Genomic DNA, 135,948 nt, shown 5'->3' with positions numbered 1-135,948 from the left:
TCAGTGAACAGTTCTTAAAAGGAATATTCATTTGTTCTTCCTGTAATTTTTTTCCACCATAAAGGAACTTGCAAAATTATTATCCACAGATAAAAGATCCCATCTGTCGCCATCACATTACATTGCACGCTAACAAAAAAACAATGTCCAACATGATAATGACATGACAGGAAACTAGACGCCCTCCCTATAGCACACATAGCACACCCCCATACTTCATACTCTCTACTCACTCCAGGCAGCCTCATTCTGTCAGGGGCCATCACACAGAGTACGAGGACAAGCAACATGCATCATGCTTTGTTGTCTCAAATGGCCTAAAATGGATTAACAGTACAAATAAAGATTTTTGTGTGTGTGTTTATTATTATTTTCTTAAGGCATCTTTTTAAAGAGCTTCCATGACTTCAGCTGACTGCAGTCAGTTTCTACCAATGAAAGACAGAAGAACATTTGAATATATTGAATTTGTATGAGTCAACTTAAAACCTTTTTTCATTTTCCTACTGCATGCTATTGGACTTATTGTGAACTCTTCATTGGTCAGTTTTATTGTAAATAAAACAAATTCAAGTCCTTTAATCAACGTAAATATTCACTCTTCCTCTAAAAGGAAGCAACAATGAGCAAGTTCCTCTTGCATTTCTTTTTCTTTTAATTCTTGCATTTTGAAGAAGGAAGAATGTTGGAGAGGTTGCAGTTGTAAGGAATTTTTTCTTGAATGTTTCAAACACAGTTAGGAATAAAATCATTAAGTCCATTGGCATTTTTTGTGAAAACTACACATATATATTATATAATGTAAATAAATATTTTATGTACACAATCAGTTCCTGATGGATAAAATTAAGTCCCACCTTACATTTTTTCTTGCAAAAGCTTCACATTATGGAAGTAAAAGGTTGCAAACAGCATTCCATATCTGTAAGACAGCGTATCACTAGAATTGGTTTCTAGAGTGTTACATTTTTTATGGGGAACAAAGTATGCTAAGAGGCAGCAAGAGGGAGAATTGATCTGTCTGTAAAAATACAAGGAACAGCTAACAGACATCAAACATACAGATTTTCTGTTGCTTGAACATGATTATTTCGATACAATCTAAATTGTACCTCTTACATAATACCACTAATGCTCTCAAATGTCTGCATCCTACACTGTTTATGAGGAGAGCTATAGTTTTGCCTAACACTGTTGATGATTGCAGCTTGAAGAGCCCTAGAAATAACTACTCTTCTTTTGGAGCTGAGTACTTATGTTTACCTGTTATTAAGCAACTGTGTTCAGGACAGAAGGGGATAAAACTGGTTTTGGAAACAATCAGATTTGTATTATTATTATTATGATTATTATTCAAAAAGTATGGATTTTCTATAGAATATATTGGATATTATTTGATCACAGGCATATCTGTATATGAAACAGAGAAGTGCTGCTTTGAAAATAACGCTGCTGGTCTAGAAGCTTCTGTGTGCTAATTCCACATTTAATTGAAAGTGAGAAGAGAAAATCTGTCTCCAGACCAGCAGCTTGAGAAAGTCTATAAATCTGTGAAATGAGTATACACATTTTTAAATAAATTTTTTTTAATTCTTTGAGTAAAATATATTAATGTAATAATGATAACATTAAAAACTATTTAATCCAAAATGTTTATATTTAAATGACTGTATATCAATCCGCATCTACATTTAAATCAATATAATATACAGTATACAAACTTAAAACTTGCACTAAGATGACTTGGCTAAATTCATATCCACAACTTGAATGTATAACACTATCCACTTTATCAAATTGTTGTGAATACAGTCAGTGCTCAACGTACAGTAAGTCCCAGTTTGAGATCAATTTCCAACCCTGCTCCCCTCTCCCATTCCTTACCATCCTGAAAAAACCCACATCGGGTGTAACCTGCAACTTGACCTTCTGTATGGAATGCATGACTCCATATGGCAGGAAATCTATTTTAATAGAAACAAATCTCATTGTGTATGGCTGAGGAACACCTACATAGAGGCTACCTTTACCCTGCTGTTTCTTCATCCTCCATTTTTAACCTGTGATTCATCAGTTTATTAGCACTGATGGATAATATTGATTTGACAATAAAGCTTCTAACACATCCCATGCTATTAATTTCAGCTGTTCTCACTGTCTACAGCCCACTATTTGGGTGAGTAATGGCAGTTTGAGACAAAGTGGGATTGAATGAGCCAGGCTGCATATCAGTTGGATGCAGACCGGAGCCTGCGGACACATCATAATTGACTGCGCTGGGATCTGAGAGTCCCATATGAACAGACAGCAGAATACCCACAGGACAATAGACTTCAGTGTACTGGAACTGCTGACTTATAACTACTGCCTGCTAAAAGTTTGTACCATGATGAACAGATTTTCAACAGAGCAACAGCATCTTTTAAGCATCAAGAAGAATAAAGAGATAAGTATTGAAGTAATTTTTTTTTGGTAGTAAATAGAGGAAAAATAAGTTGCAGATTAATTACAGTTCTTAAAAGGATAGTTCTCCCAAAAAATGGAACACAAATATATATTGTGAAGATCTTTTAATACTTGTATTATATATATATTTTAAAGTATGATAGTAATGGTTCGGGTAAAACCCTAATTGGATTCAATATTAATAAAAATTCTAATTTCTAATTATAAATTCTAATTACAAAATAACACTATGGGATTATTGACCTTTTTTTTTTAAAGCAGTAGATTTGTCATAAACTGTGAATTTTGTAAACAGTATTTTAACAAATTTATTTATTTATTTATTTTAACATTTGAAACTGAAGAAGTGTATAATGAAGTTCTTGAAATTTTTGATTAGCATTTGCCAAATACCTAAATGTAAATACCCTCAGAGGGAAGCTGAGAAACATACATAAAATACATCAAACATTTTTTTTTTTTTATTTCAGGTCTGTGCAGCTTCCTTTACCGAAGAAATATGCAGGTCAGATTGACCCATAATCAACATCATCAACACTTTGCAGGCAGGTTCATGACCCTAAAGGTGAAGATTTGGCAAAATTTAAAACATTCTAAAGGTAACCAGTATATCCCACAATTAAAAAAACAAAATGGATCAAACTGACCCACAACATAATAATGAAAAGTCATATTATGAGTCCATATAATGAAAGTCAACACTGGACCCCCGTGACTATTGTACTGACAAAAATACATTGATACATTTATGAACATATCTCTATTTGTCAACTGTAGGATCCATTAGCAGCTTACAAGGAAAACAGGAAAAGTTTCTTAGGCAGAGCAAATCATGATTCAAAGCATGTCATTTCCTCTTGAAAAACAGTTAAATGCTCCAGACTACAATTTGTGCTCTTGCATTGGTTACAATACACCTCTGTGAGCAGATGCCTGATCTCAGCACTTTTGGGAACTTGCATTTAGCTCAACTGAATTCCACACTTTGCAGTCAGTTGCTGACAAAGGCAGCTAGAGATAGATAGACAAGTGATAGACATGCACATCATTCTGGCCAGTTAGGGACAGATAATGATGATAGTTACAGACGTGAAGGGTGCAGGAAAGCGAGGGATGGCAGTGTGATGGGGACCTGAATAAGAAAGGCATCTCATTTAACAATGCTACCACCCCTCTCCCCTTTTCGGATGTCTGCATTGTGCTTCACCATCTGTGACAAGCCAAGCATGCCAGAAAGCCTCTGTAATCTTCTAGTGTTCAGTTCACAAGGACTGCCTGGATGGTGATGGGAGAAAAGTAGGGCATGGATAGCTTGGCACATCAAGGCAACTATCATTTATTTCTGTCAGAGTGAATTCATTTTGCTTGCTTCGTCTCTATGCTTGCATTGCATTTCTATTTTTAATCCATTCGTCATAGATTTCAAGTTCAATTAAATGAACTTTCCAGACTTTCATGTGTGGTTTCCTGCTCAGTGTTGCCAGATGTAATGACAATAGGAGCAATTTGTTCATTTGAACTCTGATAGACACTCTGTAATTTGCATTTATAGGTTTACTCGATATATATAAAAAAGTACCAGTTATGTTTTCTACATTTCTTTTCCTTAAGAAGACTTAAAATATAAAACTAATTGATTTTTTTTTCATTGAAGTTTTGCTTTACATTTTAATAAAGCTCCATATAGAAGAGTGCGCTGTAATTTTTACTGTAAATACTTAATCAGAACACTTCAATGTATCTTTATTTGAGGAGCAAAACATGAGGATGTTTCCTTGCTATTTAATGCTTGGATACTAGCACTTCCTTAGCAACAACATTGCCGTCTGCTACATCTGGCGGAGGTGTGCACAGTTGGCTACAGCTGTCAGTGAAGGAGCGTTATCTCACCTTTCATTACTGCTAGCAGCCAATTCAACTCTGCATTCCTGAGCTCATCTGGAATGGACTACCTGTCTTTGCCTTCAGTCAATCAAGCATAAGGAAAATATACACTGCCATGTGGCCAAAACATATCATTTTAATTGAGGGGGATTCCTGTTTAAGATACTACTTTTACTAAGAGATAAATAGAATCAGTACAGTCATACAGTCTCATTAGTCGATTGTGTTGTACCAAAGAGTCATAGGATGACTTATAGGGTCTGGTGTGAACTAAGTCCTGAATCCCACTGAACTACTTGAATTGAGAATTGAAAGCCAGCATTGGTGCTGTAAACTCACTAATGCTTTTGTGATTGAATAGAACAAATCCCTGAAGCCAAATATCTACTGGAGAACTTTCCCAGAGCAAAAGCTGTTATTTTGCAGAGAACAAATTCTGCATTAATGCTCATAGTTTATTAACATTAAATGTTCAACAAGCACACCCATACACTGCAATGAAAATTATTTACTTTGAAACAAGTTTTCCACAGAAATTGTTGGTAAATTTCACAAATATCTACAAAGAAATGTCAAGTAACGCAAGTAACGCATAAAACTTTTATATATATATATATATATATATATATATATATATATATATATATATATATATATATAAACATGTTTCGGTAATACTTTAGTATAGGGTCCAATTCACACTAATAACTAGTTGCTTATTAGCATGTCTATTATTAACATATTGGCTGTTTATTAGTGCTTATAAAGTACATGTAATGCATGACATCCATAATCCTACCCAATACCCTAAACTTAACAACTACCTTATAAACTATTAATAAGCAGCAAATAAGGAGTTAATCGAGGCAAAAGTCATAGTTAATGGTTAGTTAATAGTGAGAATTGGACCCTAAAATAAAGTGTGACCTATTTTTCTTATAAACAAACTCCAATATGCTCCAATATTACAACTTAAAAAAAATAAAAATTACAGTGTACTTTTGAACATGTATATTCATAAAATATAGGCCCCAAAAGGTCGTTTTCACAGCAATGCCATTTTTGGGTCCCAAAATAATCTGTCTGTAAACGGTTAAAAAAAAATTTAGAGTGAAAAACATTTTAATAATCTAAAGAAGAAAAAATCCATAAAAGTACATGAACACATGTTCATCTTTTATAGATAATGCTTGCCTGAACTGAGCTAGACGAGTATTTGGCCATGTTTCTTCTCTCCTGTTCAGACACGGCTCCAGCATTGTTGGACTGAGTTTAGCTCATCCCCTCTTTGCAGGCTGAAACTGATGCGAGTCATTATAATAATAACAGCCTCTAAGGGGAATGCCCAACAATCTTTGTCATGCACTGAGCCAAAATAAAATTGCGAAATCTCTGTAATATGATTCATTATGGCAGCTCCTGTGTGTGGGGGATGTATTTGTATCTACATAGACGACTCTCAGGCTTACGTTTAAATTGCAAAGACAACAATCAATAGTTTGGAGCCTATCTAGATATTTTTTTTCCCCAAGATAACAGATATATTGACTTTTAAATGAGTGGGCGGGTCATGTAACTTATGCTTTAAAGCTCCTTCCTTTTTTTACCATTAAACAGAAAAAAAAACATATTTTAATATCTTATGCTCACGCATTTATATATGCCTATTATAGTAAAATGTTCTTAGCTCAACATCAGACTCTATTCAGATCAGTTGCATGTTGAGTATTCCATGCTGAGCTGTTTGATTTGCTGTATATGTAGAGCATTACAAAGCAGTCACTTATGAAAAGACTGCAATAAATGCACACCGGAAACGAGAGATCCAAAAGCAGTGTTTTAATATGGTAATCCAAAAATCATAATCCCAAAACAGGCAAGAGGTCATAACACAAAATCAGTCCAGAAACAAGAAAGAAGAAAACACAAGTGAATGCGAGAAAACCAGGTGAAGGAAAACAAGGACTCCATGACACAGATAGAAAACAGACCGGTTATATATAGGTGAAGATGATGAAAGTGGAGACAGCTGAGTGCAATAAACAGGTGTGCAATTAACCGTGATGAAGGGACAAGGCTTTTTTGGGAAATGTAGTGCCTGCAGTGGGGTGCCTATGGGGAAGTGAGACCACTAATGGACACCCAGGGAAACACAGACCAGACACTGTGACATTACCCCCTCCTCTAAGGAGCAGCTACCAGATGCTCCATCAAACACGAAAACAAACCAAGGAACACAGAGGACCGGCAGAGGACCAGGGTGAGGGACGGAGGGCCAGGTCCATAGAGGGAAACCTGACTCGACTCTGGAGGGTCAACGGGTCCTGACTCGACTCTGGAGGGTCAACGGGGACCTGACTCGACTCTGGAGGGTCAACGGGAACCTGGCTCGACTCTGGAGGGTCACCTGTGGCTGTGATCTTGTGCTGTGGTGCTGGGCCGGCGGTCATCTTGTGCTGTGGTGCTGGGCCGGCGGTCATCTTGTGCTGTGGTGCTGGGCCGGCGGTCATCTTGTGCTGTGGTGCTGGGCCGGCGGTCATCTTGTGCTGTGGTGCTGGGCTGGCGGTCCTCCTGTCTGGAGACACCGGTCTAGTGTCGGCCATCACACCTGGAGAGACAGGTGTGGCTGGGGTATCCCACTGAGACCGATGTTGCAGGGACATTGTGAACCCCCAAAAATCCAAGATCTCCAGCTCATTCATTTCCCACTCAGGCACAGGGTTGCCCAGGCAGGCTTTAAAAAGGTCTTTAAGTGCCTCATCATTGTACCCCATGCCTATCGCCAAGGAGAAAACCGGGTGACGGAACACAAGGACTCCATGACACAGATAGAAAACAGACCGGTTATAAAGATAGGTGAAGATGATGAAAGTGGAGACAGCTGAGTGCAATTAACAGGTGTGCAATTAACCGTTATGAAGGGACAGGGCTTTGTGGGAAATGTAGTGCCTGCAGTGGGGTGCCTATGGGGAAGTGAGACCACTAATGGACACCCAGGGAAACACAGACCAGACACTGTGACAAAGACATAACAGAAATGATGCCGTTTAAGAACGCAGCTCCCTAGTCAGTAAAACAATTAGAGGACTGCAAGCCACAGGTCTCTAAATGAGTGTGCTGTGGACAGGAACTAATTTCAACAGATTCACGAAGAGGGCATCTGTAAATGAGCTCGTACCTCACACCTCTAATCTGACACTCCCGTTGAGACTTCCTTCCTCTTATTAAGCTGTTTACACCAAAGAAAACACTTGTTAATTACTGCTAGCACTAACGCTTGCTACACTGCCGCAGGGCCCTCTTGAATAATTGAGGCACATTTCCCACTCTCTTGGCGATTGCATGACAAAACATCCAAGGCTTTAAACACAAACTAATCATGATATATTTCTTCTTATCTGTGACATACAAATGACACCAGGTAGAGAGCAACAGGGGACAAGTAAAAGAAAATAATGAGAGCCCACAAATAAGGGTTGACTAACGTGTTTGTTTTATTTTGGTTCACTTGTACAAACGTTCAGATGTTCTTCTGTGCTCTTTGGATCTTCTCGAATCATGCTGGACAATACGATCATATGGTTTGACACAAAAATGTTCATGTAGCTTGAGTGTTGAAAAGGGGAGAAAAACCAAACATAATACGTTTATGAAATAATATTACAATTGTAACTTTTTCAAAGCTGAATTTTCAACATCATACTGCAGCCTTCAGTTTAAAGTGATCCTTCAGAAATCATTCTAAAATGATTATTTGCTGCTCAAGCACATTTCTTAATATTATAGTTGAAAAGTTGCTTAATTTTATTGAATTTTTTGTAAACCATAATTTTTTTTCCAGGATTCTTTAATGAAGTTCAAAAGATCAGCATTTATTTGAAACAGAAATATTTTACAACATTATTATTATATAATTATTAATTATTATATTGCCTCTTTTGATTTAATGGATCAATTAAATGCGTGTTTTTTTTTTGTGTAAACCACTGATTATTTATTTATTGTATATTTCACTCAGATTGTTATCCTATTCACTATGTAATGAAACATTTCATATGAAAGGAATAAAAGCATTTTCACTTGTGTTTGCAGATTTTCTTTGAACCATGGAATGACAGAATGCTGTGAACATCTTGTGACAATGTAACTAATGTAATTCACAACAGTTATAGATTATCAAGTCCACTTAAAATAGCAATTACTAAAAATGGAAAGACACGCTCTCTTCTAAATAATAATAATAATAATAATAATTTTCTCCTATTCAAATTGATAAGAATCCATGTAGGACTCTTAAATAATACTATTAAATAATGTAACACTATTAAGTATTGAGGGAGGGAGGAATGAAGAAGTGAAGAACATGTAAAAATGAAAATGAAATACAGTTTTCCGAGACAGACCTAGACGAAAAAGACTAATTGTACAAGTGTTTATACAAGCCAGATATAAATGTATCTGGAAACATTTGATACTTGGTCTGGATTGTTGAATTGAAATATCAAGACTTTAATGAACTGCTCTGCGGTGAGGAGATAAAGACTGAAGCCAGAAACAGAAAAGGCTAAAGAGGTTTCAGTCTAATCATGTGTTCTGGATTGCGGACTAGCGCCTCAATAAGCAGAATATCAGCAGCGCATTCAAAGTGACTGTGAGCTTATCAACTAGAGCGGATGTTTCTGGGAGAAAATTAATATAAAAGGGATTAACAATCTCTTCAGAAATGCACACATGCTTCATTTAGGCATCCAAACATTAAAATACTTTAAATGCAGATCAAAATAAAAGAATAACATATTACTATTCATAGCCATGCTTTCTATACTCGTAAAGATACAGCACTTCTGTGAGCTTGTGTTTAAGAGCTGTACATGCTACTGTGTCTTTGTTGTCATGACAACAGGGTCGGGAGCCAGGGCAGGGCTATATGGCTCTTGACGCAGAGCTTTCTGCTAACAAAGGGAGTAAAAATCCCATCCCAACAACATATCTGACCAACATTGACAAGGCATGAATATTAATGATCAGATCAACACAATTTATGAATTTAATAAAGTTTTAAAGTAATATACAAAATATTAAGTCACTTTTATTGTCACATCACCACAGCACATGTGCCTTGGTGAGTGAAATTCTTGGGAGCTTGTACCAGAAATTGCAGAAACAATTAACATATAACCATACAGATTTCAACAGGTAAAAATGTGCAATATGCACATACATATAGTCAGTACACACAGACATACGTACAGTTAGCACTACACATTATATGCAATATGTACATACATACAGTTAGCACCTCACATTATACACTATACAAACAGAATGTACACGTTCTACATTATGTAAAAATATATACATATAAAAATATGATAAGGTGCAACAGAGTGTACGTGAACAGGATACAGAAATGTCATGGATGTGCATCGGATGGTATCCAGTGGTAATGGGCAGGTTTATGTCTTAAATGCAGTGTGTATGTATAGTCCAGTGTTGAACTGTTAAAGTAAAAGTGTGTTGCATACCATATTGTGGGAGTATGCTGTAGGGTGCATTAGTTCTGATTGTTCATCAGTCTGACAGCCTGAGGGAAAAAGCTATCCCTCAGTCGGCTAGTGGATGCTGTGGAGACGTCTTCCTGAGAGCAGTCTGTGGTACGGGTGGCTGGAGTCACTGATGATCCTCCGGGCTTTCCTTAAACTGCAGCTTGTTGAGAAGCTCTCTATAGTGCAAATGTAGAATGTTCTGAGGATGCTGGGCTCATTCCAAACTTCCTCAGCTGTCTCAGGGAGAAGAGGCGCTGGTGTGCCTTCTTCAGCACTGCATCAGTGTGTGTAGACCAGGTGAGATCCTCACTGATGTTAACGCCAAGGAACTTGAAGCTGCTTACCCATTCCACAGATGTCTTGTCGATGGTGAAGGGTGTGTGTTTTCTGCTCTGTCTCCTGAAATCCACCACCAGCTCCTTGGTCTTGTTGATGTTGAGTGAGAGGTAGTTCTCGTGACACCATTTATTCAGGGTGCTCACCTTCTCTCTGTAGGCCGTCTCATCGTTGTTGGTGACCAGGCCTATCACCGTTGTGTTATCAGCGAATTTGACGATGACGTTGGAGCTGTGTGTGGCTGTACAGTCATGTGTGTACAGTGAGTACAGGAGTGGGCTGAGGACACAGCCCTGAGGAGCACCAGTGTTGAGAGTGAGAGGGGATGAAGTGTTGTTGCCCATTCTGACCACCTGAAAAAGCAACAGCATCATCTGTACTATTATATGTATTTGCTATATATAAAAAAAAAAAAAAAATATATATATATATATATACATATATATATATATATATATATATATATATATATATATATATATATATATATATATATATATATATATATATATATATATATATATAAAATACTTTAAAAATAATATACAAATTTTATGACATTTTAAAGTAATACTGAAAGACCTAAATATTGAATTAAAATACAAACAATATATCATATGCTAATACATACAAATATAGACCCACTTTATATAAAGTGTTTTTAACTACTATTTAAACTAACCGTTTGATAGAATATGATTATTGTGTACATACATGCTTTTACATTATATTTAATACATTATATTTAAAATGTAACATTTAATATATACACATTTATTTATTATTAGTTTAAGCATTATTGGGGATGACGTATTTTTCTTTATTCTTCTTTAAAAATTATCAACCTAATTTGATCTTGAGCTTTTCTACTAAAGGAATGACTTTTTCAAGACTAATCTAACTGCAAACAAAATTCATCTGTTCCAATCTATCGTGATATAAATGAAATCAACAGATTGCAAATCAAGATTGTTGAAAGTAAAAGCCATTTTGAGATGATTCCTGTGTCCGTGGTTGACTAAGCCCCTTTTCAAGTTAGAGGCAAAACTGATGTACGAAATCCAAGAAGTAACTTGACACACATAGTGGGTACGGAAAGTATTCAGAGTATACAGTATTTACCAACTGTAAAAGGGTCTATATGTAATACATTTTATCAAACAAAATATTTCTTGCTGAACCTACTTTTTGTAATCTCTGTTTGACGCTTTACACAACAATGACTTTAAATTATCTTTTTTGGAGTTATTTCTCCAAATTTGATGTGCGATTAATTCAATTAATTAATCACCACATCATGTAATGTCCCGGGACATGGTTGCTTTCACACAGAAGGCGACCCGGCAATGTTCCGGCAATATGCCGGGTCCGACGTACAGTGTGAAAGGGGCTCAAGAGACCTGCAGCAACTCTGAAGCAGTTGCAGTAATTTATGACATAGAGTGGTGTTTGTGTGCATGTGACAACATCAAAAATACTCCACAATGGTTTACCTTTCAACATGACAATGATCCAAAGCACACAGCAAAACTGAGCACACAATGGTTTGAGTAAAAAAGGTGAATGTCCTTGCATGGCCAAGTCAGAGCCCAGACTAAACCCCATTATTGTCATCATCAAATTTAACTGAACTTGAGCAGTTCTGCAAAGAAGAATGGGAAAATATTACAAAGTCTAGATGTGCAAAATTAGTAGAGACATATCCCAACAGACTAAAGGCTGTAATTAAAGCAAAAGGTGGTTCAACAAAACACTGACACAGGGGGTGATCCTTTTTTTTGTCAAGTTGGTGTTATATCTTTCACTTGGATGTTATAAGTTGCACTGAGTAAATACAGCTGGATAAAACAAAAGCTGTGTCTGTCTTCATTTCAGGCTGCAAAGCAACAAAATGTGATTATTTTAAACGGGGGTGATTATTTTCTATACCCACTGTGTGTGTGTGTGTGTGTGTGTGTGTGTATAGATAGATAGATAGATAGATAGATAGATAGATAGATAGATAGATAGATAGATAGATAGATAGATAGATAGATAGATAGATAGATAGATAGATAGATAGATAGATAGATAGATAGATAGATAGATAGATAGATAGATCTGGTGATGGACTCTTAAAAGCTATATGTGGCATATTTACTTTTGTCAAACATGTAGAGATGAAAAGATTTTGACAGGGAGGCATGTAAACACACACACATACACACAAACAGAGTGATCGCACACTGAGATAAGGCTGCCAGTACTAACATTTTTGAGCAGAAACATGATTTCTCTTTGCTTTTGACATTTCCCAAGGGGAGATGGTAAAAGCAAGAAGGAAAAAGGAAAAAGAGCAAAGGAAGGAGAGAGAGAGTGGGGGAAGACAAGATGCCCAAGGACAAGTGTTGAGATTTATCAATGACTTCTGCACAGCAGAGCTCTCACAGCATAGGAAGAGGATAACATCTTTCAGGCAGGAAAAGGACAAAGGAGACCAATTAAAAAGAGAATATTTTTATTAAATAAAGCAATACGTTTTCTAGTAAATGAAGAATTCCAGTCCAGCTCTCTCTGTCCTGCACACGACTCTTTGCTAATTAAATGGTTTGACTTCTGTACTGAGTGACAGTGAAGAGGAAAACTGCATCAGGCACAGAGAGCACAAAAATGAGAGGATTTACAGTAAAAGCTGAAGTCTTGCTGTTTTAACACACATTCACACTCCACAAGGCTTAAATTCATTGATTAAATAAGAAGGGATGTCAACCTATGAGAAAAACAGTAAGAAATAAGACAATTAGTGATGAGTATTAGTTAAACATGCAGAAAAACAGATAAAGAGTATTTTATGACCCAGGAATGGGAAACTAACAGATTTAAATCTGTGTTATTTTTGTAATGTCACAATATATGTACTTGGAAATGTTTTAACTTGATTCATGTTTCTCTGTGTGTGTGTGTGTGTGTGTGTGTGTGTGTGTGTGTGTGTGTGTGTGTGTGTGTGTGTGTGCGCGCTCTACTTATGAAATGCCTCCGACCCTTCTCAGACTTAATATAAATAAATAAAAATCTGATGATTAATATAGATTCTGCAAAGATTATGACTGTACTTTAATTGTGACATCATCAAGGTACAGTAATTCATTTTCTGTCATCAGTAATGATGGTACAGTCGGAATTAAATTAAATAAAATAAATAGTCCATGTGTGAAAACAGGCTGAAAACACAGGGTCAGAAGTATCCATACAGTAGTTTAAGAAGCACACAAAAGAAACAAAAGATGAGAACTCAGAGTGCAATACGGGATCTTAACAAAAGCAAAGGCTTATATTGATTCATTATTAAACGTAGTGGAAAGAGAGTAGTGGAAAAGCTGTTAAAATGCATTTCTCACGCAGAACCCACTTCCAGACAGCAGCAGGAGTGGAGTATCCAGACAGAAAACTGTAAACACACACATGTGCAAACAGACACACACGTGCTGAGAGATGTGTAGTGGTTGGAGTTCAGTAAGAATCAGGGCAAGGATTAAAAACTCTGTCTCACACACAGAGAGACATCACTCAACTCATCCAGTCTCACTCGTCTGGGACACCAATTAAGCCTGACCCACAAAAGCTGTTGGCTTGGCAACAGTTCTGCATAAGGAGTCCGCCTAACCAAATTTGGCTCGTGTTTAGTTGTCACTCATCTGAGACACATGTACACTCTGAGATCTAAAGAGTTGATTGCCTTGGCAGAAATACATTACTAATGATCGGAATCAAGTTTAGAAGAGGCTGATTTAATGGAACCACTCTTTATTAATTAAAAAAAATATATATATATTTTTTTTTACTAAAACTGCATATTTTTTAATATTAAATGGCTATTCACCAAATAAATTAATATGAGTTAGATTTTTTATTTATTTTTTATCAAACCTGAATATTATCTCAAAGCTTCCACTAAGAAAAAACAGTCCATTGTGATTTACAAAACAACCTCTAACAAGAAGACAAACACTGCATCAATATTAAGGTAATATTAATACCAATAATATTAATAAGTCCTCTGAGGTCATTTTTACTACACTTGATAACTGAGACACAAATTGCATTTGTACAAAAGAAGAGAATAAATAAAGCATTGTTATGAGATAAAAATGCAAAATGATAAAGCTCGACATAAGTCTATATTATGAGATCATACATAATTATAACAAAATTTCAACTTTGTCATAATTATGATTTTTATCTCAACATTTTAAATTCATAATTACTTTTTATGTCACAATATCAACTGATTACTTCAGAATTCCAAATTTTTATCTCACATTTATGGATTAGTATGTCATGATTTGTAATAAAAATCCTAACATAAAAAGTTGAAATTAAGAGATATAATCATAAGTATAACGATTACAACATTTAGTCATAATTATTCATTTTTATGTCATAATTTAGACTTTTGTCATAATTTCACAAATCTCATAATTATGAAAAAAATTATAATGAGAAGTAATAACTATAACTAAAATGTCGACTTTTTTATTTCCTAATTATGACTTGGTGTCTCATCTTTTCTACTTTTTATGTAATTATTTACATAAAATTATTTTATTTACATACATTGCTTTACTATGACATTGTGTTTGAGTAAAGGACAAATATCAGTGCTTTTCCACTGGCATTCAGGCAATCAAAGTGGACAATGGAATCAAACTATTGTTTAAAGTTTAAATAAAATAAAAACGGATCAGTTCTGAAGATGAGTCAGAATTATTTACCTGGGAATGAGGTTCATGTTAACCTCAGCAAGAACTGACAATTAGAACAGAAACCCTATTGAAACTTCCTGAGCATTCAGTAGAATGTTGCTATATCTCTTTCACTGTCCTTTGAAACATTCATCTTGAAATGATTTGTGGGGAGTGTGCCGATTTAGATGAGCTGGGAGAAATTTCCTCTCACGCTGGTGCCACGGCACATGTGCTGAGTTACTGAGCCAAAAGGAGCCAATGCCTGGCAGACGGTTCCTGTGGAGGACAGCATCAGCTTCCACTGTCCACTTTCATCACAGGGTGTTCCTTCTGATCACAAGAACTAGGAAAAGATTTGAACAGCTTTCATTTTGGTCATTTATTCAGTGTAAAGTAATTTTAAGTAGATTTTCTGTCACTTTGGCACTAGCAGTGCTTTTTGGAAGACCTCTTTCGCTAAATATGCTCTGTTATCATGCTCTCTGATCTTTTCTTGTCTGTTTATTCCTGATTTCCGTTATCACCCTCTCTGTTTTCTCTTTCACCTCTTTTCACTTTTTTCCATTCATTTTCCTCCCTCTTTCTCTCTGACAGCAGCGGTCAGACAGCCTCTCTTTAATAGAATCCAGATGAGCTCGAAAAACCGGCTGAGGAGAGGGGCCCATTAAAGTGTGGAGCCTGTCACCATTCCTCACGTGCTTGTACAGTCCCGCTGGTTTGAGCTTTACACAGCACAATGCGCGCGTGTTTGTGTGCTTGTTTATCTACATATGCTTCTTAAATCAGACAGCCAGGAAAATCTTGTTATGATTGATTTACAGTCACTCTGATGCAAATGAAATCTGTTTGATTTTCTGTCAAGTCACTCTGGAGTCCAGCCAGCCCCCCAGACGGACATCTAGCTGTTTTGAATCATTATAGAAATGCAGAAAATGCATATTTAGAATTTACATATATATATATATATATATATATATATAAATGCTATATTGATATTTAAAATAAAAAATAGTACAAAACGCATGCAGAACTGGCTGAACTATTAATGGGGATAATGACTTCGCTGAAAAACTGTCTGCTTGAAATATTCACACTGAGCGGAAGTAAGAGATTGAGAAAAGGATAGTGAGAAAGTGAGATGAGTGAGGATGTGGATTGTGGATGTCCTATGTAAATGGGGCATTGAATAAAAAATGACCCATTCTTCATACACTACAAATTACTGACAGAATGTGAAAGAATGAAAGAAAACCCATTCCTGTTGCAAAGACTAATAAGCTAGTTTAACTGCCACAGCAGATTTATTGTATTCTGCTTTAATTGCGAGAGGTTTATAGAGCCGATGATGTAAAAGGCTTTGCTGTATAAATGAGACAGATAAAGGCCCAGGAGAAGTTGGACTAATGTCTCTTTATTACAGTTATTTTCCTTACAATGTCCACAAACAAGGCCTAGCTTGACAGGTGCTGTCAGACAGTTGGCCCACCTCATTTTCCTAGATGGTAACACAGGCTCACTAGTGTCTGTTCATGTCAGAGTGCCACAGTCAGTTTGGTTTATTTTGGACACCATTACTCAAAATGATGAGGCAAAGGGACAGATGGGTCGGCATGGGAGTTCATGTTGTCTGCTCCCTGTCACTTTTCCTCTCATTTCTCTCATTTCTAGCATGCAATACAGAGATGGAGCGAGTAAAACAGCAGATGAGGGAGTTTTACCGGGATTATCCTCAATGAAAACATCATCCTGTTGCAGCCATAAAAGAAAACACAACAGCAATAAAAAGTTGACATTTCAATTAATGGCTGACTGCTTCTGCTGAGAATTAAAGGGGAATGGTCGCAATCTGTCTTCTTCCAGGTCCACCTGTGTCACAAGGCTTTTATAGCAGAGCACAGAATGTTTCCTTAATCACATCCACAGGGAGAGAGACATCCACTGGTGGCTCATGCATGCATCATTCTGTCAGATGCAGTCAAGCTACGTGCTTTCTCATACTCTAACTCTGTATTTCCTAGTTACATTTCAATAGAAAAACATAACATATATATATATATATATATATATATATATATATATATATATTGTATGTATATTTTAGTATATAAGTATGTAATAATAATATAAACTATATAAACTCATATGCTTATATTTTTATTTTAAAAAAAAGAGCAAGAAAAAAAAAAAAGAAACGTCTAGTTATGTTATGGTTGATATTAATAGCACATGCGGGGGGTTTCTTTCAGTGTTGGCCAAAGTCTTTATTCACATCCTCTTATAGATGGATGCCAGGTGCTAAAAGCCATGAGAATCTTTTAAATATAAACTAGTTTGGGGAAGAGCAGTTTTAATATGGTTGTAATGAAAGAGCTCAGTCCCATAAAGTCCACAAAGCAATAAAACCTCTGCTCTGTTGTCTCTGTTAGGCTTGCTGACCTTGTAAAAACACAGATCTCACTGGCCTACAGCATCACTGGGATGCCATGGTTATCTGGTTGTTGCCTGGGTGGCTTCAGTTTACAGGTTCAATAATGTGTTCAATCATGCAACAAACAGTTAATTTCAGGAGTGATTAGGTTAGTTATATGGAGGCTCTTGTGGTTATTTCCGTGGCCTTTATGACTTATTAATGTAATTGCATAGAGCTATGGTTAACTAACTGCAAGTCCTTTAAACTAAAGCAACTGAATCATTATAAAGTGCATGAATTGGATTATGGCATAAATTATATGCATTTAAGATTGATTATTGTTACCCATAACCTCAGAGTTTTCCTGGAATCTTTATAAATGTAGTAAATTTTTCGCTTGTAATCTGCAAACCTACACTCTAAAAAACGCTGGGTTGTTTTTTCAACCCAACTGCTGGGTTGAGGCCGTTTGATAGGACTTTGGGATGTTTTAACCCAAGTTTGGGTTGAAAATAACTATCTTTTTTAACCCAGCGGGGGTGGGTTGAGGACGCGGACGTGAAGGAGAGCACGCACGTCACGTCAAAATCGTACGTCTCTCCAGTGCGAGCAGCCGCCATTTTCTCAGCGTGATAGAAGCGAGAAGCGAGTGAAAGACTATGGTAAGTAACGTTAAATATTCAAAATGTAAAGTTATCTTTTATTGTTTACCCGGTTGTATGAAAGGCGGAAGGTTTTATGAAAGGCGGAAACAAAGGAGCTTAACGTTATATCTAACGTTATATAAAAAAACGGACGCGGTTTTCGCCTCGGACACGGAGGTCTTAACTGCCTCATGTAACGTTACTGAACGGAGGATGTACTTTTAATATAACGTCTGTGAATGTATTTTGTCATATTTACATAAGATTTTACATTATCTGTTCTCTTTGAGGCGTTAACAGACGGTTATGGTCACGGTTACGCTCATGTGAATTTGTCTTTTTTTTTCGCGGTTAAACTGAATGTGTGTTCGTCTCCTAAAGGAAACGGCATTGTGTAGTAAAGACTAGCATAATTATTTTGAGGCTGTTAAAGTGGTAACTGTTAAAAGTATGTTTTACATGTAATATTTCAGACTTGTCCAGCTCCTGTCTTCATTGTCCTCGCGCTGAGAGTTAAAGACACAGAAGCTGTTTGTGTGAGGAATCACAGACCTGTGTGAGGATGAGGAGGAGGTGTTCTTCTGAAGAGAGGGACAGACGGGTTAAGGAGAGTAAACTTCAGAATAACATCAAGTTATCTTTATTTTTACTAAGACTAAAATAATGTGTGTGTTTTTTTTAGATGTTGAAATCCAGAGACAAGATAACTTCATTCTTTTGAGACTGATGTAAGTTAAATTATTATTACTTTTTTTTTTTTTTTAGAAAATTAATGTTTCTGTTGTGTCCTGCCTGTTAACTTCACATTTTGATGCAAAAACAGTGTGATTTTATATATGTATGTATTTGTATGTTAATATTTTATTGAAACCATTGATGTCCCTCTTTGCAGAACTCAAACTAACTGGAGTTAAGGACACAGAAGTCTGCTTGTGTGAGGAAGTGGTTTTCTCAGCTTCTTCTGAAGAGAGGGAAAGATCGTTTAAGGCAAGTAAACTTCATAATTTCATGTTATCAGTTGTTGTTTTTTTACTAAGAGTAAAATAATGTTTTTTTTTTTGTTTTTGTAGATGTTAAAAGCAAGAGACATGGGAGATCATCATTCCCTTGAGATTTTATGTAAGTTATTTTTAGAAAATAAATTTTTCTGTTGTCTCCTGCCAGTTTACTTCACATTTTGATGCAACAACAGTGTGATTACGTGCTCATTTCATTAAGACCATTGATGTCTGTGTTTTTTATTGCAGAAATCAAACCAACTTTGGAGTTGTCTGATTTGGAGAGTCATTATTCTTGGTCTGCGCTCTTAGAGGTAAAGTTCACACAAAAAATCATTTACTTGCCCTCAAGTCATTCCAAACCTATAAGACTTTTGTCTGTCTTTACAACATAAATTAATATATTTTGTTTTCTCATAATATTTGTTAATCCATTTATAGTTTAGATAATCAGTATTTTCAAGCTTCATAAATATAGAGTTATTGTAGAAGTAAATTCTGATATTTATATATGAATACATCTTTAATTATATTATAGCAAACATGTATATTCAAAATAAATTATTGGTCTCCCAGACCAGCAATGGAGGACACAAAAAGAGAATATTAAATATATTCATCTGTTTTCCAAAAAATTAGCAGATTTTGTATGAGTCTGGAAAAACATGGGGAGAGTAAATTATGAACATTTTAATTATTTGGTGAACTAACGGTTTGAAGAGCAGCCCTCAATGTACGTGAATATTGTGAGGTATGTGAATGTCATGTCTGTTTTAATGTTTCAGTAAAGAAGCTTTCTGAAAGCAATATTTATTCAAACAATATCACCTGTCCTCACACTAGTGCTGCCATTATAGCATTCTGGAGCGCTGTGGTGGACTGAGACATTAAACAACCACACAAAGTGTTGAAACTTTAAAACCGATTATTTACCTGTCCTTACGGATGTGAATACACCTCTACCTGAAAATGGATAGTTTAATTAAATGTTTAATTTTTTCAAATGTGTTTCTCTTAGGCCACTGATGAAGAGCAGGCGGTGACTGGGATGAATGCTGGTCAGAGAGGAGAATCTTCTTTCCCCTAAACAGCACTGGTTTTAAAGGAGGACGCTGCCCTGGATGATGTAGAAGATGTCACATGCTGTGCTGATGGGGTTTCTTCATGATTACATCAGTTATGCTAAAGAGATCATGAAAATTGACCGTGATGCATGATCTGTATTCATGGACAATGAAACAAACTGTAAGTGTATAATTTGTTAAAAAAAAAAAAGTTAAATGCTTTTTCTGTGTTTAGTAGAAAAGTTTACACTCTGTCATTCATACACCTGCTCACATTCTTTCTCACACACACACACACACACACATGCGTCTGTTAAAGGTTATAATATCAAAGTTAATGTTGTGATTTATTTGTGTACTGTCATGCCAGAATAGTTGGAAAAAAAACTAACTAATTGTAAATTTATTGTATGTGTTTTCGTATATTTTTATACAATATATACAATTGAACAAAGTCCAATTTGATCTTAAGTTATATTCATCAAATGTTCAATGCTTTGTTTATGAACTCTGTAGCTGTTAATAGTGGTGGGCAGAGCGAGGCTTCATGAAACACTGAAACAGTTGAAGCAAAGTACCGTATTTGTTTCGAGGCTTCGAAACTTTACCAACACCCGTCTCCACGGTGACACCTAGTGGCCAATTGCCCATGTTATCTGAAACAACTTTGACAACAAGCCATTTAAAAATAAATAAAAATATTTTGTTTTCGTTAATGTGGTGATATTTTAAAATCCTATAATAATATCCTATATAATCCTATATCATAATAATAACTAGGTTATTTTGGTCATGAAAAATGAATAAAACAAATAAATCCACAATGGTCTAATTTTTTTTTTTTTTTTTAAAGATTTTTATTCAAAAATATTAATTGCTCTGCTGTGGAAGGGCTTAGCCTACTTCTTTTTTTACTGATAATTTCTCCAGCCTTAGAAAAAATCCTCTCACAAGGGACACTTGTTGCTGGCATGCATAGATATTTTTTAGCAAGGACATACAAATGAGGAAAAATCACAGCTCTCTCTTTCCAGTAACTTAGTGGATCATGGGTTCTTGGCAAAAATGCATCTTTTAGGTACTTTTTAACTTCTACTGTGGCATCTGCTGTGGCACTGTGTATCGCCTGGGTTTCATGGATACGACTATCAAAAAGTTCCCATAAACTGTCCTGGGTTTCTGTTGTTGATGTTGTTGTTGATGATGATGATGATGATGGGCCTGATGTTGACTGTGGCTCTGAATGAAAGTAAAAACAACAATTAGTTACTAAGTCTAAACTGACAGCATATATGAAGTATAAGTCACATAATTATTCAGATGACATAACTCCATAATGTCAGATGAAGAGTGAAACTGCTTACCAGGAGTTGCTGTGTTTGAACGCATCAACGAAGCACACTCCAGTGTGATCTGCTTTTCAGCCTCCTGGGCTTTGGCAGGATTTCCAAAACCCACATTTTTGAACCTTGGGTCCAGCAGTGTAGCCAGAGCCAAGGCTCTGAATGACTCGTACCCACCACATCTTGAGTGCAGACCTTCTTGCAGGTGTGTGCCTGTTCAAAACACAAGCAAACCATATTGGTTATATTGATAAAAAATAATATGACAGTTGTGGCCAATACATTACATACAGTAGTATGGTCATTGTGGCCCACCTAATTGTGCAGTTGATTCCTGTGCTGATTGGCCTTTTTTCTGCGATAGCTTGTGCTGCAACATCCTGTAAAGTGGTATGAGCTTTGAAGCAGACACTCTCTGTTCCTCTGACAACTCTGTCGTTGCGAGTTTGAAAGGCTGCAGTAGTGACAATGATTCTTGTATAATGTTATACTCAAAACTTGTCAGCGGAGCAGTATCACTGTTTAAATTTGATAGCGCTGCACCCACTGGCTCTCGTTGCTCATACAAGCGCTGCAACATGTCGTAAGTGCTGTTCCATCTTGTGTCCACCTCCTGCATCAGTTTCAGAGCTGGTCTGCCCATCAAGCCCTGCATCTCCACAAGCTTGTCCTTTGCTTTGCAGCTGGATCTAAATAACCCCACTATCTTTCTGGCTTTCTGTCGTATTTCATTGATGAGTGGGGTTTGATCTAGGGCCTTTTTTACAATTAAATTTAAATTGTGGGCAAAACATGGGACATGCCGAAGGTTCAGTAGCTGGGCACATAAGATCATGTTGGATGCATTATCAGTCACCATACACTGAACTTTGGTGGTTATTCCCCACTCGGCCATTAGCAAAGCTTTAGCCTCCATGAGATGCTGGGCTGTGTGTGTTTGGTAAAACCTCCTTACACCCAGTACAACAGTTGCCAACTTTGCCTCTGGTGTTATGTAGTGGCAAGTAACACCAAGGTATCCGTCCATATTAATGGAGGACCACATGTCAGCTGTAAGGCTAACAAAATCTGCCTTTTTTAGGTCCTCCATTGTCTTCTCCTTAGAAATGTTGTACCTTTCGGTTACCATCGTTTTAAGTGCCTTCCGGGATGGGAGGACATAGCTTGGATCAAGTTTGTTCACAAAAGCCATGAAACCCTCATCCTCCACGATAGTGAAGGGCTGCAAATCCTTTACCACCATGTCTACAAGAGCCTCATCCAATTCCCGCTGTCTGCCTTTTAAAAGAAAATAAAGATAAAAGATTAAAAGTACTTTCACAAAACTAAATTTCAAAAAAAATAAAAGCTTTTTCAAGTTTGGAAAAGTTTATGCTCAGTGTGCAAAGACAGATCAAATACAATATAAAATTACAACAATTAGGAAAACCAAAATGTTGTCTTCAAGCCTATAAAAATATCTATGTAATACAGTGACTAAGTTTGTGAGATGTTACATTTACATATTCAGAGTGAAGCTGTTTTCAACATGATTGGGAGTTTTGGAAAAGATTGACGTTACGTTGTAAGGCTGGTGGACACAAGCCTAAGTCTATTTAAAACTATGGACTTTCTAAACAGTGTTACATGAAGTACATATTATATCAAACAATGTATACCTTGTTTAGATGGCCCAGCAGTGTCAGTAGCAGGCCTAGGTACAGGGGGAATGTTACCATCCTCTGCACACTGCAAAATGGCAGGATGAGTGCTCCTCAAATGGCGCATCATGGATGATGTATTGCTGAAGTAGGCTAGCTGCCTATCACAATACATACATCTCACTTTATTTGGGGTTTCCAAATGGAAATGCTCCCACACCACAGATTTACGGCATCTCTTCTGTGGAGCCTCCATTTCTATCTATTCTATTAATGTCTATATCTATCTATCTATCTATGAATCTATATATTTATGAAAGTATATATATATATATATGAATCTCTCTCTCTCTCTCTCTCTCTCTATATATATATATATTAATATATGAATCTATATATGAATTTATATATCTATGAATCTATCTATCTATATATATATGAATCTATCTAAATTCTATATCTCTAACTACTGTGCTATCTGTCAATATCTAACTTAGCCTATATAAATGTGTCACTATATCTATCCTAACTATCTGTCACTGTCTTTAGTTTATCAGTAAATATATTTAACTTAAATGTAACCTAAATATAACTAACTAAATCGCACTATAAATGTCAATAAATCGTAAACGCTATCTCAAAATCTTTCTCCTCTCACAAAAACCCACGAGGTGAAGGTGCATTAACTCCTCTTTTAAACTTTGTGGCAGTTGAGACAGATGTGCGATTGTGTGGTTTGTTCCCGCCCCTGTCAATCAAACGCAGACTCGGCAAGCGTGCCACCTGTCGGTCGAGACACTTATGAAACGCGCAGAAGCTTCGTTTAGCCATAGTCACGTGACATGGGTGTTTTGAATCACAGTTCGGAGCAGTGTTTCGAAACATCTACGCTTCGGGATCTCGACACTGTGTCGAAACGTTAGTTTCGCGTCAGCCATCCCTAGCTGTTAATGCCATCCTTTTCTGCATTTCTTCTAACATGTTACTTTTTGACTTTTCTCTTGTTTTTAATAAATATTTTCCTTTTGGTAATTATTATTTGTGTGTAAAAGTGATATTTAAAATGAACAACATTTGTAGGTTTAATGCCTAGCTCAATTTGGGTTAATTTTAACGTAGAAATGCATTGTTTCCCCACATGGCTGCGAGTTTATTTTCTGCCAGCAGGAGGCGCTAAGAGCGGGAGAGGTAGGTTTCTCTGGTAACGGCTGCAGAGCGGTGCTGAGCTCACAAACGCTGCCTTATCAAGCACATGCGAAATGATATCGAACATTTTCTAAATACAGTAGTTTTCCTTCTGAAATACAGTGATAAAAAAACACCCGCTCTGTTTTTTTAAACCCTGCAATATAGTCATTTTAAACCATAAAAAAGGCAACCCAGCAGGCTGGGTTAAATATGATAACCCAACTGGTTGGGTTAAAACAACCCAGCGCTGGGTTCGTCCCTTTTTGACCCAGCGCTGGGTTGTCAAAATAACCCAAATTGGGTTGTTTTCAACCCAGCAGTTTTTAGAGTGTACTTACATCTCCATTGATGATTCACTACCAAAAGTTCCATTGAGAGAAAAATTTTAATTTGAATCTGGGCACTATTCATTGTGTCTTGTCCTTCAAATCCTCAGTATAACACCGCAACACTGCAACCAAAAAGACACATGAGAGATGATGGAGACGTTGAGGAGACATCTGTGTGTGGGGGAAAGATTTGAAATGCCACGCGAGTCTGCTGTTGTTATGTCAATGGAAAGTAAATCAGAGCTCTGAATTCCTGTGACTTGTAGGCCCTGAGAAGCACTTCCAAATATAGGAAAGAGCTGCTATACAATTCACTGAAGAAAGAAGTGATTTAAGAACGTAAATTCAGTTGGATGGTGACCCACTTACACTATCCTTGAAAATACATTGGTGTTCACATTATTGCTTTATTTGTTTATTTAAAGCTGAAGTGTGCTATTTGTTGTTTTAATATAAAGATACTTTCTCCAATCCCACTTTAATGCCAGAGACAACCAAGTAAGCCATTAGGAGGTTGTAAATACTGTGGCCCTATATCTTGTATTAAGGATCCCAACCAGCCCCACACAGCAAAACTGGTGCAACTAATGGTGAGTTTAAGGCTATTAGGGGACTGTATGTTTGTCCAAAACCATAACAGATGGGTTCAGGGAAACTCATTTGTGACTCTAGTTACACAAGATTGACACACTTTAGCTTTAAGAGAGGATCAGTATGCGCTAAGTGAGTGAATGAATTGAATTCAATAAGAAAATGAATTGTTTTACTATTTGAATGTAATTTAATCTTAACAGGAGGTTTTAACTGGGTATCCATGTCCTTAGAGGCGTACTGTACGTCCAAAGTTGCTTACAAAGCATTATATTGACATAATTGTATCCACTCCTCCAATCTCATTGTATGTAAACTATGCCCTTGGGTATTTTCCTGGTCTCCTCCTCTCATCCCGAAGTCTTTACTTCCTGGTGCACGTTTCTTTGGCTATAGCCCTTGAATAAACCAGTGAGGGTGTGCAAGGAAATCATTATCACAGTCCTTCCTCTCCACACAGAAACCCGAACTCTCCACAATCAGCCTCACACCTATTTCAGCTCAAATGAACACAATCCAGCCTTACCTGAAATAATTTACCTCCTTCTACACACATTATACCAATATTTAAAGGTCAAATATGTTAAGATATGCAACATCCAATGGTGAATACATACTACGCACAGGAATGTAATGGAAAAAAAAAAGAACGATTATTATGCTGTACTTTTGTTTGTTGCAGTCGGCCAAACAGATTCAAGCACTTAATGGCCCATTGTGTGTGTGTGTGTTTATATATATATATATATATATATATATATATATATATATATATATATATATATATATATATATATATAAGCTCTATATATATATATATATATATATATATATATATATATATATATATAAGCTCTATATAAGCCATTTTATACTGATATATCTCAAAAGGTACAAGGCACAGGATGAAATGTTATAAAGATCTTATAAAGATTACATATTCATTCAGTAATTGGTTTAGTGACTACTTAACTGATGCATTTAACATTGATCTACTCACTGTCTGTAGAAAGTTCATTGATGAGGCAACTAACTAACTAACTAAACACTGAGGCCATCAAAAAATGACTGCTGAGGTCTTCAGTATAAGATCACATGGGTTCAAAGGTTAGTGTCTATCAATGAGGTCATAGGTGATTTAATCAAAATGGATTCTGGTGAGGTCACTTATTACTTCCTGAGCGAGGTCATTACTGACCTCAAAAATGCTAGTTCATTGATGATGTCATTAATGTGTTCAGATTAAGCTGCAATGCACATTAACTTTCAAATTTTAAATTAACTTTTTCCTGGTAGTTATCATTTCAAAGGTGTTGCTGAGAAAATAAATGTGTCCTTTTTTTCTCATCAGGTTACACTTTTAGAAGCCCATTTTTAACTCCTGGCTCCATCTAAACTCATTAACATTTTCCCCATAAAGACTATTGTAATATTCACTGTAAGTCACAGATCATGAGCCCCCTGGTGGATTCAGGTAAAGTGGGTCACTTTTTGTCACTGAAAGAATGGCAAAATGTGGCCCAATTTTTCCTTATATATAATGTGACGAGTCAGCTGCCTCCTCCCTGATTGTCTCCGGGACCCCGTCCTAAATCGCCGCCCTTCACCAGGCTCCCGACTGGAGTGGGTGTGTGAGAGGAGGTGCGCTGGACGAGTCAGGGCTGGCGGCGTGTGATGGGGCACACCTGAAGGAAATGGAGCCTCATCACCGCCGCTGTTTAAAAGCCCAACGCGCCTCTCCTCGGGAGACCGGTCTCTTCCCCGTGCATGCACACTGGTGTCCTCGTGGGTCCAGAAAGGGTGCGTTGAGGGACTCCCGCGCCACCAAGACGTGAGCTGCCGGACCCGCGATCCGGAGGAGAACCGCACCCGTTTACACGGCCGACGGGCCAGGATGCCGGGCCGTCCGTCCCCTACCAGCGCCGTGGCCAACGAGAGAGACGCGGCCGCTAGGAGAAGCCGCCGCCCCTCGCGCCCCGGACCGAGGAGGGGAGCGCGTGCGGCCGCCGGACTCCGCCCCTTGCCTGGACCCTTCCTCGATGAACACTGCCCGACCTACACAAACCCCGCAGCACGACGAGGACACCAGATTCCCTGTTATTTTGGACACTTTCCCCCTTTGGCCACTTTTATTTCCTGTTATTTTATGATTTCTGTTAATAAAAGCCTCTCCGAGGCCTGACGCCACGCCCACTGTGTCTGTCTTGTGCTCCTCCCGTGACAATAACTATTCATAAAGAATTGCATGTAAACGTATTCCAAATGTTGCTGCATTTTTAGAGCATGTATGCTGTGCACAGCATGCACATTTTCTGTATGCATGAGTGACCTACTACAGGTGCCAAAATAGTCAATAGTATATACAGGTCATGCTGAACTATCCCATAATGCAGTGCACTGGACTTGACTTTAGATTTGCAGTATGATGAATTAAATGTCAACCAATGCAAAAAAGAAGCAAAGTCTTTTTTTTTTTTTTTTTTTTTACACATTCAGTATGACTATACAGCAATAAAACACAAATAAAATAATAAAGAAATCTATTGCAACTGTACTGTAAAATAATTAATTGAATAATAATCATAACAATAATAGTAAGCTACAGTATAATGTAAATAATATTATAAAAAAAAGTAAATGTGTTAAAAAAAAACAGCCCATTTTTTTTTCCTGTGATTTAAATAATTTATTTGAGTCAAGTTTCTCAAGTCGGAAGATACAGAAATCCATAGATGCAAAAATCTAATCACTGAGAGTTTATTTCACAGTATTCAATAAACTGATATTTTAATCTGAACACAGCCAAAGACGTTTTTAATCCAAAACACGTAGTTGATTGCAATTTGAGTACTCTGGTGATCAATATGAGTTTGTTGCAGTAATAAGCATCTTCTAAGAGCTGATGCATCTGTAAGCTCTAACACACACACAGGGACTACGACAGTAGTGACACGTTCATCACCAGCCCACTTGACACACCACAGATGCTGCTAGCTAAAATCCCAGGGTGCTTTGCCTGTCTGTTCCCTCCTACAGCGAGCAAACACTAAAGGGACGCGTACCATTTCTTGACACCACCGAACATGCAACATCAACATGATGATCAGAAGAACTGAGCCCCACGCGAACGAGCCGGTTCTGAACAAAATATTTCTGCCATACTTATAAAGAGTCTGGAGAGTCAGATGTGGGACATGAATACGAGGCGCACCAAAGGCTTCATTTTTGTGCCCGTGAATATCATTAGCTATCACTGCTTCTCTAATCATTCTCCAGGAATATTCTCCACAAGCCGAGCAGCAAGCTTCCTCCCCGCCCCCTTGTCTTCCCTCATTTTCATTTAGACTGTGCCAGCACTAATGCATAGATTTTGAATTTCTTTTATTAAGAGGCTTGATTAAATCTTGCAGGGAAAGTGGCTGTTTTGCATGCAGGCTGTAGCGCTTGATTCTGATGGCGGAGCCTTAACCTTTGTCTGGGTTCTTGATATGTGACAGATATTTTCTCGACAGATACCTATCTTACTGGTGTGTTCCTGCTATGTGCTATTCAAATGTTGCTAAAGATATATGTTACTTTGTACAATCTTCATATAAAGAATTTTTGTTCCACTATTAAGAACTTTTTGTGCGGTGGAAGGCTTCCATGAATGTTTACGGTTCTGGTAAGATAGCCCAGTCTGTCGTGATTGGTCTACAAAGTACAGTAATATTTTGAACGCTTGATAGAAAACAAAAAGATCTATTATTTATCAAACTAACAGGTTGTGCTCCAGTGGAGGTAGCCAGCCATAATCCAAACAAACTGGGTACTGAGCCATCTTTCAAGAACGAGCATTTTGTGAATCTGGCATTAAACTCACAGAGAGTAGAGAAGCAGTCGTCAGTAAAATGATGGGAACACAAAAAAGATGTGGTACAGTTGAAAAATTTATATGAACCACTGATTCATTGCAGCCTCATCTTTTGGAAGTGAAAATAAAACATACTTTCACAGCGTAGGACACACCATCTGTTAACCACACGAACAAGCTATAGTGTTTAAAGACGGGTCAAGCTGTTTGCAGCTGGCCAACGTAGAACATAGGCATGCATTATGCAAATATATATATTGTTATAATGTTATATATATATATAATATATAATATATATAATATAATATATATAATATATATATATATATATATATATATATATATATATATATATATATATATATATATATATATATATATATATATATATATATATAATGTTATATATGAATATTAATTTAATAAAACATAGGAGAGAGAAATCACTCAGTGCTCTTGACTGAATTACTTTGTAGTTTTAAGAAGAGTAAATCTTAATTTAATTTATACAGTGAAGACTATGGAATGCTATTTAACGTGATTATTCGGTATCTGTACCTCAATACCTACAATCTTGAAAAAGCTACATGATTTCACACATGGCCCATGGGTACGTGCACCAGGGCCCAGCAAACCCCAGCTACAATCCTGTACGCAGCTACATTACACACTGTAGTCAATACTCAAAATGGAATAATAGGGGCACTTTAAGGCAAGTAATTTTACTCGGCGGCCCTCTTTGTAAAAGTGTTTGCAAATCTTATTATTAAATTTCATATTTGAAATCACAAGTGAAATCTGACAACTGTCACACAAATGTTTTTTCTTTTGCTCAAATAGCATTTAAAAAAGCATCACTACAGCTGCCATTAGAAGTCCTGGTTGTTATAGAAACAGTCAGCGTTCTGAGATGCATGTCTAGGGCTGTGCATGAGCACTGGATGGTATATCCTGAAAAATAAGCATTTTAATGATATCTGAGAAAAAAGAATGGCGAACATTTGTGGAGAATTTTATGTTTTTCCATTCAAAGAGATAGGAGCTGCACTTGCTTGCCGGAGAGCCATTTCAAAAGTGGCCACAGTGAAATGACTTGCCTTAAATATTGAAATGCAGATTGTTTTCAGCCGCCACATTCAACACTATATAATCATTCGTACAATGGGAAACTAATGTTTCATGAATCACACATTAACCCTACGTAAGCTGATTAGTGCGCTTGGATCTGCTCTCATTTCTATGTTATACTGATAACTGAAGCCCTACCAAAACATTATTTTAAATCTGAATTTTACATTTATTTATTTTTAGATACAAAATCACCCTAAGGATTTCTGGAATTAGCATTGTCAATCATTATCATTAGTCATCTGCTCTAATATCAGATTACAGCAACAAAATAAGAGACATTGCATGAATGAAGAGATAATGAGATGTCTCCAGTGCAAAACAAAGCACAGTTGTGGCACTGGAATTGAATTGGAAGCTATTGTTTCTATTTAATTGCTTTACATCTTCAAACAAAGCAAAGTGGTCTAAAGTTCCCCACTGACATTTTGCCATTGGTCCAAAAATGACAAAACCAAAAATATGAAGAAAATGCTGTCTCAAGAAATAATGAGAAACAGACTGTGGAGTTCTACAGTGAATACTTTAGTCTAAAAGAGAGATAAGCACAAGCACAACCACAAAACTTTAATGTGGTTAAGCATGATGATGTTTTAGGGCGAGCAAGGTGTGATAAAACTAACATTTCATTATATAGCAAAAAGCCAAAAACAATCCTTCTTTATGTTTCATTAATTTTTGGATCCTCTCTTTATTCTTTTGTTCCATATCTTTCTTCTGTGTTTTCTTTTCATGTCTCAGGCTAATTGGTAATCATATTATTCTAAAGACTTTGGATTTAAAAATGTTGTTAGTGTGGGTAGTGTTTATTGGGAACTAATGATAGCAAAACTGCCAAGAGGGAGAATACAATATGCATACATTAGAGAGAAAATGAGTCTGCTGTGAATAAACAGAGAGCGATGACATCTGCTTAGCATTGGGAGAAAAATGGAATCCAATTGCTTTTAGCCAACAAAAATATTTCATCACACCAGATCCTTATATAAAGCTTCAAATTTGACTAGCTTGGGCCAATACCAGCAAGGTTATGAATGACAGTTTTATTTGGATTAATTTTATAATTTGCAGCTGTGTGTGAATATGACATTATTTTTAATAGAATGTAAGAATAGAAATCAGATACCTTGCATTATAACACAAATTATATCATACATATTTACAACAGAAAATATCATTGAAAAGAATAGTTCTCCTCAAAATAAAAATTCATGCTTGTTCCAAACCTGAATGTCATTCATATTCTGATGAAGGTTCAAAACGTTTTCTTCTATGCAATGACATATTGATGATGACCAGGAGCTGTCAAAAACAATGCATAAAAACATGTATTTGTGTTAAATTTCAACTCTCCAGAAGTCATATGTTAGATGAGTGTCACAGGTTTAGATAGACACATGGTAGAGCAAATGATTTTTATGTGAAATATCCAATTTAATACATTAATTGAGTGTTATTGAACACATTTCTCTGCATCAGTGATCTTAGGCCATCAACAAGCTCAGTTATGGGTCTTCTAGAGTGCACAAACACACACAAACAGACTCTAACACTCTCCTCCCCCACATGTCTATCAACAAAATGAGTTCAGACAGGCAGAGGACAGATGAGATTTAAAAAAATATATAAAAATAAGAAGATGAAAAGGAGTAGGACCATTAAATAACCAAAAAAAATGACCACTGTCAGGATTAGCGGTCAGGTTGAACCCCAGTGCACAGGACCGGATGTGCACAACACATTTGTCACAAGTGATAATGTGCAGGTATGCAAAAGTAATGCTAATCATGTTATCTGCTACACAGTGTAGAAATTGTGCTGTGGCTGAACGGTGATAAAGTAGCAGCAGAGACTCTGCATTTACATTCAAACCGCAGAGGTGCTGTACATGTGTGAGGAAAAACTCCTGATTCAACGAATTCTTTCACCTACTTTTCAGAGGAAACATGGAGATTCGTTTTAGAGTTATCAGCAGAGTCAGCTAATTTTATGCCTGACTCAAAAACTGTAGAGATACTGCAAAACCAGAGACCCTTAAGCCAGAAAGTACACCCCAATGGTCTTGACCATCTCTTAATATAGCCTATGATACACATGTGCCTTGTAAAGGGGTTTTATATTAATGGAAATCACATGGTCTTCCCTGTGCTGTTCACTCAAAGAAGCACACAGCATTGTTCCCCTCTTGCTCTGTTTTGATGATTTGTGTTCAGTGCGCCTTTCAAAATTAAATTGAAAATGTCTTTTAAATTCCAACTCACTTTTTGAATTTGAATACTGTAGTAAACAGGATTCAGATGTAATTCAAATTAAACATTTATAATAAAAATGTAATGAAAATGTCACCTAAAAATGTGTACTGACATTATACACAGTGCTGTGCAAGAGTCTTAGGCCAATAGAATTGTCATTAAAAAAGAATTTTTTTTGCATATCTTCCCACACAGTGATGTAGATATGTGGCAGATATGTGTGTGGACAAGTCTTAACTTTTATAAAGAATATCTCTTTGGATTTGAGACTTTAGTCTTTGCAACTTTACAGATCTTGTAAGAGAGCTTGTATCACTCCAAAGAGAAAGGAAACATTGAAATCACATCATATGACCCTTTTAACTGAACTGCAAACGAAAAGGCTACTTTGTGAATTGCTAACTAGCTGATAAGATTTCTGGATCACTGTACATTAAACATACTGATATGCAAGGAAACAAGCATACAATTGTAAACAAACATAAAACACTACAGCTTTACTGCCATCCTCTGGTGAAACCCATCCATTTATATATTTTCTAATATGCACATTATCTAATAGGGTTGCAGGTAGAAAATCCTAGAGTTTGGGGTTGTAGACAGGCAAACACCATTGACAGAGAGCCAATCCGTCGCAGGATACATTACAAGTACAGAGAAGAGGCATATCAGTTCAGTTGCATGGTTTTCTCTCCCTCTTTGACTTTAGACTGTTTCATATTGTAGGTTAAAAACAGCTTTAATTACATAAAATTCGCAGGGGTGCATTTCTCAAAAGCCAACTATGGTCACAAGTTCTGACATTACGAACATTACCAATCCTGAACCCATAGCTCCAACAAAGTTCTGTTTGAAGCATAGTTTCTTGTTGTAAGTTGTGGATTTAATAGATGGACTTGAGTGGAAGAAGCAAGCTAACATGCATTACAATTAACTTATTTCATTGAATAGATATACAATTTTTATTTTACCTCTTTTAGTTTGATAAGGGAATTAAATCACCATTTTTTGAAGAGTGTGCATTTGTTCTCGTACCATGGGGAACGCCAGAGTGACAAAGAAACCCACAAAATGAAGCAGAATAACGAAGAAATTTCAAATGAGTCCTTAAATGCCATGTTTGTTATTTACAGCAATGCAATGATATTACTTTGACTTTAAACTAAATTCTCCAACGATGTATTGTACTATAGCAGTTATGCAGCAAGTCATGTCGTTGATCAGAAACGCACTACAGATCTGTTGATTTTGCTTTATTTTGTCAGCTACTGCACATTAACCAAGTTAACAACAATTTGAATGTATATTCATTCATAAAGATTAATTCGGACTACAAATACAGATTTGTTCAGTAGATTCACAATCATACAGTGCTTATAACAGACCATGCTCCAATGCTACCGAGGCAGGAAAAGCCACCAAAGCAGTTGCGCAAAGGAAAAGACTTCAGTGATGAGACAATTTTATTTACTTAAAAGATTCATTCAGCACACTGATTCATTCACAAACCACTAACACAGAGCAGTTTGTTCCTAATAGTGATGCTGCCCTGCACACACTACTTTATACACACAGATGAGGAATGTTTTTTTATGTAAATTAAGATGACAATGGTACTACAGAAACATATAGGACATGTAACATGTCTAAACTGACGTACCGCTAATATCGAATGTTGTTTATATTTAAACATTTTCAAATTGAAAAAAACTTCAAACTTTCAGGCCATGCTTTCTCAAGCCAAGCCAACCTAAATTTTGACTTGAGAAAATGTATTAATTTAGTTGATGTTAATGCTGGTTATAAATTAAATCTCTTAAGGTAGTATACAGACAAAGCAAATAACACTTTTTCTAACACCATGCTATAATATATTTAAAAATACATTTAAAATATTTTCCTTGTATGGCTCTTCTGCCTTTCTTCAAAATCATTTAATATTGCTTTAGTATTGTTTGTTCTTTTATGTAAATTACACGCAGACTCAAACTAAGCTTGATGAAGTCAGCAACCTGTCTGACAGATGTAAATCTTCTAGTAGCTGTGCGTGCAAACTGCCATCGTTAATCTTGCAGAGACGGCGAGCTTGAGCGGGGAGTTCTTTGTCGTGAGTGAGCAGGAGTAAGTATTCTGATTAATTATTTTGTATAGTATTTTAAAATGTAACACCAGTACGCCATATTAAGTTAATTGCCTGCGAACTTCTCCTGTCTGTACGGTAATGCGACAGAGAGTCGAGTGGTTATGACGCAATCGTTAGCCTATTTTTTACAAAAACTGTTTCTACGGGGCCATAATGTAACATAGAAGGTAATGGAGCCCTTTATACATTGTCCTGTATCTTTAGAAATAATTAGGCTAATGGACAAATGGAGTCTTTAAACGCCTCAGATGTAAAGTTATTCGCTGTCAAAGTGACGCCAAAATGAATGGGAGTCAATGGGAATGCTAACGCAAGTGAAGTTATGCTACAAGATGGCGGCACGCGGCCGACTTCAACTTCCGGTCGACTTCCTTGCCGCCTGGCCATAATATAACATAGAAGGTAATGGAGCCCTTTATACATTGTCTTGTATCTTTAGAAATAAATAATGGACAAATGGAGTCTTTAAACGCCTCAGATGTAAAGTTATTTGTGTCAAAGTGACGCCAAAATGAATGGGAGGTCAATGGGATGCTAACGCAAGTGAAGTTCTGCTACGAGATGGCGGCACGCGGCCGACTTCAACTTCCGGTCGACTTCCTTGCCGCCTGCTTCTAATTGACTTCACTTGTCTCAGATAAATACAATGAGGGCGCTGTGTCCATTTCTTTTACTGTCTATGTTAAATACTCCAGTGCCAGTACCTGGTTGAGCTCCCAGGTGGCATTATTATGCCTTAACGCTGACTCCTGTCACACAAGAAGACGCAGCAGCACTCTATGCAGCTAACGTAGACTAACCATGTTCCGTACAAAACGATGTTCCGTACAGGTGACGTTTTAGCGCCGATTGCAGAATAAATAATTACAGTTCGTACATAAACTATATATCTGTGTCATCCTTATGTTTCTCTCTTTCACTCCCGATCTAAACAGAGACCAATCCGCTGTTTGTTTCAGTAATATTTGAGTAAGTTTGCTCGTTGCGCCCACCGCGCTTGTAAATGGACAGTGGGGAAGATTTACTTCAAAACTTCAGCTTGGGAGGAAGACAACTAGAGCAGCGAAAATGTACATTTCTATTCCACTTATGTTTCTCACAGTACTACAGCCTGTATTAAATGAATATTATGTTATCACAAATTGTTAAATATATTACCTTTTGTTGAATAAATGCTTTGAAATGGGAGTGTTTAAGCATCGATTGCGGGCGATAACCACTTAGCGTCACCCTCACCTGAGACTGGCGGCAGAGATCTCTTACTTTATGAAGTTTTCACATTGGTTAACCTTTTTTTTTAATTAATCAGTGCCCTTCTCGTTTTCTGCATCTTCAGAAAGATAAGGAAATTATGTTCTCTAACCTTTCACATAGTTCATGCTTAACTCACATGTCATAATTAATATCACGACACAATCATGCCTAACTCGCATGCGCCCTTTATTAAAGCAGCCATTAACTTGTATTTTGATCAAATAAAAAGGTAATAATCTTTGATATTTATTGGAATTATGTTTTCTTGCAGTTAAAATAAATAACAGCTCACTTTTGATAAGTGAAATGTCCATTTTCGCCGATAAAATCAAGTAATAAGAGCTGTACGGAACATCATTATAAGCCTGTACGGAACACCGTTAACCCCTATCATCTTCCGTACACTGGCGGAGGTGGTACTTTTCCCCAGTTTTCTCAAAAACTATTGGTCCTAAAGACATCAATCAAAGTGTAGACTGTGTAATAGGTATTCCCCCGGAGAATGAGCACACAAGCATGCTTGTATGTCTTTTTACAACGGAGGAGTGGTCACTGGCGTGCGGTGAATAGCGAAAAGTGTACGGAACATGGTTAGTCTACGTTACTCCTAGCTACTCCGAGCAGAGCAGTATTCATCAGATTAAGGTGACATTATTTTACTGGTCATAGAATGGGAAACGTGTTATTAACCTGTTAACAGCCGTTTTCTGTGCTCATATATTAGAGTAAAGGTTGATTATTTTAATAAGTACCGCGTTCTTTACTCGTCTTATTTTGTATTTGCAATAAATACGGCCTGTGCGTAGTAACTCTTTCTTCTTAATGCCTCGTCTGCGGATATTCTTCATTAGTTAACATATTTAAATTAACAAACAATAATGAGCAATATTTCCACAGCGTTTACTATGCATTATTAAAAACACAAGTTGTGTTTCTAAACACATTAATGCACTGTGAACTAACATGAACAATGAATGAAAAAAAAAAGATTCATAAATTGTGTAATAAATGTATTGTTCATTGATGTTGGTTAATACATTAATGTTAACAAATTACATCTTATTGTAAAGTGTTACCATTAATATTTATTCATTGTACTGTTGAACTTGACTGTATTTTCTCTCATTATTTTATAGCTTCAAAGAAGACAGAGAAAACCAGTCTTGTGCCCTGCGTTTATCAGTAAGCTTATTTTCGTTGGGTGAAAAAGAAATACTCAATAAACAAAGTAAAAAACATTTTCACTGATATCTTTCCCCCAAAGGTTTCTATAGATATCGTGAATTCTTAAGGCCACAAAAACCATGATATTAATAATTTAATATCGTGACAGCCCTAGTCTGGTTGTCGCAAACTAACTATATTCATGTTAAAACAAAGTAATACAGTTTGCGTGCACTTTATAACAAGGCATGGTAAGACAGGAATTTTTTGCACACAGTATTAAACATTCATCTTCATTCAACTTCCACGTCACAACTCCGATATGAATTAAAACAAAAAATAAAATAAACAATTATACTAACAGAAAGCATATACTTTGTGGTCAAAATAGGATTCATGGCTAGAAATATAGGACCTCTGTGCACATGCTAATTGTTAATTCTTTGTTTTGTTGATCAGGTAAAATTTACAGTGAAGATGCCAGGCATGCCATATATCAGAGTGATGAGAAGGCAGTGCTCTCTATGTAATCTTATATTCACGTTAATCACAGACTACAAATTACGTTTCATTTGGTTGTTTTGACTTGTTTACTGAGTCCTTATTTGGGAAACCACCTCCACTGAAGACTCATGTTTTCTTTCTTTAAGCCTGGTCATCTTGACCGTCTCCCCATAGAGAATGCACTGACACTCATGTCCAATAAGGGCCCCATTGTTCCTCAGATCATTAAACTGCTGGATTTGTTTTATTTCGAGGAGCTCTGTGATGGAAGCCTTGAAGAGAGGACAGCACAAAATGTAAGGTGGCAGAACACTGATGCTGCTAACATTTGCGGGACATTAAACTGGAGAACCTGCTGGTAAACCAGGACACCATTGAGGTCAATTTGACTGACACTGAGTGCAGCCTTTAAAGTTTTCCATGGTATGTGTTATATACAGAAATGCAATCTATAGATAGTCAACATGCAGTAGTGATGTATTAAACATCAGACAACATTACTTTCCTGCAGGAACAAAAGTGTACGGTCCTTTAGAGTTCAGCATGAAGGGCATGTACTATGCAAGGCCGATGACATTGTGGAGACTACGGTTCCTCCTGTGTGAAATGGTTTGCAAGGAACAGCCTATGACTGTCACGTGATCAGTGTGGACCTCTGGACCAGAACTGGACTGTCACAAGGTGAGATCTTCATCAAAGAACAAAGGCGGACAATTTATCATACAAATAAGACCTTTAATAACAAAGAAAACAGGGTAAAGTTCAAACTAATTTTCAGACATCTCTCTAGTCTTTTTGAACAGAATACTCCCAGATGATTTGTGGTTGTCTACAGCCTAAGCCACAGAAGAGATCCATGCTGGAATGGTAATACAGAAGCAAAATATAAGACTTGCAACATAGAGGATAAGCTAATTGACTTAATACTGACATCAAGTATTGTTTTACATTTAAATGAGCCTCATCATTCTATGTCAGTACAGCAGCTCAAGTTCACATTTGAAATCAACACAACTGTCCCTGAAGCCTTGAAGCCTGATCAAATGTGTAACAAGCTCTACCAGGGCATCTACCGCTCTGTGAGGAAGACACGCAGTGGTCGGGAGCATCCCTAACGGCTTCAGCTGGGACTGAAGATCAAGCAGCGCCTGTGGCTGATGTTCATCAAAAAAAAAAAGCGCTATACAAATAAATAATAATAATCTTGAATCTGCCCATCACTGGTGGAGACAGAGCAGCCTGACGGACGCGTCCTGATCACGGAGAGCTTCTCCACAACCTGCAGAAGGTTCGCTCCTCAAATACATGTGGACATCTGTTCCTGAGGAATCCAGAAGAAAGAAGCCCAGACACGGAGTCACCACGGTCACATGGAGCATCACACAGTGGGACCTACATTTGAAAATAATGTATAAATTGTACATAGTTATAGAGTAAGTTTATAGTTTGTTAAAACATTATGAAGGTGTCAGTTTTGAGCAGCCCGTGATGAGGAGATAAATCATACGCTAAAAGAGCTGAGAGTGTTAAATATTAGCCTTCCACTGATTATTCAGTATATGTTGAATTTCACAATTGATGGTATATACTGAATTGTTCTCCCTAAAGAGATTTGTATTTATTTTTTTCTGGTCGAATCACACAGAGCGCGTTGCTTCGGTTTATTCACAAACACAAACTCGCTGCATTGTTAAAATGCTTAACTTTGGTCCAGTTCACCTGTTTGTATTCTCTTCATTGTCTTTCCAGATGCAAGTTGTAATATTAAATGCATAGTTCACCCAAAACTTAAAATTTGCAGTTCATTTACTCACCCTCAAGCCATCCAAGATGTAGGTGACTTTTTTTTCCTTCAGTAAAACAGTAAAGAAGAGTTAGCTGAAACCGTCCTTGATTAATCATAACATCCAAGTGTATTTAAGAATAGCATATCGAGGGAACACAAAATTTACCATATTTCTCCTAACAATATATCGACTCGAGGTCTTATGAAGCTACACCATCGATCTGTGTATATAACTGAACGCTATTTACAACATTATTAACGTTAACGTTACCTGTAAACAAGGCAACGGTGAAATCCGATTATTTTCCGTTAACTGGTTCTTTCGGACATTTTGATTAAATTATCTGGTTCAAATCACTAGTTAACGTTAATTTATGCTTGTTTGAGATTAGTAAAATATGCGCAGAACCGATCGCCGGGAGATCCACGCCGGTTAAGGTTTGAAAATTGCTCTGATGTCATGCTGAGGTGTGGCAAAAAAAAAAAAAAAAAAAAACTCGCTACGGCGACTGCTTGAATTACATTTCTTTCTTGTTTCCTTGTGATCTTGACATAGAAGAGTGTAATTTTAACAGAAATAAAGTTGTATTTATATTAGATATTCATTAGACATTCAATCTTTAACATTAAATTGCGTCAAGAACAAAGTCGTTCTAGGCAAACATGCTTAGGTTTATTAATTTATAATATTTGGGACGCTCAGGCTGTGATATTAATGTTGTCCACTAGATGGCGCCATGGGATTGATTTTAACCTGTTTTTATACAGTATGATTTTAACCCAAAAATGCTTCGAGAAGTTTTAATCCTTATGAATTGAAACAAACGCGATGATCTACTTCATTTGCATAACTATGGTGCGCTGACAGTATAGTTTTATATAATTACAGTACATAGAAATCTTTGAATTTTATATTTATCATTAGGCTACATGAACTTTTCTAGACATCAATAAGACATAAAACATCAACATAGGATTGAATACAACCCCAAATCAGAAAAATATTTTTTTAAATGCAATAAAATCAAGATCTTATAATAAAATAGTAATTATATTGTTTATTTGAATGGCAAAAGTGCAAAGAAAAGATTTTCAATGTTTTCACTGACCAAATAATTGGTAATCTGTAAATATAAGATAACTGGGACAGAGACATGTTTAACACTGTGTCCCAGCAACTCTCTTTTAAATTACAATGTTTAATTGTTTGTAAATCGAAGATACTAATAGTTTGTTTTACAAGACTTCAGCTGCCTAGTCTGTGGTCATCATTGCCTGGATGTCCTTTTCATGATGGGTCATACGTGTTCAATATAGGAGACAGATCTGGACTGATCTAGCACATTCACTCTGTCTCTACGAAACCATGCTGTTGTAGCACATGAATGAGAGAAGGACAGAATGAGAGCTGGCGTTTTCTTCTTCTAATAACCATAGACTTCTCTTGAAAGATGTCATCTTGATGGCAGTATATGTCTCTGTACAATACCAATGACATCCAATAACAAATGTTTGCTTTTGCATCTATCACTGGTAAAATTCTGGATTGCTCATTGGTCTTTGGGACTGAGAACTCATCTGTTTTTCCCACTGGACTCATCTGACCACATCACACATTTCCATTGTCTCTGACTATCTGACAGAATCCAAGGCATCACTGCACAGAATTGATGTATAGCTTTCTGATGAGTCAAACCTGATACCCTCACCTATTACCAATTTACTCTGATTATAGACAGTTTGAACCCTTTAAGCCCTGAGGCTTCACCTCAGTGAAGGTATTGTTTTTGCTTTGACATACACAAAATTAATGACTCATAACTCAAAAACTGTAGCAAGGAGAGTCAAAAGGATAGTATAATTTGATAGAAATCTTTCTATATTTTTAGAGGGAAAAATATTTGCCCTCTGAATATTCTCATGTGGAGAAATATATGATAAAATGTAAGAGAAATTTGCGTGGTCAAGGGATATTTTTTAAATATCTCTCTTATATTTATCTCAAGATAAATCGAGCGCAGCGTTAGTTCAGTCAGGCCACGGAGGCAAGGCTGTGAACAGCTGATGCGGTCAGCTGTCAATTCGCTCCGATCACCACCTCTCTCCTATTAGACACGGGACATATATATATATATATATATATATATATATATATATATATATATATATATATATATATATATATATACGTGGCTCTACTGCTCGGTAAGTATGCTCAGTGACTCGCAACCCTCCCTCTATCCCCATTATAAGCATGGGCACATTACTGCGCACCTTCTGGCTGTCGTCTTCTTTGTTTCAGATCACTAAGGCTTCCAAAATCTTAGCTGGCATTGACCTCACTGCTGAGAGACACTCATCTTCATAACCAGGCTACAGGATAGACGTCCCACTGCCACATCTACATGATTATCACTGTTTGCTTCAAAGACTTTATTAAAAGTCTTAATTATTATGTATTTCTAAATTCATAGTTCCAGGGGGTTAATGTTAAAGCTCTTGTATGTTCAGTTATTCTGGGAGCAAGAACCCCCATAAGGAACCATACCGCCAAAGAGAAATTGTGTTCAATAAACTCAAGTTAACTTGCCAAAGTGGTTCCTGTCTGAAATAATTTTTGGTGATGTTCTACATGATTCATTCATGTATGTGAATTACATTTTATGGTGATATCATGAAGTAATCGAAAGTTACAGCATTTGGAACCAAGCTAGCCTTTCTCTTAGTCCTTGACAGTTTAGAAATTTTTGTTTTGAATTTCAAGTTTAGTCAAAGTCCTAAATAATTACACTTGTTTTATTTTACTATGAGACCTTTCAACTTACATATGACAACAACTAACTGAGCTGTATGATGTTTCTGACATATTAGGGTACATGGCACAAAAAAAAGATTTTATTTCTTTAATTTTATATAGTTATACAAGTTATATAAAAGATAAAATACAGAAACATTCTAGGTTTTATATTCTGCTTGCTAAGTGTTCCAAGGATATTTCCAACTGATTTCTTTAATTCATGGGTTTAGGTATTATTATTCACACGAAAGACGAAATGGGTTGTTTTGATTTTAGACTCATTTCAATTGTGAGAATCTGCTGTAAATAATGATATGACATTTTCCACAATCAGAGCATGTGTTATGAAATGACCAGCATAAAAATCCACGAAAAAGTTACACAATGTGCACACTTGGAGTTTATAATTAGATGATGAATATCTTTAGATCTATGACAGATTAAGTTTACTCTTTTTAATCAGGAGAAATTCCTGAAAATAATGACATCCAATTATGTGCATGTTTCCGAGAAGTTACGAATAAAAACTCGTAGCATTGGGCCTTTTTTTCTTTGCTGCGTCATATGTGTCCCTGTGAATATCTATCTATTGATCTGATCGACTGATTATAGTAAATTTTGGATTATTAATCAGAAGAATTTTCTGAAAAGAATGTGTCATTTTTCAAGATCTATGCATGTTTGGCAGGAGTGCAACCTCTGATTTTTTTAATTTATATATATAGATTATTTAATTAATTAATTAATATTTTGTTCAGCTCCATATAATAATTAATTTTTATGTATTATAGCTTTATGAGAGATATCTTAGGATCTAACTGATGGATTTTCTGCAAATAATGACATGCCTTTTTCTATGATATATGATATTTCATGAGGTTACGAACGAAATCGCCATTACAGATACCTTTGATGTTTTTTTTTTTGCCAAGCTCCTGTGTAGTTTATTGCGTGTTATAACTTCATAGGAATATCTTTAGATAATGATGGATTATGGTGATTTTGGGCTCTTTTTAATCAGGAGAATCTAAATAATGGTATTTATTTTTGTTTTATGTTTTATAAAGTTATGAGCATAAAAAAAAAATAAAGCCCGAAAATAATATTACTTACATTCATTAGAGCTGAGATATTCGAAGCTTTTAAATAATTTTTTGGTTATTTCATTGGGGTTGACTGAGTGGGGTTACCAGGTTAGACGAGTTAGACTGTGGTTTTTCATGAGCGGGTTAGTAGCAGGAGCTGCTTGTGTTGTTTAATAAATGTGTGGTTCTTAGTTTTAACTCTCCGTGTACATAGTCCATTGGATACATTGCAACAGAAGAAACACTACATGGTGTCAGAAGAGTCACTTCATGAACCCGAGCCTGCGTTCAACAGCACTGAGACTTGACGAAGATCGCGAACTCATCCTGACTTAAGCTGTAAACTTTTTTAATGCGGCTGACACTCTCTCTGAGTTAAAACAAACCAATATCCCCGAGTAATTCATGTACTCAAACAGTACATCACATGCTGTGAAGAGAGAATTGAAGATGAACACCGAGTCGAGCCAGATAACGAACAACAGACTGACTCGTTCTCGAGTAATTGTTTTTCAAATCCTCAGGCCACTTCTTTCTGGACGAATGCACCCTCCGCTTGCCTTCTGTAAATTTCGTCTAATTTGTTATGCGATTCTGTTAATTTTAGCCGATCTTCTGTCAAATTATCTATGCCCTTCTCTATAATGGAGGAAATATGCACTATAATATTATTTTCCTCTGCCCTCCTAGCCCTTACACACATACTACCATAAGATCTCAGGAATTTTGAGCATTCTTTGAATGGCTCCCAGTTATCTCAAACAAGTCGAGCACACCTAATCTGTTTAAACTGACGACAGACGGCAGACAGTCCCACTATATCTGCAGCAATTTCTGTTAAATATTAAGGCAAAATGTTTATCGCTGTGGTTTCAACAGCAGTCATTAATTTGGGAATACTGTGTATATAGCAACACCGTTACGTTTAGATTATAAAGACAACAGGCCTGAAATGGTTTGACTCATGTGTATGAAAGTCTAAATGAAATGTAGTCAATTCTTAAATTGTGAATTTTGCCCAAACATGTGCCAAAAGTTTTGTAATAAAGTGGGGGTAAAAAAAAAATGTCCCAAGATGTAATTGTCTTGCAAGTTCATTTACAGTCAAGGCTCAGCTGTGCCCTGATATCAGTGTGTCATTGACTACCAGAGCTCTACATACAATCCGAGTCAGTATGCCAGGAAGCCAACAACCGAAAAACAGGAAGTCCAGCAGGATGAGGAAGAGGACCTCAGGTGGAGGGGACTTCTGTGCTGTGAGAATAAAACATTTCAAGGAAAGCCTCTGACTGAGGAGAGAAGAGGATGCAATATACATTTAACGAGCCGACTTCCATATTTTGCTGCAGAGGATTACTTTCCAGCCTCTATTCATCTCTATATTCTTTGCTCGGTCTAGAATGTAGGCCCTCTATATAACAATTTTTGAGTGTACAAATCACTCTCATTTGAAAAGTAGAGCAGATTTGAAACATTTTAAGGGGGTGGGGGTTAATAATTTATTGGATGGGTTTAGATCATATGCAAACAAAAACCACCAGCATGCATTCAGATACAGTCAATGTAACTACAGAACCAGATTTCCTGGCAGCGGTTCTGAGGTCACTTTTCCTCCGTGACAGAGAGCAAAGCGGTTTCTTCATTTCTCTCTGTGGGACCGCAGAGCTTCATACGAGGCAGAAGAAAGGACTCACGTTTTTTCCTGCTATTAGAACAAATCACTGGACCTCAGTGAGAATGACTGCCCTCTTGTGGGAATCAGAGGATATAACATTAGCCACAAATATTAATGCATAACCTTTATTAAAAATTCACCAGAGGAATGAAAGATTCTGTATATTGTCTGTAATTATTATATCTTATGAAAAAAAATGCTTCATGCTCTCCTTTTTTTAATGAAATAACATGAATTATATGATTGAAAATTAACATGCACTCTGCTAGTAGAGCTAAATGTTATCGTACTGTACTTGGGGTTTCAGTAGTTAGGAACCTCACTGTTAAAAGGTTAGAGGGTTTCATGTTAACCAATAGCGACCTCGTCTGGTCACAACTTACAATGCTGCTCTCAGCAGCTAGAATTAAGAAAGATATTTTATTTCCTATCTGAATATTCCCTAATGTATGGGTGCAATCAAGAGCCTCCACACACAGACGTGTCAAGGAATTTGCTGAGCCACAGACAACATCAGAGGCGTCTTTCCAGGGCTATAAGGAGAAGAAGAACTGGACTGTTGCCCAGTGGTCCAAAGTCCTCTTTTCTGATGAGAGCAAGTTTTGTATTTCATTTGGAAACCAAGGTCATAGAGTCCGGAGGAAGGGTGGAGAAGCTTATAGTCAAGTCAAGTCACCTTTATTTATATAGCACTTTAAATAAAATACATTGGGTCAAAGCAACTGAACAACATTCATTAGGAAAACAGTGTGTCAATAATGCACAATGACAGTTAAAGGCAGTTCATTATTGAAATCAGTGATGTAATCTCTGAACATTTTAAATAGTGTCTGTGCATTTATTTGCAATCAAGTCAACGATATCGCTGTAGATGAAGTGACCCAACTAAGCAAGCCAGAGGCGACAGCGGCAAGGAACCAAAACTCCATCGGTGACAGAATGGAGAAAAAAACCTTGGGAGAAACCAGGCTCAGTTGGGGGGCCAGTTCTCCTCTGACCAGACGAAACCAGTAGTTCAATTCCAGGCTTCAGCAAAGTCAGATTGTGCAGAAGAATCATCTGTTTCCTGTGGTCTTGTCCTGGTGGTCCTCTGAGACAAGGTCTTTTTTGATGGCTAATGCTATAACATCCTCAGATTTGGATATTAAAATCATATTAGTATGTAATGTGTACGCCAGGTTAAAGAGATGGGTCTTTAATCTAGATTTAAACTAGAGTGTGTCTGCCTCCCGAACAATGTTAGGTAGGTTATTCCAGAGTTTAGGTGCCAAATAGGAAAAAGATCTACTGCCCGCAGTTGATTTTGATATTATAGGTATTATCACCCTGATTATCACCATTCTAGGTATTATCAAATTGCCTGAGTTTTGGGAACGTAGCGGACGTAGAGGATTATAATGTAAAAGGAGCTCATTCAAATACTAAGGTGCTAAACCATTCAGGGCTTTATAAGTAATAAGCAATATTTTAAAATCTATACGATGTTTGATAGGGAGCCAGTGCAGTGTGGACAGGACCGGGCTAATATGGTCATACTTCCTGGTTTTAGTAAGAACTCTTGCTGCTGCATTTTGGACTAGCTGTAGTTTGTTTACTAAGTGTGCAGAACAAACACCCAATAAAGCATTACAATAATCTAACCTTGAGGTCATAAATACATGGATTAACATTTCTGCATTTGACATTGAGATCATAGGCCCTAATTTAGATATATTTTTGAGATGGAAAAATGCAGTTTTAAAAATGCTAGAAACGTGGCTCTCTAAAGAAAGATTGCTAGCAAATAGCACACCTAGGTTCCTAACTGGTGATGAAGAATTGACAGAGCAGCCATCAAGTCTTAGACAGTGTTCTAGGTTATTACAAGTAGAGTTTTTAGGTCCTATAATTAACAACTCAGAATTTAGTTTTAATAAATTACTCGTCATCCAGTTTTTTATATCGACTATGCATTCTCATAGTCCAAGTTGCTTAAAGTCCAGTGTTAATTTTCCACAGTCTGTGATGATTTGGGGTGTAATGTCATCTGCTGGTGTTGGGCCATTGTGTTTTTTGAAAACCAAAGTCACTGCAACCATTTACCAAGAAATTTTGCAGCACTTCATGCTTCCTTCTGCTGACCAGCTTTTTGAAGATGCTGATTTCATTTTCCAGCAGGATTTGGCACCTGTCCACACTGCCAAAAGCACAAAAAGTTGGTTAAATGACCATGGTGTAGGTGTGCTTGACTAGTCAACAAACTTACCAGATCTGAACACCAGAGAGAATCTACGGGGGATTGTCAAGAGGAAGATGAGAAACAAAAGACCAAAAAATGCAGATGAGCTGAAGGCCACTGTCAAAGAAACCTGTCCTTCCATACCACTTCAGCAGTGCCACAAACTGATCACCTCCATGACACGCCGAATTGAGCCAGTAATTAAAGCAAGAGCTACTAAGTATTGAGTACATGTAAAGTAAATGATAATACTTTTTTTAAATTGGTCTTATGAAGTATTTTAATTTGTTGAGATTTGTTGTGAATTGGTGGGTTTTTGTTAAATTTGAGCCAAAATCATCACAATTAAAAGAACCAAAGACTTAAACTACTTCAGTCTGTGTGCAGTGAATTTATTTAATACATGAGTTTCACCTTTTGAGTTGAATTACTGAAATAAATGAACTTTTCCATGACATTCTAATGCATGATGCACCTGTAAGAATGATTTCTGAAAGATCATGTGAAAATAGACTATACAGCTTTTCTATCACAGAAATGCGTAAAAAATATGTAAAAAAAATTATTTTAATATTTCACTTTAATATTTTTACTGTATTTCTAATCGAATAAATGTAGCGGTGGTTAAAGAGATTCCATTCACACACACACAAAGTATGCAGACCATTACAATGTACTCTTTGATGAAAGGAAGATAAGGTCTATGAGAAAGAAATGGAGTTTGTTCTCTCATGATGTTACATGAGATTGAAATGAACAAAGAATAAAAGTAACACTCATTAGCCAATCACAATGGACATCACACATATTGTGTCAAAGTTTTGTTTTAATCCTGCTCATAACCATTCTATATGCATTGTTTTGTACTAAAGCACCGGGAAGAACTCCCTGTATAAACATGCCATCCCAATTTAACAGAAAATATTGTATAAGAAATGTAGACAAAAAGCCCTTCATCGTCACTTTACCTCAGAAATACAGTTATCCAAATATAAAATTAGAAAAAAAAAATGCATTTCAGTATGTAAACTAGAGTTCTAGGAGACAGCTTCTTGACAGAATACAAAAAATAAGACACTTAAGAAAAAGTGTTAATAAATCTTAAAATATGAAAAAAAAATCATAAAGAGGAATAATTCATTTCTCCATCACTTCTAGATCTATCACATTACAATACAACTAGCAGTTTATTTTAAAAGACCAAGCTAGAAAGATTTGTCTAAAAGTAAAAAAGTGTTTGGAAATAGCCTTAGGGACCGGGACATTGTTTCCTCTTACTGTATCTTCTCTGTTCTGAACTAACACTTCCACAGCACCAACACGGAGTAGGGATGTCACGATTAGCGGTTTGACGATAAATCATGATAAAATTCCCCACGGTTAGTATTACCATTTCATATTTGAATTATCGTTGAAACCATATTCAATTACAGCGATTACCGCGAACTCACAATAAATAAATACTGCCCAGCATAAAACACAGTTTTCAGTAGGCTACAATCTCGCGTGCACACAGCACGCAGTTTCGTTTTGAGTGAAAACAGTCACAATTATACAAACGAATATATGAATGAATTAATTATATGAATTCAATGGCATTTTGTTTCCATCTTTGCTCTATGTAATACATAGAGGAAGTGTTCTTAATCGCAATACTGCTTTGTCCGCTGAGTTTGTGAAACAGCTGTAATTTTGACAGCTGCTTTTCCATAAGCGCCACCTGCTGTCAGAGAGTGGATTTACAAAGACTTACATTTATAATCAGTCTGTGTGCAGTTTCTGACTGAACTGACTGAATTTGCATGCCGTGCTGTAAATTTTAATCTTTTGATGAGAAGAAAAGAAAAAAAAAACTCATGTGGATTCTACACATTTAAACAATTCTAATAAGTTATCAAGAATTATTTATGGAACTAAAATTCACATAATGATCACTTATGTAAAATGAAATGAAAGGTTTTACTTTTTATGAAAGCTTTATTTGAATATTTCCATGAGATATTTGAACATGCTATTAAACTGTTGTCAATCAAGTTGTCATTTTTAAAATCCAAACATCATTGGCAATGTTATTGTTTAAGTGATTATGCAAACAAAAATTAATTTTATTTGTTGTTTGTTGACTTTGTTGGTGAAGTGAGTTATGTGTCGGTACTTTTTGAACATCTCCAGCACATTTTAACAATACCATGATAATAATGATAATTTTGGTCAGTATAATCGCGAAAAGAAATTGTCATGCCATTTCATCCCTAGACTAAACGCCAGAAAACAACTGCTGAGATGAACAACACCAGGCTTACTAAACCCAAAATCTGACATTGTCTACATCGGCTTCACTCCAAATAATAAAACCGTAGAAACAAAAATCTTAAAAAGAAGAAACGCAAAGATATGAGAAAGCCTTGCACAACTTCATCCCGCAGACCTGTTTTGGGTCAGCTGAAATGGGTCAGTATCTGGATGATTTTGCTGTGGTGCTGCAGGCTACAGCTGAAGCTAGTCAGCAGGATCTGTATCTAATGCCTGTTAGGGACATACTTGAACAGTTTTTTTTACTTACACCAGCACAGCAGATGGATCTGTGGGATATGCACCCAACCTAAATCCACATACACATTCCATCTTTACCCACACTGCACCTGTCTCCGCCCGGAGTGACCCAGCCCCGGATAATAACACTTCGCATGCATGCAGAAAAGCCATCAAGTGCTGTCATAACTAGGACGTAGTTATTCAGTAAGTATAAACCTCACTGAAGGATTTATATACACATAACCAAACTGAAAATACACTATTCTAAAACAATAAAAATTATTTAAAAAAAAACAAGTGTTGATTTTCCCCTCTCGTTAATACAAATATTTTTAAATGAGCTAATAGCTCACTCCCATTTCAAACTCGCTATTGACTAAAGTGCTCTCAGATTCAACTAACAATGAAAACCATAAATGAAACAGTCACCGTACAGTATATGTAGCTATACAAATATAAAGCTATTCAGACCCTGCAGAGCACTAACAAGAAAAGATCACTAGTTTCTTTAAAGAAAAAGGTACAACTATCCTGATCGTAAAATGCTGATCCTAAACAGGATGTTTACAGGGGCTAAGAAAGTGAAGAACGGATGTGTGTATGTGGGTGATGGGATGTGGTCTGGTCTGCAGTGTTCCAGATGTTGCTGGTGTGGAGAGGCTGTAACACTGCTGTTTTCAGATGAAGAGGGGGTTGCTCTCAGTATTTGGGCACTTTGGTGTAATCCTCCTGTTGGACACTCTTGCAGAGGCACATGGACAGGATCATCCCTAAAAGCTGAAGTAAGCAGAGCAGACAGTGATCACGGTTTGGTTCCCCACCTCTCTATTGTGCACAAAACAAGCTGCCAAGCTAAATCAGGGCAGACTCAGTATGGACTTTTTTAGTTTACTTTGATTTAATATAAATATAAAAGATTATGCTAAAATATTTGGTTTTTGGTGACTAATGAAACACACACACACACACACACTCACATACTGTTCAAAAGATTGGGGTCAGTAAGTTTTTTTTTTTTTTCAGTTAAGTACGGAATTAAAAGTGACTGAAGACATTTGTAATGTTAAAAAATATATTTCTATTTTAAATAAATACTGCTCTTTTTTTTCAGGATTCTTTGATAAATAGAGTGTTTCTATTCATGAAAGAATCCTGAAAAAAAAGTATCATGGTTTCCACAAAATATTAGGCAGCACGAAATGTTTCTTGAACACTAAATCATCTTATTAAAATGATTTCTGAAGGATAACGTGACACTGAAGAGTGCAGTAACGATGCTCAATATTCAGCTTTACCATCAAGGAAAAAAAAATGTGAAATTATTATTACTACTATTATTATTATTTAAATTAGCAAATTATTAACTAATAAAAATGCTGAATAAAATCAAGTAGTTTCTAGAAAAAGAGGATATTTTTACTCAAAATGAATGTAGCTGAATATAAATACATCAGAATATACAATCTGTTTTTTTTTTTAGTAATTAAAAAACAAATATATATATTTTTATATTAAATATAATATTTTTTTCGTAGAAAGGGCCAGAATAACAGAAATTAGAAAGGAATAAACTTGAATGTGGAATACATTTTACATGATAGGCTTTCTAGATTTACCTCAATCACTGCTATACCAACACAGACTCCCAGAATAACTCCACAGTTCCCAATGAGCCAGTCCTCCAAACTATATACACAACCCTGGACACAGGAAATGGAGACAAATTAAAAATGAAAGAGAGAAGAAGAAAACCCCACATCAAATAGGGGGAAAACAGTGAAAAAAGATATGCAGGGTTTGGAAATGATCCTGAACAGACACAGCTGTCCAAAGATAACATCAGGAGACAAACAGAACATGCCAAACTCAACCGAGGGAAAGAAAGTGAAAGTTCACAACAGTTTAAGAGGAAACATTTTGACTGACAGCAACTTATTTGAACAATAGGACTGGGTATATGCTACAAATATAAAATAAAGCGATGGCATAAAACCAGAATCAGGAACATTTTTTTAGAGGTTAGTTCACCAAAAACAAAAATTATGTCTTCTATGGAGCATAAAAGAAAATATTCAGATAATGTTTTTTTTTGGTCCACGGAAAGGAAATCAATGGTCACCAAAGTTATTTGTATAGCAACATTCAAAAGTTCCTGAATTACATAATTAATTTTTTGGGTGAACTATCCCTTCATATAGGAATATGCAGCTGTATATGTGCAGTAAAGCTGTATGTGTGTACCTTAGTGAAGACAGGCAACTGAGGGGAAAACGTTTTACAAAGGCCTGCTTCTTTTATTCCTGTGCCATTGATGGATTCATTTGTGCAGGAACATGGGTATAGAATCTGAGAACTGTTTATCGCCACATTCTCGGTCCAGTTAGATGGTCCAGTCCAACCACAGCACTTCATCTATGAATGAAAAAAAAAAAAAAAACAGAAAATAATTTTATATTACAGTATAAACAACAACAACATAAAAATCTAGGCACACTGGTGCAGGAAAACCTAAATGAAAAAATACTATACATTAACATATAACATAATAAAATACACATAGAAAAAAAACAAGTTTGAACAAGCAAACAAGAGATAAAAATCCATGAGAAAAGTCCTAGACACTTAATCTTCTGTCATCTCTAACATGTGCAACAGATAATACTGTAAGAGACTGAGAGAATGATGGAAAAAGGCAGTGAGGGAGGAAATGGCAGACAATAGCTGTAGAAAAAGCTCACCGTTCTCTGAATGTAGTCCAAGGCTTGCTCAGATGTCTTGTTATTACCAGTGTAGTTCACCAGAATTTTGTTCACAATAATGGACATCTCATTTTTCAGCTAAAAATAAGCACATGGAGACATGTTAGGACACATCTTGTTGAATTCTTAACACTCACTGTATAACACCAACTTTTATCAGATATTTCAACATTTTTTTAATGCTTGAAACCAAATAAATAATTCATTAAAATACCTGTGCATATTTTTGTCTTTATATTACATTAATGGAAGCAAAACTAGTAAATTATTAAAATACAGAGTTGTATTTTCTTAACATCAGTTAATGCACTATGAACAGACAATTTGCTATATTTCTCATTGTTAGTTCATGTTAGCTAATGCATTAGGACTGAAACGATTCCTCGAGTAACTCGATTACAAAAAATGAAGCCTATTTTAATTTACTTTAAATCTCACATCAGGTTCTTTCGCAATATTTATTTTTTTTAATGTGACAACGCGTTTGCGTCACCCACAAAGATGAAGGAGGCACAAGCGCTGCGTCCGCAATCGCCATAGGAAATCTCATACTGCAAGGAGTCAGCATTGTTTTGATTTGAGGGCATGGACAAACGTAAAGAGAACGTCATGGCGTATGTCCATTGCAAGATAGAACTGGCATACCACAACTAGGGCCCTATGATTTCCGCGATGCAGAAAATGAGGAGGGAATCGCGGAATCCAGTCATAAAAACGGAATTTACAGTTTAACGCGGAATGGTACGGAATTTGCCAAGTTTTGAATTAATTAATCAAAAATAAGTCATTGCACTTACATCAAATCACGATATGGACTAATATCTCTAAAATATTTTTTTTCTAAAAAAGGAGTGTGCGCCTTATAATCCGGAGCGCCTTAAATATGGATCAAGGCGCTCTGTCAAAATGTTGACATTCCCTTTAGCACAGCTCCATCTAGTGGATGCATAACACAAACCCAGTCAAACGTTTGACTGCAGTATCTTCTATTCTATAGTGTTCCCTATATATGAAAACAGTTCTAAAATAGGCCATTCACTGAAGGTGCGCTTTATAATCCAGTGCGCCTTATAGTGCGGAAAATACGGTAAGCAAAAACACATTTTATCCGATTACTCGATTAATCGATGGAATTTTGGTAGAATACTCGATGAATAAAATATTTGATAGCTACAGCCCTATACTGCATTATCTAATGTTAACATACAGAAACATTTTGTATATTTTAATTTTTGATATATTAATACATAATTTATGTTGGAAAAGCTGAATTTTCAGCAACATAACTCCAGCCTTCGGTGTTACACGATACAACAGAAATCATCCTAATATGCTGCTCGAGAAACACCTCTCATCATCATCAATGCTGAAAACAGTGTTGCTTCTTAATAATAAACAAGGATCATTTTTCAAGATGTGCTGATAAAAGGAAAGTTGAGAAGAATAGCATTTCTTATAATTGTTTTTACTGTCACTTTCGATCATTTTAATGCATCCTTGCTGCATAAAAGTATATATATAAAAAAACAACTTGTAATTTCTGGATCTTCTGAGTGTCATCCAACTGATAAAACCAGCACAAACTATTTAAAAACCATTCTTTACATTTCAAAAATCTGTGCGAAAAATCTTTTGATAGCACATCACTTTTCAGATGAACATTATCTTGTGAACATCTTATTTAAAGTGAATGCGTGTGTAGGAGGTGTGGTGGAATAGACTGGACTCAGGGGGTTACGTCAATGATAAACTAAAATGGCAAAAAACACTGCTTATGCACATACATGTAGGGTGTAAGAGACTGTTGTGAACCTCGCCCAGTTCTGGGAAAGGCAGTCAGCATGCCCTGTGGTGAAGCTAACAGAGAAAACAGAGCATGCCCTAGCATATACTCCAATTACCTGCTCTACAGGAAGGCTAGACATGCTATACTAAGTATATAGCCAATAATACACACAGAGAAAGAGACTAAGCACAGCAAGTTAAGTTGAGCATTAAACATGTGCTTATAAACTGAGGATAATCCTGGTGCTACTTCACTAAAACAGATTTAATCTAGGCTGACTAAGCACAAGTGAGTTCAACTCCTGCATTAGAGGATGTATACATCCTTCCTAACACTACAGAAAGGCAGATGACATGAAGAGCAGGTCCTGTTGTTTTTTTACACCTATCTTGGATGTGAAATGATTGTGTATTTCAACTTTGCACCTAAAGAAGGTGCTGTAGTCAACAAGCTTCACGTGGAGCACAATCACCCGCATCAAAGACGACACCTGCAGTTTGTTACTCACGGAAACATCTCGTCAAACCACACTCACCATCTTGTGCCGTAAGGTGAATGTTACGCAACAGAAAGTGAACGAGTCTCACCTCCCCCAATTTACTGAATTAGGAAGTGGAATACTGCAGTGAATGCTCAAATCTTCCTTCAGCTACTTAATTTAAAATAGCAGTTTCCACACCGTCGCCACCTGGTAACTTGCTCTGACCCATTTCCAGGTACTACCTAACAGGATGGGTTAAAACCAAAAGGTTAAGAAATTACAGAATAGTCAAGACAACTGACTAGAAAAGTGCCGTTGCAAGAAACACCCTTTTTAAACAAAGCATTGATATGCAAACACCACGTTACCATAAAAACACATCTATCCACACTTCTGGGTCACTTAAGAGAAATGTACAAAATATTTACATATTAAAAGTGGTTCCAGATAAACTAAATCAGAAGTTTTCAGATAAGAATAGTGTTGGGGAAGCTACTTTTACACTGTCCTTAGAAGCTATTCATAATACTTACAGTAAAGCTGCTTCTTCCTCTTTTTTTTTTTTTAATAAAAAAAGCTTTGTTATGTTTGTTTGTTATCTACAATACCAGCTAACAAACAGTAGCTAACTATACTGAAGCCATTTAAAGTAGTAATAATTCACCCCCCAAAATTAAAATTGTCATCATTTACACACTCAATTTTTTTCCGAACCTATCTATGTTCTTTTTTCAGTTGTCAGCCTCCACTGATTTTCAAAAAAACACTGTGAAAATCAATGGTGAACAGAACCTGGTCGGTTACACACTTCAATTCAAAATATAGAAAGTTAAAGGGAATTTATACAGGTTTGGAACAACTTGATGCCAAGTAAATGACAGCATTTTCATTTTGAGTGAACTATCCCTTTAAGGAGGAAATATAATTTTAAGATACATACACACACACACACACACATATATATATATTAGGGGTGTAACGGTACGCAAAAATTACAGTTCGGTACGTACCTCGGTTTTAAAGTCACGGTTCGGATAATTTTCGGTACAGTAAGGGAAAGAAATGCAAACATTAAACTGCAGGTTGTTTATTACTCTTAACTTTTTTTAACAATTTGTTTACACTTTTTTTAAACACTTTTTATTAAAATATAATAAAATATATATATAATAAAAAAAGATTTGCGCTGAACGCGGAGACTTCCGCCACTTAATATGTTCGTGTGGAAACACGAAAATGTACCTGTGTTCCGCACACAAAATATTGCATTCGGTCATTCAGTACACACGTGCACCGTACCGAAAGCTCTGTACCGAAACGGTCCGGTATGAATAAACGTACCGCTACACCCCTAATATATATATATATATATATATATATATATATATATATTTCTTTTTTTTATATATTTGTAAATATAACTATCAGATCTCATTTTTGGTGACAGAATAGATTCGATATTTGTATTCTACACATAAATACATACTACAAAAACAACTAATTACAATGACAACGACAACAAATAAAAATGAAAAGTGAAAATAATGTAAAAAAAATCTAAAAATACATGTTTTGAAATATTAATAAATGCTATATTGGTGTATAAATAGCACTGAATTAAGTCTTAAACTTTCCGAGGCATGGTCACCTACCACATCTCGCCTGAAGTAGATAAGGACACCGGCCGTCACCTGGGCAATGAGGATGAGGAGGAGACAGGCGAAGACCTGCAAACAGAGAACAGAAAAATCAGTTCACAATTTACTGGACACTCAAACAAATGCTAAAACCTCAAAACCTGCTACGTCATAGTTTTGTTTCCATGTTTTCCTTTGTCTTTGGAGAGTTAAAAGCTGTTCGTGCATACAGAAGATCCATAAAATCGCAAAGATTTAATTCTCAAACCCATAGAGATGTTCTTTATAAATGTGAACCCTCAGCAATGCCCCCAAATGTCTACATCACTGTGTGGGAAGATTTGCATAACACCGCCCAAATGTATACTCCAAGAAAGAATGCGTAACTTTTATTCTCAATGTAGTATTCTTGCCTCCACCGCCATGTCATGGAGATGCTGTGTGTATAATTTTGAAAGCCAAACTGCTTTGTTTGGTCTTCCAAAAGAGGACACAAATAGAAATCGGTGGTTAAGTTTTATTTTTATTTTTTTTCCAGAACAGTACAACCCTAAATATTCGAGTGTGTTCAGTTTCCTGAACCTGGTAAGGGGTGTAACATTTCGGTCACACACTTGAGGAATTCAGCCAATCACAACGCACTGGATAGCTGGCCAATCAGAGCACACAGCAATTTTCAGAACGTTGAGCTTTGTAAAAAAAATCTACGCGTTTCAGAAGGCGGGGCATAGAGGAGCATCAATAATGTACAGTATGTGGAAAATAGTGTTTTTTGAATCTTAAACCGCATAAACACATTGCATTACATCAAATACACACAGTAACGTCATATGACCCCTTTAATTAATTAGAAAAGAATCACAGCTAGTTACATTCATTTTCTAAATGGGTAAAAACAGTTTAACAAAGAACCTTGCTGACCGCTAAGCTTATCCAGTGATCTAGCAGGTACTAATATGGCCCCCAGTTCTAGCTCAGAGAACAGAATGAGCTAGCTTTGACGTAGTCAGCAGTTAATTATAGATAAATAAATATGCAAAATATAATAAAATACAATAACAGCCCAGAGACCAAAACGAGCTGGATTTGATGTAATAGTAGTATTATATAAATAAAATTAACTATAATTTTTTTAATTATTATTATTAAATTAGCTTAATTAACTTAACTTAAAAAACCAAAAAGAGCTGGCTTGGGTGTAGTCAGTAGTAATATTATATCTAAATAAATATGCACTATAACATAAAAACAATTTAATAAATAAAAATGATAATAGCCCAGAGACCAAAATGCACAAGCTTTGATGTAGTCTGAAGTAATATTATTATTTATATAAATATGTACTATAAAAAATAAAGAATAATAAAATAAATTATTTGTATTTCTTTAAAATAAAATAAAATAAGAAAAAGTCCAAATTAAAAAATAAAACTCTGCATAAATCACTTACCAGTCCAAGCAGGCAGCGGACCTCAAAGATGGCACCGATGCAGCCCAAGAAGCCCGTAAGCATGCACACAGATCCAATCCCAATCAAGATGTAGGCGCCAACTTTCAGCATTGTGGAGTCTTCTGCATGAACGACAAAGACCGAAAACAATACTCACACTCTTTGACAAGGCCAAATTGACAGAAAAAGTACAAAAAAATATAAAATAAATCAAGATCATCATGAATCAAGATTAAAATTTGATCCAACACCAGTAACAACAATTAAAACCTCACAAGCAAAAACAGCCCTAACAAAGTTGAAACTGTGATGCAGCAGAGGTGGGTGGTGCTACTCAGAACAGCAGGAGCAGAGGCTGAAAATTAAACTGAGGTTTAGTGGTGGGTTGTGAAAGGAGGGGAAGGTACATGACAGATTTTCAGAGCTCATTTCTTTCTCTTCTGCAGCTACACATCAATCTTGCTTCAGGCTTTGCAGCTCAATTTCAGATGTGTGCAGAGGAAGACGTCAAAACGCTTCTCTTATCAAAATACTTTAGCAATATTTTTAAACAATGTGACCTAGAAGTATGCAGACTTTTTGTTACGCCCGATAATGTTATTCACAAGGCTTTCAGACTGGTCAAAACTAATTTCACTATTTGAGCAAAAGGAAGTAAAAGGGCGAACCAACAGTTATCCCTTCGATCAGTATGGCTAACACCCTCAAAACACAACAAACCTTCTAGGCTTCTATAGCTGCTCAGCATATATAAATGTGGTTTTAAAATTAGTCATGTGTGACGTGTGAATGTCTCTCATTAAAGTGGTACAGCGGTTGTTGCTGAGCTGAGCTGTGCTGCTTATCTGGATAACACAAGTTGTTCATACTATCCTTAGCTACATACAAATTCAGTAGCATTGAATAATTAAAGACCTGCAACTAGCAGTCAAGAGAGAGAAAAGAATAGTCTGCACAGCAGAGACCATCAGAGTTTGAGCCTCCTGCAGTTCAAAACAGAAATGAGTTTGGCTGCTCATAATGTTCGTGAAGATTCTTTAATAGATAAACAGTGCAAAAACAAGTGGCTTGTGGCCCTGAAGAACCATCAAGTCTTCTATTACCATGTGATCCTCAAACAAACAAATCACAAAAACAATCTCTAGCACGTGTACAGAAAATAGAGCGGTCAATTTAACACACTGATTTAGTGCAATTATATATTTTTTTTAAACTGTGTTTTATAGACAGACACCATGGTTAAAAAGTAAGATCGTTAAGATTTTCTTTATGTTTTGAAAGTATGTATTTGATCAAAAATACAATAAAAACACAGTAATATTGTGCAATATTATTAAAATAATGGTTTACTATTTTATTCTAATTCATCCCTGTGATGGCTAATCTGAATCTTCAGCAACCATTACTACAGCCTTCAGTGTCACATGATCCTTCAGAAATCATTCTAACTTGCTGATTTATTATTAGTTATTGTCATTTATTTTTTTTAAACCTGTGATACTTACTAGATTCCTTGATTAATTAAAAGTAAAAAAGAACAGCATTTATTCAAAACAGATTTTTTTTTTTGTAATAATACAAGTCTTTAACATCACTTTTTTATCAATTTAACATATCCTTGCTGAATAAAAGTATTTTATTTAAAAAAAACATACTGACCCCAAACTTTCGAAATGTTGTGTATATAGTTGAAATTATTTATATTTTGAATTAATGAATAATTCTTTTTAACTTTTCATTAAGAATCCTGAAAAAAAGGTATCACAGATAAAACAAATAAAAATACAAATAAATGCTAGATGTAATTTTTATAGTCTTTTATTTAAATTTTTTTTTTATTAATCAGCATATCATGTTTCTTATTGATTGACAGGCATAACAGTAAAATGTTCACCGTTTTTCTTACAATACTCCGTCTGTCAGTACATACGTTCATCTAAAACATGAGGTTATTTTGCCCTGGTACGACCTTAATAGCAAAACTCTGACATCACGGTTGTGACAGATAACTATTTTGTTTTATAAACTGAGAATAATAAATGGTCGGTAGATTAGCTCTCAACTCAAGCAAGAATTCTGCGTCACAATTCTAAACATATGCTTCCTGCCTGAAGCACAGCATCCGTCTGAGGTTACGTTTAAAATTTCCACAACCTCAATGTGTGTTTGCTAATAGTTGCTACGATTTTCTCAAGGTACAAACACTCATCTACATCAGCAAAAATGCAGTCCCAACAGCCCTGGCAGCAGTTTCTACTGGAAAAATTATCTTGGAAGGAATACAATTTTATACCACAAACCCGAACATACTTAAACATACCGGCCTCTGAGGCTCTAAACAATCAAACATTGACACATGCTGTAACATGTTCTGGGACTTCGGCTGTATAACTCTATTGCGCAAATGAATGTGCCATTTAAAATCTTTATGCAAAGAGTAGCACTGAGATCACAACAATCTGGAAAATGAGAAAATCTCTAAGACTCCCTTTTATAGCCATGCAGTTGTGTGGAAGTCTATAAAAAAACAACCTGAGAGGAAGGGGAAAAAATACACCCATTATTTTCGTGCTCAACAGGGCCCTAATCTACGGACTAACAAAGTCAACAAACAGAGTCCTTCTGCAGCACAGCGTGGGAGCGACCACGACAGGACCCTCAGAGTAAAGAACAGGTCTACTGGACCTCATGTTTGCAAAAAGCCAAGGGCAGAGTTGAGGGCCTCAAGGTATGAGGATATCCTAAGATATTCTCTGCTATCTCCAGAGGAACAGCTGAATCTGAAAAAAAAAACAATGCTTCTAAAATGGATATGATAACAGAGGGCTGTATCATACACTTGGCACAATGCAAGTGCATCTTGCAAGTTTCACCCCAATGTAGCTGCATCAATTTTTAAAATAGCAATTGCGTTTGCATCTATCTGTGCGGCCATGAGCGTGCTGGTCTGAAAACGATGTGTGTTCAGTGGCATTGTTGGAGCATTGATCTTTTTTTGCCAGCTGAAATAAGACACGCTTTTGACCAACTGAAACCTGGTGCAATATTTATTTATTTGTAATTTTTTGTTCATTAAACAGCACATTGTTAATATGCTTATTACACAAAAAGGGCGCACAGAAGCACACAAACAAAAATATTGAAAATGAAAGGATTACAATGTAATATTTTATTATTGTGTCCCGTTATTATGGTCTGCTCATGCTCTTTAACCTCACGCGCAAGCAGAACCTTTCCTCTCTGGAGAAGCGTTCAGTCTTTGCTCTTGCAAATTCCGCCATGTAAATTTCGAATCGGCTGTGGCGCGAGCACAACTGGCCTTTAAAGCGAATGGGAGATGAGACTCTGATTGACGTCATGTTATGCCCAAAACACACCAACGATTCATTAAAAGAATAGGTACAGTAAGCCTTTTTGGACCATGCGCCTGGCGCGCTGACCGTTTTTTCCATCGTTAAACTAGCAAAAGTGCACTTGTGCCTTAGACCATGCACTTAGTTTGTTAAAATATGGCCCAGAGACTCCAGCGCTGCGATATCTGGAGACGCTGGAATATATAAACAGAGAACAGATGTAAAATATGAGGGGAGATGCGAGAGGAAAGAATGGCAGTGTGACTAGCTTGGCAAACCATTTTAAAACTGGTCAACTTCACATAAATATTCCCCTGCAGTAATTTAACATGGCATGTGTTATATATAGACTTATGTAAACCTCCATCTTGACTTTGGGAATTGGTTTGGTGGCTTGGTCTTATGAAAATATTTAAGTTTTAAGTCTATTTTCAAACACTGGGCTTCAGTTCTTAAAATTAGTCTTCAGCAATGGTGTGAAAGAGACTTTAGCTTAAAGTAATAGCCTTCCAATCTTCATTTAATTTCATGAAATAATAATGTACTCGCCCTCAGTTTATTCCAAATTTATATGACCTTCCTTCTTATGTGGAACACAAAGAATATATTTTTAAGAATATTAGTAACCAAACTGTTTTAGTGCTCACTGACTTTCACTTTAAAAACACTTGCTTGATTCAGATTGGTCAGTTGTGAATAATTCCGTATTAATAGCAGGCCTATGGTAATAGAGCATCACAGTCCCGCCCACAGCCCGAGAGAGCTCTGGTGCCGGAAGTAAATTTCCCATTCATTTCTCCCATTGACTTTCGGAAAAATCCGTATCTAAAGAGTTTTAGAGCATGTGTGAGGATAACCAGCTACGGCTGTGTCATGATTCTGCCCTCTAGTCCTTGATTTTTCCTAGTCTTGAGGCAGGATCATGACAGACCCATGTTTTGTGTACAAGCGCATGGCCTTGTCTTTGGGCCATGTGCTTGTGTTGTCTCGTTCCCTTGCCCCGCCCCCCTTGTTAACCTAGTCGTGTCTTGATTGTCCTATCTGTAACACCTGTCGTGTCTTGATTAGTACCCCTATTTAGATCTCCTAGTGTGCTCTGTCTTGCGTCGGTTCTTTGTCATTGAGATTTGTTCCCCAAGAAGTGTGATTTGTGTTTCTCAGATGTGTTCTACTTATGTGATCGTGTGTGAGATTGTGCTGTACCCTCTGAAGTCCTTGTATTACCGTGAGTGTTTGTAGTTAGTGTCAAGAGTTTGTTTGTCTTATCAATCCTGCCCTGTTAAGTTGTTTAGTTCCTGCCCTAGCTGTTGTTTTCCCCCTCGTGGGTTTTGTTTTCCCCTTTTTGTATTTAATAAACCCTTTGTGTTGAGAATCCCTGTCTGCACCTGAGTTCCTCCCTTACCAATACCTGACAGGCTGAACTCATAAGCATATAACATATCATTTCGAGTGAAAAAAATAAGAGCAATCCAAAAAAAAGTCAAAGGTACAAGACTGTGTACATATTTTAATTTATAGCGCAAGGAACTACTCATCCCATAAACCACCGTGCCTCATTGAATTCGACTGGAGCCACAACCGCGAACGAGCCTTTTGAGCGACTTCCAAATCTGATGACGGCCGCTCGCGCAAACTTCTTCCTCCAGTGAATTTTATTTTATATAGTGAATGTGCAGTAATAGCAGTTCTTTCAGTATTAATTGTGTAAATAAACAGTGTTTTATATAGGTATTGTGTATTGATTTTTATATTTATCATCGTGTAATTTATATTGTGTGCATGTGTGAAAGTGGTTAACAATAACATCAGCAACATGGTGCAGTGCTTTGTCCCCGACTTCAATCACCGCTCAGTCATCAACACATGTCGCTGCCATTACACAAATGTTCAGTAAATGCACAAAAAGGTATTCCTAGGCTAAATATTGTTTTGACAGTGGCATTATAAAATGCTTGATATGACTCATACCATATGAAGGCTACAGTAGTCTAGCTAAAGTGGACGATAATGCTAACTAACGTTACCAACCTCCCTGCAAAACTCCCATGGCAGCCAAGGAGATCATCACTGATAAGTCTACCGTGCAAAAACGCAACACAGGTTTTTATTTTATTTTATTTTTTTATTAATGATCTTCAGTCTCCACGGGCCTTCGCGGGGTTTAACCAGATGGTTACACGAGCTCCACCAATCAGATGCATCACTGTGGGATTGTGGGATTGTTCAGGATTGTGGGTAATGAAGTACTTAGCCAAGACATCGCGAATAAAAGGCATTTGTATCAAAACAAGGTTAGTGCCCCATGATCCTTTTGCATTTATATGAGCATATACTATCGCTTAGTACAGCCGTAGCTGGTTTTAAGTCTACCATGTATGGTTAGGTTTTTATGGCTTATACCCCAAATGTCAATGCAGATATTGCATTGAATTTTTACATCCGGCACCAGCTGTGGGCGGGACTGTGATGCTCTATATTGTTGAAGTGTTTGTCTTGCTGCCAAGGCTCGTTTTGTACACTGTTCCAAACAGGTAATGATTTTAAAACAGTTTTTTCTCAAATTAATCCGTCATGCCAGACGAGTGGTTATGAACAAAGGCGGAGTTTCTCCATGTCTGGAGAGCGTCAGCGCGGATCATTTCAGAAAGCTAACAGCTATAACACCAGAATTAAAGACTTTATAAAATAAATTAAGCTCAAAACTCCCTTTCAGTCAGCAGTGAGTGTTTGAAATAATTTGACCCAATCTGATGTGGATTATAGACCAGATGGTGGATCAAAACCTAGAAAGGACCTCTACTGCCCTGAAAGACAGCGGAGACCAGGACAACTAGAGCCCCAGATGCAGATCCCCTGTAATGACCTTGTCTCAGAGGACCACCAGGACAAGACCACAAGAAACAGATGATTCTTCTGCACAATCTGACTTTGCTGCAGCCTGGAATTGATCTACTGGTTTCGTCTGGTCAGAGGAGAACTGGCCCCCCAACTGAGCCTGGTTTCTCCCAAGGTTTTTTTCTCCATTCTGTCACCGATGGAGTTTCGGTTCCTTGCCGCTGTCGTCTCTGGCTTGCTTAGTGGGGGTCACTAAATTTACAGCGATATCGTTGACTTGATTGCAAATGAATGCACAGACACTATTTAAACTGAACAGAGATGACATCACTGAATTCAATGATGAACTGCCTTTAACTGTCATTTTGCATTATTGACACACTGTTTTCCTAATGAATGTTGTTCAGTTGCTTTGACGCCATGTATTTTGTTTAAAGCGCTATATAAATAAAGGTGACTTGACTTTGACTATAATCAGAATAAAAGGCAGAAATATTTATAAGTGATGCAAAAGACTATGCGTGACATTGTTCCTGAGAGGCATGAAAAGTGCGTGCTTTAGTGAAGCGCAGTGGATATTCAGGCTTGACAGTGGAAACGCTGCGCAACTCTGGCCTCGGTGCTACTGGCCCGAGGCTATTAGCCCCGTCTGGCCTGTTTGAAGCTCTGGCTCACACTGGTCCGACAGTGGAAATGCAGCTAATGATTATCCCTTACTTATGGTCCACATAAGAAAATATCTCTCAGCTATCTCTTGAAAATAGCATAAAGTTTAGTCGAGTGATAAATCTGTGCTGAACAGTTTGGAAGCATTAAATAATAAATCAAGAGGATTTACACTAGCTTTCCATCCTCGTTTGCCTGTTCCACTCTTTTTCAGCATAGAGTCTCGTGGCTTTGGCTGTCCAGACCGAGGCAGTATGGGTACGAGTATGATTCTCCACAAAATCATGTAAAGTAAAATCTGTTTGGCTTTTGTATCTCATTCATTTAACATTTCTCTCTTCCCTTATTTTGCTTTTGCTCGATGTTTATTTCCTCTTCCATGAGTGTCATATGGTTTAATTAACATCTGTATGGGAGCATGTGTGCATATATAAACACAGAGAGTGAAGCATAGGAGGGAGTTTGTGGAAAACTAGATTAAAACTCCCCACGCCAAGCGCAGAAAATTGCAGCTGCTTTCACTGTGTATTCCCACCAGTATAAACTCAAGAGTGTAGACAGAAAAATGTGTAACCAGCAAGATGATTCAAATGCGAATTTTGAGCAGTGTAGAGTAGCACTTTTTGGTCGTCATTTCTCCGATCACAAATGCAGACATGGTTTTATGTTTATGCAGCGCTATATGCAACGCAACACATAAGAACACAGTATAAGTCATTATAATCAGTAATTATGTCCATACTGGATGGAACAAATGTCTCGTTTGTTATGGGTTTTATTGTTTTTGTCCTGTCATAAAAGGATATGTTGAGGGCGTAATATTTCCGTCAGATGCTTGAAACATTTGTCAGACGCTTGAATCATAATGCACTGGATAGCTGGCCAATCAGAGCACACGTCTCTTTTCAGACCGATGAGCTTTGTAAAAATCAACGCATTTCAGAAGGCGGTGCATAAAAGAGAATTAATATGTAAACCTAATATAAATATAAAAAATATAAACGTTTTTAAAAACAATGTTTAAGAGCTAAAGTACTGATGCAAACTATGAGAAAAACAATTGATGTGCATCAATTTATAATTGTCCAGCATGAAAGCATCGGTCTGCCATCATAGACCTTTCCATTTCAGACCATTGGCAGACTGGAGATGTAAGCTTTTTTAATAAGACATGCTCTTATTGCATATATCAAAACAGGAAATTATGCTGGTGCTTCTGTACTTACCCAAAACCGTGTTGAAATTCTGGTTATCCAGGATGACCCATAGTCCAACTCCCAAGAATAAAGCTCCAAAAATCTACAAGGCAATAGAAACGGGCATGAACAAACATAAAGGACATGTGCCATGTATGTTTGACACCTTCTTGACCCGTTTGCTTCCTCAGAGCTGATCTTAGTTTAAGCTGGGACTGGACTGTGGATTAGAGAACTATGCTACCATTAACATACTCTAGATAACCGCTAAAGAGAGACAGAAACTCTCCACCGAACTAAGTTCTCATGCACCCCAGCCCCAAAGTTAAAAACTAATGGGTCCAAGGTGTCCTCTAAATTAACTGTATCACATGGCAGTATGGCAAGCAACAACAACAACATCATAGCACACACGAAACAGCAAGCGACAACACTGCTACCGGTGAAAGTTGGAAGTTTGTTCAGGAATAAATCATCTGTTGTTTGGAACTGGTATGGGTTTGTTGCGACAGACGTGGAGCAAGAGACCCCACGCTGCAACATTTGCCTAAAGCCCATCGCAGTCAAAGGCAGCAGCACCACACATCTATTCTTTCACCTGAAACAGAGCCATCCAGCCGAATATGAAAATGGGGGTTACATTTGTCTTGCTTTTGATTAGAGCTGCTCCAATCACGATCGGCCGATCGTTAATGCACATCTCATCAGTAAAGCGGTTCTCTAATCAGCGGTAAATTCCCTCAGGTGCGTGATTTCACATCAAACAGCTGTTACTACACGGAGCCATTGTTAACTGAGACGATCGTGATCGGAGCAGCCCCTTTTTTTATTAAATAAAAGCAAAATTTGCTTTAAGTTGTCTGCTGTTTATACTTATTGCTTTCCTTAAGTAGGGGGGGGGGGGGGGGTCTGAAAAAATATGAAATCGAATTTAAAAAAAATAAAATCAGAGATTTAAGCCCTAATCTGTGGCTTGTCCTATCACTGACGAGAGGGAGGCAGTAAAACACCAGGTTACTGTACAATTAAAGGGTTTTCAAAAAGAGAGGCACACACATGCTTTTCATTAGCCTTTGACCCTTTATATCAAAGACAGGTCGAACTGGAGGTTCCTGCTTCCAGACTAAGCTTGAACTATTTCCTAACAGGGATTTCCTACACCACACTGCTGGGTATACTATTTGTTAATATACTGTACTATACTAAATGTATTCAATATACTATACTAAAATATATTCAATAATGTATAAAAATGTATTAACATGTCCACACAGACCATGTCCAAACTGAAAATGTAAAATAAAAATGTATATGCAGTTTTAACTCATATTATTAAATGAATATTTAACCTATATTTGGTTCTAAAAGCCTTGCTAGCTCATACTGACTGGTGAGCCACTTGTTACGCATGCATAAATACAGTTATATTATTACAAACACTTCTAAATAAATAACTGTAAATAAATAAATAAAAATTACCCTAAAAACTGAATTTTACTGGTTTCTCTTTACTTCTAATAATGTAGTGTGATAATAATGCCAACTGCATTAACCACATTAGACTACAGTATTATTTGAGCAGTCAGTTTTCTTTCAAATCTTTTTTTTTCAGACATTTTGTGTTGCAATAAAGTTGAAACAGCGGCATCTTTTTTTTTTTTTTTTTACAAGCACAGAGGTCAGAAAATTATTTTTACATAAATACATTTTCTTCTAGACTACCCAAGAGTGTCCATTCTCACTTCAGTTAGATAGTAATAGTAACCTCCCTTTCAAGCTGCATTAGATCACATAGTAGACCTGAAGACCAGGGCTAATGACATGCAGCCACATGGCTAGAGCACTGAGCTCAAGGTCAGTGTTCCTGCTGAGACTCAACATAAAGGTGTAGGAGTGTGTTCACTTACAAAGAAGAAGAGGTTGAACATGAACAGGAAGCACTTAGTGGCGGTAATACATCCTTTCCCCATGACTGCTGCTCTGTAAAAGAGAGGAAATCTCATCAAAGCTCTAAGAGACATGAAGAAGAAAACCAACTGCGACAACTGCTAACTGACACCGAGCAGGTCTTACATGACAACAATTAAAGAGTTTCTCTCTGCACATTGTTGCACATTCTGGCTGGTTGATTAGTTTCAGTTTAATTAACGAATGATATTTATATCACTGTAAAGAATCAAGTCTTAAAATTCCTTTTAGGTTTTCCAGTTTCGTTCCAGTGATGCTTTTTTCAGGATTTTTGGATGACTCGAAAGTTTAAAAGAACATAATTTATTTGAAATATAATTTTTGTATTAATGTAAAAGTCTTTACTGTCACTTTTGATCAAAATGCATCCTTACTTAATAAAAGTATTAATAAAAAAAAAAAAATCTTACTGACCCAAACTTTTTAGGTATATCCTCGTCCAGAGCAATGTGCAATGTTATTCAACTTCAACACTGAGCAAAATATTGCGGTGTTTGTTTGTTTGTTTGTGTCAAAAGGAAGACACGTGACAGAAAATCGTGCAAAGGCATAACTAGGTGTGCCAGCTCAAAGAAAATATGTTTAATATAACTCATGACTTATTTCAGGTAGTCTTTAAATAGGCAGTTGCTCTCTGCTCATTAAGCATTAAGTAACACATTACTGTCAATATTATCTATGTATTCTATTCATTTTATTCATTTGAAGCTTATTACACATGGACATGTTTAAATGAGATTTTGTGAAAATGTCTTTCTGGTTAGATTTCCTGAAGATATTATTCATAAATATCTTCTCTGCCAAGCGTCCTACCATCCCTGAGGATAGTAATAAAATCATCATAAGACTTTTCTTTTTCGAGAAACAGATCATGAGTAGGCTATAACATATACCAGTGGTTTAAAAAAAAAAAAGGAGGCTGTGGTGATGGGGGCGTAGGTGATAAAAGTCTTAGTTATAAATAGGCTTTTAAATGGAAGAGAGGAAAAAAAGTACAATGGTTAAATGTGTCTTTTTATTTGTGATATTATTAAAAGGGCTGTATGATGAAATTTCAAGTTTTCCTTTCTCTTGGTAGTGTTACAAGCTGATTGCGCATAGATAAGATCCTGAAGTTACAAAGACTAAAGTCTCAAAACCAAAGAGATATTCATCAAAGTTAAGACTCTGCTACACCCCCCTAAACGAATGAATCAGCTACTGCAAGTATGTTTTGTTATTAGTTTAAGTATTTGCTATTGACTGTTCAAATGTGGAGTTTTGCACATTGTGTGTACTGCAAACACATGAGCTTCAACACTGTGTCTGTCACACGACTCTGATCCACTTTCAGGCTTGAACTGATAATAAAACTAAGGACATTATTTACTGTCTTTACATTTATTTTGAAAGATGAAGCTTGCTTTTATGGAAAGGTGTGATACATTTCCGACGTGTGCTTGGGGTGTTCATCCAATCACAATGCACTGGCTCAGTTGGCCAATCAGAGCAGACTGTGCTTGGCGGAAGGAGGGACTTGTGTTTTAGAAAGGCAGGGCATAGAAGACCTACAATAATGTACAGTATTTGAAAAATAATGTGTTTTTTGAACATTAAAGCATGTAAACATATTCTGTTAAACCAAATACACAAAATAATGATCTTTTTAAAAAAAAAAAAAAGCATCATATGACCCCTTTAATACATTTCAATGCTTGATCCTAAAGACATTTTTGCTTACAATAAACAATTCTGGTACTGCGATGGCCGATGGGTTGCCACTTAATGTCCAATCATGCAAAAATCAAGATCCTGAAGCCAACCTAGTTGAGAACCACTGACTTAAATCAATTACCAACCATCTAATTAATCTTGGATAAAATTGCTCTTAAAATATTGGAACTCTCTCTAAAAGCCTTTATGAAGATCTAATGAAGACACATGGGAATAAAGTGAAGGAGTTCTGTGAGGGGGACACAATACTTCCATTTCTCACTTAGACTGTTTCTTCCTCTCATACACACACACACACACACCAGTCTGGAGTAATAAGCAATAATATCAGGATATGAGGCCAGAGAATCACAAAGCCAAGCTTACTTGGCGTCATCTCTTCAAAGTACTCCAGGGACCTATAAACCAGACTCTCAACTTTTCTGTGCTGAATGCAGTCTTTTAAATTCATTTACAAAGGGGAATTCAGAAAAGAAAAGAAAAACACAGCCAATGTATTTCCCCTCTTTCCACTGTTAAGCAAGTTCATAGTCATGATAAAAATAGTGTACAGCATAGGATTGGACTTTTCTCTCCTTCTTCAACATTCAGCAGTTTAGCCTGAGAAAACAATAACAAATATGGAAGGGGAAGTGCAAACCAAATATCATCAGGTGTTGGAGGATTTGGCTTTCTATTCAGCAGTTTCGATACGCAAAACACACACTTGACTTTAGCTTGTGTTGTGTGTGTGAATGGGTTCATGGTGTAGTTTGGGACACAGGATGATTTGCCATCTGGACGCTGAGACACCCCATCATCTCTGTTCTTTACTGATCTCTACAGTCGCTGTCAGCTGCACAGTAACTCAACTGTGCAGATGTCGCCCATTCTCTGGTCAATCACATCCCCTCCATAATACAATGATGGCATACAAAGGACAAAAGCGGTCCTATCCTAGCCTTTTTAGCACAACACAAAGGACCATCTGAACACACCTGTGCAAGCTTTACACTGCTGATGTTAGATACTTACTATATATCACATGACCAGACATTTAATCCAGCATAATCACTATAGACAAGTAACTTCCCCCAGCAAGTGCTCTTTGGCTATTATTTATTTGACAAAGAACTTTACAGAGCTTCAGTTCAGGCGTGCTTTTTACACATGTATGAGGTGTTAAATGTCCATAAAAAGAAGTTAACCGTCTTACGTTATGTTGTCAATCAATGCATCAGTGCAGTACTGTTGAATTTTGAATAGTGCTGAAATATCAATCCAAACATGTTTTACTCAACTTCCTTATTTGATTTATCTATTTACTTGAATAAAACAATGAAAAATAAACATAATACTTCAAAAACTGCCAATTCATCTATTTTAGCAGTAGATATCAATATACACTTGAGTTAGATTGATTTTGTTCAAGAAATTAGTAGCATACATGGCATGGTGTTATACAACAGACAGCGGCCTTGAATATTAAATAAATGCCACTTCATTTGAACGATTTAAAGACCATGAGTGAACAGGGATTTCCTACACACACCTACATCAAACTGCTGGGAATTTACAAATTTACAGACATGTAAACTACAGGAAAACTATAATTGTTATAGGGAACTATATTTGTTTATTCAATAATGGTGTGTGAATACTGTTATTGCAATTTTTATGTACTTCCTGAAGTATGCAATATCTCTCAGCAATTTGTTTTGCACATTTTTAACTGAGACAACATCGCAGACAGGAAATTACAGGGAGGAGGGGCACACAAGTTTGTCTTTAGTGTGGGAGCCACTGATTTACATGTCTAGTTAACATGTTTAAAAGTTAAGAGATTAAAAGGAGGTGCAGCAAAATTCTTAATGCTGTCTTCAGGGAGAGGAGGCGGCAGAACCTTTAATTAACCATCAAGCTAAAAACACACCTAACACAACTAGAGGAATCTCGAAGCTCATTCTTGTTCAAATGTCAACCATAAAAAACAGTTCAAGCATTACCAACTAATGCTTTCTGAGTTTGTTAGTAATTTAGGCGGAAGCAAATAACCAGAATTATAATAATTCACCCCTCACTGGGAAACTATTTTTGCATAACCTTATGATCATACTTTTAGGGCATTTCTATGGGAACCACAATTAAGGCAGAGTGAATGCTGTACTTAAGAGGGGAAACAATCTCATGCCCCAGTTACCCACCAAGAGAAAGGTCAAGCCATAGCTAAATGAGAGCAGGGTCTTTAACGGTCACATCACAAGCATTATAATCATAGGGGGAAACCATTTTCTATTATACCATCAACTACATTTTCTGTGCTGCATTTGTTAATATGTTTGTTAGCCTCCATCATTCAAACGTTTACTTGGACAAATTAGATTAGTCACTCTGGACAAATCATGTATTTATCATATTGCATTAAGTGAAATAAGCCATGGACATCTAAAGCATCACATGCAACCTCTGCCTGACAGAAATCCTCTCCTCACGTGTGTAAAGGGCTTTGACACTTGATCAGACTTTCACTGGTAACTGGTTGCAGACCACAAAAGAATACAAGTATGAAAAACAATGTGCAGTACAGGATTTTTTTTAAAGTCCTAATAAAATCTGCTTTGCTGTATTGTGACGTACATATGACTGTAACAGATGAACGAAAGCAGAGAGAATTTACATCACATTTCCACTCACTTGTAGCAGAAACTGACTCCAAAATTATTTTTTACAATTTGCATTGCATTCGGGAAAAACAGATGCATTTGTCATTCTGCATTGGTGATTTGGAAACAAATTCCAAATTCACAAAAAGTACACAAAAGCTGCTACTCTGATGACACAAACATACTGTGTAATCTCAGAAATGAAGGTACGAAAGCTGTCACTGGGGCAGTACCAGAATCTGTATTTCATCTTGATAAATGGAGGGGAATTCCTCCTTTAGGGGACTTTTATTGAGGGGGGGGGGGGGGGGGGGGGTTGAGGGAGGAGTTTTTTTTTAATACATATTTTTTAAACTACAATCACCTAACCTAAATGTTTGGTCACTTAGTGTTTTTGTGTTTTACAATTTATAATTATGTGTTGATTCATATTTATATTGTTTGGAAGAGACTTAAAAAGAACTTTAATTTCGAACTCTAAACTGAATATAGTTTAACTAAAAAAAGACAAGTAAACGAAGTCACTAATAAAATAAGAACAAAAAAATGACAAGCAATGGCGCAAATAAACACAATAACAAGATGCAAATTAAATTAACAGTGCTTTAAGTTTTTTTTTTAAGGAGGTTTAACAGGAATATTCAGGTACAGAAACCGAATAATCTATTCTACTGTAAAATAATAGGTTAGTCAACACTGTAAATAAACAAACGTTAATGACAGACAGCAGCAGGTTTATTTAGGTTGCTGTCACTTTAAGGCCTCATGCACGGATCTTTTAAACAGTAACACTAGTTTTGTTTTTCAACCATTCATTTAATTCACTTAAATGCTTGAGTGATCGATTGAAATATTTGTCCCCTGGTTCTCGGAAATGGACATAAGGATATCTCATGCAAAAACGAATGCATATCGAATGCATAATGAATGCTATCGAATGTAAAAACGTTGCATTCGAATTTTAGGTGTGTGTTAAGAATGCAGCCTTATCAGTGGTGCACGAGATGTGATGACGATGTTAGTGTAAGGTTTTGTTAGCTTATCCAGTTGAAGCCACTAGCTGTTGCATTGTTAATTAATTGCTGGAAAAGAGAACATCAATGCACAGAAGATCTTGTTTACGTCAAAACTGAAACCAAGTTGTTCACACAGAATGCCTATTTCACACATTTTCTAGAGGGACAACTATCACTGTTTAAATATTAATCTTTTGAGGTCATTTCATGATTTCAATCATCAAGCAGTAGCCTAACCACCAGCATCAGCCACCTGTAATGCAGCACTAATTCACACCAGCAGTCTTTTATACTAGTCATTAAAATAACACATTCATTAAAATCATGTTACAGGAATCACACTAGAACTTCATTGTAGTTTAATTCATTAACAAATGACTCCAATGAGTAGTGGATCTTTTTGTAAATTGAAAACATACAGCATTACCATTATAATAGGATATAAACAACAAATAACTTTTAATTAATAGCTTCATGCTTTCTGCATCTTTTTCTGATGTTTGCTGCATTAGTGTAGGGCTGCAGCTATCGATTCTTTTTGTAATCGATTAATCTAGCACTTAATCGATCGATTAATCGAGTAATCGGATAAAACGATTTGTGTGTGTTTTTGAACAACCAAAACAAATAATGCATAACAAAAATGATGTGGCTGTAAAATGAACAAGCATTTGGCTTTTATTTCTCAACAGAGGTATTTATTTCCAAGTCCAAAAGTTTGGCTCCAAAAGTTAAGTGCCAAGTTGGCATTGCCAACAATTATAGAACAATGTACAGTTAAGTGAACTTACTGTAACATGTATAACATGTATTGTAAAACTAATATGAATATAAACTTAGTTTTTTGTCTTCTTAATACACAACATTACAAAAAAAGGATTGCACCTTCTGCAAATTTAGTTTAGTTAACCTGAGAACAAAAAATGAATATAAAATATCAAGCCAAACAGGTACACAATGTATAAAATGTATTAAAAAAATTATGTAAATAAAACAATTATAAACAATTATAAATAATAAGCTGTAATCTCAAAACAAACATCAAAATGTACGTGTGTGTGTGTGTGTGTGTGCGTGCGTGCGTGCGTGTGTTTGTGTGTGTGTGAAGGGGTTCTTTTTTTAGGCTATACTCTATTGCAATTGAACGTGATAGTTACGTTTACTACTTTAAAACATCATCAAAGTTAAACATCATATCTAGTCAAACCGCATCACGACATCGCTACAAATGCAGTATGGGATTAAAATCAGCGAACATCAATAGGCTTGGACTACGTTAACTTACCTTGTTTCAGCGATGCTTGGTGAAAAAGCATAGAGTGGATGTCTTCTGTTCAGATGCTGAATCATGGAAGATGTGCTGTTGTGGTATGCCAGCTCTATTTTGCAGTAGAGACACTGCACCTTGTTCTCTTCTTTATTAAGTGTGTAATGATCCCACACTTCAGACAATTTCTGCCGTTTATTTATAGATCTATTCTCCGCCATCGCGCCAACTAAATTCAAAAGGTCCGTGTGAATAAACGGTCCGTGTGACACAATCAAATCCCTGCGCCGCGCGTATAGTGCGCTTCATAGGAATTTAACGAGGCTTCGATGCAGAGTTTTTGCCTCGAGGAATTTTTGTAATCGAGTAACTCGAGTAACTCGAGGAATCGTTTCAGCCCTACATTAGTGCGTGCCTCTATTTGACTGAGTTAGTCATTGTTCGGTACATATTATTCAGCATTTTCACTTATTTAGTTGAATACAGAAAGAGATTTGTTATTTTGGGCCGAATAATTTAGGTTGCCAGACATTCGGTGCATCCCTACGGTTTTGTTTATTCATGAACACATCTTTGTAGTAACGCGATTGCCCCGACTTAAAAGCAAAACTAGGGAATTGAGTGCATCAGAGGAGCGCATGAATGCAGTACTGTATTTTCTGGACTATAAGTCGCACTTTTTTTCATAGTTTGGCTGGTCCTGCGACTTACATTCAGGTGCGACTTATTTATCAGAATTAATTTGACATGAACCCGAGAGAAATGAACCAAGATAAATCATTACCGTCTCCAGCCGCGAGAGGGCACTCTATACTGCTCAGTGCTCCTGTGTCTACCACTGAAATCATAGAGCGCCCTCTCGCGGCTGTAGACGGTAATGTTTTTTCTTGGTTCTTGGTTCTAAATAAATGCGACTTATAGTCCAGTGCGACTTATATATGTTTTTTTCCTCATCATGACGTATTTTTGGACTGATGCGACTTATACTCAAGGTGCGACTTATAGTCCGAAAAATACGGTAATTACACTTCTGATGACAGCAGCAGATAGATACGGTTAGCTAGCTAAGCTAAACATTCTTAAATAAAAAAATTTAAAATTATATATATATATATATATATATATATATATATATATATATATATATATATATATATATATTTTTTTTATATATATATATATATATATATATATATATATATATATATATATATATATATATATATATATAAATAATAAAAAAAAACGATACCCAATCCTGGTGCAGGGGGAGCGAGGATCGCTCGAACTCAGGTCAGGGCCAGGCAATCACATCAAGTGTGAAAGCACACTGAAACGAACTGCTCTTTGAATAAAAAACTCTGCCGTCTAAACCTTAGTGCACACCAAACAAGTGAACAGATCTCTGTTTTGAATCCTTTTGCAAAAATACCACCTTATATACACACATACCATGAGCTGATTTAGCCAAGCACACAGCAGGTCTTGGATGTTTGGTAAGTTTGTCATAAAAGATGTCCAACCAAGAGCCAGAACTTGTCTGACCAACTAGCCATTAGCCAAGGGGTAATGAGTCTCAATTTTCAGACCAGTCTACATTTTTATGTAACTGACTTATAAAAGTTATGACCAGTATTAAAGAAAGAAGAAAAAAAAAAAAAGCAACAGACACAGGTTTAGAGTTGTTCCGATTCCGATACTAGTATCGGAAATATCTCCGATACCACAACAAATTCTGGCATCGGCATCGGCGAGTACATGAACCCATATACCGATCCGATACCATTTTCTTAAAAAAGACCTAGTTATGACCGCAAGCTTTGCCTAACCGCTGCACGGTTCTTCTTCGCTGCTCAAAATGCATTGAAAACACAGGAAGTTGTGCTGTGTTGCCACAAGCAACCCCTGTTTAGAGCAGCGAAGAAGAAATGAAAACGCGTTAGCAGCCCTTATCTATATATGACTGGATCACTCATCACATTCTAAACTGCCAAAAGACAGTGAAGCCGCTACTATATTATAGATCAGTGGTTAGCAATATGTCTCTGTAGTACCGGTAGTTACAGACTCTCGAGTATATTCAGTACCGGCAGCTGCGTTCAGTCGCTTCCGTGTAAGTCAAAGCGCAGGGCTCCAGACAGTAGCCGAATATATACTAGTGTCTGTGAATATTAAACTGCAAAATACTATTTAAATATTACTCCCGCAAAATCTACATCTCTGTGGGTGACTGGCACAGATGTGCGAGAGCTCGCTGTTTTGTAGTCTCTGCTGTGTGTCATGAGGACACGAACGCATAAACCGTCACTTCATGAGAATTTACCGTTTCATTTGAGAATACTGTCATATCATAAACACAGACACTCAAAGATCTTCATGGCAGCCCATTAAAATAAATGTTTGGTTTACATGAGTAAATTGACAATATATAAAGCTACTGTTGTAGCCTACAGTAATAATAATACGTCTCTATAATAATAATAATTATGCCTAGATGGTTGCTTGTTTTTTACTTGTTTTGTTGTAAAGAGATTATCTGATTAATAGATCTTTTTTTTATATTCCTAGACTTATTTGTTGCAGTTTTTTTATACAGTTATATTGTAAAACTTAAATACCTTTTTTAGTTTGCGGTGTTAGATTTTTGGCTGCATATGCAAGTTCTTTTTTGCATATGAAAATAAATAATACTGTCAAATTCATGTTAGATAATAAAAATACTGTAATAAATACAGTAGTTCACCATGTATTTGTTCATGTTTTATTGAGGGATCTGTCTGAAGCACACCATAAAAAGAATTCTAGCAATTTACACAGGGCTAGTAGTATATACAGCTGTATATACAGATACACACCCAGGTATCGGATCAGTACTCGGTATCGGCCGATACCCTGAGCCCAGGTATCGGAATCGGTATCGGGAAGAGAAAAAGGGTATCGGAACATCTCTACACAGGTTGTGACCATATGTATTATTGAGCCTTTTGTTTTGTGTCTTTAAGTTAGGTGTTAAAAATTATGGTGTGAATGCTAAGTGAACCAGAACTCTATTTTCTAACTTACATTTTGGTATGGACCAAAAGAACCAAGAACCGAACTACAAGTTTAAACATACCCTAAATGACTGTAGAAGTCCTGAATACACTGTCAGAGAGAAAATACTATTAGAAAAAATAATAAGTTTCTGCTGCGAACATGTCTTAGCAAGGCAGCTCTCAAACACATAGTGGCCTCCCATTTCTAGCTGGCTTCTAGAGCAGGAGTTTTCCAGCTAGAAAACGGTAAAAGTAAAAGAGGGGGAACATCTGTGTGCGGGCTCTCTCTCTCTCTCTCTCTCTCTCTCTCTCTCTCTCTCATTCCTGGTCTGCCAGCCCTTTACCTTTTATGGACCTAAAGCATCATCCACTGCTTAGCCCAAACTCAGTGACCAAACTCTGACCAATTTCCACATCTGTGCTTTCATTACAGACAGATGTCACAGTCCTGACAGCAGACCAGTGACCCTGGAAAGTGAATATTCTAGAAATATCCCAGAATATTGTTATTAAATGTTGTTAATGTTTTTGTGTTGTTTTTTTTCTGGAGCAACAGTTTGAAAAGAATCTTGCTGAACAGGTTTCCTAAAGTCAATATGTTTATAGCAACTTAACTGAACAATAACACATCTGGTTTAGTGGCACACACATTTAACTCCGTCGACATTATATTGTATAAGTATTGAGATTTTGCTACTGCTAGTCATAACTACAAATATTAATTATACGAAGTTCGTATTTTTGAGTTGGGAAATTGTAATTACAATGTAAGGTGCATTCAAGTCACTTCGGAGCAAGATTTGTCTACAAAAAATATCAGCTTATTCAGAAAACTCAGCTTCTACCAAAAATTATGAACAAAGATCGATGCATCTGTGTGTTTTTGCTTGTTATAATTTTTTATAATTTATGAATGTGTTAAATCAATATACATAAACTTAGTGTAATCGTACACCATTGTATTTTGCAGATGTAACTTAGTTTTATTGTAATGGGGAAGAAATCATTTTATTTTTCTTCCTCCAACTCGGAAACTCTAGGTTTAAATAAAGTTCTATGTTTCCCACTAAAAATTGCGGTGGTGTTCATGTGCATTTAACTCATCAATTCAATCTTTCCAACATGAATTGAATGCACCATATATATATATATATATATATATATATATATACACACACACACACACACACAAACATATATATACACAGTCATGGCCAGAAGCTTTGGTAATGACATACATTTTGTGTTTTGCAAAGTTTGCTGCTTAAGCTGTTGTGGTTTTCATTCTCATTGTTTATAGATTATTGTGGAGAGTTATCAGAATCATTTAATTATTTAAAATAATTGCTAAAAGCTTCATTGGGCAAAAAATTAACTTGACAAAAAAATAAATAAAAATACAGTTTTTTGATCTCATCAGCAGCACATATTAAAGTGTGAATGTGTACTAGGCTGCGTTTACACAAGCAGATCAGATCACCAGTCAATCACAACATGACGCATTCACACTTGGCAGCATCAGCTGACATTTCTATCTGGATAACCGATCGGATCTGTCTCTCCTGCACAATATTTAAATGCGTCTGCAGAGAATGCCCTGGTGCAAGCTTCAACCTGAAGTGGTGGGGTTTCTTTTGAAAAGCATTTTCAGCTGCGGGACATTTTACAAATTAAAAATAGGAGTAGGAGTCTAACTAGCACTCCACACAGGTGTTCTCCATATCTCTTTGGAAAGTTTGCCAGAGAGGGGGCGGGGTTTTGCGTGACGTCTGTCCACCTGCAAATGCAGACACGATGGCTGGATTGCATTTACATCCGATCGCAATGCATTCTCGAGTACCTCTGGACCAGGACACGCTGAATACGAATACAATTCATTTCAATGTGTATGTGGACAACATCAGGATACAGGTCACATGTTAATGCCAAGTGTAAACGCAGCTCTAGTCAGGCGAAATCACTATCATACTAATTAGATTGTAAGAGCAGGCTGATTGCTATAAAAGGAGGGAAGAAGCACTCCCAATAACTTGTGCCATTATTTCCTCCAAAGAAGCATGCGCAGCCATCATCACTTTGCATCAACATGGCCTCACATGCAAGGAAATTGCTACAAAAGATTATTGCACCTGAAAGAACCATTTGCCGTATCATCAAGATCTTCAAGGAGAGAGGTTCGACTTGCAGTGAAGAAGTCTTCAGGACGTCCCAGAGTGTCCAGAAGCGTCAGAACTGTCTCCTCCTCAGGAGTCAGCTACAGAATCGTGTCAGCAACAGTGCAGAGCTTGCTCAGGAATGACAGCAGGTTGCATCTGCACACACAGTGAGGCCAAGACTTTTGGACAAGGGCCTGGTGTCAAGAAGGGCAGCAAAGAAGCCACTCCTCTGCAAGAAAAACTTCAAGAACAGACTGAAAAACTGTATTAAGTACAAGGATTGGACAGCAGAAGACTAGTGCAAAGTAATTTTCTCTGATGAAGCTCCCTACCGACTGTTTGGGAAATCTGGAAAATGGATTGCTCAGAGAAGAAATGGTGAACGCTAGCATGAGTCCTCTGACGTGCCTACAGTGAAGCATCCTGAGACCATCCATTTGTGGGGTTGCCTTTCAACCAAGAGAGTGGGCTCTCTCTCATAATTCTGCCCCAAAACACTGCTATAAATAAAGAATAGTATCAAAGCTTCCTGCAAGAGTGACTTCTTCCAACGATCCATGAGCAGTTTGGTGATGATCCGTGCATTTTCCAGCATGATGGAGCACCATGTCACAAAGGAAGAGTGATAAAGAAGTGTCTTGAAGATCATTACATTTACATTTTGAATCTGTGGCCAGGCAGCTCCTCGGATCTCAATCCAAAAGAAAACCTGTGGTCAGTCCTCAAAAGGTGAGGGGACAAGCAGAAAGCCCACAAATTGTGATCAACTCCGAGAACTAATAAGGCAAGAATGGATCGCTAACTGTCAGGATTTGGCCCAGAAGCTAATATCCAGCTTGCCAGAGCTGATTGCAGAGTTTATGAAGAATAAGGGTCAACACTTTATTTTATTTTTTTGCCAATAAAAGCCTTTAAAACGTATATGCTTATCATTGTTTATTCAGTATACCATAGAAACATGTGGAAAAATAATCAAATACTGAAGCGGTACTTTTCATTTAAAGTTACAATTTGTCACTGATAAAACTTTTGGCCATGACAAATATATTTTATTATACATGTAAAATAAATGTATGATTTCCATAAGATTTTCTATTGAATTAATCAATCCTCATGACATCCAGAACTCAGAATGACAATTTTACAGTTCACTTATATTTACAGATGTTCCATGACCGTGAGAACACACAAAGTTAATACAAAGAGCTGTGCCTACACTTACGTAAGCAACTAGTGGAATGCAGCTTCTTTAAACCCCAGGCTCTCAGACTGCTCACTGTTTTAGAAGAGACAACTTTTTAGTGTAGGCTTCCGAGTTTCAAAACAAGTCGAATCATCAATAACACTAGCGAAACCGCAGCACAACGCATCGGCGCGCGCGTGAAGCCGTGTCACATTCAGCTGTTTGAGATTGTTCACTGGAACGCGATGAAAACGGCGCGAGCTGCCAGCGCCACATCAGCGATCATTTAAAGTTTTATACAAAGAACAACACCACGCTCCAAAATAGCACAGCACTAGTTCACCACGGTAGAAAACGCGTATAAAGTTACAAAGCTCCTCAGGACATCATTTACTATTACGTTTAGATTAACGTATTGGGACTACTTCAGTTCAGCAGCAAGTTAAATCACTTTTAATACTTTCTGTACTGACATTTTAAATAAAAACGAAAATCACTTACCTCTTTTGTGTCAATTCGCAAGGAAGATCCGTTGAGTAGCTGTCAGTAAGTTCGTTGTCGTGCTACTAGAGACTGAACAAAAAGAAGGACTAGCTGCAGCACGAGAAAAGAAACCCCCAAACTTTTAACCCTTTACCGCCTTGCCAGGCTTGCCTTAACACGGGTTACCATGGTGACCATAGCTTCCGCCACAGAGCTCTGCCATAACCGCTAGTTATTGCTCCTACTGTAATACACCGAAAACATATACTTCAAATATTGTTTCCTCGATGGTTGTCATTAAATTTAGTACATATTTAATGACAGAGGTGGGACATATAACGTTTCCTCCCTTTTATTGTCGTAACTGGTATTTCCGTAGAAACTCATTCCACATCTTATACCATATTGGGTTTTGTGTTTTACAGCTTTATGGAATGGAAATGTGGTAATAAAAATCATTTTATGTATCACACATACACAAACATATGGCCTTAATCTGCAAGATGAACAGTTATGCAGATTTGATCAACTATAAGGTTTCAATCCAAGCATATTTGTTAGTAGAGCAGCTGTGTTTAAACTCAAATAAGAGGTAAGGATTTTTTTTAGCAATTCAAGTCTCTGTTAAGTGCAAGGTCGAAGCCTTTTTATGTTGGCCAAACGCATTTTCATTAAAAGAGTCAAAAAATGTATTTACATACAACTTTAATTTCTATGATAAGAGCTGGAGCTGCTGAAGTCTGATCCCATTACTGTTACAATGCACATAATAATAATAATAATAATAATAATCAGACTCGGAGTAGTGTATTGTTTTGACAACACCGCCATCCACTGGTCAAAAACAGGAAGAAAAAAAAACTGTATGTTAGTATGTGTGATTAATCTACTTGAGATAAATTATTAATTCAAAAAGAGTGAAAATTTGACTAAAGGCATGAATATTATGTTGCAAGGACTAATACACATGCTCATGGGAGTTAAAAAATTATAGGACAAACTACAAAAAACTGTTTCTAGAATACCTTTAATGAGTTATAATGTGCCAAGGTCATTTCAAATAACCATTTTAATTCAACAATGACCTATCCGAGACCATAAATGTCTATTTTCCCTTTTTTATATATATAGTTCTAGGCAAGTTCTGTTTTAAATGAGCTGTTGTATACTGTATGTCGTCAAAAAGCTAAAGCTAGTGTAAAGTAAAAATCTCATTAAATCTCATTCAAGGATGTATTATCTGGCCAGAAAAAAAAAACAAAAAAGACTGTGAATGATTGTTGCAATAAATGTATATTTTCTTTATTCCAAAAAGATAACGATGCAGGTCCATAACAATAGTATTTTTCAATAAAATATTTACACACACATTTAAAAAGTATACGTTAACATCCCTTCAGAGGCATTATGTATACCTTCGGCAGACAGCTTAAGCCAAAGCACCTAACTGGATTTTATTTCTAATTGCATGGCAACACAATTCTCATCAGGAGACGTGAATAACGATGATTCATGTTTGGCATTTGCCATCATCATATTTAGCTGGGAGAGTGTTAAGAGGGACGAGAACCTGCTATTTAATGAGAGGAACAGAGCATCCACTAACAGCCATGTCTATTCTGAATGACTAGTTAGGATTGATTTGGTTCTTTTTAAAAAAAAAACTTATCTACATGACAGCGAGAGTAAAGGTTCGTACTGAAATTTGAACTATAAACGCTGTTCCCATGCACAGACAACAAAGAGTCTAAATCAAACTGGCTTGTGAAAGAGAAATCGGCCTCTACAATGCTGGTCCTTTGAACTTGTTTATTACCTATTTTTACCCACGTGTAAGCGGAGGTTTGGAGTTTGGCCAGATTAAATGTGAAACTTAATTAAACCCTGCCAAGAGTAACTGCTACTTTTGTCCACATACTGTCCATAAACACACACTTTGCTTCTCCACTGAAGCTCTATCATATTTGAAGAAAAAAAAAGCACAGTCTCCTCATACGCAACATTTACTACAGATATTTACTGTATAGGTTCTTCTGAAGTGTACTCCTTCCTTTTATATGCTATTACAGTTGCTACCAATTCTACTATGCTTTTAATGGGAGCTGTCACTGTTGTACTAATGGACACTTTGGAAAATAATAGTAAATACACACAAGGCAGCAAACATGCAACTACATGCACACCATTCATTATGATTTAGCAGTTTGTCTCAGAACTCGCACAAGACAACTTGTTATCAAGGGCATACAAGATGATTTCTGGCCTGAACAACATGCAAGTTATCCCACAAACCTTAAAAACAAAAACAAAAATCTAAATTAACTTATGCAAGAACTTTGGGGAAGGCCAATAAATAAGCAACTTCAAATCAACAAAAAATATATATACAGCTCAGTTGAAGAATGCAAACGCCTGGCAGTGTGCTGACATGTGGAACGCTTGTGCAGTTTAGCATATTAAGGCAATATTAGGGAAAAGTGAGGGAAAATACTGCTACATTGCTTGTTAAACTGAAAGAAACATGCGATTGTGCTACACAACCATGTCCTCTGGCATTACTAAACGAAAAGGTTTCTTGTTCATACACACTGACATCTTGATGAAAACGAACTTGCCACTAAGACAATAAAAGTTGATAACGTTGTTATCTGAAAGATGAATAATTAGTTCAAACCCATTAACTGTTTAACAATGCAGTTCCTGAAACAGTCCATGCACCAACTAGCCGACTAAGCGAACAAATGAACCTGTTGCGTCTGTCATCCATAAACTATAACTATTCCTTTCATAACAATTCCTATTTAAGAACTCATTGGATGTAGAGCAGGTTGTTCCTAGCTCAGTGATACAGCACTGATACAATACAAACCAACCAGGAACAATGTTTTTCCTGCTCAAACACTGAATGACGTGCACAGAAAACACACACATTCTAGTGTTTACTAGCAACCCTCATACACACATCACATGACTAGGAGCTCAGAGTCATTGGCATTATTACGTGGAATGATTTACAGTTTGGTTGATTCCATAGCTACAGACAATTACGCCAGCAGTCCAAGCTGGGCTACGGTGTGCAATACTTTACTCAATACATGGTGAATGAGGAGGGCTACACTGTGACTGCAAAGAAAAATGTAATTACTTTGACCATATTGTGAGTGTTTCCCATTAAAAAAAGAAGAAAATAAAACAAAAAGAGATGGAGTTTTTCAATAAAGGCAATCTGTAGTGTGTAAGCTGAAATAAAAAATAAAGGCCTTGGGGTTGGCGTTGTCCTTGTGGTATGGCTGAACGCCAGGTGAACAGGTTGATGTAGATGGTCATGTCAATGTTCAAAGCTCCTGATGGAAACTCCAGCCCAGTGGCCCGTCGCTCAACTCCCCAAGCACCAGGTGTGTCATAACGTCTCAGATCTTCTTGGGCCGACGTCCAAGATGGTAGTAGTAGGACAGCGTGACAGTGAGGAAGAATACGCGACTGAGGAGGAGGAGGAGGGCAGGATTTGTCAGGTGGCCCAGCTCCACCAGAGTGATGGAGGTCACTGTAACATAGTGAAGCGAAGATAAACATGATCCAAATATCAAGAGAGTTTTGAGAAAACGATGACTAATTAGACTTACAGTAGTGTTCAAAAGTTTGGGTTTGTAATGTTTGGAGCAATATATTTGTGTAAAGACCCCTTAACCTATTTTTGTACTCTAAGTGCTCTTATTTTTCTATATCAGGTTAATAATTTAATTAGAAATTAATATTACTCATTTAAAATGTTTCAACCAAATGCATTTGTGCAATAAGCCATAGACAATGTATGTTACGATGTGCTTGTATGTACTTGAATGAACGCGTTGAGAAAGCCCAGCCACTAGAGGGCAGTGACATCATGACAGTACAGGGCCCATCTAGAGCTGACAAGACACAGCATGCATTAGACTAGCTCTTACTGTCACAAACCTAGAAACTGGATGGCAAAGTAGCAGGCCTCGCTAAGTAACGTCCACTGGATGATAACCTTCTCCACAGTGTACAAGCCATTCCACAAGATCAGAGACAGACCTGCCAAAAAGAAGGCAAAGAAATGAGAACACGTTATATATTATTCAAAAGTTTGGGGTCAGAATGATCTTGTTAACTTTTATCAGTAAGGATTTATTAACTGGATCAAAAGTGATAAGGACATTTAAAATGATGCAAAAGATTTCTATTTCAAATGAATGCTATTCTTTTGAACTTTCTATTCATCAAAGAATCCAGATTTTTATTTTTCACAAATCTTAAGCAGCACGACTGTTTTCAACATCGATAAGAAAAATTATAATTATATATAACAGCCTATTAGAATGATTTCTGAAGGATCATTTGACACTAAAGACTGGAGTAATGACTGCTAAAATTCAGCTTTGCCACTAGGAATAAATTAAATTTTTAAATATATTAACATCTACAACTTTCTGACTAAATAAATTCAGCCTTGGAAAGAATAAGAGACTTATTTTAAAAAAATCCTATTGACCCCAAACTTTTGAACGGTAGTGCAAGTAAACGAGCTGAACTTTAAAACAAACCTTAAAAGTCACAACAATTATTGATATGCTTCAGTATACAAACTACCAGGATAATAGATTGTAGATGTTCCAGTGAACTGAACTAAATTAAAGTTAATTTATCACTGGGGGGCTGAGACATAAAATGTTCACCCGGAGACACCAGAGAACAGCAGCTGACACATACTGACAGACTGAATTACCAGGAGAATTAAATGAGTATTAATAAAAATACATCTCACCTATTTAATTTTTGAGGACAAGATTTGAAAAAGGAAGCAGGTAGAGATGGGAATAACTGCACTACTAATCTGAGCAAATTCCTTGTCTGGAGTTGACTGCGGTGAGCCAGAAAGAGTCCGATTTAATGTGCAATTAAATGAATGAGGAGCGGAGAGCGTGCCGCCCCGCAGGGAATATTTCCTCCTCGCTTCTCTTCACAATCCACTGGCTGACTGGCCATTTACTCACATAACAAATACAAAAACACACATTCAAAGAGCGCCTCGAGTTGAAGGGTAAAAAAAGACTAAGAGGAGTCTTTTTATGGCCCATCAATAGATGTGTGGACCACATGACAACATCTAATTAAGAGTCTGAGAGATCATTAAGTTATTTAAAATACAGAATGAAATCAATGTGACTTACTGAGAATGGCCCCTCCGTAGAGACGTATAGAGATACTGGTGGCTGTTTGTTCTTGATCAAATACAACCTCATACAGCTGGTTAGGGAAGGCTAGGGCCTGTAAATCACACGTTTAAAATAAATTATTGATGTATAGCCTTTTTAGGAAAGAGAGCACTGGTCCTGAGAACAAATGGAGCTTAAAGTATTGAACCTCACCATAAGGGCCATGACTGTGAAAACCACAGCGGAGAAGAGGATCCATAACCTTGAGAAAGGAAAACATCAGAGTCAGCAGAGAAAGTAGAAGTATTTTCTATTCTACAATGCCAAGGGAAGTTTAGCAACGATGTACAGTACAGAAGGGTTCAAAAGCCTGAGATGAAATAGCTGGGAATTGCATTTAAACCTGGAAATAAACTGAAAGAAGAGTTTTAATGTCAAATGAATTACATTTAATCTATTTTAGATCACTTATCAATAAAGTACATTGGGACATTTATTCGACTCTTTACAGATGGTCAGAATATGATCTTCAGGTTATACAAAGTGTTGCTCTAATTACAGAAAAAAAAGAGACAAACCACATATATTTTTTATTCAGCAAGGATCAATAAAATTTTCTAAAATTAGAGGCATTTAACCTTTCCAAAAAATACATTTCAAATAAATACTGTTCTTTCTATTCATCAAAGAATCATAAAAAAGTAATGTCAGCAACTGAGGCTATTTTCACATTTAAACACATTTATTTAAAATATATTGAAATAGAAAACAGTGATTTTAATTTGTAAATATTTCACAACATTGCTGTTTTTCTGAATTTTTGATCAGCAGCCTAGGTGAGCACAAGAGACTACTTTCAAAAACTCCAAATAAAAAATATTACCTACGCCAAACTTTTGCACTAGTTTATCATTTAAAAATTTATTTAACAAGAAAAATGCTTCGACACATTTGGGCCCCACTGCATATATTCTAGAAATTTGCTGGAGACTTCACAAGTGACTCAGCTAATGCACATGCATTAGAAGCTAACAATATTGCATTCTTTTTACATAAATCATTTGTTTTAGTGGCCAGAGACAGACAAAATAATATACGTTACTTAAACAGCAGCTGAATTTGTACGATTCTTGAGCTCAGGGTTCAGCTGGTTCATCTGTGTCCTGACAAAATGACTGTGCTTTAATTAAAGGCCTGCTATTTCCTGCATTGGTGACCCAAGGCAGAACATAATACATGAGGTATATAAGAGCAAACTCCCCTGAGCACTGCAGTGTAGAGCGCGGCAGAACAGCACAGGGATGTGGTCTTACCTCAGTCCCACAGGCTCTCGGACGGCAAACTTGATCTCATTCCCCAGCATCTGACTGATCTGAGAGAGAAGAGAAGGAAGTGAGGAAGAAAGAAAGAGAGGAAGACACAAGAGAGACAAACGCTACACTCAGAATAATAAAAAAAATAATCATATCCTGCAAGAAGTGACCATTCTGACAGAAACATCCATTCTGAATTCACTTCGGAGGAACAAAAACAACTATATCATTCTGAAGCATGATGAATTGATAGTGCATGGTGAGTTGTCCACAGTTGTGTGGTGCGAATCACAAAGACATCTTTAATTTAAGTGAAGAAACCTGTTGTGTACACTGACGTCTGGGGGCCACCGCTGGATAGATGGATTAATAACATACTATATCCAGCAAGAAATCCAATTTGATAACAAATTAGCAAATGCAGCCACCCACATGTCTCACATTTCCACAGATTCAGGTTTATGGCTGTCATTCAATGTATCCTACTTCTTCATGGCTTTTAAACAAAGATGGCAACACACTATAAGAAAATCAACGTGTTGGCAAACTCAATTGTTTAATCATATTTTTGGAAGGTGACATTGTTCTATCATTAGCAGCATATCACGTGTTCCCATATGGCTGATTAAAACACTGAAAGATAGAAAAGAGCATTTATTGCTCCTAAAAGAGCATTTTGGTTTCTAAGGAAATCTATTACTTCAAAACCAAGAAATTAATTGACACCAGCAGCTTGTCTTTTTTACTAGTCATTAGAATAACACATTCATTAAAATCATTTGTCACAGGAATCACACAAGTACTTCATTGTAGTTTAATTCATTAACAAATGACTCCAATGAGTAGTGGATCTTTTCGTAAATTGAAAACATACAGCACATTACCAGTGTAATATGATACAAACAACAAATAACTTTTAATTAATAGTTAAAAATATGGGTCACTGGCATCAAATTGCAGAAAAATTTCACATGCAAAAAAAGTCAAATTTCTGCTGTCAATGGCAGAGAGATGTATGAAGCACAAAGACCTCACTTTCAAACCAAGCAGCTTTGAGTCTCAACATGATTCAATCACATGAGTAAGTTAAGATTGAGTGAAACCTGCATGGGCAGAGTTTTTCGCCCTCACGTGAAACTCCTAAATGTGAAGATTCCTATTAGGTGTGACAGGATTTTGCACACAGAACTGTGCAGAGTAATTGTAAATGTGATATTTTTTCTCTAAATTAAAAGTTGACATTCTCCAAGTCAAATGGACATTATAACTGAAATAATCAAAATGAATGGCAATGAATCAAATGGATTCGAAAGCAGAATCTAATACAGTGCTTGTGAATCAGCAATGAATCTGGAAAAATTAAAGGCCGAGTTGCAAGGTAAATTTTTTAATGAATTTGTGCAATTTGCTTGTTGGTAATAAACATTTAAACTGTTATCCATTGTATTTTATGTTGTTCGGTATCACAAAACGGAATATTATACGAAAAAGTAGGTACTATCTTACAGCGGTCTCCTTTCCCCCACAATGCATTGCATCACGTCACGTTGGGGACTGAATTTACCAAAGCCCGTTTTGAGAGCACTGAGAGTGACTAGACAGAGACAAGTAGTAGACGAGAGTATTCAGATAGCGCAGATTATAAATAAATAAATAGATAAATACATAGATATATGTATAGATAGATAGACTACATATATAGATAGATAGACATATATTTCTAGATGACAAAGACAAAGTTTACCAGTTCTACGACACTATGACAAAGGTTACCGGTACTTATCTGAACTAATGTCATGATCACTGCCACTAGATATAAAGAAAACGTTGATTTCATTTGCTACTCAATGACAGTAAAAAAATTTTTATATATATATATATGTGTGTGTCGTTATTGTGCACTGCTGCTCGTAGACTAGCTCCAGTTCTCATTGCTGCGATGCTAAATGATAGCAACTCACCAGGACACTTCACCAACTCTCACACCAACTCTTCACCAACTCTCACCACTCATTCTCCTCGGACCATAGGCTTTGACGGACATCAGTTCTCGGCAATTCCTCATTTGCCCTCTCACGTCTGGCTGGCTTGAAATTATACGGCTGCGGGCCATCATACATGTTGGCTCTTGCCATCTCTTCTTCATCCCAGTCAGTCGCTATAGTTCTGATGCTGCGTTCCAGGCAGGTTTTTGAGCTTGTAATCACTATTTCATACCACAAGTTTCCAGGCAAGTTACGTCAAACTTTCGGAGCGCAAGGAATTGTAACTAGATTATTTATTTATTGCAACGTTACATTGACCTAAAATCGTTTTTTTCAACGTGTACTAACTTGCATAAACACTGCATCCACAGGCAGTATTATTCGTATGGGCTGTCATCATTGTTTCGCGTGCTGTGTTACCTTGGAACTCTGAGTACATCGATCTAGTACGAGTTCACGGGTGGGAAGTCACGGGTTTGACTGCCGTTCCACTTTCAAGGGTTTAAGGTTGGAAAAACACGGGTTACGGGTTGCCTGGAACGCGGCATTATACTAGACTGAGGCTGACTTTCCTCGACTTCTCCCCAACGTGACGTCATCACCAAGTTGCGTAAAAAAAACGTTAATACCAAAAACGTAAAAAATAAATCTTTAAGACCATTTTTTAGACATTTTAAAAAATAATATACATATCTTGAGTGATTTATGTACACATTAATCGAAAGTGGTGGTTAACCTGCAACATGGCCTTTAATACACATCTAAATGGCTATTTCTATCATCCAGTGAAAGTGTTTAGAGTACACTATTGTTTAAAAGTCTGGAGTTTGATAGAAATCTTTTATGCTCATCAAGGCAAAATTTATTAGATCAAAAATACTAACAATATTGTGAAATAGTATTACTTACAATTTAATGACAGTTTTCTACTGAAGTATTTTAAAAAATAAGATTTATTCCAGTGTTGGCAAAGTAGAATTTCAGCAGTTTTCAGTGTCACATAATCCTTCAGAAATCATTCTAATATACTGATTCAGTGCTCAAGAAACATTTATTCTTATAATTAATTTTTAAAACAGTTGTTCAATTTAATATTTTTCAGAATTCCTTGATTAATAGAAAGTTCAAAAAAATGTATAGTGTAAACAAATTATAAATCTTACGGACCACAAACTTTTGAATGATAGTGTATATCATCAGCAAAAAAATGAACAATAAAGTCAGAATTTCTTTTGTTTTTGGGTTTGTGGCCTGAATGTTAAGATAGAGGTTAGTACACCAGTACCCCAGAATCACATGATTGATTGCTCTTATATAAATCTGTGCAACGAAGGAGCATTTTAATTTGAGCCACATCTCCAGGTTTGCTGACTGATGAGATTGTAAATGCTGTGACTGATATGAGCGGGAAATTGTTTCATTTATTCTCAGTGGGTGCTCCGTGAATGCATATATAACGCCACACCTCCAGAATCCCACTTACTCTGGCAGACTACCACGGCGTCAGTGCATCTGCATGGGTTTCCTTAAAAAGACCGTGAAATGAGACAGAATGGGAGCACAACAGGGAAATGAGAAAGAGAAAACCAGTGTAAAAGACAGAATGGAGGCAGAGAGGCGGAAAAACAAGCATTAAGTGATAAAGAGAGAACGCACACTAGTCCCTGTAGAACCTGCCACAGTGATACAGCAGATGCTGCTGCTGGCTTCATACTAGGATGTGCTAATGTGCTAATGACTTGAAAATAAATTTGATTTGGTGACTGCCAGAATGCAGATACCCAGAGCTGCCCAGACAATCACCACAACTTCCAAGAGCACCGAAAGTAAACAAGAGACATAATAGGGATTTTTTTCATCACATCCAATACTGCTGCCTCATGCTGCCACACAGCATGTATTTCAGCTCCTCCTCTGCTGAGGGACTGTTCAAGTTAATGAAATAACAATCCCACAACATCTTTCAAAGAGCAGACAGACAGGCTCATTTTACGGTTGAGAGTGTGAAGAGTGCTGAAAGAGCAGAGAGGAAAATCTGATTTCTTCATGACAAGACGAGAAATGTCAAAAATAGGCAGGCAGCTATAAAACCCAATGAATAAATCTAACATGATACACAGAGAATTTTAAGAATTCTGAAACATTTAAAAGCAAATGAAAGTTAAATGAATTTGAAATATTTCAGATTCTGAAATGCTTTTGTGACATTGTGTTAAAAAAAAAAAACCTAGAGACATGGTGACATTGATCATAGCACAGATGGTCAGATGTTCCACTGAATATCTTTCATTTCAAATCATACTGAAATGCTTGATTATCAGGAAAATGGGTTATTCAAAAAAAAAAAAGATTCTAAAATCAGATTAGATTTTGATTTGATTTTAATGTACATGCTGTCCAAAATCTTTTAGTAGGATTGGGATAGTAGGAAAGATCATGATCCCAAACAGAAAGGGATGATTCAGGGTTGATTTTAGGAACAAAAGTTAATGAAACTTAAAAATAGGTCAAATTTGCACCATGTTTATATTTTGCATTTCATGTACTACAGTGATAAAGTAAATAAAGTACATACAGGTACACTTTAAGCTACCTTTCAGTACAGTAAAAAAGTCACTGTCCCAGTAAAAAAAAAAATATATATATATTTATATATATATATTTTTTTACATAGAAATTGCCAAACAGTTATCAATGTAATGAAAATTCTTTAGATTAAAATATTATTATTGTATATTAATTACAAATACACAAGATGAACCAGTCAAATATATTTTCTTAAAACTGCATCTGTTGTTAAATGTGTATTTGTTTTTTTGACTGCTGTGGATCGGAAAAGTAAATGGTCCAGTTGGTCTTGACATAGCAAGCAGCTATACATGAAATCCAATTCAGAGCACTGGTAATCCAGATTCTGTAATCTGCAAGTGTCTATACCTGGGTCAGGGTGATCCAATCCAATGTTACTTTGGGGAAAAACAGCATAAAATCCTGGACAGCAAAACAAGGGGTTTACAGATCCAGATAAATTTGATCCAGATTAAACTTGAACAACTGGGCGCAGGTTTGGCACAAGTTGAAGTTCATGCTACTCAACTGTTGCTGTCATTAAAGCTAAATTGACAAAACCAAATACTAAGACACTCTGAAAGTCTTGTTGATTAAACTTTTCACTCAAATTGTTATGCTGATCATATAATTTTTAAATGAAATCTGAAATAAAAAAATACATTAAATTAGAAAAGAATAAATATAAAAGGTCGCACATACTTTGGACACCACTGTACATGTTTCTAGAGCCTGACCTCAAAATCAAGACCTCTATAAACATAAAATTTGGTATTTCAGACAGAAATACCAATGAGAAACCAGTAAATTTTACAGAACATGAATAAGTGGAAGGGGAATAACCCAAACCTGGGAAGGAAAGAAATTCCTTGCATTAAAAACAAAACATAAAACGGTAAAAAGCATCTTGACATGGAAAACAGATCGTATCTGCTTTGTGTCGCAGGGAGAATCCACAGAGAGCAGACCATGGTATGATTTTTTTTTTTACTAATATTAGTTACCCTAGTATTCTGCTGTGGTATCGAGAAATGATAAATTGGTCAATTTTCACTGGTCTCTAAATAAAATTTACAAGAAAAATATATGTTTGATAGATATTGCTATCTTTATATAAATCACTCATATGAAGTTTTGGTCATGTGACCCACTCATAATAGCGTTAAATAATTGTGATTATGATTTTTGCCATAATCGATCAAACTAAATTAAAATCCAATCCAGTTTTAATTTTACAGCTGTCATATTTCATTAGGATTCTATACTTTACCAACTGGCTAACTGCAAATTGCATTTTATCTGGTGGTTGGTTCTGTGAAGGCCATCTAATGCGAACGGTGTAAGCAGCCAAGACTTTTGGGATATTTCAAATATTACTTTTAATGCTTTGTGGGTCATTTGCACCAGAAGGCCATGCACACATAAAAACAGCAATTCACTAGGTGTGTATCATGTCGTGAATGTGCTCTGACATGTGCATCTGTTTGAATCTGAGTTTGGCCTCTGGCTGCTGTGTCATTACTGCGTCACACATCTGTACAGTCATTCTAGCACGTGTGGTTTTCACAGGCACAGACCCTTCTCCAGAAAGCAGACCTGAATCATGAGCGTGAGACAAATTTAGCAGGAATAAGGCAGAAAAGTGTGGCACAGGTCAGTGAACAGAGCAGAGAGAAGGCAGGAAGAGGAAGGAATAAACAATGCTGTTTTGGAGGGAATAATCCGGCCTGTGTGACTGCCTGCTCCTTCATCAATCACCATCACATGTGTGAAGGAAAACATGTGCAATACATGGAAATGAAAGCAACAGAAATCCTACTGTATATCTGACATTGGAGGGATGTGACTCCTTGATAAGAGTGCTCCATCTTAACTACTAATCTAATTTCCAACATTCAGCAAGGACACACAAAATGATTTTCAAATAAATGCTTTTCTGACATGTACACACACACACACACTTTTAAAAACACACAAAAAAAACGACCAACCCTAAACCTTTGAACTATAGTGTAACACTAAATATTCTGATTTATTTGAATGAACTGCTTCATTTGCAATGACTCATAGAAATGATTCATAGAAATGAACAATTCACAAAGAAAATTTTACAGAAATGTAATTTTATAAAAAATGCTGGCCATCCAGATTTTCTTATTTTCTACTTAATTTAGAATTTTTAGTTGCAGTTTAGTCAGATAAATGCTACTTAAATTATACCACGATCCTGCTATGTTAAAAAAAATGCATTGCAGCTTCAATGTAGTTTTCTACATTGTTCACAAGGTTAGCTTGACTGGAGTTTAATTTAAGCAAAAAAAAGTCCCATCCTCAACACTGGACCTATCTAAAACTGGGCAAATCAGAAGATCTTTCATTGGAATTTCTGCAAATGGGAACTTGTTAGATGCCTATATCATATAATTTATTTTCAAATTATACTGAATAGCCACAGTGTGTTTACCCAAAATACAGCTAAATGGCCTTTGTTACATCCTACAAAAGCCCCTATATCAGTGAAATAACCACAGAGCTGAATCAGACGTGCTGAAAGGGGAAGCGCAGGACGGGGCTCTTACCACAGCTCTGAGTAACCCCAACATCTCCAAACAAACCAAGACACTTCACTCTGTATAAAGGAAACCCCACCCTCCAGCTCATGGAGAAAACAACAGCCGTTTCAACATGTCATGCTTGCTTTCCTGTGGGTGTGCAGCTTGAGAACAACTAAAAAAGTCAAATGGAGTGCTTCCTTTGTTTATTTTTAGTTGTGAATGGATCTATAGCTCTCTCTCGCAAAACAGATCAACAATTGTCTAGCTCACCAACAAGGACAATCAGCCTCAGATATGGGTCCAAGCATCACAGAGTGCATTTCTGTAGTGCAGCACTTTGTGTAAAAGTACCAAGCAAAACGAGAACAAATGAAATCAGAACACAAGTTATACCTGCTTTATAGTAAATGGCAGTAATCCGATAATAAAAGACGTGACATTTTGTGACAAAATCATTTTTCTCAAGAGCTGCATTTTTATATTAAAATGTTTCTTGAGGTGTACTTACAATGTATTTTTACAGCAAAAACTGCAATAATTTAGAAGTAAAATAAGACATTTTATACCCTGATTTTAGTCTTCTGATTTGAACACTTTAAATTGGTGCATAGTTTTTGAGACTTCAATGTAAATGCTCACTGCAGTTACTGGGTAACATCTTTGCATAGAAAATAATTCTTAAATTTCATAGACCTCTCATTGCATAAAACAGCAAACAAAGTATCATTTGTGTTGCAATAATCATGCCATTGCAACACTAATGATTTCATCACAAACAGTGCAGACACAATGTATCTCATTGAGCAGTGTACACAGTGTCATTTAATTTAACAAGAGTTTTGGCATGCAGAACTCAATCATGCTGAATTTGAATTTGAGTGAATTTGACAGCTCCATGGATTAAAAAGGGGCCGTAACTTGATCACTTTTTGTATATAATTGTATATATAGTGTGAAGTTGAGTTGACTGATTTTATGAGTCCTTGCATACCAAAAACCATTATAGGTTACAGATTAGGTATTAAAATTAACATGCTTCTACATTCTGTACCCAGGGTTTGAAAAAAGAAGTGTTAAAAGTTGTGCTATAATAGTAATAACACCTACAAATATAACTCATTATATGTACTAAAGACTTTTCAATTTACAAATCACCATCATTTACCTTGGATTTTCTAAGTGCACCATGGTTTTGTGGCAGAAATGTGGGATATTCATATCAAATTTTAATAATTTAGACATGTATTAAAAGGAGTAACGGAATGTAATTGCAATATTTTTTATGATTGAACTAGTGTTTGTGCATTTACACTAAATGTATAAGAGTACTGTTTCTCATACAAATACCCTGAAGCATTACAGTTACATTTTTATCAAGTTAAGCTGCAAACAGCAGGCTACGCTGAAGAAACTCAAAGTCTTACACAGTCACGTATAATAATCTTACCATCTACTGGCAAGTAGGGTTGCAAAAGACTGGAAACTTTCCATGGGAATTAATGGGAATATATGAGAATAAAATGAAAATTTACAAAATTGAACTGGGGACTTAAATGTAGTTGAGAAAAAAAAATGGTGAGGTGAGAAGGCTATTTCTGAATTTCTGCTCGTTTTGCCGGAAATACAACAGGTATATTCATTCATGAAGTGGAATGGCAAATTTGGCACAATTCGGAATAACAAATTAAAAATAGAGCTGTATAATGAACTAAAATTACTATATATACTATTTATATACCTAAAACTTCAGATGGATTGGATAATCGCCTCGTTCTACCACTTGGCAATATAGCTAAAAATGATATGTTTCATATCATTCGGTATCAATAATTATTGAATTTTTTTTATAAGCTATAAAGTGCAGTAGAAAAATAAATTGTTCAATTTAACCATTGTGGTTTTCATTAACCCAATTTATTATTTATTTAGACAAACAGTCAAACACAAAATAAAATGTAAACTCCTATTAAATGAAGATTAAATAAGTCTTATGTAAACTTTTGGTATATGTCACGAGCCTACAGGAGAGTGCAATGAGCAAAACAATGCAGTATATTAAATTGTCAATGCAATGAAATAACTATCCATAAAAACGTGCATAGCGTTTAAATTAACATATATAAATAAAATATAATTTTGTAAATTGCATAAACAGTTATGAACAAAACAGCATCATGTATTTATGCACTGCATAAATAAAAAAAGAGCCAAATCGCTAATTACACAGATTGCATTTGAAAAGACATGAGACGCAGTGAAAAGGAATAAACCTCCACAAATTCGTAATGTGTTTTCTAAAAGTTGAAACTGTTTTAACTTTCCTTGGCTTTCTATACATCTGTTGTGTGACACACGAGTGCAGCAATCATATTTTTTCCATTTAAAAAATTAGCTGAATATGCATTCTGTGTGAATGGCTTAGTTTCGGTTTTAACCTAATCAAGATCTTCGAAGCATTGAGCTGCTATATTTCTCTAATATTTTGAATGAATAACGCAGCAGTGGCACGTGTGCTTGACTACCAAAACATTAAAATGCAACAATGTCACTTACATTATCATCACCGCATCTCGCGCACCACTTCATCATGCTCCCTGATGCACACCTACCATTCAACTGTACAATTTTTGCATTCAAATGTATTTGACTAATAATTTTTTTTATTCACAATCTCCTCATCACAGCAGGCACAGCACTCATGTTTGTCTGCGTCGCTATTTTTACTCACATTTGGCAAGTGATCATTTTGGACTTTTGGACAGGAACTAATGGCAGCATACTACTCCAAATGTAACAGGTATAATGAACCCAAAATAATGAGCAAAAGACTGCATTATGTGTTTTTGTACAGCTCATGTCACACAGTGACAATATGAACATCCATTTTTCTGCAAGAGCATAATGCAAAACATTAACATGTGTATGCAGGTCACATTGAACTTGGGAGAGGAAATTAATAAGAGCAAAATAATGCAAGAAACAAATACTGACCTTTGACCTATGCACTTCTCCATCATCATCCTCTCCTCCGACACCCAGGATCTTGCGTGTCTTGAGTCGACTCACCAGATCGGTCTGACTGTGTTTCTTCATCAGAGGTGGATGAGGTTTAGCAGCCATTCCAAAAGTCTACAGAGGAGAAGAGGAGTTGCGGGAGCAAGATCAGATCTGATTTGTCACTACATGTTCACACACGTACTGTTCGCAACACACACTTCTGTGCACTGGGAATGGAGTTTTCATTCTTCTAGTTATTCTAATGAGACAAGATCTTTACTATGCACAATCTTCAAGAGTACCAGGCTGTCCTGACATACCAGTGAACCCCCAATGAGGCAGCAGGTTATTCAAAGGAACCAATTATATTTTGTTCTCAAAAAGGCAGCAAAAAAACATCACATGAGACAAAATCAGTCTTGACAAGCTCCTAAGTTGTAAATTTCCAGTCAAACTGGGACATGCTTCTATGAGAGAACTTGGATTTGAAGGCCCTGGCATGTGGACACAAGCCACTGTGACTTTATATCTAGCATCTGTGTCCTTCTTTCTTTTGTCTGCAATGTAATTTTACTGTTATTTGGACATAATGTCTCAAAATTGTGACATGTTAGGCCTTCAAATAGGCTGGTTCTTTGGACACAAGTGTTTTCTTCAATACTGCCGCTCCCTACACAATGAGTACGCAGTTTGCGTAGGGCACCAGCTCACGGGGGGGCACTGTCCCAGTTGCTCAAAAAAAAAGGGGGGGGGACAACGACGCACCATTCCCCTATCCATGTTCGCAACCGCTCGCACCTCATGTTTGTGGCTGAATGCAAATGATCATAATTGATTGATGGACATCTATGCCTGTGAAAAGACATCTGCAATCCGGCACACAAAAAAGAAAATGAAAGACAGTAAAAAAAAATGGCATAAAATTGGCTTGACATATGATGTACAATATTCGCAAATTTACGTACTATCTCTAAAGTAACATGTTATATTGGTATAAGCTTTTCTAACGTCAATAGCATTTGAGAATGACTTAACAGTCATAAAAACAAACTGTTAATTTCGGTGTCAACTATAATGCACACCTTTTACATTTTTTATAATTATTAAAATAAACTGTAATCATATATAAATTATGCTACTTTTTGACAACCGAATGGGCTTAAATTCATATTTAAAGCTCAATAGCATTTGAGGAGAATGACTAACAGTCAAAAAATAACTGTAATGTGTTCATTTAGGTGTCAACTACAATGCACACCTTACACATTTGAAAATAATATGAAAATAAATGGTAAATCATTTGTTAAAGGTAAAAATGAAGCCTGTGTATCACTTTCAGGCACATTCATAATCCTGGGAAACTTTTTTGGCTGTTGACGTTAATAACACGTTTTAATGTCAGAAATATTTTCACCATCCAACGCATTTAATATTCTCTCTGACTTTCCATGTTCCCTCACAAAAATTAGCCATGGTTTTAATAATAACACCAAAAATCTTGGTTCTTGTAGCCATGATAACTGCTAATTAGCCATGGTTTTGTTTCTTCAATTCATAATTTACAAAAAATTATTACGATTTTTTTGTTTGTTGGTTATAAAAACAGACCTAAGCCATCAGTAGCCTTTAAAATGACTAAAAATGCATTATGCAAAAAACAATGAGGCAACAATGATTGGTTAAGAACACTGTTAAAATACATAATGTAGGCTAATACAAAAGAAACAATTCATGTACATGTTATTACAAATGCCTGCAGGGAGCCAAAGGGTAATTGCTGCTGTTACACTAACAGGAGAATCAAATCCTTGTTTAGGTTATAGGCCAAACATTTAATTCAAATATTCATTTATTCTTTCATTTTTTTGGCCAGCTTTTTGCTATAGATGGCACTGCCTTTATAATATCTTCGACAAAAAACATGTGGACATCACAACCCTTAAAAAAAAGAAACCATGGTTTTATTATAGTAAAACTCCTTAATTTATATAATCAATTAGACAACTGTATTAATCAAGTCATAGCCATAAGTAGTGGTCGAGAGATACACTTGTAATTTGTAAACAACATTTATTTATTTACATTTTTATTTAAGTAAAGTTCTATTTTACCCATATAGTAGTTTTTTATAATATTTGAGGAAGGGGGCTCAACAATACAATCCTGCTTAGGGCACCCATTTGGCCAGCAGCGGCCCTGGTTGTCTTATTGGAAAAAGGATATTTGAATGTCAGAACTTAGACAGCACTATAGTTTTTACTGCTTGGCTTCAGGAATATGATCTCTCAGGTGAACGACAAAGGTCCGGGGCACCTGCAAGTGTAAAGGGACTGTCTTTCAGTGTGTGTGCTGAAGTCACCTGGTTTGGTGTACTAAGTACAGACGGTAGGTGCTCCCTCAGCAGAGGGAGAGAGAGGTTCTGAGTTACAATCGATGAGGAAGAGGATGAAATACGTCTGAGGCTCCAGCACTACTGAGCCGGGAGAAGTTCAGAAAGCTGCAAGAACAAAAAAGAAGGGCAGACTTTAAAAGGACAGCATCATCAATGAGCTCTTCAAACGGCAAGATGTAGTAGTCTACCAAAAAAGAGAAGTAGTATTCATTTCAGTATTAATAAAAATGTAATTAGACAAGCAGATTTTTAAAACAGAAAATGTTGAATTAAATTATACATGATGCATAAATTAATTAATTAATCAAGCACTGCAACAAATTGCAATAATTTTTGGCCACTCTAATGCTCGGTTCAGACCACATGATTTTAGCCTGATTTGCTTGACGTAGGGTTTCGTGAACAACAATGGGGTTCGGGAGGAAAGATTCCATCGTTTCAGCTCATGTAGTGAGTCATAGTGGACTGCATCTGAGATGCTTCATGACATCATGACAGAAAGACTAGCAGGTTTAAAGGGTTAGTTCACCCAAATATAAAAATTTTCATTAATGACTCTCCCTCATGTCGTTCCAAACCCGTAAGACCTCCATTTATCTTCAGAACACGGTTTAAGATATTTTAGATTTAGTCTGAGAGCTTTCTGTCCCTCCATTGAAAATGTATTTGAACTCAGAGGGAGTGTCAGCCACGTTAAAAAAAGTTAACAGCTTAAGTCATTTGTGCTTAATGCTTATTGGAGATGTGAACCATTACAAACGATTCAGTTCGATTTGGTGAACTGGTTCAAGAAGATCCGGTTCCATTGAGTGATTCGTTCTCTAACCGGATATCACTACACTGAAGTGAAAGCGCTCACAACAGACCCGGAAGAGAAGACAATGCTGAATAAAATCGTAGTTTTTGCTATTTTTGGACCAAAATGTATTTTCGATGATTAAAAAATTCTAACTGACCCTCTGATGTCACATGGACTACTTTTACGATGTTTTTATTACCTTTCTGGACATGGACAGTATACCATACATACATTTTCAATGGAGGGACAGAAAAACAGGTGTATTCTTGCATTTATATAAATATAATGGTTTATTATATATATATATATATATATATATATATATATATATATATATATATATATATATATATATATATAATTTTTTTATTGTGCATTTTTTTTCTCTACCAGCAAAAACTATTCCAAAATGTGTTAGAGCATCAATCTTTGTGTTATTATCAAGCAACAAATTATTATAATTGATATCAGGATTTAAAAAACATAAAAAGTTTGATGCTAACTCTTGGTAAGAGGAGTACTAGCTTTGTGCTGCCATATTTATAAGCATATAAATGTATAATTTATAATTTATAATGTGTAAATGTGTAAATCTAAATTAAATTAATGAGCACAGATTCTCTTTTATAAGTGTGCTCTGCTGCCGTCAGCAGCAACTTTAGTAAGCAGTTCACAGTTTGATCATGTCCTACTGATTACTAACGAATGATCACACAGCAAGACACTGTACTGCTTCTAAATACGGTGCTGCTCATAACTGATAGCATTACACTCTACAGGCAAAGGGCAGCAGAATCGTTAAACATGGTCATCTGTCACCTTGTGGTGATACATTGCAAATAAAGACTTTGAATCCACAACAAGTGCCAGACTAATGCTGCCAACTGTGCTGAACTGGTGATGCCTGTGAATCATTACTTCCTTTACTGAGCGATTCAGCCTGTGTGTGACTTTACCATCCTAGATAAGAGGCAGGCAATGGGGAATTCTTCAATCAATGTGCTGCAAATCGCACATATGAGCCAGGCGAAGCAATGCAAAAACATTGTTCCAATGCGTTTCTTGACAAGGCTGCTGGAGTGATGCTGATGCAGTTGCCTAGCAACCCCACAGATTGCGCATTTGGCACCCTCCCTCATTATTGAAAGTATATATTCTGTGATGAGGCTCTGTTCATCTTGACGTCTCACCCCATCGCTACCCGTCAAGCAGTCAAATCACGCCTTTGATGCAATTTAAAGATCTCTCAGCCATGTGTGAGTTTTATCGCCTGGTTTTGTCGGGTTGAAGGCTCCTTGTGATGACATTTTAAAATGAAGCTACTATGTATAGAATTCTGAAGCAATTGACATGGAAGGAAGAAGAAAAGGCTTCATTGTTCATTACAAAAATCCCAAACCTGTTTCCAGGCTTCAGAATTCAGCCTTAAGGTTGGGGGTTTATAAGGGGGAATAAAATATTAACAGATTTTTTTAAACAGCAACACACTGTGACTGTGAGAAAAACAGACAAGTGTGAGATTGTGTGAGTGAACGAAAGAAATTCAGCTGAAGGACAGAAACATTTCCCCTTAGCATCTCTGTCTTGGGATATTAAATATGTATACAACCCCTAGTCTGAATATGTCAATGGAAATAATCGTGGTAGCGCACGATCTGAGAGGAATTTTATAATTGTACTCACGCCATAGACAGATTCATCAATAATCCTGGAGAACTCTTGTTATAAATAAATTACAAACAATATTAGAACTGCCAGTCAAGCTGAATGAATGAAAGTAGTACGCAATCATAATTAGCATCAGTTATCCCTGTGGTGTTACATATAATTGCTTGTGTAATTCTGAGTCAAATAATCTTCCACAGCCCTTGCATCTTATAAATATGTCTAATACAATAAGACAAGTGCCATTTCCTGTACAGTCATATAAGTAAATTACTGCAAGTAATTTATCTTGAAGTAATATAGATAATATATAGCTATATAACTAGATATAATTATATCGATAAAGGTATTGGAAACAAATAGTGCATGATGACACATCTTAAAAAGGAATTTTTACAAATGATGAAAGCAATTTAGAACATCCAATAAAAAAAAGAGAAATTGGTGCCAAAATGGATTAAAATATATATATTAAATAAAACAAAAAAATAAAAAATAAAATACATAAATAGGCAAACAAAACAAAAAAAATAAATGAATGAAATAATAATAATAATAATAATAATAATAATAATAATAATAATAATAATAATAATAATAATAATAAATAAACTAATAAAAAATAAATGAAAAAATAATTTAAAATAAACAAATAATTTTTTACTGCTGATATTAACATGCATCTCTATGGAAGCCCGTTCCCGCCACAGTTGAGAAAAAAATATTCTGTAAGTCATAAGTCAGTCATCAAACTTTCTCATAATTATGGCTTAGTATCTCGTTATATTGAGAAACTTTCTTGTAATAATGAGAAAATGTCTTGTTATAATGACTTAGTTACTCATAATAATGAATTAGTTTTTCGTAATAATGAGAAATTTCTCATAATAATGACTTAGTCTCTCATAGTAATAAGAAACTGTCTCTTAATAATGAGAAACTTCCTCGAAATATTGACTTAATCCAAAAAAATATATAAAATCATCTGTTGGTCAAAGCCATGCAGGAACACTGCTAATTGGATAAGAGTTGCTGTTTCGTGTTGCATTCATATTTTGAGTCCACCTGTATAAACAACATGGATGTTCATTCATTTCTGTACTGAATTTGGTTCAATCTGTCTTTGTACTTCAAGCCACATTAAGCATTTTTCACATTAAGAGTTTCTCCTGCAAGAAGTGGGACGCCGAAGACCAAGAGGTTGCCGTGGTAATGAACAATGATGCTTTGTGCTTTTGAAATGAGATGGCTTAATGTATGAACATTGTATGCAAGTGATGCATGAAAGGGACAGCTAATAAAACTAATAAATAAACATTTATAAAATAAGTTTATATATGTAATGTCTTTCATTTCTTCATAATGAAGAAATGAAGTCCCACTGCTCCGGGTGTGTGCTCACAGTGTGTGTGTGTGTGTGTGTGTTCACTGCTCTGTGTGTGCATTTCGGATGGGTTAAATGCAGAGCACAAATTCTGAGTATGGGTCACCATACTTGGCTGAATGTCACTTCACTTCACTTCACTTCACTTCACTTTTATAAAATGCCTGAATTTCTTAACTGAGATATTAGTCTGGAATGTTTGAAGCCATAACTATCTGGCAGAGTAACACTGTTGCAAATAACGATTTCAGATAAATTATCTGTATGTAGTCTTTCGTTTAGTTAATGACAGATTAAAGCATCATGCACTTTAGATTACAGAACAAGCAATGTTTGCGGTGTTCCTGCATGGCTTTGACCAACATATGTCGCTAGCGTGCCTTCACTCTTGCGTTGTGCATGCGTCGATTAAGATTTTCTTGTTGGATTAAGTCATTATTTCAACTAAGTCATTATTAGGAGAACGTTTCTCAATGTAACGAGATACTAAGTCATAATTATGAGAAAGTTTTGCATTATTATGACTTACAGATCATATTTTTCTCAGCTGTGGCGGGAACTGGCTTCCATACGTCTCAAATATGCCTCCAGAGCACACTTGTAATTGGATTCCACTGAGGGAATCTCAATCTCAAAGTATGCTGTTCTGTTGGATTTGTGGCTTAGTGGCTTGACACTCAAATATAATCCATCTTAAGAAAAGTGATTAGATGATCAGAGCTTGGCTGAATTGAAAGTACACACCATAGGCTAAATGGTGTAAGTCACCCACAACATCATCTTAATTAAAAAGACCTTTCTCTAAGGGCAGCCTAAATGCACTTCATAAACAATATAATTGAAATCGCATTTTAACAAATAGCTACAACCTTATGTACTGTTGCTGGTCCATTAGTCCTAAACACTGAGAAACATGGCATGGTGCTTTTATTTCCCGAAAGCATCTGTCATAGTCGTGCCGCTGATGTGGGTGTTTAGTGTTGCAAATGCATCTCTCTCATTCCTCAGTGAGCTTGTGTTCTCCATTAACATTACAGCTGATATGATTTGTAGTTAAGATTACAAGCCCATGCTGGAGGTCTGGACATTTTCAACCACTAGCGTCAAGCTAGTAGAGTTGACAGGGTTGATGCTGTTCGATGCAAACCACAAAAAAAAAAAAGAAAAAACATTTTTAATATGTGTAATATTATTTATATATATTATTTTTATAAGTTCCTGCTTCTTTTTAGAGGATCTTAAAAGCATGAATATTAAATTTTTTCCATGTATGTTGCCTCACAATTAAACATCACGGTATTTTGGTGCAAATTAATTATACACTTGGTAATACGCAGGGTTTCCCATACATTCATTAATTTGTGGCGGGCCGCCACAATATCAACGCTGACGGCCACGGATTGATCGCAAAACTTTTGTGTTTTTTTTCCTTCTAAATATCGATAATCAAAACGAAATGACGGCGTTTTCATTAACCGATGTTATGCGACTAAAACGTCAATTTTTTCCTCTCGCGATCAGTCGTTCCATAAATCATAGCAACGGATATCACAGCCACCAGGCTAGACATTATATTATTATTATCTCCAGGTTCAGGTTGGTGTGTGTTGGTTTTTGTCCACCTCAATCTCCAGGTTTGTGTGTGTGTGTGTGTGTCCACCTCCAAGTCCAGTTTTGTGTGTGTGTGTGAGCCTGTGTTTGTCTGAGTCTGTGTGTGAGTCTTTTTGAATGTTTGAGTGTGTGAGCCTGTGTTTGAGTGTGTCAGTAAGTTTGTGAGTTTGAGTGTGTGTGTGTGTGTCCATCTCCAGGTCCAGGTTTGTGTGTGTGTGTATGAGCAAAATTTGCAACAAGAAGTCTGTGGAGCAGTCATAGCATAGAAAGTGTAGCAATGGCATAGCAATGTAGAAATAGCAATGTCTTTAAAGGGATAGTTCACCCAAAAATGAAAATTCAAAAATATATTTATATTTATATATTTAACTTAATCCATCCCCGCCCCCCCAGTCCCCGGTCCCCAACACCACACCACCACAAATAGAATCTAATTCTGTGGAAAACACTGATACGGCTGATACACTCACATTAATAACATTTCCATATGTTTTTGTTTTTTTTCTTTAAGCCATTTCTGTTAAGAATTACAAATCTGGCAATGTGTTACAGCAGCTCAACTCACCACTGGTTGTCCAATGTAAAATCTGAGCAAAACCATGTTGAAACCACTGCTATAGATCATCGTCAGATTACACCCTGTTTGTGTAAAAGTCCATCATTTCAAACACAGGCTGGGACAGGAGTTCTCAAACCTGATGCCATACTTAAGTCAAGCTGCTTTTCAGTTTAACAGGAAAACAGAAGAAAACGCATTTGACCTCATTGAAATTACACAAAAGGAACTTCTAACATCATGAAACTGGGGCCTTCAGATCATCTTGTTTCTTAGTATCAGCACTGAAGAGCTCCTTGTATGGTTACTGATACACGGTATGAATTTCTCGCAGTTCTCTCAGCAAGATATTTCATCGCTAGACTCCTGTTAAATATGGACTGCTGGATGAAATGCAAAAACATTTTGGTTAAAAATAAACAATGGGATTAATATAAATAATGATGTGCTCAGTTTACAGTTCTGTGCAAAAGTTACAGTCGTGGACATTTATCAACTAATGGTATGCAATTAATTTTTCAATGACACACAAAAAGCATATTTTACTCTGTATTTACACTGCAGTCTTGGCTTGTCATGTCACTCTCTTGGACTGAATAAACTTGCACAGCTAGTGCAGCTGCTGAAGAGACCTACTTAAACAAACTCCACACCTGTTCAATCTCTCAACTCCATCTCTCTCTATGCATCCGTCCATTGGATGTACAAGTGCATCAGCCACTTATGGTTTTGGTTGTTATAGTTAACTTGACTAAATATTTACATACATACAGATTCTTTATTTATTATGATTATGCCAATAACTGATTTAGCAGTGATGTCTACTTTCTCAGGATTATATCTGCCTCCATTTTCAATGCATTCTGTGAAATCTTTGAATATAACTACATAAACTAGACCTGTAGAATCAAATATCTTTACACTCATTTTTAAAGGTAAATTTTGGAGGCAACTCTCTGCCAAGAACAACAACAACTTTAATGTTAAGAAATAACCCTAAGGTACAAAAGCTACAAAGTAGATCTTCATACCATATTTACCCATAAACGGTACATATTAGTACCTTAAACGTACACATCAATACTTTAAAAGTACATGTTAATACATAAAGTGTGATTGACAGTTCTGTACCTTTATTCTGAGTTTACCAAAAGAGCTATGCAATTTTGCATGTATAATTGTAAATAAAACCCTATATAATTGTCATTAAAAACCCACTTATATGAGGTATATAAGGGCACAATTTACCCATTATGTTTAGATATGAATTTCAAGCCCTACTACAGCAGAACAGCTAATAACAAGCCATAACTAGGGTGGTGGAACAGATTTGCTCCAGTTTCCCTATATAAAGCTACAGTCTCTTGATTACTTTTTAGCAATCAGAGCTTTGCTAATGAAGAAAGCATGGATTTTATAAATTATGTAATCCTAACTTGCACTGATTTCATAATCATATAGTGCAGATGAACTTAATGAACTGAAGGGTGATTCCTTCTACTTCGACCTGCATTTCCCACAGTTGCTGTGTCAGGACAGCCATGATGGGTTCTGAAGATTTGTGCTTGAGGAGCTCTCCTGCACTTGTCAATTTACACCATTTCACGGTCTGTCACAAGAGCTTACTGTGAGTCACAGGCCAAAAAAAGTAGAACGCACTTGTTGATGCACCCAGCTGAGACACGGCAGAGCTCAGCAACAAACACAACCTATATTTACACAGAAATACAACCAAGAGAGAATAAGTGGCACTATGTTGTGTTGGTACACCTGCACAACTAAATATTTTACAGGCAGAAAGTAAACAATAAATGAATAATACAATTAGATATCAAAACCAGCTGGATAATGCAACTGTTTCAATTCCTTGTTTAGCTTAAAATGATGTGTCCAGCTTCTGGCTGTTCTCTACATTGAAACTCTATTGTTTTCTAAAATGCTGGATGGTTTTCATACTCTTAGGCCTTGTTTATATTCACTTTGGGTAATTAGATCACAAGTGGTCAGTCAAGACCAACTGACATTTACAGCGGATACTGGCGTGCATCTCAAATATGTTTCTTGGGATTTCAATGGGGAAGATCTCTGATTGGGATCACTTAACACATCAGTAGATAAATAATACAAGAACAATTTTAAATAAATGAAAAAACAAACAAAAGTAGATGGTGGGGAGTTTGAATGATAAATTAAACGCGAAGATTAAATTACATTTTGTCCAATAAATGAAATATTAAACCCTAATAAAAGCTAAAAATTAGTCATTTTGAAATATTAAATCTACAGTAGATTAGTTTTTTTTTTAAGGCATTACAACATTAAAGAGATACTCCACCCCAAATAAATATTATTTTTCATTAATCTTCGTTAATGTTGTTTCAAACCCGTAAAATCTTTGTTTGTCTTCGGAACACAATTTAGGATATTTTGGATGAAAACTGGGAGGCTTGTGACTGTCCCATTAACTGCCAAGTAAACTGGAAACTGAAACGACATGAGGGTAAGTGATTAATGACAATTTTCATTTTGGGGTGGAGTATCCCTTTAAACAGAGTATGAAAAAAGAAAATAATTCAGAGATTAGCTAAAGACTACTTTTGATTAAATTTAAAGATGAACTTGTGGACCAATTCAATAGAATAGTGACCCAAAAAGAGTAATTCTTACAAGAATTTGAGTATTTTAGTGTTCCTTGTGTGCCTTGAACTGCTAACAGAACTGGAAGTCATGAAAATCCTTTGTTTTCAGTTGTTGTTGTTTTCAGCCTTAGAGAGATAACAGTGCTGTTAAATGAACATGCATCTACTTCAAGAAAAGAATATTGGAAATTCTTAAATTGTGAATTATTTGTTACGTAAACACTTTATAATAACTGCACACTATTAATCATTAATTAAGCATTAGTAAACAGATAATTCATAATTTATAAAGCATTAATATACAGTAATAAGCAGTTTATAAATACAGATATAAATGCTTTATTCTTGTGTGTATTTTCATACTTTATTCATGATCAATTTATCATTTCTCAATGAAGTATACCATTATTTACAAACCAGTTATTTAGGAGTTGCCAGTGATTCATAAGATCACAAGAAATTTAGTAAATTCAGGTAGTTAAAAAGAATTTAGTAGTGGTCAGTTAACTAGTTATGTGAGCTCATCTAAAGTGAGGACTAGTTATGCCTTGTAAAGCATTTATAAAGGATATTTAAAGGCTCAGTTATCTTCTAAACAAAAAACAGAAACAAACACAACACAGTGATACAGAACATATAAATATTAACAGCCTTTAAATCTTATTTGTAAAAGCTTTACAAGGCATAAATAGTCCTCACTTTAGAGCTCACAAAAATAGTTAACTAACAACTACATTTGTTTTATAACTACCTGAATTAACCCTGAATTACAGTAGAAATACATGTTAATAAACCATTTATTAACACTATAAGTAACTATTACTATATGTCTGAATAAAAAGATGTATGAATGCACATTTAAATAATTTATTAACCATTTACTTACAATTTCTAAGTGATCTTATGAACCACTGACAACTCCTTAATAACTGGTGTGTAAATAATGCTATACTTAATTTAGAAATGATAAATTGATCATTAATAAAGTATGAAAAAACAATTATTAAACACATTATAGATATGCTTTTAAATCAGGTATAAAGCATTTATATCTGTATTGATAAACTGCTTATAAATGTTTATTAATGCTTTATAAATTATTAATTAACTGTTTCCTAATGCTTAAATAATGATTAATAGCATGCAGTTATTATAAAGTGTTACCCGTAAATGTAGTAGCTGATTATCTCAGCACCATCTGTGTTACATTTAGCACATGGCCTCAGCTATCAGTTGTGCACTAATTCACTTCTCACTCCCAGAAGAACGCATTGTACCTCAGCTGCCTGCATGAAGCTATATTTGTACATTGACAAAAACAAAATCAATTCAGAACATACGCAAAGTCGATCGACATCACACTGAGTCAAACTCACAGGAGATGGACGTGCTAACAAATCCAGCAGAGTCTCTTGCAGTCAGTCAACAGGTCTTGTATACAATCATCAACTGACATCAGATGTCTCCGCTTTGGCTGATAAATAATACAGAAGCTGCAGTTTGGTTTAATCAACAGACCAGCAGTACGTCCCTAAAGACATGATGACATTAGACCTCATGTTACCAGAATGTCATACTTCAGTCCACAATTTTCAGAAAATGACAAGCTGTCAGCACTGCAAGAAAGTCTAGAAAAAAAGACTTCCCCAATCTCTTGCAACAATGACATGAGACAGGACACTGCCACAATATCTCAGTGACATTTGAAATATTATCTGATAACTGGTGGATCTCAGTCTGACCAATCAATACATGCAATTTGAAGATATTAACAAGCGCATAACACCACAGACAATAAAAAAACATTGCAAAGGAAGCAACGTATACACACAAGCTATATTTAACTGAAATAAGCATGCATACAAATAAACACGCTGCCCTCTCAATTGGACTTTTATATAATAAACATAGACACTACTATGATTCATTCCACTGCAGACAGGAAACAACCCTCCAGCATTACTCAAGAGAGTCATTGAGATGTCTTTCTTTCTTTGATTAACATACTCGATGTGATGGGCCACAGTTTGACGTCAATTTGTAGACTAACCCAGGAGGCTCCTTTGGGAATTGAATGGAGGTTTAAGAATATAGGTTTTTTGGTGTGTGAGTAAAATTAGGTCTGTGGTTCACTTTAGTCAGTTATGTACAGCTATACCTCACAGGTGAATTCTGAAAGGGCTGAATGCCTTAAATTAAAGGGATTGTTCATTCATAAATGAAATTATTGTCATAGTTTATATTTAAATGAAATTTCCTTTTTTGTCTTTTTTTTTTTTAAAGACTTATTTTGTTCAACAAAAGAGAGAAAATCACAGGTTTGAAGTGACATGAGGGAAACAAAATGACAATTTATTGGGGCAGGGGGGGTCCTGGAGGTCTATCACTTGAAGTTGCTAATACTTTGCTAGTTACTATGTTTAGAATAGTGAATGTGTGCATTCCTGTTAAACATTCTACCTCTGACCTGTTACCAAACAATCGTTAATGTAGTCATTTTATACTGTAAATATATTTATATAGAGAAAGAGAGAGAGAGAGAGAGAGAGAGAGAGAACATATTTAAAGGTCCATTTAGTAGTTGTTTAGCTAGCATTAACATCACAGTTCTTGCCACAGTTCTCATGCAATTGATGTACTGACACCTCGATGCGGATAGCACTATACTGCCATCTACTCACATGGTTCAGCACAATCTTCTCGGATTTTTATGTAAATTGCACAGAGTACGTTTAAGAAAGTGGTCTACACCAGTGGATCTCAACTCCGGTCCCGAGGACCCAACCCTGTTATACTAGTGTCATCCGAATAGGGCTATACTGATGTTCTCGGTATTCTGTATTTGGAATGGATTAAAAAAATTTGCAAAAAATGTTTGTATATACATATATATATACATATATATATATATACATACATATATATATATATATATATATATATATATATATATATATATATATATATATATACATACATACATACATACATATATATATATATATATATATATATATATATATGTGTGTGTGTGTGTGTGTGTGTGTGTGTGTGCATGTGTGTGTGTGTATGTATGTATGTATATATGTGTGTGTGTGTGTGTGTGTGTGTGTATATGTATGTATATGTTTTGTTTTTTTTCACATAAGTTAAAGTTACCAAACTAAAAATAAAATTAATAAAAAAAATAGACTGAGTAAAAAGGCTACATGTCACATTTATTGTCCAACTACAAATATTTCAGCAAAATGTATACTTTAAGCACTATTCGGACGGAACTAGTTTTACAGGGGGTCATTAGAGAAATCTGCGTTTCACAGATGTACTTGGTGATTTTAATCCCGTCCGAATCTGCCACGTCTGTGTTTTTCTCACACAACCTCTGCGATAATTCCAGAGCAAATTACCTACTGTTTTTCAGCAAACTCATTGATCCTCTGAGAAAACTAATCCCGTCCGAATGCGTATGTCTGTGATTGCCGGTGATATTTTATTTCACAAAGCGTTTCCTTGTGTGTTTTGGCCAACGTGAATTGCCGTAGATGCTCTTACCGCGCGGATGTTTGATAGATTTGCTTAGCGGCAAATAAATAATAATAAAAAAATAATACAAATAATAAAATCAAGAGCAAGATCGCGTAAACTGTTAATACCGGCTGTTGTAATATCAGCATCAGGTAACATTACTCGCGTTCATTTATGCACTCAGTTACATAATGTTTTAATTACATTTAATAAAAAAAAAAAAAAAAGGAAAACAAGTTAAACTAAAGGAACCACACATTAACATGGTTTTAGTATTTATTGTGTAATAATACTAAGGCAATCATTCTGAATGAATGCAATGCACGCATACAGAGCGCGTGATCTCCGTGACGCCCAGATGCACAAATCAGACCCTCCCACCTCTGTAATAAACACAGAGATGTTAGTCCCGTCCGAATTGGTACATGAAAATTACAGACGTCAGTTGGTAAGAATCGAAACTCAAACGTAGTTTAGAAAACTAGTCCCGTCCGAATGGTGCTTTAATCAGAGTTATTGTCCTCCTATTTCACTGACCTCTGTCTGTTTCTGCCGGTCTGTTCTAAATGAAGTCTGTGGAGTTTAGCGAAGAATCACTAAAGCAAAAGCTCATGCACTTCTGACAGCAAAATGGAAATATTTACATTTACAGATGGAGAATATACCTGTAAAATGTAATTTATTCATTAAGGAAAACATCTCAAACACATTAAACAGTGAGTTTCTGTCAGCCTTACACGCAGCCTTTCTGTCAGGGCATCTAACGGGGCGAGCGCGAGACACTTTGAACTGAAACTATAAACTATAGGCTACTAGGAGAAATAAAACAGAAATGATTCAAATGCAAAACAAACAAAAAGACGCTATGATTGGTTGAACTCTTCATCTTTTTCTGTTGCTTGTTTTGAATACTGCACGTGAACAGAGGTCTCACTAGATTTTTGTGTAGTTTAGAGTGATAAATCATACCAGCTACGTCAAAATGCGTAGCTGCCACGCAAAATGAGTACAGGTTGGCAGGTCTGGAAAATATAAACATCTGTTATTTATCAAACTTACAGGTTGTAATTCAGTGGAGCCAGCTATAGCCCAAACAAACTGGGTACTAAGCCATCTTTCAAGAGTGAGCATTTTGTGAATCCGACATTAAACTCACAGAGAGTAGAGAAGCACTCGTCAGTAAAATGAAGGGAACACAATAAAGATTGGGGGGTTGTACTGATGTGGTACAGAGGAAAAATTTATTTTGTCCACTGATTCTTTTTAGCCTCATCTTTTGGAAGTGAAAATAAAACATACTTTCACAGCGTAGGACACAGTGTCTTCTCAATAAGATGTTAACCAGTAACCACACAAACAAACTACAGTGTTTGAGGGCAGGTCAAGTTGTTCGGCAGCCTGCCAACGTAGAACATATGCGGGCATTACACAAATGTGTAACCCATGACATGTAGCAATCACGGAAATGGGATACTGAAGACTAATTTGGATAAATGTTAAAATAGATATAAAAATATAAAAATACTGATTTAAAGAAATCGATTGTATACATAAAAACAGCATGTACATGCAAAACATGTTAGTTTGGAAGCAAAGGGTGACTTAAAAAATGCAAAAAAAAATACATAAACATTTAACAATTGTGTTAAAAAGTATCATTTTGTTTCTTTAATAAAAAAGGATAACATTTGATTTAAATCTGCTTTGATTTAGTTAATCAATTATTTCAAATTATTATTTGAAAAAAAAAAATTATCATCTACTATCCACCTTGGCTAATGAGCTAAAAGGTTAATTTCTTCTTAGGCTATTTTCTTCTAAAATCTTCATTGACGTTGTGGAATTCATTTATGTTGTAGAACAAAATGTGAAGTTTTCTTGAAGTAATGTTAACCACACACCTTATTTTACTAAAACCACTATTCTGGAAACTCCTAAGCGAACCCAAGGCTCAAAAATGCTATTCAGAGTTTAGGATTCAGGCATTGAGAGATTAAAGGATCATGCTTATTTATATATTATACACACACACACACACACACATATATAAGACTAGTTTTCTCACTCTTGAGTGGGTGTGCGAAGAACCGCCAGCGGAGCCCATGTAATTTGCGCTCCAAGCATGCAAAAACAGATGGCCTTGAAATCAAAACATTTGCAGATGAGATGATTCAGTTTTGTTTGCAATGGCTAGAGTGCCATAATAATAATATTCTGTCTTAAGCTATTTCACCCTTCGCCAAGCGGAGGATGACAGGACAAGCGCACACAGAAACCTCCATCCTGAGATGTTCAGAAGAGGTTGGCCCCCTGAGTGGCAGCAGCTTGCTGACAGCTCATTAAGCCTCTGTTCATGCTAATGTGATGAAACCGTGAAGAAAAAGCCACTCAAACATCTTGTCTATCCCAACATACGGCTGATATTTCGACCAACAAAATTCAGCAGCTCGAGTAAACAAAAAAATGACACCAAACCACATCAAAGCACAGAAACGGACACTGCACTAGCAGAATAATGAAGACCATTGGCAGCACATCCTGATATCGCCAACATGGCCCTCGAGCCATAAAAGCACTTCAAAGAATTCTACTTACTCGTTCCTTGTCATCAAGCAAATCACACATTCATCTGAAGTGACTTCCAGTACATTAACCACAGGAGCAACTGTGGGTCAAGTGACTTTTTCAAGGGCCCAACAATGATAGAGCAGGAACTTTTTAGTGTCTTACCAACTCTTTGTTACTTACTGTGACTTAGACTGTATCATAAAAGGTGTCAATCAAGGGCACTTTCTAACACCCTTGTTTGAACAAATTAAATTTAACATGGGCATTCACAATTTTCCTGCGGGAGAGAGGAGAGCACATGCACACCCCATGTGTTACAGCCCAGTGTCTTTACAGCTAGTGAAATTAGAACAAGACAGCCTAAAATAGCAGTAGACTAAGAAAGTACAGCTGTTAAGTTTCTGAAACCTTTGGTTTCTCTATTAAGCCAATAATTTAGGCTGCTCTTTGGGTACTTCAAACCTATAACAAAATTCATAAAATGGTGTGCAGATCTTGCAAGAAAAGCATGAAAAACACAATATTCCTCTTGAGGCAGGTTTTCATGGTCCTCACCTCAACCATCAATAATTGTGTTATTTCCATCAGCAGGAGTCTCCACCAATGACATCTGGTCTCCTGTAGCAGCTGTGAACAGTTTCAGGCTACTTGGTTCTAAGCCTGGTATACTGACATAGCTGTAGACACATAAGCCTCTTTCACACTGCACGTTGGTCCCGGAAAATTGCTGTGTCCCTTCTGTGTGAACACAAACACGTCCCGGGATGGATTCCAGGATTGATACACGATAACATTACTAAGCAAAAATACATAGTACATAAATTTTTCCCCCTCCAGTACCGAAAGCAGAACCGATACCGTCAGATCTTACTGATACTACGGTCTTTCATAATTTAGCCCCGGGGCCATTTTAATACCGGGTTTCGGTACCCATCCCTAGTGTCAACACACGCACATATTCTGGGAAATCACTGGCAGTGTGAAAGGAGCAAAATCTAGTGACCCAGGAGCAACTGCCAGGACACATTGCTCATGTATTTTTCCGGGAAATTTTTAGGGTCACTCACACACACCCTATTATATCATTTAGCCCACACAGAGTGGCACATACATACAGTACATTCACAGTTTTTATTCATAGGTAGTTCATTGCCTTGGCTGTACCATAAATACTTCCATTCACAATGATGCCATATGATCATCTGCTCTGAGTGAACAATTCTTCAAAGAACTTTTTGTGACCCATGCTGGCAAAATGAGTCAGAATGTGCACAAGCTAATTTTGAGCAACAGGCAAAAAAAGTGAAAAATGGCAATTAAGAAAAATTAGTTCATTAAGCGATCCAGAAATCTGGATTCTCCAAACAGACATTAAACATCTAATATTATCTTTATTTGTATGTTTTCTGAGAGCTGTACCATTTTCCTCAGATTGCTTCTTGATGACTACTGCTTCCCCTAATGCACAAGTTTGGTATAGTCGTAAAGTGCAGCATTAAAGCAAATTCTTAGTGGCATGAGTCTGAACCAGTGAAAAGTGATGTTCAAACCCATGCTGATGTAAACCAAATTACTGCGCTGACTGACACATCCAAATAGTGTGCATAAAGACACGTCTCTCAGACAGCACGCAATCCCAATATACACATATAGACGGAATTACTGTACTTCAAAATATCTAATATAATGTCTTGGCAAGTATTCACACAAACATAATCTGTTATGTCTCAAGTGAACATTTGGTTAACTGTTTACATCTGATGTGTAAAATTAGATCTGTGCCTTACAGTAGGTCTTAATAGGCCGTCTGTCTCATTAATGCTAATCTAACAATAAAAGAAAAGAGGGAATCACTATTCATGATTGAACTGCTTTTGTAGTTTTAAAGGGATCATTGGATGCCCATTTTCCACAAGTTGATATGATTCTTTAGGGTCTTATAAATTACACTTTATGCTTTTTTTTTCTTTTTCTTTTTTTACAAGGTTTAGCTATTTTTATTTCACATAACACAGCATTGCATTCACATTGAAAAAGCCTGAATTTTAGTCACCCATGAAGCGGGGGCTTAACTATTGCAATCAAATTGCCACACTGAGAAGCATTCTTGACATATTACATTTCATTATATCCAAGCACAGAAAAGTGCTGACTGCAGGCTTATCATCAAGAGACATCTTTATATATTTTGACATGTCCACAAATTGGTAATTTGAAATATCCACGCTGGCCTTTTTATTTTTTTCGATGTGAAGCAACTTTTTAGCAGCGATATCATGCACCTACAGCTTTATGAGTCATGCTCTTGAATTGGTGTGGTGGGTGGCGCTGCACAGAGAAGTTCAGAGATGCTTGAAAACAAGAAAGTGATCCAAAAAGAAACAACCTCACAATTCTCCCGGCATCATCTGCTGCCACCAACAGTTAGCAGAGCCAGTTTAGAAAGATCTGTATCTGAGGTTTAGGTTAGAGATGAGTGTTTTTACATTCAAACAAATCTGTACAGATAACACAAAAACCCAAACTGACACAATTTACATCCTTAAAAGAATTGTCTACTCAAAAATGAAAATTCTGTCATCATTTACTTACTTTCATGTCTTACTAAACCTGTATGCATTTCTTTCTGCTGTAAAACACAAAAGATATTTTGAAGGACATTCGCTTCTCATTGATTTACATTGTATTTTTTGTCCAAATATTGGAATTAAATGGTAACTGAAACAATTTAGTTACCAAAATACTTCTAAAGAAGAATGTTAAAGAGTTGGATTCTCATGCTAAACATGGTCAAAGTTTCAAAAAAATAGATGAATGTAGAATGGCATATTTCTGTGTCAAATGTTCTCCTTCCTGTTTTGTACAAGTTTCAGAGAGTTTTATTTTAGCTTGGCTGTTCATGTAATGAAGGGTGGAAATCCTTATATGGGCATTTCCCCCTCATGTTCTCTGCACATTTTATAACTTTTATTTTTTTTGTGGTTGTTGTGTTGTACACTTGTACTCTACAATATGCTGTCTACAAAGCATGTATTCTACACTCCTTTACTAGCACAAGAGCACAACAAATTTAATAATTTAAATAGCAATGTGTATTACTGTCATCTCAACTTGCCACATCCATGCATTTTTGCATCCATGCATTTAATAAAGTAGGATTCAAAACGAGATGAATGCATTGATTCCCATCTAATATAGCACAAGCATACTGTGATCCTATGCAAATTAAAAAAATGCATTGTATTCACTAAAAATAAAATTCCACTATGGAATTTTCACTTTTAGAATTTCCATGACATTTTAAAAACTACTCCACTTCAGACTCACATTAATGGTAATTTTTCTAGAACTGAAAAGGTCAAAAGAGAAAAGTAATTCTGTTGTGCAAGGGTTTGCAAGCGCAAAACCTATTGTTCTTTTGGTGTTCAATAAAAACAACCAAAGAATAACACTTCAGTGTCTCTTATTCCCTTGCTTCCTTACTCACACTTTATCTCCTTCACACACAAACACACACATAAAATGTCATTCGGCAAGAAGGTGAAAACAAGTGTTTTCACAGTTTTCTGAAGAATCACCACCAAGGATTTACCTAGTAGGCCTATATAAAAAAAAAAAAAATTTAAATATGGAAAAATTAAGAAATGTGTTGAAAACCTTTAAAATGACAATAAGTCCAGAGTTTTAGGCATATCTGGTGATGTAAATCCTCTTTAAATTACAGCAGCCATGACTCAGCGTCATGTCGATTTTCTTAACAGTAAATTTTCCTCATAATGTTGTGATTTCCCTCACCTGAAATGACCTGAACTCAATCAAGACAGTTTGAGTGTGTGTGAGAGAGAGAGCGAGTGAGAGAGAGTGTGTGTGTGTGTGTGTGTGTGTGTGTGTGTGTGTGTGTGTGTGTGTGCATATATATAAATGCACCAACACAAGTTCATTTCAATGCTGGTAAACCTAAAGGCTTAATACTTCTAGATTTCAGGTAGCCATTAAAAACAGTAAAACGATGTTTCAAATCATAATAGCATTTAATTTCTGGTGCTTCAGCATCTTCCAATTCATATCCCCTGAATAGCATTGTGTTTTCAGGGTAAAATGTGAACAAAGACTGAGCAAATGTCTTCAGTACATTTCATGATAATCTAATATGGGAGCTTTTCCAATTGTCGATTATGTTAATCAGTCAATAAGCATTCTTCCTCCCATGCTGTTCTGATTGTGGGATTTCTGTTTGTACCTCTCTATATTTTTTGAAAAAGCAATAAACGGCACATTAAGAAGAATTGATTCTATTGAATCTGGATCTATAAATGGAAATTTCTACCAGGACAGATTAAATTAGAGGTCGACCGATATTGGATTTTGCTAATACCAATAGCTAGGTTGGACCACACTGGCCGATACAGATTAATTAACTAATAGCTTTTAAAATGGATACTGAACAAAAACTAAAATAGTGCTTTATTAAAAAAAACAACAGTACTGAACCATACTAGTGGTCGTAGTACTAATAATAAAAGTAATTTAAAAAAAAAAACAAATTCTCCTAAATTCCATTTTAAAAAAATCCAAGTTCCGTTATTTCAGTTTTTTTTTTCAGTTTAGTTTTTCTCAACTTCTTTTAAATGGTTAAATTAATATTTATTTATCATAAAGCAAGTCTAATTAATTAAAATCATGAAACGAATACATTTTCACATCAATTTAATACAAGTTTAGATCCCTATGAAATGTTTTATTTTGTCCTCACTATGTTTTTTTATTGTTACCAAATTCTGTTTTTTAAAATGTCTAATTATTTGAATGCATAAAACAACTTTTTTATTTTATTTTTTTCTTAAAGAAGCCTAATGATTTTTTTCCCCTCAAAAATTCAGTGTATTTATATTTTAATTGTTATCAAATCAAAGCATGAAACATTAATTTCATTTATCTTTTCATTACTAAAAATTAAGCAAACTTTTTTTTGGCAAACAAAGGGGGGATTTACTTTTAAAATTAAAACATGGAAGAAACGTTGTTTGATCATTCCTAAAAAAAATTATGTTTGTTATATTTTAGTGGTAGAAGTAGGCTACATTCTACTGAAGAATAGACTTCAAAACAACTCTTATTTTGACGGGTTGCTGTGAATACCCTTACAATTATGTGCATGAGATATGATGCTTTTGCTCAAATCAAGTGGTCAAATGCTCATGAAGTGACTCTTAGATGTTATATAATCAAAATAAAAGACCAGCACTGAGTCTAGGGGGACTCACCGATATCACACACACTCTGGACACATCGCGTTCAACTCAAGCAGTGGTCTAAAACAGTTTATTTATTCACCAAAATGACTCCAGTTTACTTCAAGAATGAACAATGAGGCATAGATAAATTTGAAGTTCAGTGTTTAAAAAAATGGAGCAAACGGAAAAAGCAATCTATATTACAGCTCTACAAATGAAGCATTCAGACTTTATTTGAGCCACAGAAAGACAAACGTTTCGATGAAAATGCTCAATATACAATTTATTATGTACATTAACAAAGATTTGGGCGAATATAATGTAATGGAAACTATGTGAATGGCGCTCTATGGCAAGGCAAGATTTTCTGTCAGCTGTATTTAAATCCGGGTCTGAAGTTTCTCGCTCTGTTCAGCGTACAGCATCACGTCTAAACAAACAGCACGTGCTGTCAGTGATTTCAACCACTAGAGGCTGCTCTCGCACAGTAACAGCAACAGAGGCAACCCGGAAAACTATCGGCATAGATTTTTGCCGATAACCGATTGTTCCAGCAATCAACTATCAGTGCCGATTAATCTGCAAAACCGATACATCGGTCGACCTCTAGATTAAATCACTGGCGCATATATGCTCTGTTCATTTGAAATTATATTGACAGAAGTGAACTTTGCTTAAGGCTATTACGGTGCTCCAATTTGTTTGATAGAAAAATCATAAGAAGCTGTTTTCTCAAGGGGATGCTGAACCTCAGCAGCACAAAGTCTGATGCTTGAGTGCTTTCCAATGTCAATTCATCCTCAACAACAAGAGCTTTTCGGTTACAGGCAGCTAATAGAATACACTGTAAAGGGTTAAGCAGGAAAGCATTATATGTGAGACTCAGCTGTCTACTGAAACCACTTTTTAAGAGATTGTAAACGTGCTTTTCAGTAACAGCTCCTATCAGCACATCACAGTTGTCTCACATGTTCCTTCTCATTCAACTTTCTCATGCTCTATGCCTGTCACTATTGTTCCATCTCAAAATCTTCACCATAATAAAGGTCTAGTTTGAACAGTTATTCAGCAGAAATTAAACCTGCATTATGTAACTGGATCATGGATTTCAATCATTCAGTCAGCTGGCATATATTTGCATCCATTTACATATATTTGGCTTCATTTCTAAAAAAATTATTTGGATATGTTTCACTGATAGGAACAAGGTACTAAATAGGACAAGGAATCCAAAAATTGTCTAAAAAGTCAAATGAGCATCAAGTCATGAAAATTTTATAGCATTTACTTGTAAGGGCCATAGACTATATAAAAACATGGACGTACCGTCTGTGATGTGACCTGTATTTTTCTGAAGAGCATTTCTGAAGCTAGAGGTGGGCGGAGCAGGCCGTCGCCATATTGACAGCGCGTCACTCCAGGATAATTGAAAATGGGCAAAAGGGCGGGAGCTGGTTGCTGAAGCCACACCCACCTAGTTCGATGGCAGTGTCAGCAACAGCAATCCACTTGTCACTCAAGTGGCCACGCCCTTAATTATGCAGAACTTTAAGACTTAATATAATTTAAATATCCACGCCCTCTGGATATTGCACTAAATTTAACAAATTCAGGGAAAATGTCACTGAATCACTATCTGTCCTTATGGGATTTTACATCCCAGGATCTCCATCCTTTTGTTTGACATATCCACAATCAATTTAGACAATATAAACAGTCAGTTACTCCTAGTGGAGCTAGCTATCGCCAATAAAATTATCCTTATGAACTGGAAATCAAGAAATTCCACACATATTGCATCCTGGAAGAATGTACTAATAGATAACATCTCGATTGAAAGTCTATACATTTCCATTTATAATAATACAGTGGAATTACACCCCTTCTGGTCATCTCTCATTACCTTCCAACTGTCACAAATCTGCTGACCTTCTCTGTCTGAGACCAACCACAACAACGCATCACCACCTACACTAGTATTCGTATTAGAATGTTAATGCTTGAATGCTTTGTGTCTGGGGGGGGGGGGGTTGATAAAATTGATCGGAAAAGATAACAACACTGTAAATAATTTAATCTATTTAGACATGATATATTTATTTATTTTTTGCTCTGGTCCCCAGTAGGCTGTGACATCATATCTGTATGGTTTAATTATGTGTGGGTGGGTAAATGTGATGTTGGGCTTGGGGCTTGTGCCTCCCTGCCGTCTCCCTGAGCTCTTTCTTCTGGAGTTTCTTGCTATGCAAAATTCATTTTGGAGGCCCCCACCCCCAATAAAAAGCACTTGAAACAAGTATGGATCACTATCCTTTTAATTTATACAACATTAAATAATATTTGTATATTTTTACTTAGTCTCTTGCCATCCAGCCTGCATTTACTTGATAAAAAATACGGGGGGGGGGGGGGGTGACATTAATATTAACTATTATTACAATTTAAAATAATGATTTTCTATTTTACTATACTTCAAAAATATAATGGATTTCTGTGCTGCAAAACTACATTTAAATCAGTCTATACTGCAGTCAGTGTCACATGATCCTTCAGAAATCATTCTAATATAATGACTTATTATCAATGTTAGAAACAGTTGTGCTACTTAATATTTATTTTATAAATTGTGATACTTTTTTTCAGGATTTTTTTGATGATTAATAAGTTGTTTAAAAAATGGAATGAAAAATAAATAAAATCTTATATAACAAAACATCAAAGTCACTAATATTTAATAATAATATTCACCACTTCACTACATTAACACTTTTATCATCTTTTTCCTAGCCGGGTATGGGCAAGACTTCCCCCTTCCATTTAATCAGTTTTGACTACAGACATATTATTACGATATCATATTATTAATATTGATAATATGATACGTATTGCATTGTTACCTTAAATACGCATTATATACACAAATCAAGTGGAAGTGAAAGAGACGATCACTACTGAGCAGAAAAGAAGTTAATTTCTAGTTAGTGTAAACAGAAATTAAATGTTAATTTAATGAAATGTTAGTAAAAAAGTGAATCATCAAACCAGAAATGACGATCGACAGGGAATGACATGAGAGGGAGTAAACGATGACAGAAATTTATTCTTGGCTAACTATACCTTTAAACATGCACTGCACAGAGGTCTGTTTGCTTTGTTATTACATTTTTGCTATATTTTTTGTTCAACTGAGATAACCATATTAGTCTGAGTAAGCACATCATGTAGCCTTGAAATAAAATAAAATAAAATGAAATAAAGAAAACAACAAACAGGAAACTCTCTCCACCCATTTCAGGCCTCTTTGCAAGCAAACTCCAAATAACAGGCAGTAAACAGAGTGAATTAAGGCCACTGTATTGCGTCATGCAGAGCACAAACAGGCAGTATGTCTGATGTGTGCTGGAGCAGGAAGCTGGCTGCATAGCCTACATTCCTCTCTGCATATGGGGGATGAAACAGGAAATATTGACACACTGAACACCCCCTCTGACAATGCCCTGCAGGTACACTACTGTTTAAAAGTTTTGGTCAGTAAGTAAAGTAAAAACATTTATTCCTGTGATGGCAAAGCTGGATTTTCAGCACCTCTATTACTTTATTTTTCAGTGTCACATCAACCTTCAGAAATCATTCTAAAATGCTGATTTGATGCTTAGAAACAAGCAACTATGCTTCTTAACATTTTTAATGAATAGGAAGTCCAAAAGAATATTTTTATTTTAAAATAGATACATGTTGAAATACAGTGTTTTGAAACACTATGAATGTATTTACTGCCACTTTTGATAAATTTGATTAAAAAAGATAGATTTTTGTTTTATCTTACCTGTAGTTTAGATCATAGAGTGTTGCACTGTACACTTAAATATATATATATATATATATATATAAACCATCGACTTAATAAAAACATGGAGGTAGTGTCCATGACGTTATCCATAAACTTCCGAAGAGTGTTTGAAGCTCAAAGCGGACAGAGGCGGCCGTCACCATCTTGGGAGCTCGTCACTTTGCGTCACTCCTGGATAAATGAAAATGGACAAAAAGGTGGGAGCTGGTTGCTAAAACCATGCCCACCTAGCTCGATGGCAGTGACGGCAGCAACGATCCAACCTGTCACTCAAGTGGCCACACCCCTTAATTATGCAGAACTTTAAGGCTTAATATAATTTAGACCGATGAATTATATAAAAAAAAATTCACCCCCCTTTATAGTTGTCACGAAGGGCAAAATTAGTTATATAGACCAAAATATTTTTTTTTATTCAGGCTATAAACATGTTTCACATTTTAACATCTATGGGATTGACTCCCTTTTGCAGCCAGTCTCTAGCGGCCAGTTGACAAATTACAGTTTAAGTCACTTCCATGTTGGCCTCAGTTATTGCAGGTTTACGTCATATTCTTACTTTGCATTTTACTGTTTCAATTCATTTTTACAAATGCGAATGGGATGAATTAATGCACATTCACATTTAGTCTAGAACTACATGTTCACACTAACACCACTTGTAATGCGTTAACCCAACACTGAATATACCCATGTTGTGATGATCAGATTTGTATTTTTTTTAAATGTAGCATGCAAACATAATTTCTGTATTGTTCATTTGTAAAACTGAACTGTCAAAATGAAAAATGTCAGTGTGAGATGTCTATGCAGTAAGCTACACTTCTCATTAACAGGTGTGCTAAAATCCCATTTGCTATATCTACATTCAAGCCCAATTATTCAGAGACTCCAAAATAGAGGGATAAATAGAGCGAGGGCACTGGAGTGAAAAGCTGCGAAAGATAAAACATTAACTAGTTGACTGGCTAATTTGGGAGTTTTACTGTACTTATCTCTGTCTCAGAAAATTTAGTGATGAATTAAACCACAGTCCACCACTGAAACAAATGTGAAAGAGATTTGTGTTCAAGCTGCCAATAACACAGACACACATACAACACAGTGTTCTACTATGAACGTACATTCATTGCTGCTAGCTGCGTCAAAACAGTACCTCTCTTTGAAACAATGTCAGTTTTGCCTAAGGCCTGAAAGCCACTATTAATGCTTCCTTTATAGGGTTCTAACTGTAAACAGCACCATTCATGAGCAGGGCATATACCAAACCCTTTCACCACCAAGTTATGATGAATTTAGTGGAATATTCTGCAGTCATGCTTAAAAGATCAGATAACCTTCCCATCTCAGATCCTAAACGCCCATGATTTGTAATATTCTACACATCCCCCAACCATAATGTAAACGCATTTTGCAGAAGCTTTCTTTAACATATTTTTACGGAATTTAAAATGTATTCCACAGAATCTGGAAGCAATCTTCCCTCATTATCAGCACATATTCTGTGTGGGCTGCTGACTGTCTCTCCTCAAAATCTATCCAATCCAATCTCAATCGTCAATCGTGAAAACTGGCCATTACATACTATAATTGTGCCAGAATGACTGCAAGTTTGATAAAACAACTATTGGTTAACATTATACAATAGTCTGTGTAGGTAAAGCTGTAAGAAAAGTTGTTTAATTAAAGATGTCTTATTTTTCTTTTGGATTAACATTCACTAATGGATCATGCACAATATGACCAGGAACGAACATCGGGAAAGTGTACTCATTCAAAAGTTTGGCTTCAGAGTTTGAAAGATATCTCGATTGCACTTTATTTTACAGTACGTGTACTTACATGTACTTATAGTGTACTTACAGTGTATTTATCTAAGAAAGTTCTGGTAATACAAGGTAACTACATGGGGTAGGGTTAGGTTTAGGTTCAGGATTAGTACCTAGTTATTACATAGTTATTACTATAATACTATAATTACTATAGTATGTACATGGAGAACAGGACTGTAAAATAAAGTGCTACCGATATCTCTTATGCTCACAAAGGCTGCATTTATTTGATCAGAAATACAGTAAAATCAGTAAAATTGTGAAAAAATTTTTAAGATTTAACATTTTCTACTTGAATAAACTTTAATTTATTAAATGTTATATTATTTTGCCATTACTACAGTCTTCGGTGTCACATGATCTTTCAGAAATCCTTTTAATATACTTTGGTGCTCTAGAAAACTTTATTATTGTTATTATCATCATCAATGTTGACAAAATTTGTGAGGCTTAAAATAGAATACAGAGACTTCAAAAGAGCACTTTTAATCAAATGAATGCACCCTTGATGAATAAAGTACCTCAAATCGTTTAACAGGCCAATATAGGGTCAATATCAATTTAGGGTATTGCCTTTTTTGTACTTTAATATTAAAATTAAAGGGAAATCTTAAAGCTAATTATCATACAAGAGATGCAGGAATTTGTCAGACATTTAAAACTGGCACATGTAAAATAGAAACACTATCCAAGACACATTAAATCAAAAGAGCCAAAGCACTGTGAGGTCTGAAACATGGTACATCTTGAATATGCAGTAGTTAACTAGGCTCAATCCAGAAGGCAGAAATATATTTTATCAAGCAGTGGAATGTTACTGTTTGACTGCTGCTCTGTCTACTTATCTTGAAGAGTCAAATAACTTTGTTTCCACTCCAAGCATGGATTAAAGAAGTGCTATAGCTATTTCAATCTAAGTGGAATTTACAAGAACATTCCACTGAGAAAAGAACAGAAAACACTTCTAAAGAACCTCTGAGTCTCAGCAAAAACATAAGAGCACAATGTACTTCCACATTATATGAGACAAAAAAGGCTTAATCAATCCTAGTCTGCATCACCATTCAGAAACATATCTCAATGAAACAAAACCTTCCAAACGGAGTCCTTGAAAAGTTCCAGCAGAACAGATCTTTGGATACTCATGTGGCATTACAGTACTTTATACCATAACCCAAGAGCATTTCACATGAAAAACACTCCTACAAACTATATCAGCAGTGACCCTGAGTCTTCAGCAAATCGATTTGCTTATTGGTCACCGTTAGTCTCACACAAGTGAGAAAGGCCTATAGTTTGAGAGCACAATCATTCTCACTAGTCATGACAACAAACCATAGCTTAGCCAGAGCTAGCATGATGAGAACAACATCAAGACAGCATGACAATCTCTAAAAGTGCAGAAGAGCAAACTTTCTAATTTAAGACAGTCGTGTGATGCACTGTGTTGCATAAACACATTTGGTAGCCTTACCTGCTTCAATTTTGTATAGTCTGCACAACAGAATAATAGAGCCAGTCAAAGAGCACTGAAAGTGCACATAACTTAACCTAGAAATCAAACAGTGTGTTACTTTAACAAAGTGAGACACGTAAGGGTTAATAGATTGAAAATTTGAATCCAGTTAATTACAAGTATTTTAATAAAAAATAACATGCATTTAGTATGATGTCTCTTATTTTTTTTAAATTATTCACATTTTCACAGATTGTGCAAGGGGTGCCCAAACTTTCGAGCCTCATTGTACATACAAAATTATATAAAAATACCCGTCTCTGATAGTATCCTCATAAAAATTGTCCGTTATGTCTAAAGCGAGAGTAAACAGTGGCAAATGAAATCGGATGTGTATAATTATAATGAAACAATGTTATATAATGTGTCTCTTAAAGTGACTGAGCTTAATTTACTATCTAGTGTCGGTGTCCTTAATGTTAATTCAAATGAAAGAAAGAAAACCACTCAAAAAAGTATTGATAGTTGTGTAAATATTGCCATACTAACAGTTGTCTGAATACACAGCATGTCTAGTACTGCCCTTTAAGAGCTGCACACATCTAATATATAGGCACGCATCCATTTTTCTCTCACTTTTACTTTCAGTTTAGACATAAGCAACTGTGTTTATATGTAAACCTTATGTGTTTTGACAATATTAGCACAATCAGACGCGATACATATCTTAGCTCAGTAATTAGGCATTATTTGACAGGACAGCAAAGATATTTTTATCGTCCAAGATCAAACAGTCATATCGCACACCCCTAACACAAGGATACATTTTCTACATGTATTAACACTTTGGTTTTAATGAAAACGCAGCACGGCTGACACAGAAGAGTGCAAAATACTTGCATCCAGCGGATATTCTCCAATATGGCGCTACGGTTATGTGGCCAAGGAATCAATTTATAAATAATTAAATGAATACTTTGTTTTTAAAAAATTTAATTGAGTGTTGGATGACAGCAAAAAAAAAAAAAAAAAAAAGGAAAATGAGCATATACCATTGAACATGCAAACATATTCTAAACATATTTAAGCTTTTTTTTGTTTTCCTTGTGTGTGTGTGTGCGCGTATAGATATATATATATATATATATATATATATATATATATATATATATATATATATATATATATATATATATATATATATATATATATATGTGTGTGTACATAGACAGACAGACAGACAATCTTCCACTTTGAGGAAAGTTAATTCAGTCTAAGCTTTAACTGTGCCATGTTGAATATTAGACTTTCTTTTCAAAGAGTAGAAATCATTTTCAGCAACAGTTGACCGCACAGATGCAGAGCTTTAGTAGTATTAAACTCTAATATACACAGATGTCAGCGTCTGTGTCATGCCAAACAAAAGCAGGTTGTGTAGACAGAGTACAAATCAAACCACGCCACGAATTCAATCCCACACAGCACCCTCTGTAACCTGATAAGGCCAAGCATGAGCTTCAGGGGCTTAGATGCTTTCGGCACATAGCCTACTTTTTCACCTATTTAGAATTATTTAGCTCCAAAATGTATAACACATTGTTTTCTTCTTGCTTTAAACATACTAGAACCCCTTTGGAAAATCAAAGGGATTGTTTCATTCTTGCAGCTCTAAAGAGCCTGGGCTGCCTAGGCGTAGTAATCCAATCTGTGAGAAATCCAGGAGAGGACATCTGTTCATTTTGTGGCACAGTGGTGCCCTGCTGACATAACAGTATTGAAGGAAATTAAACTAGAATCTAAACTAGACTAACACTCTGAGAGTTCAATCAGTAAGAACAAAGTATCCTTTTCTCAAAACAATCCACTTGTGTGACAGATACTTGATATAAAAATAAACTATATAATTTTTATATAACAGTATAAATGGTCACCATTTTTTATATATCAGCATTCAATATTATTTTCTGAAAGTGATTTCAGAAAAACAAGCTTTCAAAGGGGACATTGGATGCCCATTTTCCACAAGCAGGTTTGATACTTTAGGATCTTCATGCACAGTCTGCAACATACTTGATACAAATTCTCAGGTCTCTTTAAAGGCACAATATGTACTTTTTCGCCACTACAGGGCGCGTTTTCAAAATAAACAAAGAAAGTAGTTCTTAGTCAAGCGTAGTTTGATGGCTCTGTTACTAAGTGTGGAATCATGAGAGTTGTGGTCTTCATCCCCACAGCTGATGCAATCCAACGGGACTTAAACAGAAATCATGTTCATGGACAAGCTAAAGATTTATTAACGTAGTAGAATGAAGCAAGGTGAGGCTGAATGCTGTCAAGCGAAACGAGGAGCTTTTATTATGCCACAGTCAACCGCTTCCTCTCCTTCCGGTCTTATGTTGGAAAGAAAAGCAGCACTGTTTTATCATACTAGATACATTTTAAAATTCTGTTATAATGCTACTCTGTGTGGTTGTCACCGGTCTATTAAAAGGCACAACGTATTAAAGTATCTTTAGTGTTTCCATGTTTTCTAAATCAAGGGGGTATGACGTCATTGGTAGACACAAGGACACTATGGATACAGTCTTTGTCACTAGTTAAATTTGCTTATTTCTCTAGATTTAAACATATTTCAAAACATTTATGCAAGTACACAAGTCAGCAAAATATATAACATAGTTCTAGTGGTTTTTGGATATTTTAATAAAAAATAAAAAAAAAGGAGAAAGAGAATTGTCTGATAGGACAATGGCGAATGATTTGCAGAACCTGAGCACCAATGACAAACATCTATTCTTGTCATATGTATGATAAGAACTGCCGCTCCAAAGTACAGAGGCCTTGTGATTGCGAATCTCAAAAATGAAAGTGAAATTAAAATGAGAACATGTAATAGAAAACAGTTTCAATAGCAGCTCCCTGATGCCCGCAATTTATATACAATCGGCTATTTTGAAATATTGAAAACTATTTATTCCCTTTAGGGTTTCTGTAGTACACCTAATTTCTTTCTGAAAACTGAACTGGGATGCAGCAGATTGCAGGAGAGGGAGTGGGATCACGATGTCAGCGGCAATGTATGATGACATCGTCTATTGGCCCAACCCTATACTCTATTTGCAGATACAGGTTTATTATAACAGCCCAGGGTAATGAAAAATGTGCCTGTGGTTACATTTTGCTAAATTATATTGCGCTGCTTGTTTATTTATTTATTTATGATGATAACGCCAGGTCAGCACTCAGCAGCAATGGCTATATCCATGGCAAAAACAATTCATCCTCATCACTTAATTCAATCAACATTAGGGATGTAAATGATTAATCGATTATCGGTTAATTGTCGATAAGAGATGCAATCGATTAAGGCTGTAAGGCTGATCAACTGTCCTGCAAAGTTCAGCTCCAATCCTAATCAAACACACCTGAAGCAACTAATTAAGGTCTTTAGGCTCCCTTAAAAATTAAGTGCAGGTGTGTCTGATTAGCGTTGGAGCTAAACTTTACAGGACAGTCGATCAATAGGAGCAGGGTTGGGCATGTTGTAGTCCAGATTAAAATGTAAAAAAAAAAGTTTGAAAATGAATAGCCTATTAAATCTAAACATTTAAGTATTTGGGCTGTGATGAACACCATAGCAAATCCACAAATCAGAATGGCAATTTAAATTATTTAAAAATGCTTTAGAAAGTAGAGCAGCTGCTTTATTTATGGGGTTTCCAGGGTAAGGGCTGCATTTTTTTTATTTAAGTTTAGCGCCATCTGCTGTCAGAGAGTGAATGTGCTTTCATTCAGCGTGTCACTCACATGTTCTTAAAATGCATCACAAATTCTGAATCATTTGTAATGTATAATTATTCACGGTATTTAGAAGTGCACAAGATAACGATATTGTTTCATATTCATCACCATGATATATCGCATTATCAATAACTGCAACTTTGAATACATTCTGAGGCCAGGAGGATAAAGAACTGTTTTGACTACAATGGATCATATCACATTTTAAAGTCTGTTGACCACACCAAGATATCATAAACAGTTTATGACTGAAGGGAGCATACATTATTTGAGAATAATCAACTCAAGTGTCCATCCCAATCAGACATTTATCTCAAGTGTTTGTTCTCTGCAGCCCTGAGATAACAGAAAAATATGGAAACATAAATATAGAAAAAGAACAAATAAATATAAAAACAACACTAGCAGCCTCTTCTACCAAACCGTCCATCCTCATGGAATCACGAAATACAGCAACTGAAGAGTCTTTGGTCTGAGTATCTGAAAATATGGTGCTGTCACAGTTTCACACAACAGTGCTTGATAAATCAACCCAGTGATAGAATAAGACAGGAGAGAAAGCAGGTCACCATCTGCTTGTCTAGCCCAGAGTGTTCCACTCTTGAGCGGTTTTCCTCTTTGCAGTGATGTTAAATCATCATCATCACCTATTGATATGATTAGAAAAACAAAATGATCATACTGTGCAGAACCTCCCAGCAACGAACGAAAGTATAAAAGCTGCGTGTAGTCTAATGGATAATGATTAACGACACTCTTTTTTTATAGGTCACTTCACAGCATGCCCACCCAGAAATGTCATCTATTACGGAGATATTTCATGCAACTCACACAGTAATAAATCTTAGACTAAACTTTGAGCATAAGAAGAGGTGTTTTCTTCCATATTTCCTCCCTACAGACAGCCATAATTACACATTCTTTTCTCATGAGACATCTTAAACGGATGGTCCTGTGTACATATGATCTGGATTTAGATTTTGATTATCATGCCCTTTCAAGCCCCCTATTTCAAAGAAAGCATGTGGTCAGTATCTGCACTTCATTTAAAATGCATAGCCCCTGCTTCCTTATGGTAACCATGGTAACAGAATCAGGAAGAACAGGACAAGGTTTCCTCCTCCTCTGAGTAATAAATTCCCACACATTCACCGCCCACACCTGTCTCCAGAACAAAGATCAGGAAAACACATGCCACTATAACCGCTGCGTTATGCTTCGATTATCAAAAACAACAGCAGCTCAAAAAGTGCTTTGGACTTTGGATCACAGCAGCATGGGGTTTTCTCATTAAACTGGTGAGACAGGCCTGAGGATCGCCATTCACAAAAGCTGCGTGAGGAATCACCTCAGGCTGGGAGACCACGATGGATATTTGAGTTGAGCTTGTTTCTCACAGAAACAGATGGTGAAAAAAGTCTGTGGGCAATATTTAAAAGGTGTGAACATGACAGGAAACAGCCAGACATTACCAAAACATTTCCTCGCACCAGTCCTTGTCTATGCGTTTCACTACAGCTGTAAGCAACAATTACACTCTGACCTTAAGCAGAAAAAGTAGCACATTAGACAGGGAGCGGAGATTTCCAAGAATTCCTTTATAATGCCAAGAATATGATTACAACAAGATAGTAAATACTTGAAACCACTACAAAGCTCAATTGCTGGTATTTTGAGAGGAGGAAACGGTCCATTGTTGTCACAAATATGTGGATCTTTTCCAAAAGCTTCTTGCATTGAAATAAGTATAAAAAGGCTTTTTTTATATTATTATAATATAAAATTCAGCCCGTGCTTCGCTTGACATCTTTGTCTGTACAAAGACAGTGGTTTTCAGAGATTGCAGCACTGCAGACTCCCAAACACCATATTGATGTAACTTTCAAAAACATACCTAGAATTTTCACATGATATTATTAATCTATGTACTGCCAGAAATCATCAACAGATTAAAGTCCAAGCATTACAGTATACATATGCTAAAAAAAAAAAAAAAACATTTACTGTACAATTATGAAGATGACATACAGAAGGGTAGAGCTCTAAATCAAACACTTCAATAACAGCGTCATTACACAAAAATAGTGTCTTTGTCGATCATATTAGTGTTTTGTTATAGCCATTTTTCTTTACGTATTAAATTTTTGGTTTTTATTTTCCCAGACCTGTTTTCAACTTCTCCTTGATTTATTATAGCAATGTATATCTGGGAGGGAAAAAAAGTGTCTATTTGTTTTTTTATAATATTATTATTATTTATATTAGACTGTATCCTATATACAATGTTATTTATTTAAAACACTAATAAAAAGGTCCCCTTATTAAAATGAAACTTAATAAATGACAAACACTATTCCAACATTTCCCCCAATTTATTTCCAAAAACTTTACATTTACTTTAAAATCAGCATGAATGCATGAAAAAGACACATATTTGAAGTTTTAGTTAAAAATGTGCGCAGTTACAAACGCAAGGGAATCTCTCTCTCACCGACCTCAAGCGCTGCGCGAGACGCACCGGGGACAATTGTTAACGTCAAAAATGTGATTCAAGTCACTCAGTAAATGGGATATTGCATAAAACAAGTTTTGCCAATACAATCTTCCGTTTTAAAGGAGGTGCTTCTTAAACAAACGTTCATAACTGTCAAACCAGTGCCCGTTAAGTGGAACAGTAAGTTGTCGCGCTGTTTGTTTGTGTGCTCCTCTTACTTTCTGAAGCACATGTTGAGCGACATCGAGCGTGGTCTGATCAAGAGAGAATTAAAATAAACTTCTTAAAGCACAAAAGCGCACTCTTACCTGCGACACCTCCTGAGTTTCACTGCTAGGTTTGTTCTGTTATGAGTCAAATGACAGTAGGCAGTATTTCTGTGTATAACTATGCGAGATGGATAGGTATAGCGACGGCGCAAAGATATTTAATCTGTAAAGAATAGAAAAAAAATCATATCTTACTCACCAGTGTAGCTGAAAGAAGCTTGTGAGGTTTTCCGCGCTTCTGCTGCGCTATTTTCAGTATGCCGTCCGATTATTCTCTTGATAAATTTACATTGCCGTGCTCTTTGGGTTTGCAAACAACCAAGACTTCGACGGATCTATAAGTTTACCGTAATGTCACAAACACAATAGCAGCGCAGCTCTGTCTTACCGTAAACACGCAGAGCGCTCACAGAAATATGAAGTGATGGATAAGACAGCGGCTGAACAGGCGAGCATTTGTTTAATATTTCTGAAATATCTGGTTCTTTAAAATCTGATAAGTGGTTTTGTAAAGTTTTCATAACTGAAAGAAGATTGTCAAATATAATGATGACTTTCAGACACAAAGATGATTGAAGGGAAAACACATTGGTCAACCAGCAATCACAATATTTAAGGGGCAAAGTGTCCCTTTCAATGACTATAGTGGTTGCAGCACTGCTTCCAAATGCATTTTAGAAACCTTTTTTAAATATGAGTGTTGATAAGATAATATGATGTTGAGACAACAAATTGCTTATATATCTACTACTAGGCTATTAGAAAGGCAACTATGCAATCAAATTGTTTCTTCAAAGATGGCAAAGATGGTTTCAAGTGGTGAGAAGTAGGTGCTATAAATGTTCTGTTCATCTAAATAACCTTGTGTCTAAAATACCTCTGTCTGATAGCTTACTTGCTATTTGCGATTAAACAAATACACATGTGAGAATTGCTTCAGCTGTGGACTCTAATAAGAAAATCTTCCACAGGAGAGCAAATGCATGCATTGGAAGTATAGTTTGGACATGAAAGCAGCCCACATAGAATTCCGAAGTAATCTCTCATGAGACACCAACCCACACACTCTTTAAACAGAAATGTCTTTGCCAAAATGTAAACATCAGTATACGCTATAGCAAAAGGGACAAAAAAAAAAAAAACAAAACACTACGTTCAATGTCCTCATTCTCAGAGAGGCATGAACTTGAATAATATTATATAAGCATGTCATATCATTGTGAGTTATGTGAGTAAAATGTTAAATTTTACCCCCAAATTATTGTAAAAATGTACTGTTTGCTAGAGCATGTTGGGAAAAGAGTATGATATGAAAACTGATATAGTTTACATAACGGCAAAACACATTTCCTCCAACTGAAACATTCCTAAAAACATTTTGACCCATAGTGTTGAACTTCTGAAGCTAATGTCAGGAATGAAGTGTCCCACAGCTCATTGTTTTAAAAAAAAACGTAATCAAAATGCCAAAATCTGTGTCTGTCGTGTTAAAAAACAAGTTTAATAACTGTTCGGCTACATGAACGTTACCCAGTCTTTCTTGGTTCTGATTTCTGTCACAACTAGGGTTTCCAGTCTGTGATGACTCATTACCCAGGGTAATTAAAATGATTATAAGACTAATGAGAACAGCAGTTTGCACATTCAGTTCATTGTCATGCTTCTTCCCACAAGAGCTGGATTACTGAATCTTGTGCAGTGTTGAGGGCCATTACATTTAAATACCTATTGTTTTGTATTGTGAAAAAAGTGTGCATGCAGAGACAATTATGAAGTACTTTATTGGACACCTAAAGAAAGAACATATTTGATCAGTTTGAGCTGGATGAATTTTTGCTGCATCAATGTTAATCAAGGTATTCAGTTAGTCTGTTATTTGTTTAACTCATCTTGGATTTTGATTGACACATTGGATTTTGCATCAGGATTAATCAAGACATTCAGTTTCTAGTCTGCTATTGGAAATTGTTGCTTATTTTCGTGAGGTACAGTTCAGTTTCCTTGACTGTCCCTATGCCTGTAAAAGCTATGCAAATAGATGCAGCATTCATATTCTAATTAAATATGATTCAGACCTCTAAAGCAATTTCAAAGC

General features: G+C 36.1%; 3 protein-coding genes and 2 long non-coding RNA genes across 8 annotated transcripts; 1 reads left to right on the top strand and 4 right to left on the bottom strand.

The window, feature by feature from the left end:
• Positions 1 to 21,279: 21,279 nt before the first annotated feature.
• LOC113061651 (zinc finger BED domain-containing protein 4-like) lies at positions 21,280 to 22,678 on the bottom strand. The gene is made up of 2 exons (XM_026230960.1): positions 21,731 to 22,678; positions 21,280 to 21,628 (listed from the first exon to the last, which is right to left on the bottom strand). The coding sequence occupies exons 1-2, from the start codon at positions 22,656 to 22,658 to the stop codon at positions 21,348 to 21,350; spliced, it is 1,209 nt and encodes a 402-aa protein (XP_026086745.1). The 5' UTR covers positions 22,659 to 22,678; the 3' UTR covers positions 21,280 to 21,347.
• A 13,433-nt stretch (positions 22,679 to 36,111) lies between these two features.
• LOC113061648 (uncharacterized) lies at positions 36,112 to 39,175 on the top strand. 4 transcript variants are annotated; one of them, XR_003278406.1, is made up of 4 exons: positions 36,112 to 36,438; positions 36,930 to 36,975; positions 37,719 to 38,142; positions 38,252 to 39,175. It is a non-coding gene; the product is annotated as an uncharacterized LOC113061648 (long non-coding RNA). The 4 variants fall into 4 exon arrangements; XR_003278407.1 differs by having other exon boundaries at positions 37,716 to 38,142; XR_003278408.1 differs by lacking the exons at positions 36,112 to 36,438; positions 36,930 to 36,975 and having other exon boundaries at positions 37,012 to 37,884; positions 37,973 to 38,142.
• LOC113061650 (uncharacterized) lies at positions 38,718 to 41,210 on the bottom strand. Its single transcript, XR_003278409.1, has 3 exons — positions 39,414 to 41,210; positions 39,276 to 39,311; positions 38,718 to 38,853 (listed from the first exon to the last, which is right to left on the bottom strand). It is a non-coding gene; the product is annotated as an uncharacterized LOC113061650 (long non-coding RNA).
• A 6,620-nt stretch (positions 41,211 to 47,830) lies between these two features.
• On the bottom strand, positions 47,831 to 81,422 carry LOC113061647 (CD82 antigen). Its single transcript, XM_026230959.1, has 9 exons — positions 81,202 to 81,422; positions 67,628 to 67,700; positions 65,751 to 65,823; positions 57,671 to 57,792; positions 56,236 to 56,310; positions 52,296 to 52,394; positions 51,799 to 51,969; positions 51,174 to 51,257; positions 47,831 to 50,334 (listed from the first exon to the last, which is right to left on the bottom strand). The coding sequence occupies exons 2-9, from the start codon at positions 67,688 to 67,690 to the stop codon at positions 50,257 to 50,259; spliced, it is 765 nt and encodes a 254-aa protein (XP_026086744.1). The 5' UTR covers positions 67,691 to 67,700; positions 81,202 to 81,422; the 3' UTR covers positions 47,831 to 50,256.
• A 1,035-nt stretch (positions 81,423 to 82,457) lies between these two features.
• LOC113061646 (tumor protein p53-inducible protein 11-like) lies at positions 82,458 to 134,207 on the bottom strand. The gene is made up of 8 exons (XM_026230958.1): positions 134,053 to 134,207; positions 100,138 to 100,275; positions 97,773 to 97,910; positions 87,674 to 87,732; positions 86,574 to 86,622; positions 86,376 to 86,472; positions 85,138 to 85,239; positions 82,458 to 84,727 (listed from the first exon to the last, which is right to left on the bottom strand). The coding sequence occupies exons 3-8, from the start codon at positions 97,899 to 97,901 to the stop codon at positions 84,594 to 84,596; spliced, it is 570 nt and encodes a 189-aa protein (XP_026086743.1). The 5' UTR covers positions 97,902 to 97,910; positions 100,138 to 100,275; positions 134,053 to 134,207; the 3' UTR covers positions 82,458 to 84,593.
• Positions 134,208 to 135,948: the final 1,741 nt, after the last annotated feature.

The sequence above is a fragment of the Carassius auratus genome, chromosome 43 (genome assembly GCF_003368295.1).
Source record: "Carassius auratus strain Wakin chromosome 43, ASM336829v1, whole genome shotgun sequence".
In the NCBI taxonomy this organism is placed as follows: domain Eukaryota; kingdom Metazoa; phylum Chordata; class Actinopteri; order Cypriniformes; family Cyprinidae; genus Carassius; species Carassius auratus.
The sequence above is the reverse complement of the archived record's forward strand: the minus strand, read 5'-3'. Positions and strand labels throughout refer to the sequence as shown.

Bases quoted from the DNA above. Each gene is read 5' to 3' on its own strand.
- LOC113061646 (XM_026230958.1), bottom strand. From the start codon at position 97,901: ATGGCTGCTAAACCTCATCCACCTCTGATGAAGAAACACAGTCAGACC. The intron at 86,623-87,673 runs GTAAGACCACAT...TCCTTTCTCAAG, and splicing joins CGAGAGCCTGTGGGACTGAG to GTTATGGATCCTCTTCTCCG. The intron at 85,240-86,375 runs GTAAGTCACATT...TCTTTTTGGCAG, and splicing joins CTACGGAGGGGCCATTCTCA to GTCTGTCTCTGATCTTGTGG.
- LOC113061647 (XM_026230959.1), bottom strand. From the start codon at position 67,690: ATGGGGAAAGGATGTATTACCGCCACTAAGTGCTTCCTGTTCATGTTC. The intron at 57,793-65,750 runs GTAAGTACAGAA...TCGTTCATGCAG, and splicing joins GAATTTCAACACGGTTTTGG to AAGACTCCACAATGCTGAAA. The intron at 50,335-51,173 runs GTAAATCTAGAA...TGCTTACTTCAG, and splicing joins TTGGTATAGCAGTGATTGAG to CTTTTAGGGATGATCCTGTC.
- LOC113061651 (XM_026230960.1), bottom strand. From the start codon at position 22,658: ATGGTGGTAAAGGATTTGCAGCCCTTCACTATCGTGGAGGATGAGGGT. The intron at 21,629-21,730 runs GTGGGCCACAAT...TGTTTTGAACAG, and splicing joins GGAATCAACTGCACAATTAG to GCACACACCTGCAAGAAGGT.